The sequence below is a fragment of the Ictalurus punctatus genome, chromosome 8, assembly GCF_001660625.3.
Source record: "Ictalurus punctatus breed USDA103 chromosome 8, Coco_2.0, whole genome shotgun sequence".
In the NCBI taxonomy this organism is placed as follows: Eukaryota; Metazoa; Chordata; class Actinopteri; order Siluriformes; family Ictaluridae; genus Ictalurus; species Ictalurus punctatus.
Window position 1 is genome coordinate 21,408,051 of NC_030423.2, and position 115,698 is coordinate 21,523,748.

At 37.9% G+C, this 115,698-nt stretch overlaps 6 protein-coding genes and 1 long non-coding RNA gene across 13 annotated transcripts in view; 2 read left to right on the plus strand and 5 right to left on the minus strand.

Annotated features, from left to right (window-relative positions):
• LOC108261667 (cytochrome P450 2F2) overlaps window positions 1-9,060 on the minus strand; it is a 10,918-nt gene extending 1,858 nt beyond the window's left edge. The window contains exons 1-7 of one of the 2 annotated variants that reach the window (XM_053682055.1): window positions 8,926-9,060; window positions 7,380-7,549; window positions 6,421-6,581; window positions 2,672-2,774; window positions 898-1,057; window positions 639-791; window positions 360-520 (exon numbers count right to left, since the gene is read on the minus strand). In XM_053682055.1, coding sequence (XP_053538030.1) covers window positions 360-520; window positions 639-791; window positions 898-1,057; window positions 2,672-2,774; window positions 6,421-6,581; window positions 7,380-7,541 — 900 coding nt within the window. In that variant the 5' untranslated portion in view covers window positions 7,542-7,549; window positions 8,926-9,060. Of the gene's footprint in view, window positions 1-359; window positions 521-638; window positions 792-897; window positions 1,058-2,671; window positions 2,937-6,420; window positions 6,582-7,379; window positions 7,550-8,925 lie in introns of those variants that run through there. The other variant, XM_053682056.1, reaches the window with a different exon arrangement.
• Window positions 9,061-10,473: 1,413 nt separating this feature from the next.
• On the minus strand, window positions 10,474-16,993 carry LOC108268537 (cytochrome P450 2F2). 2 transcript variants are annotated; one of them, XM_053682059.1, is made up of 10 exons: window positions 16,889-16,993; window positions 15,340-15,509; window positions 13,439-13,598; window positions 13,180-13,332; window positions 12,901-13,061; window positions 11,760-11,933; window positions 11,538-11,673; window positions 11,221-11,408; window positions 10,996-11,137; window positions 10,474-10,868 (listed from the first exon to the last, which is right to left on the minus strand). In XM_053682059.1, the coding sequence occupies exons 2-10, from the start codon at window positions 15,499-15,501 to the stop codon at window positions 10,672-10,674; spliced, it is 1,473 nt and encodes a 490-aa protein (XP_053538034.1). In that variant the 5' UTR covers window positions 15,502-15,509; window positions 16,889-16,993; the 3' UTR covers window positions 10,474-10,671. The 2 variants fall into 2 exon arrangements, with proteins under 2 accessions (XP_053538034.1, XP_053538036.1); XM_053682061.1 differs by having other exon boundaries at window positions 15,340-15,506; window positions 16,889-16,951.
• Window positions 16,994-17,845: 852 nt separating this feature from the next.
• On the minus strand, window positions 17,846-18,420 carry LOC128633450 (uncharacterized). Its single transcript, XR_008396833.1, has 2 exons — window positions 18,280-18,420; window positions 17,846-17,878 (listed from the first exon to the last, which is right to left on the minus strand). It is a non-coding gene; the product is annotated as an uncharacterized LOC128633450 (long non-coding RNA).
• An 8,641-nt stretch (window positions 18,421-27,061) lies between these two features.
• On the plus strand, window positions 27,062-41,610 carry e2f4 (E2F transcription factor 4). The gene is made up of 10 exons (XM_017474257.3): window positions 27,062-27,544; window positions 30,062-30,171; window positions 31,255-31,416; window positions 32,991-33,034; window positions 33,155-33,219; window positions 33,653-33,926; window positions 35,199-35,351; window positions 35,472-35,519; window positions 37,698-37,742; window positions 39,188-41,610. Exons 1-10 carry the CDS (start codon window positions 27,389-27,391, stop codon window positions 39,301-39,303), a joined length of 1,173 nt encoding a protein of 390 aa, XP_017329746.1. The 5' UTR covers window positions 27,062-27,388; the 3' UTR covers window positions 39,304-41,610.
• Window positions 41,611-43,466: 1,856 nt separating this feature from the next.
• Window positions 43,467-82,232, plus strand: elmo3 (engulfment and cell motility 3). 4 transcript variants are annotated; one of them, XM_053682430.1, is made up of 22 exons: window positions 43,474-43,624; window positions 50,336-50,385; window positions 51,706-51,799; window positions 57,603-57,643; window positions 57,773-57,845; window positions 59,154-59,204; window positions 59,286-59,455; window positions 61,028-61,127; window positions 61,238-61,389; window positions 62,930-63,008; window positions 64,165-64,215; window positions 65,187-65,309; window positions 65,518-65,634; window positions 65,822-65,926; window positions 66,985-67,093; window positions 67,446-67,582; window positions 74,322-74,485; window positions 75,021-75,133; window positions 76,683-76,787; window positions 77,194-77,273; window positions 78,576-78,656; window positions 78,904-82,232. In XM_053682430.1, the coding sequence occupies exons 1-22, from the start codon at window positions 43,598-43,600 to the stop codon at window positions 79,114-79,116; spliced, it is 2,235 nt and encodes a 744-aa protein (XP_053538405.1). In that variant the 5' UTR covers window positions 43,474-43,597; the 3' UTR covers window positions 79,117-82,232. The 4 variants fall into 4 exon arrangements, with proteins under 4 accessions (XP_017329745.1, XP_053538405.1, XP_017329744.1 ...); XM_017474255.3 differs by having other exon boundaries at window positions 43,476-43,624; window positions 65,512-65,634; XM_017474256.3 differs by lacking the exon at window positions 50,336-50,385 and having other exon boundaries at window positions 43,467-43,624; window positions 65,512-65,634.
• Window positions 80,696-93,540, minus strand: fbxl9 (F-box and leucine rich repeat protein). Of its 2 annotated transcripts, XM_017474258.3 has the most exons (8): window positions 93,220-93,540; window positions 92,731-92,832; window positions 91,949-92,263; window positions 90,973-91,644; window positions 89,264-89,476; window positions 87,676-87,891; window positions 86,819-87,036; window positions 80,696-85,007 (listed from the first exon to the last, which is right to left on the minus strand). In XM_017474258.3, exons 1-8 carry the CDS (start codon window positions 93,244-93,246, stop codon window positions 84,839-84,841), a joined length of 1,932 nt encoding a protein of 643 aa, XP_017329747.1. In that variant the 5' UTR covers window positions 93,247-93,540; the 3' UTR covers window positions 80,696-84,838. The 2 variants fall into 2 exon arrangements, with proteins under 2 accessions (XP_017329747.1, XP_053538407.1); XM_053682432.1 differs by lacking the exons at window positions 80,696-85,007; window positions 86,819-87,036; window positions 87,676-87,891 and adding an exon at window positions 87,905-88,664.
• A 1,644-nt stretch (window positions 93,541-95,184) lies between these two features.
• LOC108268474 (cyclic nucleotide-gated cation channel beta-1) lies at window positions 95,185-114,119 on the minus strand. Its single transcript, XM_017473485.3, has 22 exons — window positions 114,106-114,119; window positions 113,753-114,053; window positions 111,291-111,324; window positions 110,020-110,355; window positions 109,617-109,871; window positions 109,162-109,327; window positions 107,050-107,148; window positions 105,696-105,850; window positions 104,961-105,137; window positions 104,615-104,823; window positions 104,423-104,473; window positions 104,227-104,313; window positions 104,035-104,099; window positions 103,128-103,250; window positions 102,076-102,217; window positions 100,831-100,990; window positions 100,422-100,519; window positions 99,832-99,915; window positions 98,814-98,932; window positions 98,581-98,727; window positions 98,247-98,436; window positions 95,185-98,044 (listed from the first exon to the last, which is right to left on the minus strand). Exons 1-22 carry the CDS (start codon window positions 114,117-114,119, stop codon window positions 97,835-97,837), a joined length of 3,222 nt encoding a protein of 1,073 aa, XP_017328974.2. The 3' UTR covers window positions 95,185-97,834.
• Between the last annotated feature and the right edge of the window lie 1,579 nt (window positions 114,120-115,698).

A 115,698-nucleotide genomic window follows, 5' to 3' on the forward strand; every position in this document is an offset into this window, starting at 1 on the left:
AACTCAGAAATGAATATATATAAATAAATGAATATAATTTTATAATGATGGGTCTTGATTTCCACAGCTGTAACATGGAATTAAAACTTTCAGTACTGCTTCAAGATTGTAGTTGGAGCCGAAAGCATTTAGCATTAAGTCTTAATCCAAGTAATAAAAAAAGTTGAAGTGACAACTATATACTGTAACGGCACTGGGATCAGGTGTCACCCAGAAGAAGATGGGTTTCCCTTGCCCCTGACGCCTCTGGCTTGCTCAATAGGAATCTAAATCTAAAATCCACTGCATTTCTGCAAAGCTGCTTTGTGACAGTGCCTATTATTAAAAGTGTTATACAAATCAAATAGAATTGAACTTACCATTGCCCAAGGTCCATTAGCGAGCTTTGCGTTTTCAGAATAGAGCCGAACGTACACTTTAAGGGTTTCATCGCCATAGTCATAGCGAGTGCCAAACAAAACCAGGTAGATGATATTTGATGCTGCATCATGGAACAAAGTCTGAGGATACATGGAGCTTCCTACAAATAGAAAAGCTATGTTGACGTGTTTTTACTTGCTTTGTACAACCTAGAAGAAGACATTTATTGGGCAGCTATAATCAACAGGAACATGATTAATAAAGAAACATGTTCATACCAGCATATTTCTCCAATTTTGCAACAAGGTGTTCAATTTCTCCCAGAATCCTGTTCTCCATAGACTGTTTCCCCAAGCCAAAGTTCCTTAAGGTCATGAGAGCAAAGCGCCGATGCTCCTTCCATTGACGACCATAATCAGCCATTATGACTCCTGTTACATTTTACTCATGTCAGTGACACACTTTAGAGTTGCACTAATGGTATATAATTGAAACTTGATACAGTCTGTTGATGTGGGATGTGTAACTGCATGTCACCTTTTCCTTCAGTTACATCCTTAAGCATATTCTGGGGGCGTCCTGAAAAGTCTGCAGATTTGGTCACCAGAGCTTCTCTTATGACTTTTAAACCATTAAGAACAACAGCTGGTTTTGTCCCGATGTACAGACTGTAAATGTTTCCATATTGCTCAGCCAACTAAACATAGAATTTACAACAATTGTTATTCAATACAAAAATAAAATAAACACACACATTGCAAAAGTGTCATTAGGTAAAATGCCTGCTATTCATAAGCTGGCTATACACTGAGAGATTTTTAACCCTTTAAAAATTTTGTCACAGACGTAAACGAATTCCATTGCGACGAAAGATGGCCAACTACAAAGTTCTGGCAGTGTAAAAAAAATCTAATCTCAGAGCGAGAGTGCTGCTATGAATCTCATCTGAAAGCCACAAGTAGGAGGACAGCCACTGACGGACTCTGGTGGGTCACTGCCTCCTCAAGTGCCCCCATGGTTGAACAAACACAGCAAAAGTGCCCCCTAGCGTGCCCCTTTGGTAGATAAATCACGGTAACGTGTCCTCTAGGGTGCCATACAGTGAAGAAAACATGATGCAGTGCTCTAATGGCTGGCCAAGTAGAAAAACGTGAAATGCCCTCTAGGGTGCTTCTTAAGTAAAAAAAACAAACAAACAAAAAAAAAACACACACAGGTTAATGAGCTAAGGGTGCTCCTCAGACAGCATGTGTCTACCTAGGTCAGCACAGGAGGCCCCATAGGCATGGTGCAGCTACAAATAAGGTAGTGGCAATGGTGAAACAACAGAACAAATATCCTTTTTTTCAACTCAAAGGATGGTTTCATTTTTACAAAAATGCTGGGTTAATTTTATTTCATAAATGGGTTACTATTTTCAGGGTTATTTTTACCCATTTGTTAAATGTAAAATATACCACATTATAAACAAAAATATCAACATGCTAGAGCTGCTAAAGTGGAGTTTATATATAGACTTTGAAGTAAATGACTCAAATAGGTCATATATTTAAGACAAAAACGTGAGATTTTGATCAAAGGAGAAGTTTGAAACGACCAAAAAAACTGAGTAACCAACTTATGATCCAGTTGGCATTACAAACAAGTATACCAAAGCTAACAAAGATAGCGGTGCATTTCATGTAAACTGGAATGTTATCGCACATTTTTGCGTTTTTGTGTGTTAGTACATTTAACACATTCTGTGTTTTAAACATTTCCACACAAAGATGTGTTAATAATTGTCATATCACAGCAAACCAGCGACTCCATTTCCCAGGATGCACCACCAACTACAAACATGGCTGACGAGGACTATACTTCCCACACACACGTTCACATTCTCCTGAGTCTCACACACACACACACACAAACACACATGTTCACCTTCTCCTGAGTCTCACACACACACACATTCACCTTCTCCTGAGTCCCACACACACACACACACACACACACACACACACGTTCACCTTCTCTGGCCTGTTTTGGACTGTTTGCCTGATCATATGACCCTTGTCTGTTTAACATTATGGATTTTTACATTACCCTTTGGATTTGTTGTTTTTTGATTAAACCTTAACCTGCACCAGAATACTTCACCTCTGTCATGTAATGGAGGCTGAGACAGAAGCAAGTGCAGGTTAGGTAGTTTAATCCAAAAACAACAAATCCAAAGGGTAACGAGAAGAGTTATTTTTTGGAAACAATTACAAACCATTCATTATACACAAATAATCACATTTATATATATATATATATGATGTTGTACCTTCTCAAAGTCTTTCAGAGGATTTTTTATGTTAAACTGAAACAAGTTCCCGAATATAGGGATGGGTCGTGGTCCAGGGGGGAGGTTCTTGGGCCTCTGGATCCTGATGAAGAGGAAGAGGAGGCAGACACAAAACACCACCAGAAGCCAGGAACCCAGCATGATGACTACTGATATAATGTTTGGAAGAATAAGTCTTTTCAGTAAACAGAGCTTATTAATCATTACACAGCAAATTTACAGAACAAATGGGGTTACTGTCCACTGTTTTTTTTTTTTGTGTATTATTAATTATGAGTTCCTTGTAAAATAAAATATGTAACAAAAACTGGTCCAATTTTCTCAGATTTAACTACAACACTACAAAAAAACATAAATTTAGCAAGATTTACATAAATAAGCATTATGCCATTTTCTATTACAAGTTTATTACTTAAAAAATAAACATCAGAGCTAAATCTAAACTTTTTACCTAAATATAAATGTTCAATCTTAAATGTAAATCTCGAATATAAACCTTAAATATAAAAATAAATATGAATGTTTAATATGAACCCTAAATGTAAATCTTAAATAAAAATCTAAGTGCAAATGTTAAATCTATATCCTAAATCAATCTGAGAGAAGTGATCACCATCCCTATGTACCATATTCATTTTGAAGACTTTAGCTTTTTTTTTTTCTTTTTCTTTTTTTTTTTTAATATATAAAAGCGTTGGCTTTAAAAAAAAATAAAAATTATTAATCCTTGTTTAAACAGGTCTTCTTTAACAATACCTGAATAAATTATTAACTTGTTTAAGATTTTTGTGCTTTTGCTAGGACACTGCAGGGCAGCTCATGGTTAATGGCCTACTGCTCAGAAGGTCATGAGTTCAAACCCCACCACTTCCAAGCTGACACTGTTGGACCCTTGAGAAAGATCCTCAACTGTCCACGTGTGTAAAGGTAACATGGTGGATGTATTATGTCCAGGACTGTATGCACTTTTTTCCTACACACATAATGATTATTACGTATTGTTTCAACGGTAATGCAGTACATACTGTGTTAGTATGTACATAGGACGCAGCCTGTATGTGCATAATGCACGATGTGGAGGGAATGAACCACCCGCGTAAGCGTAATGCGTATTGCGTAATGCGTATTGCGAAATGCGTATTGCGTAATGCGTATTGCGTAATGCATATTGCGTAATGCGTATGCCTCCGCGGAGTGAAAAAAATAATGTTCCTAGCCGTAGATTATCCCGTTTATATCCCACAAGTGTTTTTTTTTTTGTTTGTTTGTTTGTTTGTTTTTGTTTTTTTTGACAAGTTAAAGCTGCTACTGATGTCTGCAGTGCAAAATTAGGCTGAAAGGATAAAAAATATATATATACATAAAGTATTATATAGAATAATTTTCGCAGTTCTTTAATATACAGGTCGTTAGATGTAGAAATCTACCCGCTCTATATCATCAACAGAGACAAAGTAGTGTGATAAGATGACATTTGTTTGAATTAATTATAATAAATAATTATTGGAGAGAGAGAGAGAGAGAGAGAGAGAGAGAGAGAGATAATTACCTGCGTCTGTGCTGCGTCTCTACTAATGATGAAGCTGTGACTGTTGTAAGTAGCTGTACTGTACATGTATGTTACTATGAATGCACACCTTCCAGCCAATCAAAATCTAGTATTCAGACAGATCATCAAGTCCGCAAGTACAACTGGCAGCGTCCTGCAAAATGGGCGGTGCTAAGTAGGGGCTCCGCCCATTAAGACTGAATATTGTTGATGTACGAACTCTTAGATTAGATCTTTTCATGTGACAACCCTGAAGAAATGACACTTTGCTACAATGTAAAGTAGTGAGTGTACAGCTTGTGTAACAATGTAAAAAACAATGTACATAATAATAATAATAAAATTAATTTTTTTTTAAAAAACCCTGACATTTCCCAGCATAAACTTACACCAGGGCGGGAGGAGGTCTTAAACTTTTTGCAACCAGGGACCCCTTTAATTGAAAATGAACTCCACTGCGTACAGATTTATGAACATAATCCAACTATATAAATAATAGACTAAATGTTTAAATGTGTAAAGAAAATAATATTGAGACGTAGAAAGTTTTATCTCAGAACCTTCCAAAAATACACTTTGCGTCCAAGATGGCATTACTTATAGAAAATTGCTTATTGCTATGATTTGCAATGACTATGTTGTCTCAAATTTAGCCTATTACCCAAAAACATTTAAAACTCAACTTAGAAGCCAATACTCACATCTACCTCTGAGCCCAGTTGGAGATAGAAAAAATACACCAGCCGTGAGTGAGAAGAAGCAAGGGTCCAGCTTTATTGTTCCATTCCACCACACGAGATCCACACGAGAATTCTCAAAAGTGATCCCCAATACCCTGAGCTTAAGCTCCAGTATTTATACTGTATTTACACACTAGATAACCCATATGTTTCAAGAAGACTATGATCTCACTACCAATAGGGTTAAAAAAGAGCTCATTTACCTTACTCTTATGTTCCAGAAAAGGCCTATTTCACTTACACATAGAATTGAAACCAGGGGTTTTAATTTACACATAAAATCAGAACCCAGGCATTTCTAATAACCCAGAAAATAAAAACCCAGAGTTTTGAATTACACAGAGAATCAGAAACCAGGATTTTCAATTACCTAGGGAAATAAAATGACGTAGACAAGACGACTAAACAACCGGGAGGGACCTTGGTCTTATCGTTATATCGAGGGGGGTGGGGGTGTGGGGGCAGTTTGACCCAGCCACCCTTATAACTGGCTCTCTTCATGGTTCTCTAAAAATTAAGGCTTTCCTTGCGAGACGAGAATCTTCACCATCTGAATCATGATCAAGTTATATTTTTCTATTTTTCCTGTATTTCTCGTTTATGATTTATTTTCATATTTGCACTATATTTCTTATTTTATATATATTTATACTACTTGAAAAGCGGTTTACTGTACTTCCAACTTCTTAATATCATTACAGTTCTACTGTCCTGCATAACCTACTATTCTGTTTTTTATAGCGTTTCTCTATTACTATAAGATATTATTAAAGTTATTCATGTGTGTGTATGAGGAAGAGAGAGTGTGTGTGTATGTATGTTGTGTCTACTTGCCGCCCTTGACTGTACGAGCGTGTGTGTGTGTGTGTGTGTTTTTAGCACTCCTCAGCTCGTACACTTCTTTTTGACTTTTTTGACTATTACTGCTGTTAAATTGCTCGTAATTCCAATCTGTCAATGTCCGCCTAATACCGCTTCTATGTGTCTAGGTGCCCGTTTTTCCTTCTTCTCCCTTTTGCTGGATGCTAGGTCTCCCTTATGTTTATTTTATGACATTTTTTATCCACAACAACTATAATAACTCAGAAATGAATATATATAAATAAATAAATATAATTTTATAATGATGGGTCTTGATTTCCACAGCTGTAACATGGAATTAAAACTTTCAGTACTGCTTCAAGATTGTAGTTGGAGCCGAAAGCATTTAGCATTAAGTCTTAATCCAAGTAATAAAAAAATGTTGAAGTGACAACTATATACTGTAACGGCACTGGGATCAGGTGTCACCCAGAAGAAGATGGGTTTCCCTTGCCCCTGACGCCTCTGGCTTGCTCAATAGGAATCTAAATCTAAAATCCACTGCATTTCTGCAAAGCTGCTTTGTGACAGTGCCTATTATTAAAAGTGTTATACAAATCAAATAGAATTGAACTTACCATTGCCCAAGGTCCATTAGCGAGCTTTGCGTTTTCAGAATAGAGCCGAACGTACACTTTAAGGGTTTCATCGCCATAGTCATAGCGAGTGCCAAACAAAACCAGGTAGATGATATTTGATGCTGCATCATGGAACAAAGTCTGAGGATACATGGAGCTTCCTACAAATAGAAAAGCTATGTTGACGTGTTTTTACTTGCTTTGTACAACCTAGAAGAAGACATTTATTGGGCAGCTATAATCAACAGGAACATGATTAATAAAGAAACATGTTCATACCAGCATATTTCTCCAATTTTGCAACAAGGTATACTTCCCACACACACGTTCACATTCTCCTGAGTCTCACACACACACACAAACACACATGTTCACCTTCTCCTGAGTCTCACACACACACACGTTCACCTTCTCCTGAGTCTCTCTCTCTCTCACACACACACACACACACGTTCACCTTCTCCTGAGTCTCTCTCTCTCACACACACACACACACACACACGTTCACCTTCTCCTGAGTCTCTCTCTCTCTCACACACACACACACACACGTTCACCTTCTCCTGAGTCCCCCACACACACACGTTCACCTTCTCTGGCCTGTTTTGGACTGTTTGCCTGATCATATAACCCTTGTCTGTTTAACATTATGGATTTTTACATTACCCTTTGGATTTGTTGTTTTTTGATTAAACCTTCACCTGCACCAGAATACTTCACCTCTGTCATGTAATGGAGGCTGAGACAGAAGCAAGTGCAGGTTAGGTAGTTTAATCCAAAAACAACAAATCCAAAGGGTAACGAGAAGAGTTATTTTTTGGAAACAATTACAAACCATTCATTATACACAAATAATCACATTTTTATATACATATATATATATATATATATATATATATATATATATATATATATATATATATATATATATATATATATATATATATATAATGTTGTACCTTCTCAAAGTCTTTCAGAGGATTTTTTATGTTAAACTGAAACAAGTTCCCGAATATAGGGATGGGTCGTGGTCCAGGGGGGAAGTTCTTGGGCCTCTGGATCCTGATGAAGAGGAAGAGGAGGCAGACACAAAACACCACCAGAAGCCAGGAACCCAGCATGATGACTACTGATATAATGTTTGGAAGAATAAGTCTTTTCAGTAAACAGAGCTTATTAATCATTACACAGCAAATTTACAGAACAAATGGGGTTACTGTCCACTGTTTTTTTTGTGTATTATTGATTATGAGTTCCTTGTAAAATAAAATATGTAACAAAAACTGGTCCAATTTTCTCAGATTTAACTACAACACTACAAAAAAAACATAAATTTAGCAAGATTTACATAAATAAGCGTTATGCCATTTTCTATTACAAGTTTATTACTTAAAAAATAAACATCAGAGCTAAATCTAAACTTTTTATCTAAATATAAATGTTCAATCTTAAATGTAAATCTCAGATATAAACCTTAAATATAAATATGAATGTTTAATATGAACCCTAAATGTAAATCTTAAATAAAAATCTAAGTGCAAATGTTAAATCTATATCCTAAATAAATCTGAGAGAAGTGATCTCCCTCCCTATGTACCATATTCATTTTGAAGACTTTAGCTTTTTTTTCTTTTTCTTTTTCTTTTTTTTTTAATATATAAAAGTGTTGGCTTTAAAAATATATATATATATATATATATATATATATAAATCCTTGTTTAAACAGGTCTTCTTTAACAATACCTGAATAAATTATTAACTTGTTTAAAATTTTTGTGCTTTTGCTAGGATACTGCAGGGTAGCTCATGGTTAATGGCCTACTGCTCAGAAGGTCATGAGTTCAAACCCCACCACTTCCAAGCGGACACTGTTGGACCCTTGAGAAAGATCCTCAACTGTCCACGTGTGTAAAGGTAACATGGTGGATGTATTATGTCCAGGACTGTATGCACTTTTTTCCTACACACATAATGATTATTACGTATTGTTTCAACGGTAATGCAGTACATACTGTGTTAGTATGTACATAGGACGCAGCCTGTATGTGCATAATGCACGATGTGGAGGGAATGAACCACCCGCGTAAGCGTAATGCGTATTGCGTAATGCGTATTGCGAAATGCGTATTGCGTAATGCGTATGCCTCCGCGGAGTGAAATAAATCATGTTCCTAGCCGTAGATTATCCCGTTTATATCCCACAAGTGTTTCTTTTTTGTTTGTTTGTTTTTGTTTTTTTTGACAAGTTAAAGCTGCTACTGATGTCTGCAGTGCAAAATTAGGCTGAAAGCATAATATATATATATATATACATAAATATATAAAGTATTATATATAATAATTTTAGATGTAGAAATCTACCCGCTCTATATCATCAACAGAGACAAAGTAGTGTGATAAGATGACATTTGTTTGAATTAATTATAATAAATAATTATTGGAGAGAGAGAGAGAGAGAGAGAGAGAGAGAGAGAGAGAGAGAGAGAGAGAGAGAGAGATAATTACCTGCGTCTGTGCTGCGTCTCTACTAATGATGAAGCTGTGACTGTTGTAAGTAGCTGTACTGTACATGTATGTTACTATGAATGCACACCTTCCAGCCAATCAAAATCTAGTATTCAGACAGATCATCAAGTCCGCAAGTACATCTGGCAGCGTCCTACAAAATGGGCGGTGCTACGTACGGGCTCCGCCCATTAAGACCGAATATTGTTGATGTACGAACTCTTATAGTTGTTTGTCTCTGGCTGTTTTTCCCCCCATTATTTTATATATATATATATATATATATATATATATATATATATATATATATATATATATATATATATATATATATATATGTGTGTGTGTGTGTGTGTGTATGTATGTATATATATATATATATATATGTATATATATATATATATATATATATATATATATATATATATATATATATATATATACAGTATCTCACAAAAGTCAGTACACCCCTCACATTTTTGTAAATATTTGATTAGATCTTTTTATGTGACAACCCTGAAGAAATGACACTTTGCTACAATGTAAAGTAGTGAGTGTACAGCTTGTGTAACAATGTAAATTTGCTGTCCCCTCAAAATAACTCAATACATGTGCACATGCTCAGCGTCATATTCAGAGGTTATCTTTGGGAAATAGACGTATGAGTGCTGGCACCAAAGTATGCCAGCAAAGTATGCCAGTATTGACACTTTAGGCCCAATTTGGACATTTTCACTTAGGCGTGTACTCAGTTTTGTTGCCAGTGGTTTAGACATTAATGGCTGTGTGTTTAGTTATTTTGAGGGGACAGCAAATTTACACTGTTACACAAGCTCACTACTTTACATTGTAGCAATGTAAAGTACACTCACTACTTTACATTGTAGCAAAGTGTCATTTCTCCAGTGAAAAGATCTAATCACATATTTATAAAAATGTGAGGGGTGTACTCACTTTTGTGAGATAGGAAGATATCACTCTGTTATTGCATGCGACTGAATGAGAACTGGAATTGTGTGTATGTGCTCCATAAATAAGGAGACAGGTGTGATTGACGAGCTCTGGAAGTTAGTTCTGGAGACAGTGTGGATGGGTAAGCGTGTCTGTGCGTGTGTGTGTGTGTCTGTGCGTGCGTGTGTAGGAGAAAGAGAGATAGAGACGCTGGTGTGAGCGTGTGTGCATGTGCTCCTGTGTCCGTGTGAAATTTGAGTGCATGTGAATGTGTGTGTGTGTAAGTGGACAAGGGATTAAAGTTTGAATGCACTTTAGATAAAAGTGAGAAATGTTCATGGAAGGTTAGAAGGGTGTATTTTCCCCCTTTTTTTCTGAGAGTATGCTATAGTTTGGTCATTCTTCTGGTTGTTGTTGAGGTAATCCAGAAAGGAAGACTGGGGGTCCGTTACACGATGATTTACTAAAGGTGGAAAAGTTTTTCCTTTGTGTTTTTGAAAAGTTCCGCTTACAGATGACGTTGTGAGAACAATCCCTGTTCTGTCTCCAGTTACCTAGAAACTCGACAGTTAGACTTGGAAAATGATGTACATGAAATGTGTATAAAGATTTTTTATTGTGGAGATTGATTTTTCTGTTCTCAACCCCATCTTTTAGCCTTTCTTGTGCTCCAGGTCAGAAATCTGTTACCATACCAGGGCATTTTACACAAGTCAACAAGGGCAGGCTCATTTCTTTATGAGCCATAAAGAAATTTTAAGTATGCAGACATATGCAGTATGCAGTTATGCAGTTCTACTTTTCTCTAGCTGGCTGTCTCAACCTGACTCCCATCCTGTACGGTTTAGGTGTAAGTGTTAGTCCAAAGATTGGAGTGAAATCTGGTTCTCCTGCATCTTCAGGCCAAATGAACTGAAAGCGGCGCAGCAGAGTAACCAAGAAGAGGAAGAGCTCCATGCGAGCCAGACCTTCACCCAGACACACACGAGGCCCTGCACACATGAACAGATACATACATTTAAAATTGCCTCTTTGCCAGATTGAAATTAATTAATCTCTGGTTTGGGTTAACGAGGTTTGAATGAAGTTTGCAGTGTCCTTTCACTCCTGAGCTCTCACCAGCAGAAAAGGGAATAAATGCTTCAGGCTTCTCAAACTGTCCTTGCTCATTCAGGAAGTTTGATGGGTTAAAATCATGAGGAAACTTCCACTGGCCTTCTTCGCTCAACACTGAGGATAGGTTGGGGATGATCATAGTCCCCTGAACACAGAGAAATATATATAAAGAAGAGAGATTAAAATGAGTAGCAGAAACGGTCAAACCAAAGCAATTAAAATCATCACCTTTGGGATGGTGTAGCCCATCAGTTCAGTATCTCTTGTGGTACAGTGGAGCACACTCAGAGGGGCAGTTCTGGCGATGCGCTGACACTCGTGAACCACAGCCTGTGTGTACGGCATGTTGTGTCTGTCCTCAAAAGACGGCTGAGAATTTCCCTCTAGAACCACATCAATCTCCTTTTGGCATCTCTCTATTAACAAAGCATGCACGGTACTATCATTAGATTAACGAAACCTGTCAATCTGGGCAATAAATATCAAAATTCCAGCACTGATTTAATAAGCAGACTTAGAATACAATGCAATGGACAAGTTATTACTCTGGATGTCCGGATGAGCCATGAGGTATAGAATTGATGTAAGGAGTGTGTTGGATGTGGTATCAGTTCCAGCTACATGCAGATTTATAATATACACCAGAAGTTGTTCTTCGCTGAAAGTAGATTCATTGTCTTTCTATTAAAAACAATACATAAATAACACATTTTAACATGATTTCTCATCAAGCAAAACAGAAGGGACTTCATTATACAAATACAGACCTTATCAATCTCATCCAGATAGCAGTCGACAAGGTCTCTTGGTTTTCCTGGGACTCTTGTTGTCTTGTGCTTGTTGATCATGTTTGCTGTCAAGATTTTAAGTGTGCTGTAATTATCAAAGGCTTTTTTAAACGGAAGGGGTAAGGACCTCAGTATAGGAAGTGCATAATAGATCTACAAGAAAACAGGAGATTTGGCTGTTGTAATATATGCATTATGTTTTCTTCCCTCCTTATCTAAAGCATCTAAAGCAAAAAAAAAAAAATCTAAAACAAAAAACAAACAAAAAACCCCCTGACTTTTCCCAGCATAAACTTTAGCATAAACCGCCCATTAAGATTGAATATTGTTGATGTACGAACTCTTAGATTAGATCTTTTCATGTGACAACCCTGAAGAAATGACACTTTGCTACAATGTAAAGTAGTGAGTGTACAGCTTGTGTAACAATGTAAAAAACAATGTAAATAATAATAATAATAAAATATATATATTTTTTAAAAACCCTGACTTTTCCCAGCATAAACTTACACCAGTGCGGGAGGAGGTCTTAAACTTTTTGCAACCAGGGACCCCTTTAATTGAAAATGAACTCCACTGAGTACAGATTTATGAACATAATCCAACTATATAAATAATAGACTAAATGTTTAAATGTGTAAAGAAAATAATATTGAGACGTAGAAAGTTTTATCTCAGAACCTTCCAAAAATACACTTTGCGTCCAAGATGGCATTACTTATAGAAAATTGCTTATTGCTATAATTTGCAATGACTATAATAACTCAGAAATGAATATATATAAATAAATGAATATAATTTTATAATGATGGGTCTTGATTTCCACAGCTGTAACATGGAATTAAAACATTCAGTACTGCTTCAAGATTGTAGTTGGAGCCGAAAGCATTTAGCATTAAGTCTTAATCCAAGTAATAAAAAAAGTTGAAGTGACAACTATATACTGTAACGGCACTGGGATCAGGTGTCACCCAGAAGAAGATGGGTTTCCCTTGCCCCTGACACCTCTGGCTTGCTCAATAGGAATCTAAATCTAAAATCCACTGCATTTCTGCAAAGCTGCTTTGTGACAGTGCCTATTATTAAAAGTGTTATACAAATCAAATAGAATTGAACTTACCATTGCCCAAGGTCCATTAGCGAGCTTTGCGTTTTCAGAATAGAGCCGAACGTACACTTTAAGGGTTTCATCGCCATAGTCATAGCGAGTGCCAAACAAAACCAGGTAGATGATATTTGATGCTGCATCATGGAACAAAGTCTGAGGATACATGGAGCTTCCTACAAATAGAAAAGCTATGTTGACATGTTTTTACTTGCTTTGTACAACCTAGAAGAAGACATTTATTGGGCAGCTATAATCAACAGGAACATGATTAGTAAAGAAACATGTTCATACCAGCATATTTCTCCAATTTTGCAACAAGGTGTTCAATTTCTCCCAGAATCCTGTTCTCCATAGATTGTTTCCCCAAGCCAAAGTTCCTTAAGGTCATGAGAGCAAAGCGCCGATGCTCCTTCCATTGACGACCATAATCAGCCATTATGACTCCTGTTACATTTTACTCATGTCAGTAACACACTTTAGAGTTGCACTAATGGTATATAATTGAAACTTGATACAGTCTGTTGATGTGGGATGTGTAACTGCATGTCACCTTTTCCTTCAGTTACATCCTTAAGCATATTCTGGGGGCGTCCTGAAAAGTCTGCAGATTTGGTCACCAGAGCTTCTCTTATGACTTTTAAACCATTAAGAACAACAGCTGGTTTTGTCCCGATGTACAGACTGTAAATGTTTCCATATTGCTCAGCCAACTAAACATAGAATTTACAACAATTGTTATTCAATACAAAAATAAAATAAACACACACATTGCAAAAGTGTCATTAGGTAAAATGCCTGTTATTCATAAGCTGGCTATACACTGAGAGATTTTTAACCCTTTAAAAAGTTTTGTCACAGACGTAAACGAATTCCATTGCGACGAAAGATGGCCAACTACAAAGTTCTGGCAGTGTAAAAAAAATCTAATCTCAGAGCGAGAGTGCTGCTATGAATCTCATCTGAAAGCCACAAGTAGGAGGACAGCCACTGGCGGACTCTGGTGGGTCACTGCCTCCTCAAGTGCCCCCATGGTTGAACAAACACAGCAAAAGTGCCCCCTAACGTGCCCCTTTGGTAGATAAATCACGGTAACGTGTCCTCTAGGGTGCCATACAGTGAAGAAAACATGATGCAGTGCTCTAATGGCTGGCCAAGTAGAAAAACATGAAATGCCCTCTAGGGTGCTTCTTAAGTAAAAAAACAAACAAACAAAAAAAACACACACACAGGTTAATGAGCTAAGGGTGCTCCTCAGACAGCATGTGTCTACCTAGGTCAGCACAGGAGGCCCCATAGGCATGGTGCAGCTACAAATAAGGTAGTGGCAATGGTGAAACAACAGAACAAATATGCTTTTTTTCAACCCAAAGGATGGTTTCATTTTTACAAAAATGCTGGGTTAATTTTATTTCATAAATGGGTTACTATTTTCAGGGTTATTTTTACCCATTTGTTAAATGTAAAATATACCACATTATAAACAAAAATATCAACATGCTAGAGCTGCTAAAGTGGAGTTTATATATAGACTTTGGAGTAAATGACTCAAATAAGTCATATATTTAAGACAAAAACGTGAGATTTTGATCAAAGGAGAAGTTTGAAACGACCAAAAAAACTGAGTAACCAACTTATGATCCAGTTGGCATTACAAACAAGTCTACCAAAGCTAACAAAGATAGCGGTGCATTTCATGTAAACTGGAATGTTATCGCACATTTTTGCGTTTTTGTGTGTTAGTACATTTAACACATTCTGTGTTTTAAACATTTCCACACAAAGATGTGTTAATAATTGTCATATCACAGCAAACCAGCAACTCCATTTCCCAGGATGCACCACCAACTACAAACATGGCTGATGAGGACTATACTTCCCACACACACGTTCACATTCTCCTGAGTCTCACACACACACACACACATGTTCACCTTCTCCTGAGTCTCACACACACACACATTCACCTTCTCCTGAGTCCCACACACACACACACACACACACACACACACACACACACACACACACGTTCACCTTCTCTGGCCTGTTTGGACTGTTTGCCTGATCATATGACCCTTGTCTGTTTAACATTATGGATTTTTACATTACCCTTTGGATTTGTCGTTTTTTGATTAAACCTTAACCTGCACCAGAATACTTCACCTCTGTCATGTAATGGAGGCTGAGACAGAAGCAAGTGCAGGTTAGGTAGTTTAATCCAAAAACAACAAATCCAAAAGGTAACGAGAAGAGTTATTTTTTGGAAACAATTACAAACCATTCATTATTCACAAATAATCACATTTATATATATATATATATATATATATATATATATATATATATATATATATATATATATATATATATATATATATATATACATATATGTGTGTGTGTGTGTGTGTGTATGTATATATATATATATGTATATATATGTATATAATGTTGTACCTTCTCAAAGTCTTTCAGAGGATTTTTTATGTTAAACTGAAACAAGTTCCCGAATATAGGGATGGGTCGTGGTCCAGGGGGGAAGTTCTTGGGCCTCTGGATCCTGATGAAGAGGAAGAGGAGGCAGACACAAAACACCACCAGAAGCCAGGAACCCAGCATGATGACTACTGATATAATGTTTGGAAGAATAAGTCTTTTCAGTAAACAGAGCTTATTAATCATTACACAGCAAATTTACAGAACAAATGGGGTTACTGTCCACTGATTTTTTTGTGTGTATTATTGATTATGAGTTCCTTGTGAAATAAAATATGTAACAAAAACTGGTCCAATTTTCTCAGATTTAACTACAACACTACAAAAAAACATAAATTTAGCAAGATTTACATAAATAAGCGTTATGCCGTTTTCTATTACAAGTTTATTACTTAAAAAATAAACATCAGAGCTAAATCTAAACTTTTTACCTAAATATAAATGTTAAATATTAAATGTAAATCTCAAATATAAACCTTAAATATAAAAATAAATATGAATGTTTAATATGAACCCTAAATGTAAATCTTAAATAAAAATCTAAGTGCAAATGTTAAATCTATATCCTAAATAAATCTGAGAGAAGTGATCACCATCCCTATGTACCATATTCATTTTGAAGACTTTAGCTTTTTTTTCTTTTTCTTTCTTTTTTTTATAATATATAAAAGCGTTGGCTTTAAAAAAAAAATTATTAATCCTTGTTTAAACAGGTCTTCTTTAACAATACCTGAATAAATTATTAACTTGTTTAAGATTTTTGTGCTTTTGCTAGGACACTGCAGGGCAGCTCATGGTTAATGGCCTACTGCTCAGAAGGTCATGAGTTCAAACCCCACCACTTCCAAGCTGACACTGTTGGACCCTTAAGAAAGATCCTCATCTGTCCACGTGTGTAAATGTAACATGGTGGATGTAGTATGTCCAGGACTGTATGCACTTTTTTCCTACACACATAATGATTATTACGTATTGTTTCAACGGTAATGCAGTACATACTGTGTTAGTATGTACATAGGACGCAGCCTGTATGTGCATAATGCACGATGTGGAGGGAATGAACCACCCGCGTAAGCGTAATGCGTATTGCGTAATGCGTATTGCGTAATGCGTATTGCGTAATGCGTTTGCGTAATGCGTATGCCTCCGCGGAGTGAAAAAAATAATGTTCCTAGCCGTAGATTATCCCGTTTATATCCCACAAGTGTTTTTTTGTTTGTTTGTTTGTTTGTTTGTTTTTTTTTTGACAAGTTAAAGCTGCTACTGATGTCTGCAGTGCAAAATTAGGCTGAAAGGATAAAAAATATATATATACATAAATATATAAAGTATTATATATAATAATTTTCGTAGTTCTTTAATATACAGGTCGTTAGATGTAGAAATCTACCCGCTCTATATCATCAACAGAGACAAAGTAGTGTGATAAGATGACATTTGTTTGAATTAATTATAATAAATAATTATTGGAGAGAGAGAGAGAGAGAGAGAGAGAGAGAGAGATAATTACCTGCGTCTGTGCTGCGTCTCTACTAATGATGAAGCTGTGACTGTTGTAAGTAGCTGTACTGTACATGTATGTTACTATGAATGCACACCTTCCAGCCAATCAAAATCTAGTATTCAGACGGATCATCAAGCCTGCAAGTACAACTGGCAGCGTCATACAAAATGGGCGGTGCTACATAGGGGCTCCGCCCATTAAGATTGAATATTGTTGATGTACGAACTCTTAGATTAGATCTTTTCATGTGACAACCCTGAAGAAATGACACTTTGCTACAATGTAAAGTAGTGAGTGTACAGCTTGTGTAACAATGTAAAAAACAATGTAAATAATAATAATAATAAAATATATATTTTTTTTAAAAACCCTGACTTTTCCCAGCATAAACTTACACCAGGGCGGGAGGAGGTCTTAAACTTTTTGCAACCAGGGACCCCTTTAATTGAAAATGAACTCCACTGAGTACAGATTTATGAACATAATCCAACTATATAAATAATAGACTAAATGTTTAAATGTGTACAGAAAATAATATTGAGACGTAGAAAGTTTTATCTCAGAACTTTCCAAAAAGACACTTTGCGTCCAAGATGGCATTACTTATAGAAAATTGCTTATTGCTATAATTTGCAATGAGTATAATAATTCTGAAATTAATATAAATAAATAAATAAATGAATATAATTTTATAATGATCGGTTGTTTTGTGACTTGTTTGATCCATTGACCTTTATTCTCTGCCTTGCCTGTTTGGACTGTTTGCCTGATCATATAACCCTTGTCTGTTTAACATTATGGATTTTTCCATTACCCTTTGGATTTCTTGTTTTTAGATTAAACCTTAACCTGCACCAGAATACTTCACCTCTGTCATGTAATGGAGGCTGAGACAGAAGCAAGTGCAGGTTAGGTAGTTTAATCCAAAAACAACAAATCCAAAGAGGAGGCAGACACAAAACACCACCAGAAGCCAGGAACCCAGCATGATGACTACTGATATAATGTTTGGAAGAATAAGTCTTTTCAGTAAACAGAGCTTATTAATCATTTACACAGCAAATTTACAGAACAAATGGGGTTACTGTCCATTCTGTGCTTTTTTGTGTGTGTGTATTATTGATTATGAGTTCCCTTTGTAAAATAAAATTTGTAACAAAAACTGGCCCAATTTTCTCAGATTTAAGAACAAAAAACATAATTTTTGAAAGATTTACATAAATAAGCATTATGCCATTTTCTATTACAAGTTTATTACTTAAATAAACATCAGAGCTAAATCTAAACTTTTTATCTAAATATAAATGTTAAATCTTAAATGTAAATCTTAAATGTAAACCTTAAATATGAAAATGAATATGAATGTTTAATCCATCCATCCATCTTCTACCACTTACTCCTTTTCAGGGTCACAGGGGAACCTGGAGCCTATCCCAGGAAGCATCGGGCACAAGGCGGGGTACACCCTGGACAGGGTGAAAGTCCATTGCAGGGCACAATCACTCATGTACTACGGACACTTTAGACATGCCAATCAGCCTACCATGCATGTCTTTGGACTGTGGGAGGAAACCGGAGTAAATCTTAAATAAATCTTAGTGCAAATGTTAAATCTAAATCCTAAATAAATTTGAGAGAAGTGATCATTATTCCTATGTACCATATTCATTTCGAAGACTTTAGATTTTTTTTTAAAAAAATAAGCGTTGGCTTTTTTTTAAGTATAAAACTTTGGTTAAACAGAACTTTTTTAACAATACCTGAATAAATTATTAACTTGTTTAAGATTTTTGTGCTGTTGATGGGACACTGCAGGGTAGCTCATGGTTAATGGTCTATTGCTCAGAAGGTCATGAGTTCAAACCCCACCACTTCCAAGCTGACACTGTTGGACCCTTGAGAAAGACCCTCAACTGTCCACATGTGTAAATGTAACATGGTGGATGTACTATGTCCAGGACTGTATGCACTTTTTTCCTACACACATAATGATTATTACGTATTGTTTCAACGGTAATGCAGTACATACTGTGTTAGTATGTACATAGGACGCAGCCTGTATGTGCATAATGCACGATGTGGAGGGAATGAACCACCCGCGTAAGCGTAATGCGTATTGCGTAATGCGTATGCCTCCGCGGAGTGAAATAAATCATGTTCCTAGCCGTAGATTATCCGGTTTATATCCCACAAGTGTTTTTTTTTGACAAGTTAAAGCTGCTACTGATGTCTGCAGTGCAAAATTAGGCTGAAAGGATAAAAAATATATACATAAATATATAAAGTATTATATATAATAATTTTCGTAGTTCTTTAATATACAGGTCGTTAGATGTAGAAATCTACCCGCTCTATATCATCAACAGAGACAAAGTAGTGTGATAAGAAGACATATGCCTTGCCTGTTTTGGACTGTTTGCCTGATCATATGACGCTTGTCTGTTTAACATTATGGATTTTTACATTACCCTTTGGATTTGTTGTTTTTAGATTAAACCTTAACCTGCACCAGAATACTTCACCTCTGTCATGTAATGGAGGCTGAGACAGAAGCAAGTGCAGGTTAGGTAGTTTAATTCAAAAACAACAAATCCAAAGGGTAACGAGAAGAGTTATTTTTTGTAAACAATTACAAACCATTCATTAACTGCTTATACACAAACAAACACATTTTTAAAAAGATAATATGATGTTGTTCCTTCTCAAAGTCTTTCAGAGGATTTTTTATGTTAAACTGAAACAAGTTCCCGAATATAGGGATGGGTCGTGGTCCAGGGGGGAAGTTCTTGGGCCTCTGGATCCTGATGAAGAGGAAGAGGAGGCAGACACAAAACACCACCAGAAGCCAGGAACCCAGCATGATGACTACTGATATAATGTTTGGAAGAATAAGTCTTTTCAGTAAACAGAGCTTATTAATCATTTACACAGCAAATTTACAGAACAAATGGGGTTACTGTCCATTCTGTGCTTTTTTTGTGTGTGTGTATTATTGATTATGAGTTCCCCTTGTAAAATAAAATATGTAACAAAAACTGGCCCAATTTTCTCAGATTTAAGAACAAAAAACATAATTTTTGAAAGATTTACATAAATAAGCGTTGTTTTACAAGTTACCATTTTCTATTACAAGTTTATTACTTAAATAAACATCAGAGCTAAATCTAAACTTTTTATCTAAATATAAATGTTCAATCTTAAATGTAAATCTCAAATGTAAACCTTAAATATGAAAATGAATATGAATGTTTAATCCATCCATCCATTTTACCAAATCTTGGTAAAATCAGGGAAAAATCTAGGAAAATACCATCCAGCCATCTTCTATCACTTACTCCTTTTCAGGGTCACGTGGAGCCTATCCCAGGAAGCATCAGGCACAAGGCGGGGTACACCCTGGACAGGGTGCCAATCCATCGCAATCACAATCACTTATACACTACAGACACTTTAGATATGCCAATCAGCCTACCATGCATGTCTTTGGACTGTGGAGTAAACCGGAGTACCCAGAGGAAACCCCCGCAGCACAGGGAGAACATGCAAACTCCGTACACATATCCCCCTGGCAGGATTCGAACCCCAGCACAGGGAGAACATGCTACCTCCGTACACATATCCCCCTGGCAGGATTCGAACCCCACACGCTGGAGGTGTGAGGTGTGACGTGCTAACCACTAAGCCACCATGCTGAATGTTTAATATGAACCCTAAATGTATGAGAGAAGTGATCACCATCCCTATCTACCATATTCATTTCGAAGACTGGTCACGTGACTCTTTTGTTTTCGTTCACTTCCCGCTTGGACACTGAGTTAAGTTTGAGCATGTCTCTGATTTGCCACAGGTGCCCATGTTTTGAGTTAATCAGGTTTGTTAGTTAAACCCCCCGTGTGACTGCGCACATCGCGCAGTATTACAGTTGGTTTACGTTCGTCAAGTGAAGGAAGTATAACGATATGTGCTAATGTGTAGCAAGCTAGTCGTTGCTAGGGGACCAGAGTGTGTATAGTCAGTAGAGACCGCGCTCCCTGTGTTTGTTTATCTGTTTATTTGTTTCTTGTTTAAGTAATAAAGACTGTGACCTGCACCTGCATCCGCCTCCAGTCCCGTTCCGTAACACGTCTCTACTAATAATGAAGCTGTGACTATTGTATGCATCTGTTACTATGAATACCTCCCAGCATCTAGTATTCAGACAGATCATCAAGTACGCGAGAAGACCTGGCAGCGTCCTGCAAAATGGGGCGGGGCTATGTGTGTCGCTCCGCCCATTAAGAACAATATTGTTGATGTACAAATTCTTATGGTTGTTCATTGTTGTCAAAAATAAATAAATATATATATATATATATATATATATATATATATATATATATATATATATATATATATATATATATATATATATATATATATATATATATATATATATAGATGGATGGATGGATGGATAATATAATATATATATTGTATTTGCTTTGAATAACGAACAAACAGATTTTTAACATTTGAATAAATGTTGATTATTCTCAGCATGAGTGTCAACCCCTAAGATGTTTTGATGAATTGACTTGATACACAAAGGGGAAATGGTAACAATGCGTGAGTGGGTGAGACTGAGTGGGTGGTGGGGGGAGTTGAGGATGTCCATGCCAGGCGAGATTTCACTTGGGTGAGGGGCAGCGCTCAGGGAGTCTTACATTAGGAAGATATCACTCTGTTATTGCATGCGAATGAATGAGAACTGGAATAATGTGTATGTGAATGTGCTCCATAAATAAGGAGACAGGTGTGATTGATGAGCTCTGGAAGTTAGTTCTGGAGACAGGGTGGATGAGAAAGTGTGTGTGTGTGTGTGTGTGTGTGTGTCTTATTAAAGTTTGAATGCACTTTAGATAAAAGTGAGAAATGTTCATGGAAGGTTAGAAGGGTGTATTTTCCCCCTTTTTTTTCTGAGAGTATGCTATAGTTTGGTCATTCTTCTGGTTGTTGTCGAGGTAATCCAGAAAGGAAGACTGGGGGTCCGTTACACGGTGATTTACTAAAGATGCAAAAGTTTCGCTTACAGACGATGACATTGTGACAACAAGCCCCGTTCTGTCTCCAGTTACCTAGAAACTCGACAGTTAGACTTGGAAAATGATTAATTGTCATGAGGAATTGTGAAATCTCACACTTGACCATTTAAATTTATGACATTAGGCAGACGCCCTTATCCAGAGCAACTTACATTTCTCTAATTTATACGACTGAGCATATGAGGGTTAGGGGCCTTGCTTTGGCTTATTTTTCTTGTTTAATAAATTCTGAGAGATCCCAAATGTAATTTAATTTAATTTAATGTACGTGAAATGTGTAGAAAGATTTTTCATTGTGGAGATTGATTTTTTCTGTTTTCAACCCCATCTTTTGGCCTTTCTTGTGCTCCAGGTCAGAAATCTGTCATCAAAACTCGTTCATTTTTAAATACTGAAATAATAATAATAATAATAATAATAATAATAATAATAATAATAATAATAATAACAACAACAACAAATTCATCCCCCAAAACGACATCTAAGCCTTTGTTGAGAAATGAATGAGTCAGAAGCTCAGAGTGTGGAGAAGAGAGTCCATTTGCATCTACATCCCATAAATTAAGTGATAAAGGGTTTCTCCTTTTTATTCTCATAAGCACAGTGATAAACAGGAAAAAAATTTAGATCAACTAAAGAAGAGCAGTTTAATATTTTTCTGTAGACCTACAAGGAGGTCTTAGCCCAGATTATAGAGTACATGGCCAGTTTGTATTAGTGATGCGCCATTTGACACAACTGTGAGCCGTCTCCCATTTTTATTTATTTTGAATTTATACAAGACAGAATAATAGGAGGATCTTTTCACCACACATCACGGCCACGAGCACTTTGTGCACTAACTGAAGGTTGTGTTGACGTACGTGTGCGTGACAAATCACATGTAATAACATTCTTCATTTTAATAGCTTACATTTAATACATGTATTTTAATAACATAGACAACATAAAGGCAGAATGTAGAATTTGTACAGTAAAAATATCATATGGAGCAGAGTCTACTGACATCCTTCACATCCACTTTAGTCCTGTACATCCATAAGTGTGATTTGTTTGGAATGGTTTGAATTTTGGATAGTTCAATATAAATAAAACACTCAATATGGGCAATAATGTTTTATGTTTTTACATTATTTAAGGTTTTTATGCTAAACATAACCCAAATTATATGAATTATAAAAGTCAGAGGTGGTACTGAATGAAGAGCTGAGCTGGCCGAAAGAGCCAGCTCTTATTGCTGAGCTGAGCCAGATGAACTGGCTCAATAAAAAGAGCTAGAATAGCCATCACTGCTTTGTGTATGTTTGATTTCTTGTGTACATGTCTATAAGTGCCCTGACGTTGCTAAGACAATTAATCACTCGGGTCACACCCATGATCACACCCTCACTGAGCGCTCAGAGGTCCTGATGAACTCAAAGCAAGAAAAAACCATTCACTCCTTTTTTACTAAGTTGAGCAGTGTAAGAGTAAGTTCTTGTGGCATGTGGTATTCGTGTTGCACAATGATGAATAATTTGCTTCATATTTCTTTTTGCATGCTGCCTATTTCTATGTAAGTAAGATTCAACGGTAATATTAATCTACCTGCAGTCAGCATACACATGCACTTATTTTCAAACTCTTTTGTAATGTCTGTTATTTTTATTAAAATAAAAATAGGTTTGGTCCTCTTAGTTCCAGTGAAGATAAACTGACATCGTATGCAATTGTGTGCTTCCAAATTTATGGCAACTGTTTGGAGAAGGCCTACATATGAGTTTGATGGTCAGGTGTCCACATCCTTTTGGTCATATGGTGTAAGTATTTTGTGAGTATGTTTTCCGAAATGGCTTTGCTGAAGTATTATTAAAGTCCGTCCTGAAGTGCCTTGAAATGCGTAGCGTTATTCGATGTGTTGAGGGAATTTCCACTTCAACAGAAAGTCAGGGCGGGACATATCAGGTGGCTCCTCCCAGAGATCTTGCTCAAGGACCCAACAGTGGCAGCTTGGTGCTTGAACCCCCAACCTTCCGATCAGTAACCCAGAACTTGGCAGTGCTGGAGCTTGAACCCCAGACCATCAGATCAGTAACCTGAGATCAGTAACCCAGAGCCTTAACCTAGAGCACAGGGTCAGCCATGATACAGCACCCCTGGAGCAGAAAGGGTTAAGGGTCTTGCTCAAGGACCCAACAGTGGCAGCTTGGTGCTTGAACCCCTGACCTTCCAATCAGCAACCCAGAACTTGGCAGTGATGGGGCTTGAACCCGACCTTCCGATCAGTAACCCAGATATTGCCAGTGATGGGGCTTGAACTCCCGACCGTCTGATCAGTAACCCAGAGCTTTAATCACCAAGCTGACCTTCCGATTAGTAACCTGGAGCCTTAACCGCCAAGCCACCATTGCCCCCCCTAAAATATATTAAATTATTAAATAATAAATAATAAATTATTCATATAGAATACATAATCCTATACATATTTTTTATTTTATTTTTTTTTAACCATTACAATTGCAACAATAAAATATACTGGTAACACTTTATAGTAAAATTAAAACTGTTAACATTAGTTAATGTTGAGTATATAATTTACATATAATAACAGTGATAAATTATTCTACAGCATTGGTTGAGCTTTGTGAATAATAGAATTTACTGCATATACTAATACATGTTTAACATTTCAGTATTAAGTTTGTTTCAAAGAACTATGTATTATGAACAAATATGAATTATTAATGAACAGTGGTGTATGTGTGTAAATTAACATTACCTTAAATAAATAAATACTGGAGTTATTTGCTTGATTTGTCAAGACAGAAGTTTGCATCATGAAAACTTTAATAAATAAATAAATAAATAATAGCCACAATGCTGAATTAGTTTTAAATAAATGGTAGCACTTGAAATTGCATTGTTTTGTTTGTTTATTGTAGTGTTAGATGATAAATTTGTGATTATGCTTGGTCTTTCTGGAATTTCTCTGTCTAGGGTTAATAAAGTATTATTTTATCTTATTATCTTATATTATATCTTTGAAAAAAAGGATCTTATCTTATCTGGTCCATAAACATTTACGGCATTTGGCAGACACCCTTATCCAGACTGACTTACATTTATCTCATTTATACAACTGAGGGTTAAGGGCCTTGCCCAAAGGTCCAACAGTGGTAGCTTGGCAGTGCTGAGGCTTAAACTCCTGACCTTCTGATCAGTAATACAGAGCCTTTAACCACTGAGCCACCACTGCCCCAAACACAGATGTCCTGTATAAAAAGGGCCAAAATCATCTCCACCTACTGAGGAGACTGAGGTCTTTTGGTGTGTGCAGGACTCTACTAAAATCTTTTGGACACTGCCATCTTCTATGCAATAGTCTCCTGAGGAGTCGGGAGCACAAACAGTGACAGAAAACGACTTAAACTGGTTAAGAGGGCTAGCTCTGTCCTGGTCTGCCCACTGGACAGCACAGAGGTAGTGGGGGAGAGGAGGATGTTAGCTAAGCTGGCATCAATCATGGGCAATTCCTCTCACCCCCTGTATGAGACATTGGGGTCCCTGAGCAGCTCCTTCAGCAGCAGACTGCTGCACCCTCAGTGTAAGAAGGAGCACTACCGCAGGTCCTTCATCCCTACAGCAGTCAGACTCTTTAATGCAAAAACACATCATAATGTAGCACTGCTAGTTGTTTTTGCATCATCAGCCAACATCTTCACAATAATTCTGCAATATGAACATTTATTCACTTACTACTATTTGTTGTTCAACCTTTTCTGTAAACTGTGCAATAATCCATTTATCATTTATCTGTATATAAATGAGGTGTTACTCATCTGTATATATTAGAGATGCACCAATACTAAATTTCTCAGCCGATACCGATAACCGATTATTCAAAGTGATATTGGCCGATACCGATAAACGGTAGTTCTGTCTTTTATACATTCTTCTAAATTAATAAAAATTAATTCTACAATTCTGAAGGAAATGCAAATAAAAACGTTATTCTCTCCATTTCAACAAGTTGTTTCACAGTAACTGGTCTCATAAACAGAAAACACATTACTCACATTAACATTAACACATGAACTCAATTCTGAAGATTAAAGTAAGATTTCTTAACTTATTGAATGTTATTAATTCATATTAACAGAATTAAGTGATTGAATTATTAAAAAAACATCCTGTAAGGCTCACATTCACTCACCACAAACAAAAGCATTTCTACTTCATCACTGAACATCAAACTGGTAATATATAAGCCTAATATAAACCTTTTTTTATGCTATTAAGTCATATTAACATTAACTGCATATGAAAGATACTACTCTACAAATACATTTTTCTGTGCAATATATACTACTTTTTTGTCACTCATCTTTATCTAAATCTTTCAGCGGTGTACTGGCGCTTTAATTCAGCACGAGCAGCGCGTGAGTAGTGCGGAGGAAAAATCTGACTCATCGCCGGAACTCCTGCTTCACTGCAGCTCACTTCCGGTGTAAAATTACAATCTGCAGATACCGATTATTGGCCGATACAGTGGTGTATCTCTAGTATATATTCATATTTGTATTCATCTGTACATACATTGAAGTGTTCATAGTGTACATATTACCATTATTATTATTTGTAATACTAAAATATAAATTCTATTCCATTGAATGTGTATTCTTTCTTATCTATTTTTTGTGTAATTGAGCTCCTGTAACGAGGGAATTTCTCCAGTATGGGATCAATAAAGTTTTGATCTTATCTTTCATTGATGTTGTGCAAACCACCACAACAAACCTGTATCTCTTTTTTAAACAATAGTAAATAATAGCATTTTAAATCACAAATCGCAATTTTGATCAGTAAAATCTCTAAGATTTTTTTTCCCAAATCGTGCAGCACTAATGTCCATACCAAACGCTACAAAACTTCAAGTTTGATTTCATGAGGGTGAGATATATATATATATATATATATATATATATATATATATATATATATATATATATATATATATATATATATATATAGATAGATATATAGATATATAGATCCCTGTCGCCCTCTGGAGGAATTCTCTCGAATTGCACTCCCTCTCATTTGTCTTTGAGTAACGTATCCCATGATGCATTGCTCTTCCAACGGCTTCAGTCAATTCAAGTAGCAGCCCACCGCCGGTGTGTTTCGGCGTGAATGTGTGCGTTCTCCAGTTGTTATTGAGCTGCTTTTCAGGGACCTGTTGGGTTGCGTAACGAACCGGATCACGAGCCGATCCGGACCGGTTGGTAAAAGCGGTCGAAGAGCCGAGTTTTGGCCTCATGCTTCGGGATGTTTTCCGGCCTGTAACGGGAAGCAGAAGGTTTAGGCGCCAGAATCGTAGCTTGACTGAATCGGACAACCAGCAAGCACAACAAACACGGGTGAAAATAAAGAAAAATTCCGTTGAATGGATTTGGATTCTGGACGAAACGAATCAGGGGCGATGGGAGAATCGATACAGCCGGCCACACCGAGTCGCCACGAGAAAAGCCTTGGATTATTAACCACCAAGTTTGTCACCCTGCTGCAAGAAGCCAAGGATGGAGTGCTGGACCTTAAAGCTGTAAGCGTGACGTGAGCTAGCTAGCTAGCTAGCACGCTTGCTAAATCACTAATTAGCACGCTCACTAACTTACTACCTAAATACATTTAGTATCTTACTTTACTCTGACTAAGTTCTTTATCGTTATCGTTTTCAGCATAGTGTGGTCGAAATATTATTTGCGTAACGTATTTTGTTTTAACCTGTACCCAAACGTCACGGTTTAAAAAAACAAAACAAAAAAACTTTTTTTAGGCTGCGTTCTAAACTTCTGCGTGTTCCCGCGATACGTGCTCCTCGTAGGCTACACAGGAATGGCGCGTGCCCTCTTATGTAGTGCCCTATATGCATGATGTGAAGCCATTTGAGATTCAGCCTGAAAGTTTGGTCGCTTGATCGAGATAGATGGCCTAAAAGTTTGAAATAAAAAGTAATTTGATTAAAAAAATCTAAAAAAAAAAAAAAAAAGCCACAAGTTTTCGCAAAAATGTTATAAAATTGAATAGTTAAATAAAATAATTAAATAGAAAACACTTTAGTTTGTCATTCAGCGAGCGTTACTATTTTTCTTATTTTTTTTTAAAACTTTCACAGAAGGCTTGGGAAATATATATAATTCTCCAATAATTCTTGAAATTTCTTTCAAGAGAAGGATAATAAAAACCTTCTTAGTTAGAGCTTTATAAAAAAAATATGTAACGTGATCACGCATGCGCACTTTGAAAGAGGGTTTTTTGTTTTTTTTTTGTTTTTTTTAAATGGCGGCGTGTTTTCGAAAATCTGCATTTAACAGAGAAAATAAAATCGCAGCTATGACAGCTTTGGAGTAGCTTATAGAAGATCCTGATCATTATGATATCATGAAGTGCAGACCCTCTGCCTGTCCTTCACACACACCACAGAAAAGTGTGTGTGGGGGAATGCTTATACGCCTCAAACAGGCATCAGGTGTCATTTATCTTGTTTTATTTTCTCATGTGTGTAGAAATACTCAGAGGGTCAGCTTTCACACCTATTAGTCAGTTTGTCAAGCGTGTGTCACAGCGAAATTCTTCCCATTGGTTTTATTTCACACTTTACAACCACAAAAAGGTGGTTGAGGAACATGTAGGGCTCAAAATGTAGTCGTAAAACTCTTTCACTCAGAGTAAGGGCGAAACATTGGCAAGAGTGGGTAGAAATCGCATAAATCTCTCGTTATGATTGTCGGTTCAAGTCCCCAGAACATGTCAGGTGTGTGTAGCTCTGCAGCTCTGTCCTTTGGCTCAGTTTCGTAGTTCAAGTGGCTTAGTCATTTCAACCATATACAGCTGGTAGAATACACAACGTTCCTCCAGGACCATGGTACTACATAAAACAACACACTAACCAAATGAGACAACAGGAATTAATAAGATCTACACATTTTTACATAACATGCACGTTCAAACGTGTGCTAGCAGGACAGGACAGTACTACTAAAACAGGACAATGAGCATAGTAAGTGACAGTGTGTGCCGACCAGTACACAGTTTTAGTGTGAAAGTGACCGATGTAATAGGTAGTGCTAAAGATAGGTGCCAAAGTGTAACAATATAATTTAACACACAATTGTGCTGCAACACAAAACATACACATCATGTTTGGATCACCTCTGGCGGGCCGGAGTAAAACATTGCTGAACTTCATTACAAAAATTAGCGGTCCTGGCTGTACCATGAAAGTGTACTGTACTTCTTAAAAATGAAATAGATGATATATAAATTCTAATGTATTAACTATTAATAGGTATTTAAAATAAATAAGTGATCCATCCAAACTGAATGAAAAAGTAACGGTCCAAATAACAAAAATCACTTCAAAGAAAACAACTAAATTTGTCAGTTTTTATTTTGCGTCTAGTGGCCACTCTCATGCTGTATAATGACAGTGGACCCTTCTCCTCAGTCACTCCCACATCAGACGCGACCGGGAAAAACTGTTTTTTTTTGTTTAGTTTTTTCCCCCTTCACCCAGATAACCGATAATTAACGTTATTCTGTAAATATTAGAGGTCGACCGATTTACAGATCAGTCGGTCAACCTCTAATATTTACGGATAAAACGTTATTGAAATGATTTCGAGATCTTAAACGGATGATTGTGAATAAGTAACAAATACAAAAAAGACAAAACATTTCTTGCGGTGGAGCTGTTTGAACGTTCTGTCAATCTGTTTCAAAATATCTGTTCTTTTTCTTAAAAACACTCGTCTCCTTCTTGACTCACAAGCAGTGGTTCTGTGCTTCTTTCTACAACCGCAGAGCGAGAACAGCTGGAAAAATGACAACATGCAACGGTCTTCTATTATAATTACGACTTCAGTTACTCATTAGCACTGTGTTTTTCTGCAGATTGACTGAACATAAAGGGAATGGTCTTTTTTATATATATATATATATATATATATATATATATATATATATATATATATATATATATATCTCACGAGGACTTGTTTTGTTTTTTTTCTTCACGTTCTGATGTGTATTATTGTTTGTTCACGCTCTTTCTCCCCAGGCTGCTGATACGCTGGCCGTACGGCAGAAACGGCGGATATACGACATCACCAATGTTCTCGAGGGCATCGGGCTGATTGAGAAGAAATCAAAGAACAGCATACAGTGGAAGTGAGTGAGGCTCGTTCCCAGTGGAACTTGACCACAAATAAAAGCTTTTGTAAGGAATAAAAAGCAGTGTGTCGTGCTGTTATAAGAAAATAATAAACAGCAGGGTCGGGGGTGAAGTGGAATTACAGTTATGACTCAGAAGTTGATTATTTTCTAATATCATGCTCTGAAGTGTTTATTCTGCTTATACCAGGAAAATCTGTAGAAAGATTTACCGATTACAATTTTTATTAAAGAACACCACATCATACATTTTTGTCCGTTTATAGATGCATTAAATGTTGTGGAGCATCTGTGAAACAAGTTACTACCTGATCTCACTTATATGTTATAGCAGCTATAATGTGGACAGCTGTGGTTCAGGTGGTAGAGAGGATTTTCCACTAATTGTAGGGTTGGCGGTTTGATTCCTGGGCCACATGACTCCACATGCCGAAGTGTCCTTGGGCAAGACACTGAACCCCAAGTTGCTCCCAATGGCAAGTTAGCGCCTTGCATGCAGCTCTGCTACCATTGGTGTGTGAGTGTGTGTGGATAAAAGCGCTTGGATAAAAGCGCTATATAAGTGCGCCATTTACCTCGTTCCCTCACCAGCCTCTCTCTTTCTCTCTCTCTTTCTCTCTCTCTCTCTCTCTCTCTCTCGAAGTTAGTAAGACAGAAAAGTCACAGCTTGTCTTGTTACCAAGAAAGATTTTCCTGTGTCCGAAAACTTTGACTGTTACAAAGTGCTTACACTTGACTCCTTCCATAAACTTTTCATAAACATCTCCTCACAGAAAACTTCGTCGTGTCAACAATAACACGTTTTAAAATCTTGATTACGTGGAGCGTTTGCCATGCAAGTTCCTGTGTCAGTTGTACTATGGAAGCGATAGCGTATTAGAACGAGCGTATTAATATAGAGATGGGATTTGCAGCTGCGCTACTGTCAGAGCTGCTGTTATAGAAAATCAGTTGACACCTTCTGACCAGTCAGAAAGGAGAATTAGCCAGTTCTGTGGATTTTCAATTTAATATAATTTTGGTTTGACTTAAAATCAATACTGATTTACCACAGATCTTGCTGATTTTGTGTGTGTGTAGAGGTGTAGGTCCTGGCTGCAACACACGAGAGATTGCTGATAAGCTGATAGATCTGAAGCTGGAGCTGGAAGATCTGGACAGAAGAGAACATGAGCTGGACCAGCAGAGGATCTGGGTGCAGCAGAGCATAAAAAATGTGACTGACGACTCACAGAACAGCCCATATCCTTCCCTTGTGTTTTCCTCCATCATGGAGATCAGTGGCTTTCTCGTCTCTCCTGTCGTTAAAACGCACTCTGTCTTACTTGCACCTGGTTTTATCAGGCGTCTTTAGGAGAGGTAGTCAAAGCCAAATTCTTAACCTTTTCATGCATAAACTCTTTATATTTCCAGATATATATCCAGATTATTTTATATTTTCTGTCTCTCTCTCTCTCTTTATTTTATTTTATTTTTTTAATACTTAAAATGGCATGATGTATGAGTTTTGATTCTGTCTAAATATTACCTGATTTAAAACCAAACAATAACATTTTTCAAAATGTCCAAAATGGTAACATTCAGGTCTAAACTATGTTGAAAACAAATATTTTAGAAAATATCATTTTATTTATTGTTTATTAGTTTTCATTATAACAACCTCAAAAATCAGTGTACACTGCAAACATCAGCATCAAAGAAAAATAAAAATTCTCGTTAAAATGGAAAGAAAAAAGACAAAATTATACAGAGGGCTGAAATTCAAAAACGAGTATTTGAGAACATGGATATAGACATTGGTTCAAAGGGTTCATGACGGGTCCAAGAAAAAGAAAATATAAATTCTGAACGTGGATAATGTGCACAGTTTAGGACTGTTGTGTGAGACCGGGGGGGGACTTCCCCAAAACAGTAGTTTAAAAACAAACCAAAAAAAAAACCAACAACTGCTTTTTAAAAAACTCACTTGAGTCCGGCACAATATTATATATTTTTTATGTAATGCAGAAAGCTGGTAAATATTGACAGACAAATGGTCTAGAGAGCTGTAGAGGTTTCGGTTCATTTACAGTAATGCTCTCGAGGGATTTAGGGGTTAAGTCAAAGTGCAATTTCTCATCTAAAAAAATCCTCTGGTAAAGGTTGAGTCATGGCTACAAATTCTCGACTCTGGGTAAAGAACGAAATGCATAGAAAATAAATAAATAAAAGAACAGCAATAAATTTACTTAGTGTGAAAGTAAAAGTAGCAGGAAGAAAAGTAATCGCTCTTCGACTCGCACACTGGCCTCGTTTATCGTTATTACGTATAATTGGTGAGTTACTGCGGCTTTATATATGGATTACATTCACTTGTTTGCTTGCACACTGTGAAACTTGGTGTTATATTAATAAGTCTTCTTTTTGGCCAGACTGCTTTTCATGTGGTTTTTTTTTTTTTTTTTTTTTAAAGTGGTAAAAAAAAAAACAGCTTATGCTAGGCACACACTGTAACCATGGCAACACTCTTAACCACTCCTGGCTAACTAACTAGTCTAACTTAGATTTGTTATCACTAATGCAATGTAAAGTGTACAAATGTAATGCAGATTCTGCAAGACGATGATGATGAGGTTGATTGCCTTCGCTGCAGCTTTGAAGCTTCAAACGCAGCCACAACACAGCTGGAACATTGGCAGTGAATTATTCTTGATTCCACATGCCATACAGCTCCTCATTCGATCAATAAAAACCAGCACCAGCATTTTGTCATCCATGTTTGTTCTTCCTCGCTTGCCCCCAATTTTTGCATTTGTTGCGTCCTTAACAAGACATACTCTGGCCTACGTGACGCATCAAGATCTCTGCAACTGCTTTAAGGGTAAGTCCTTTCTCTTGAAAAATTTCTTGTTGTGATCTTCATTCAGGCCCTGGTTAACTTAGGATGAGTCACACTTTTAGCTTGTGCTATCCTTTTAACATTAACATTTTCTGCCTCTAGGTGACACTCTGCTAGCGATCCGAGCGCCTTCAGGCACACAGCTGGAGGTGCCGATACCAGAGTCTGTAAGTGCGGGTCTTCTTTTCCCTCACACCACTTTGGTTTCACTTTGAGGCACGTCTCCCTAACCCACGTCCCTCGTGTGCTGCTCAGTGCATCATCGCCAAGTTTCTAAGCCGTATGTGAACCAGCAGGTGGGCAGATTGCCTAATGTGGTTTACTATAGCCAAGTTTTTGGTGTGGATCCACAAAATAGTGAGGAAAATGTGCGTTCGTGAAATGTTCAGTATGTTTACATATTGTAAAAATATCACAGTAGTGATTGACTGTTTAAAAACGGGTGAAAATGAAACGTGTCGTTAAAAAAACAAAACAAGAAAAGCTCAGGTCAACAGTGACATCGTAAGGCATTATGAAACCGGAATATCCCTGGTGTCTCCTCTGCTCATTCAGTTGCTGATATTTTCCTGGTAGTAACACATTACGTTACTGTTTTAGGTTGTAAACGGACAAAAGAAGTACCAGATCCACTTAAAAAGTTCCTCGGGCCCTATCGATGTTCTTCTGGTGAATAAGGACCCGGCCAGCGCCTCTCCGGTCGTGTTACCTGTTCCCCCTCCGGAAGACATGCTCCAGAGTCTCCCAGCCTCCTCGGTTTCTGCTCCATCTGCTCCTGTCGCTGCCCCTACCGCCAAACCTGCAGGCAACAGTACAACAAGTACAGCTGTTAATAACCAGAGGCCTGCAAACACGACTGCTGCACCCGCTACAGGTTTCACACCAAGCTCTACAGATCTCTCTCTCTCTCTCTCCCCCTCTCTCTCCCTCTCTCTCCCCCCTCTGTCAATCACAGTTGTACTATCCAATCACTGGCATGTCTAAGCTCATGTATGCAGAAGATGGCCGATCACGCTTTAGTCCGAGCATGTCACACTGCCCCGTAACACATGAAGCTTGAAAAGATGCGATTCACATGTCTCGGAGGAAGCATGAGATAATAATAAATGAGTGTGCGATATAATAAATCCTGAAATAATTGCGATAAATGATATTGTAATTTTAAGACCATTTTATTCCACCTGATATGATAGTATATGATGATATAATAACATTATAATGCGATTACAAGAGCAAGGGACTTTTAATTCTTAAGAATATTCAGGACGCGTTTGAGGGAGTTCATTATGCCGCTAGTAAAGCGTCTTCAGTTCACCGCTTTTCATTCACTGTTCAGCTTCAGCTCATGCAGTGGCTCAATCCCTGACATTACTGACTACGGCGGGGTTATTTGAAACACCAGGACTATTCTTTCTAGATTTTTCTTCTTGGGAAAAAAAACATTGTTAGTGCGTTGTTAATATCTTGCGTAATTTTTTTTTCACGATGATAAGATGGTACACATCTTACATTCGAATGCACAAAGTTTTTGCATTCGAATGTGCCTTTTTATCTTAAATTTGACAAACATTCGAAGTTCAAATTTTTATTTGACAGCACTCGAGCAGACGAGAAGACAGAAGCGGTGAACAAACACACATGTAAACGCAACGCGCAATATTGAGGTCAGCAAAAATGATCGAGGCCATGTCCATATATCGTACGATAAGTCGATAATGTAACTATCATGACAGGTCTTGCCTTCAGCTTGGAAGACTAGACTGTTCGAGGAGGCAAAATCAGAATTTGGGTGTTTGTTATGCCATATGTCGCCATGAACTCAGTAAAACAAATATGAAAAAGAAAAGCTATAAACAACTGGCAATATTTTGATGCCGAGAGCAGTGCTGCTGTTGTACATCTGGAAAGAAAAATTGTTTTGTGGGCCAGCATTATTCACTTTCTTGTGAAAAGAATAAAATGGCAATATATTTCCAATAATGTCCAGGACAACATTACTAACAGTCTTAAAAGGCAGTAGACTCCATTCAGGTGCCTCGGCTTCCTGGACTCGAGCACCTCCCTGTTTTTCTTAAATTGTCTCTCTCTTTGTTTTTTTCCTGTGACCGTTCTATGTTCTTAGCATGTGTATTTTTCTGTGTGACAGAAGCCCCCAGCACTGCCCCCTCAAACACACCGGCCAATCAGAATCCACTAGAGGAGAGCCAGCAACTTCAATCCTCAGCCTCGTTGGATAGCAGCTCGTCGCTTCCTGAGTCCTCGGCCGTCTTTGAACCAATCAAAGCGGACCCTTCAGAGTGTGAGTGTACATCCAGATTAAAAACTAAACTCTGCTTAGTGTTTATGTATTTGCTGAACTTTTTTTTTTCGCTAATCTAACTTTATTTATTTAATTTTGTTTGATTGTTTCACTTTTTAGTGCTGGATCTCCCTAAAGAACTTTCAGAAATGTTTGATCCTACTAAAGGTAAGACTGCTTTTTGTCTTAGCCTGATATGTCTTTTAAAAAAAAAAAAAAAAAAAAAAAAAAAAAAAAAAAAAAAAAAAAAAAAAAAAAGAGAGAAAGAAATAGTGTTGTGAGTTACTATATTTTCAGTGCACTCATCACTGTGTTTATGCTGCATTTGTGTCGTGGGGAAAGGTTCAGGAAGTCAGTGAAAATTCCGATTATTCCAACTGGAAAGCGTTCACACTTTGCTATTTAATTTACTTGATAAAAGTGACATTTACTACACATTAGCTACCATATGACGCTAATTCCCAAACTACGGGATCTCCATGTGAGGTAGCTTGACTTACAAATGGGGTCTCCTCTGTTTATTTTACAAATTAGTAATATAAATATTTAGGGCTGAAACTAACGATTATTTTCGTAATTAATTAATCAGGCTATTTTTTTTTTCTTTGATTAATCGGGAAAAAACATTCAATACTATTTTTAAAAGGTAAAATACACATTCTTTTACAAATATAAACTTCAGACTAAAACTTTACATTAATACACTTGTTTGTCCAATTTATATAATAAGTTTATATTATATAATAGTATTTATGCATTTTTTTTTTTATGGATTCACAACAAACCACAGATAATTAAATTACAGTCTTAATAATAAAAACTCACTTTCACTGCACCTTGTGGTTTCTGTTACTGCCTTTAGACATAATGGTTTACTTGTGTTTATTTTGATCGTAGCATTTTAATTGGACGTTACAGATCTCACTTCTGCTACACTGTGTATCACCATGTCTGCGAGTGAGGAGCAACGTGGTCTTGTTACTAATAGATCACTTCCGTTATAATAAATGGCAGAATTTACACTGCAATCACACAAATAATATAATAACAATAAACTGAACTTCTTAAGCAACTCGCACCAGTTTCCCCAACCCCTTGCACACAGTGAAGCATTTTGGATATGAACACAAGTTTGTGTTCATGCATCACTGTCGTGTGTCCATACTACACAAACTCCACTTTGTAAAGTTTGCAGGTTACCATGTTCTACACTATGTTGTATATAAAATGCCTCCCTGCCTTAGAGGACTTAGGTTGCACGCTTGTATTTTTATTTTTTATCCCCCCCCCCCCCCCCCCCCCACACACACACACACACACATTTTTTTTTAACCCCCCTGCCATCACTTGACGTTTATGTTTCCGTCTGATAGTGACTGAGGTCATGTTGGGCATAAAAGGTAATGTTGACTTTAGGTATTCTGCTAAAGCTAGTGGCGACACATTACGTGCGTTTGATGTCATGTGGATACGTCTGGGATACGGCTTATACTTCCGCTTAGTAAAAACTCGCTCGTGTTCTAGTTGAGACGATACTATCTTTGTAAAATTCATACGCTAGATGGCAGAGTGCATAGTGTACGTGTATAGTACGTCATTTGGCACAACCTTGCTCTGTACATGCCGATGCGTGTTTTCGGAAGAGAAGTAACACAATGAGTAGATGTGCCCCGTGCCACACGCGGACCAACTAATTGAGATTCATTGACAATGATTTTTAGAATCGATTACTATCAATTTTATCGATTAGTTGTTGCAGCTCTTTAAATGCTGAAATACACATTTAAATTAACGTTATTGTAGAGTCTTGTTCACTACCCTGACATGCTGCAGTAGCATAGTTAATATAGTTTAAGCTCTTGCCTCAGAACAAGTGTATAACATATTACATAAAAAAAAAAAAACTGTTTGGAAACCTACCTTCCTTTCTGGAATATGTTTGCATTTGGATTGGCCTCTTGTCAGTCATTTTATAGACACTCCCATAACACCCCTTCACTTCCTCATAAATCATCATGGGATGATCAAGAGATAATAACGTTGTAGCTCGGCTTTCGAGAGGTCGAATGTCCGAATGCGCTTGAAAGTGATGTCCTAACAGTCCTTGCTAATGGTAACTCTAGTTGAACCACATGGGAGGAAAAGGGGGCAGGCTCAATGAGTAAAAAAAAAAAAAAAAAAAAAAAAAAAAATCATTCAAATCTTATTCAACTCCACGTGTTTAACTGCTAGAGATCTATTTTTCACAAATCTTACCTAATGCACCTTTAAAATGTTTGAAGTCTGTAACTGCTATCTTAGTACAAGATGAGTGGTGTTTATTTCTGTTTCCTGTTTTGTCTGCAGAAATCATGAGTGCAGATCTACTGGAAGAGCTCATGTCATCAGAAGGTAAAGCTGGCCATAAACCAAGCCATCTGTACATAGTTTACTACTAATCATGAAGATGAGTTACTGAAGCTTCAAAGCTGTGAACGCTGCACTGAAGATGTGTGGACCATTTATGTGAAGTATTTTATATTTAAACAATAAAGTAGTACGTTAAAATCTCTCTTGTTCTGGAATTTAAGGAAATTTTTCTATGTTGATGCACTGAAGGGATGTGTATTTAGGAGATAGACAAAAAAAAGTGTATTGCTCTCGTTACTGTCGAGTGTTTCACCTATGATTTCCAGTTAAACTCTTATGCCTTTAAAAAATGGCAAACCGATTGGGATCAGTGCAGTACAAATAATCTTCACAAAATCAACCCTGTTGTTAGTAGACCACTACTACTTGGATAATCGCTGGGACCATGTTGTCTACACCCGTTCGCGAATAAGCCACTCCAGACTCACTCACAAGTTTCTGTTAACGGGTAAAGATCCTCCTTTATGCCTCTTATGCCAAAGTCCAATATCTCTGAGGCATACTTTAATGGACCATTAGGGTTTCAACACCGTCCTTTAATGGACCGTTATGGGCTTGTTGTTTTTTTTTCTTTCCCCCGGTTGAATTGATATGAAAAGATTTTTATAATATAGCCCTGGTAGCTCACATGGCATTAAATCACAAAGTTTTCTTCTCACAAGCATGAATCAGTCAGTTTCCTCTCTCTCTAGCTCGATCTCTATCCATCCATCCATCCATCCACCACAAATTGTGCACATTTCCTGAAGGCCTTCCTGAATTTTCCATTCAATGGAAATAGTCAATCATCTGATGAGTGACTAAAAACGAAACAGGGTCGATTAATAACGGGCAGTTTTTAGTCTTTGTCTCCATGCAATTTCCACAGTGAACCTAAATTAACTGGAGACACATGATAAGTTACTTTTATAAAAAAATTTTTAAACATGCCTTAGTTTATATTGAATACAGATGACTGAAAGGGATCCTCCTCTTCTCCTCCATCAGTCCATCCATCCTGTCATCAACCCATTACAAAATATTTCATACACTAGTTTTAAAAAGAATGTATCTTTTGAAGGTCAAACATTTTAGGGGATATTATCTCCTATTGCCCATTAAGCTGTTTGGTGTTTTTAAAGAAAAAAAATTAATAAATCATTACATACCTAGTAATAATGAGATTTCTTTATCTATGTATTTAAGTTTTTATTTATTTAGATGTACAAATGTATTTTTTAAAAATAAATTGTTCTTTTTTGAGTGAATTTATTTACAAATGATGAATAAATATATATATTTTTACATGTTCTATTGATGTTTTAGTATTATTATTATTATGATTAATTATATTATTATTATTATAATTCTACCCTGGGTACCTTCAAGGATAAGCATTTGAAATATCCAAGCCCCTCTTTCTCACTCTCTTCCTTTCTCTTTTCTAGTTTTCTCTCCACTCCTCCGCCTCTCACCACCTCCCGGCGACCACGACTACATCTATAATCTGGACGAGACAGAGGGCCTGTGTGACCTTTTTGACGTCCCTATTGCCAACCTTTGACCTCCATACGCACGTGATGAGAGTAGTACCTGTATTTAACAAAAGAAGCCCGCCTTTTTTATTTAAAAGGTTCGGCTGCGTTTCATATCCATGTGAATAAGCTGATTTTATGTGTGTATATATAGAGTTGTACGTTTTTATGTTTTGTTTCTCTTTTTGTAATATCCTCTACCCAAAGCTGCGATCTACTGAACAGTGGCACGGAACGTCCCCCTGCCTCGCTCTGTGCTTGACATTGCCGAAGCTTCGCCTATTTTTTATTTTAACAGCCGTGCTTTTTAAACACGTTTGAACCCAGCAACAGGATGAAAGACATTGTGTTGCTACTTTGGTCAAATACACAATCGGAAACACCAGCAGGAATACCAGCTCTAGTCCCTGACCTGTTTTGTTTTTGTTTGTTTTTTGGTTTTAAACTGTCCTCCTATTGGTTTATAGAAGTGGGTGTAAAGTTGCTTGCTTACACAACATTTGCTTTTATCACATGCACAGCTGTTTTCATCACGTTTGTCTTTCAAGCATTCTTAAAACATCTCCATATTATAAAAGTATGAGCGCTTGGCTGAGCACCACAGAGAGAGATGCACTAGATTTCAGGTTTGGTGTCAAATTTCCCAGCAAAAAGCATCGTTAGGAGCAGTTTGTAACTTTTAGAGCCATCTCATGCGGAGCTGATTTTTTCCATGAACAAATTTAACACAAACAAAACACAAGCTCTGTTAAATGGTACTAGTGCAAATCAGTTTTTATAAGGTATCTTTAAATTTATATGATTATTACTGGTCTGGAAACACCTTTGAACATTACAAGCTGCCATTAAAGGAAAAATCCACCCTGAACTTATCAGCATTTATAATTAACTTGATCATCACTGGCGTCTAAGCTTCTGTCGTTAACGTTGTCTGTTTTCCATTTGGTTAGCAGTTTCCTACATTACCCACAATTCTGATCGTGATGCCGTGGGATTTAGCCCTGTCGTCACCTCTAGATAAAGAGAATGATGCAGCAGCGCTTCAGACCTTGAGTCTGTTCAGCGCTCTCAGCTCAAACGAATCAGTTTCCAAAGCTTAAAACTTCTGCGATTTCTAGTCCAATGTTTGCTCCAGTGTCTCCGCTACTTCTAGGCTGGATTACTCATTAATATGATGTTTAAGGGGGCGGGAGAATGAGTGAGAAATGAAACTCTTGCTCTGTTGTTTCACCGATTGAGCAGCATCGTAACTGTGCCACTATCTTCTTTGAACTTCTCACAGGAACAAGAAGAATTAAATCAGGACTTGAATGTCTATGCACATCCCAGATATTTCAATATGAACACATTCAATGTGTGTTACGGTGGAGTTCTCCTTTGGCAACCGAAACGGGTCTGTGGTGCTTGTTCTGATGTTTTGGGACGTAGTGTTTTACAGCTTCAGTTTTCCGGCTTTACATTTACTTGTCACATATGCTTAAAGCAGTTGAACGTCAAGGGCCTTACTCAAAGACTCATCACCGTCTCAGCATTTCCTCTCACATCCTTTCGTTCGACTACTCCACTGTGGATTGAGATCGTTGGTCTTTTGTTTATTTGCTTCCCCCAAAACACACTATAAGCATATTTGTATATTCATTTAATTGTCACTTAACCGGACAGAACCTTATGCATTCATAACTAACTCCTGGTGTTAATGTATGTACATCAGAATGAGAATGTATAGCAACTGTGTAATTTAAGCTGTTAATTGTCCTCTGAAACATGTGCTTAACCCGTTTCTCCTTCTGTTATGTCCAGTTCTATAGTCCTGCCATCTGTTATTCATTTCCATGTATGTAAGCTATATATTTCCACTCATTGTAGCTGAAATACGTTTGCACTGTTTGTATATGAGCATGACTATGTAAAGAAGGAAATCTGCTCAGTACCACATCTACAGCTGTAAACAGTTTATTGCATCTTCTCTGGAACAGAACTGTTCCCTATTTTTAAAAAATGTATTTCTTTTAGCTGAAGGATATTTTTATGGTTGTACACCATCATTATTTTTGTACAGGCTAGAGAGTTCGACAGATTAATTATGGTATGCACAAAGCAGACTTGATTTCTCTGATGATAACATGGTCATCTCCATATTCGCACTTTAAGGCAGTACGATCACTTGGGTTTCATTCGTCCACTCCTTTCTGCTGGACGGAGAGCTTCATTTCAGTCCAGGGAAATGTTACAACCTTCACTCTTCTGTCTCAATGCCATCCATTGAGGTTCTTTGTAACGGAGTAGCCTGCCAGAATGGCTATCTGTGAAAGAAATAAATGACAACAGTTTTGTAACAGCGGTGTAGTTTAATGAGTTGGTGTGCACCAGGGTTTCAATCCTTTTCTTTCTTTCTTTTATTCAGCTGAGTGGTTCTCATTTTATAGCAGAATATGACTCAACCTGAAAACACACACACTCATACAGGGAAAAGTGGACTGAGAGGTTAACACTGCATTTTCAGAAAACGTAAGGAATAAAACATTAGAGGATATGCTGTCGTAGGAAAACGTGATGAAGTTACCACCCCTACGTACATTAGTTTTTCTTTTATTCCTCTTATATCACATCGCTTCACAATGTCAAGGATTAAATTTTTCTTGAAATCGTACTTTAAAATCTTTTTATAGGTCTGTTTAATGTTGTGGAATTTCCATGAAACAAGTTAGTTCTCATCGCTTGCTCTATAGAGATAGACAGGTAGAAACACCTTCATGAATGTAAATGCAGATGGTTTACTTCAAGATTACTCTGTTAAAAAAAAACAACTTTACTTTTGTAAGATTTGACTTTCCTAAAAAAAAAAAACAGCACTAAAATGTTTATTTATATCTATCTATCTATCTATCTATATATATATATATATATATATATATATATATATATATATATATATATATATATATATATATATATATGTATATGTATATGTATGTATGTATGTATGTAATATAAAAGCCTGGCCAGTTCTGATGGGGGATTAGCTTGTACCAGAAAGATTGGAAGAGTATGGAGAAGACAAGGAAGGGCTCATATTCCAAAGTACATCACATCATCTGTTAAACATGGTGGAGGAAGTGTTCTGGCATGGGCATATATGGCTGCCAATGTAACTCAGTCACTGGTGTTTATTGATGATGTGACTGCTGATAGAACTAGCAGGATGAATTCTGAAGCATATAGAGCTAAACTTTCTGCTCAGATTCAGTCAAATGCTGCAAACCTGATAGGACAACGTATCACGGTACAGATGGATAATCACCCAAAATGTACCGTGAAAGCAAACCAAGAGCTTCTTAAGGCAATGAAATGAAATGTTCTTAAATGTCCGATAACCTCAACCCAATTGAGCATGCTTTTCACTTACTGAAGGCAGAAAGACCCACAAACAAGCAGCAACTAAAGGCAGCTGCAGTAAAGGCCTGGCAAAGCATCTCAAAGGAGAAAGCTTTGAGGAAAATTAGGGATAAATTCACATATTTAAAATCTATCATGTGTTAAGTTTCTGTAAAGCTGCATTGAGACAATGTCCATTGTAAAAAGGGCTTTACAAATAAAATTGAATGAAAACTCAGCATTTAGCTGATTTAACCTCAGACAGGAACACTACAGCTGACTTCCTGTTTCTCAGAATATGTTTGCACTACATCAGATTTTCCCCGCTAAATATGGCATAGGTCAGTATTCGCAATGAACATTAGCATCACTAAAATACACATTACATAACGTTGCTAAAGTTTAGCATTTCAAACAAAAAAAGCCTGAAGCCAAAGCTAAATCTTCTATCTGAATTTGAGAGACTTTACTATTTCGATTCTGATGTTCTCCTGAGAAACTCTGAAATGGCTGAACAGTCCGGGCTACGTTCCAAACCGCACACTTCTATGTACTAAATACTACGCCAAAAAATAGTACACTGCCATTGGTTGCTAGTGGCGGCGTACTAATTTTGACATACTCTTTAGTACAGAAGTGTGCGGTTTGGAACGCAGCCCGGGTCTCCTTCCTTTAGCAGCGGGAGGGACGCTGTTCAACCCGGAACTGGGAATGTCGTCAAGGCGGAAGCTCAAATATATGACTACTTCCTCTAAGCGCGCACTTCATAGGGGCTTTAAAAACGATTCATGAGCCCTATCTAGTGCACTACGTGTTTAGTCAGAAGCCTTTTTGGAGTTGAAACCCAATTCTTAGGCTGAAACTTGAAATAACTGTTCTAACACGTACGAAGCGTTTTTTGCAGTCTGGGAAAGAAAATTATTTTTTAAAAAAGGACCAGGAGTTCTAATGTGCAAAGTTTTTGTCTGTCAGCAGGTAAGAAATACGTTTATACAAGTTTTAGCATCAATTTTTATTGAAGTTAACTCACTTCTGCTTGTTTCAGTTGTTTAACTTGTGCAGTCGGCTGAGTTTTACTCAAAACGATTAATAGCAAATGGATATAAATATTCTGGGTTTGTTTGATCCCGTATGATTTTTTTCCCAGTAGTTTTCAAAACTTCCCATGAAGAATGGGACAATGGCACAATTTACCAAGACCCCTGCTTAACATTATTGCATTTTCTTGCATGAACAGTACATGAAACAGCCTGTAATAGTGCTGTTATTTATTATTATTTATTATATTATATTATAGTAATAGAGTAGATCCTTAAAACGACATGATCTTTAGTTCCGGGTTTAATTTTCTAAACCATTTCCTACTTTGCTTGACTTGTTGATGAGCTAATTTGGCAGTTACAAGAAGTGTAGCATGTTCCTGCTTTATAATTATGTGAGATATATGTAATAAATAAATAGCACCAATCGACTCAAATTAATCTCAGTAGTCTAAGAGTAATTTAAAAAAAAAATTTTTTTTAACCTTCATACTTCAGTTCCAGCACCAAAGGAACACTCACCTGCTTCACAGGTGAGCCGGATCAGGTGTGTAGAGGAGCTAAGATAAAAAGATATGGATGTGAGAATTCAAAAAGTTTGCAATAATACACACAGAATGGTCTGAAGAAGCAAGAAATGAGGTTGGGTCGGACTTCTTTCAAGTCAAGTGGCTTTTATTGTCGTTTGTAACTACAGTGCGCTCCACTAATATTGGCACCCTTGTAAATATGAGCAAAGAAAGCTGTGAAAAATTTGTTATAAAAAAAAAAATCACAAAAATTCTCTGCTCTCAAGGATACAGGTTTATCAAAAAATAAATCTTTGTTAAATATAGATGTGCCACAATATTGGCACCCCTATGAATTCATATGAGAAAAATATATTTGAAGAGTATTCCCATTGATATTTTACATGTTTTTAGTACACCTAGGTGACTAGGAATAGGAAATTGTTCAACAATGACTTCCTGTTTTACAGGGGTATAAATATGAGGTAACACATAAATCAAATTCCCTTAGTCATTCATAACAATGGGTAAGACCAAGGAATATAGCTGTGATGTGCAGCAAAAGGTTGTTGAGCTTCACAAAATGGGAAGTGGCTTTAAGAAAATAGTACAAGCATTGAAAATGCCCATTTCCACCATCAGGGCAATAATTACGAAGTTCCAGTCAACTGGAAATGTTAAGAATCAACCTGGATTTAGATGTGTGAGTATATTGTCTCAACACACTGTGAAGAGGTTGGTTCGAGTGGCCAAGAATCTCCAAGGATCACAGCTGGAGAACTGCAGAAGTTAGTTGCGTCTTGGGGTCAGAAAGTCTCCAAAACTACAATCTGAAGTCACCTACATCACCACAAACTGTTAGGTTTTCAAGAAATAAGCCTCTACTCTCACCCGAAAACAAACTCAAGCATCTTCAGATTGCCAGACACTATTGGAACTTCAAATGGGATCGGGTTCTATGGTCAGATGAAACCAAAATAGAGCTTTTTGGTAATAAACACAGAGGTGGTTTTGCGCACACTGAGAGGTAGCCATATGGAAAAGTACCTCATGCTAATGGTTAAATATGGTGGAGGCTCTTTAATGTTTTTGCCTGTTTTTCTGCCAGAGGACCTGGACATTTTGTTAGGATACATGGCAGCATGGACTCTATCAAATATCAACCTGACTGACTCTGCCAGAAAGGTTCAAATGGGCCGTGGTCGGATCTTCCAGCAGGACAATGATCCAAAACACACATCAAAATCAACACAAAAATGGTTTACTGACCACAAAATCAAGGTCCTGCCATGGCCATCCCAGTCCCCATGGAAAACCTGTGGGGTGAACTGAAGAGGAGAGTCCACCAGCGTGGACCTCTAAATTTAAAGGATCTGGGGAGATTCTGTATGGAGGAACGGTCTCAGATACCTTGCCATGTATTCTCTAACCTCATCAGGCATTATAGGAGAAGACTCCAAACTGTTATCTTGGCAAGGGGAGGTAATACAAAGTATTGACTAAAAGAGTGCCAATAATTGTTGCATACATATATTTAACAATGATGTATTTTTGGGGGATAAACCTGTGTTTTGTTTGCAATTGTTGATATCCATAAGAGCAGAGTGTGTTTGTGAATTTTTTTGAACAAAAGATCAAAAGCTTAAACAATAAAGACAATTTTTGACAGCCTTCTGTGCTCATATTTACCAAGGATGCCAATATTAGTGTAGGGCACTGTATATACACGTTACACAGTGAGATGAAACAACCTTCCTCCAAGACCCACATGAAATAACACAGAATTACATGCGCCTGCACAGACCTACCCAGCCTGAACTAAATAAAGTCCACGGGTACAAACAGCACAAGACATTACACATTTACTAAAGACAGGACAATAGGCACATTAATAGTCTGAATAAAGTGCCATATGTAACAGGTTGTGTAAAACAGCTATAGCTCTATAATAATAAAATTCTGTAAATGTAAACATAACATACTGTGACACTGTGTATTTACTAGGATAAAAAGTGTTAGCAGCAAGACCGCAAGTAAGCCGGTACAGTATTTTGTGTACGGTGTTTAAGCAGCAATTTAAGAAAGAGCTGTGCAAAAATTGCAAAGGGAGTGGAATGTTTGTTCAGTTGGGTATGAGTGTGTGTGGGTTTGTCTTAGTCCAGATGCTGGGTATTAAGCAGTCCCTCCAGGATTGAGCAATTTTGAGATAGCAGAAATCAAGGAAACTGCAATATTCGGAGGAGCTTGCAATTTTTCAGAATTACTGCTGATTTTCCGCAGATTTGGGCTAAGACTTGTCATGTGACATCATCACAACATGCATTCAGCCAAAGCCCTCTTCGATTAACATGTGTCGACCATGAGTACAGATAAAAGGTCTCATTTACCAACAAACATCACTGTGAAAGACAGTGCAAAGCAGTTGTGTGCAATTGCAATTTTGCCAAATCAAGTAGTTTTCCTAAAAACAAAAAGTCCACAAATTGCCTCCCAAATTGTGAAAAAAAATGTAGCAAAATCAAGCATTTTTAGCCGCAACAATCACAAAAAAATCAGCAAAATCCTGTACGGACTGATTAAGGAGTCTGATGGCTTGGGGGAAGAAACCATTACACTGTTTGTCTGTGAGCAGCCGAATGCTTCAGTACGGTTTGCCAGAGAGCAGGCGGATGAAGAGTTTGTATGTGGTGTGTCTGGTCATCCACAATGCTGATGGAGGGAAAAGAGATCCTGACTGTTTTCTCAGCTGTCCTCACTAGCCGCTGCAGGTTCTTGCGATCCGAGACTTTCCAAACCAAGCAGTGACGCAGCTGCTCAGGATGTTCTCGAAAGTCCCTCTGTACAAAGTGTTGAAGATGATGGGTGGGAGATGGGATTTTCTCAGACTTTGCAGAAACTAGAGATGCTGCTGGGCTTTCTTGGCTATGGCGCTGGTGTTGAGGGAGCAGATGAGGTTTTCCGCCAGGTGAACACCGCGGAATTTGATCTCCATCGAGGAACCGTCAATGTTCAGAGTAATGTGGTCGCTCCGTGTTCTCCTGAAGTCAACAACCATCTCTTTTGTTTTGTCCACATTCAGAGACAGCTTGTTGGCTCTGCACCAGTCCGTTAGCCTCTCTCCTCTCTGTATGCTGACTCCTCATTCTTGCTGATGAGACCCACCACGGTCGTGTCATCGGCAGACGTGGTTATGTGATTCGAGATGTACATCGCTGCACAGTCATGTCAGTGCAGACTGTAGACTCAAGCAGCCCAGACTATCAATTAGTGACCATCACATCGGGTTTTTATCACACACAGTGGCCCGCCTTCTGCTAGATTGGATCTTGATTTGCTGACACGTCCATATCACGTCATCAACAGTGATTGAGATGGCGCATGTGATATGCTGAACGTGAACGAAGTGAATTATTTACTTCATAAGATTGCCTTTGGAGGAGAAACTAAATATAGCTAGACTAAGCACACATTGTCCAATGTCCCAATGCTAAAATTGCACACGATGACAGATGACACTGTGTTTTGGTTTGTTTATGTTTAGCATGTTTCGTTTTCAGAGACAATTAAATAAAATCCTGTGAAATTCCAAATAATGAAATAATCTACCCTAGAATGGTGTGGAATACCCACAAAGCATTTTTCTACAAGAAATAGAGTAGGGCACCATTCCAGGCACAAGGAAGGATGTGGGATTTCAGGAGTCGTTTTTCAGGTTTGAGTTAGAAAATTTGCAATACTTGTGGTGCCCCACATAGTGAACGCTGCCTGTGCCGAAGTGTCCTGTAGGTGCTCTGTATCCTCAAGGCTTCATCATGGGGAGGCTGATATACTACAATGCATTGTGGGACTTCAGAAGACAGGTGGATACCCACTTCCTGTTCCCTAAAATACATCATTTAATCCCTCAACAGTGTGGAGTAGGATTTCTACATGGCTACAATTTGCGAAACATCACTTTAGTGCTGGATGATATAATATTGATGTAATATTGGGAATATTATTGGGATCGGTTTTGTCTCAGTCCAGTTTCAAGATGTATTTTCTGGATCATCATTATTCTTATAACAATTACATACTGTGAATATACTCTACATGGCCACAAGTATGTGGACACCCCAACTAATTCTGGTGTTTCAGCCATACCCATTGCCACATAAAATCATATCAGCCATATAGCCATGTAATCTCCATACAGAATGGTTTGTACTGAAGAACTCAGTGACTTTAAACATGGCACTGACACAGGATGCCACCTTTGCCACCTGTCAGTTGGTGCACTCTAATTGCTATTATTGTGAAAAGGAAGTATCTAGGGGTAACATCAGCTCAGATATGAAGCGGTAGACCACACAATCTCACAGAGCTGAAGTGTGGAGTGCATAAAAATCACCTATCTGATGCATCGCTCATTACAGAGTTCCAGACTGCCTCTGGAAGCAACATCAGTACAAGTTCTCTATGTTGGGAGCTTCATGAAATAGGTTTCCATGGCTGAGCAGCTGCACACAAGCATATGTGCACTATGCGCAATGCCACTCGCCGGCTGCAGTGGTGTAAAGCGCCGCCAATGGAGCAGTGGAAAAATGTTCTCTAGAGTGATCTTTCATGCGTCACATCTGGTAGTCTGATGGATGAATCTGGGCTTGGTGGATACCCGGAGAACGCTACCTACCATAATGCAGAGTTCCAACAGTAGTTTGGTCGAGTAGGGTGGAGGGTTTGATATTTTTGTGATATCGGCCACCTCTACTTCAAAATTAGTGCACTATATAGTAGTGATGAGTCTGTTTTTGTGAATTTCTGAGATGGCTCTTTTTTTCCCTTTTGTACATAAAGGATATTTCAGTGCTCACTTATCATTTATTTATTTACATTCATTCATCAGCAGACAGCTTAACTTCTTCCTTAGAAACCTCTTTTTGACATCCAAGCTGCATGTGTTTGAATCTCAACTGTTTGTAGGGGATGGGAAGCGATCCTTTATCAGGATAAATGGAAATAAATCTCCTTAATGATCCAAACTACAGCGGAACAACAACAATGCGGCCTTTGTTAATGATTTGTGGTGACTTGATGATTTAGGCCAACAATTATTTAATTACATTTGATAAAATGCAGTTTGAACATGCAATTTCAGCCAACAAAGAACAATCGCTGGCAACAATATCACAAACTGCCCCTTTTAGACGGACTTGGGAACGAGCCGTTTAGGAGCTGAAAGTGTCGACTCTTATTGGTGAGCTGAATCAATGAAAATAGACAGATTTTTCCATTACTGCTAGTGAATAAGGCACAGTTATATACTGCAGCATAACCTGCTGCAATGCACTGTGGGATTTCAGGAGAAAGCTGGATTTATAAAATGGCAGAATTCCATAATTAGTGAACATGCATTAGTGTGGCATACAGTGGCCTCAGGTAGATCGTTGGGCCACAGATTCTGAGATGAATGTACATAACTGGGGCATAGAAAAGACATGAGCTGTGTGTGTGTGTTTAGGGGGAGGTCGTATGCAGGCTGCTGGTCTTTAGTCCACATGCACACACTTAGTAGATGCAAAACCACACTTCTGTGGCTTCAGTGGGGTCAGATGTTACAGTGAACATGTGACTAACACAGCTCTGCATTTGGACCAACACTTCTTTCTTTCTTTCTTTCTTTCTTTCTTTCTTTCTGTGTCACTTTCTCAATGTCTTTCTTGTTCCCTCTCTCTCTTTCTGTCTCCTCTCTCCCTCTCTCTCATTTGATCTTTCTGTCCCTCTGTTTCTGTCCCTCTGTTTCTGTCCCTCTGTTTCTGTCTCTCTGTTTCTGTTTCTGTTTGTCTATCTCTCTCTCTGTGTAGTGTGTGTGTGTGTGTGGCAGATGTGGGTGTGTGGATGGATGGATTTGGGTTGATGAGTGTGTCTGGGAGCATGCAGGAACATGATTGGAATGACGTGGAATGAGGCCTGAGAAACATCAATTCATGGCCCTGAGTCTCTCCTTCGCTCGCTCGCTCTCTCTCTCTCTCTCTCTCTCTCTCTCTCTCTCTCTCTCTCTCTCTCTCAGTGCAGTTAAACAGCTAAATATCTAAATCTCAGGAGAACTGCAAAGCTGATTAATGTGTTTTTTTTTCCCTGGTTTGTTTCCGCTCCAGTGTTGGCTTTACTCTTCCTCGCTGTGTGTATACTGGGTTTGGTGGCCGAGGTGAGAATATACCTGGCTGTTCATCTGTTTTTCTCATATCTGCTCTCAGGAGCCAAATCAGTCGACCTCTAGGCATATAATTAATAATTGTATAATTATTTTGTAGTAGTCTTATCAACAAGAAATATTAGATAAATGCCTGTATATAAAATGTGTGTAACTCACTATGGCTAAAAAATATCTGAAATGTAAATGTTTGAGATGTCAGTATATGTGACTGGTTACGGCCACGGCAGTAGTTGCTGAGGTGAAATACAGTCGTTACCACACACACGCAAGCACAAGCACACAAGCACAAGCACGCAAGCACAAGCACGCAAGCACACATTTCCTTCTTTAATGGGAGTCTCAGAGAGAACAGCGAGTCTGGAGCTGCGTGTTACTCGTCCCGTTTTCACACATGGAAACACTCTGGTCTGTCAAACAATTCAACTGGAGCTTCTGTTGATTAAAAACCACAGCGATGTGTGTTTGCGAATGGGAGAGCTTGTATGCCATATACAGTATCTCCTATACAGGTGTATAGGTTTACCATTGACATATTTCTGATAAGCTGAGCTCACAAGTTCTCCTTAAAAAGAGGAAGGTGCAAAGTCATTATGAAAATAGGAGTGTACTGACAGCACGCTCCTCTCCTGTAAGGTACACTGTGTATCAGTTTTTCAGTTTCAGCATGCTTCACAGCACTGGCTTTTAAAGTCCCCATGAAATCCGAGTTGTTTTGTAGCGTTTAGTATGAATATGTCTTAAGCCTTAAGGTTATCTATAAGCTAGTGTGTGGCAAAACAATGAAAAAATTCACATTTAGAAGAGATATGTGTTCAAATTTTACAGTCTCTCTCTACCCCCAATACAGAGCAACGATTTTAATGATGTCATTCTGCACTTCCGCATCTCATCAGATTTTCTGTCCAATCAAGTGCGCTCTAGAATCTGAAGTGTCCCGCCCCCAGCATTATAAAAATCACCTTGCCGTTGTTGAGCGACAGAAATCATATCAGCTTAGCCCAGGCTGTGAGGTATGCCAAACGCTATTGGCTTTTTCAAAAGGGGCACGACTCCTCTCGATCGCACCACCCCATTGTCCATTATTTTCCTATAACAACATGCCTCCAAGTGCTTTATTCCTCACATATTAGATGTGATAGGCATTGAACCTATTTTGTGACCTCACAAATGATTAATATGCATTAGAAATGTGCAATCCTCATTGAATTTTTGGAGTATTTATGGAGTTCAGGATTGTTTTAAAGAATAATACACTAGGAAACACTCTGAAAACATAACTCTATCCTTGTACTATTTTTGTCTCTTTTTCAGGCATCCGCATATCAAAATGCCGCAGCAGAAGGACATCGTGAAGATCGCTATTCAGATGCCAGGGGCGTACCCTCAGCTCATTCAGCTCGATCAGGTGAGGCCAGGCGTGATATTCACACTCACTGTGTGTGTCTGATAAAGCAGCTGCTGAAACATGATTGAAAAAATGCATCTGAGCTGGACTTGCATGTTCTACATGTCCTGGCTCGGATCAGAAATCCTCCACCTGCATTTGGTTGATTTTGTTCTGGAATTTTCCTGATTGCTCAAGGCTTCAGGTCAGCTTCGTCTCCGTCTGGCCACGCCCGGTTGGAATGGGGAAGTGGTGCTACTGCATTAAATAATTTGCTGTTTCCCTATCAGCTCTGAGAATGTGTGCTGCTCCATTGAAGTGAAAATTGGTAGAAAAGTTCAAAGTAATAGTAGCAATGTGTGAGTGAAATAATATGAGTATTAGAAGTAGGTGTACTGAACGGTGCAACCTGGATATCATGCTTTCTTAATACTGTATATCAGCATATAAAACCTCACCTTAAACTCCTACATGAATAAGTCAATAAACAAACCAATAAATGTGGCCAGCTGGGTTATATAATAACAGAATCATTTATAGTTACCCTGCTGTACACATCAATTACACCAAAGTGTAATGTGCAATATTTCAACATTAGCGTTTTTGTTTGGGATATTCTTTAATAACTAGTTTTATTTCTAGCTATTTTAACTATTTTTTTGGCAATATTCTCTAACTTGGCTCTAGCATAATTAGCTAGTTTAGTCATTATTGGTGTTAGCTAGTTAGATATTCTAACTAGATATTCTATATAGACTTTAGCTAGTGTGGTTTGGAGGTATTTAGTAACATTAGCTAGTTAAATTTTTTTTGGGTATAGTCTCTAGCTATTTTGGTTTGGAGTTATTGTGTGACTTTAGTTAGTGTGGTTTTGTACTATTCTGTAGCTAGTTTAGGTTTGAGTTATTGTCTAATGCTGTCTAGTTAGTTATGTTTGGAGATGTTCTCTAATATTGCCTAGTTAGTTTTGTTTGGTGATACTCTATCTTTAGGTAGTGTGGTTTGTTAACATTCTCTAATTTTAGCTAATTTGTTTGAAGTTAATGGTAGAATAGCTTTTGGTGGAGATATTCTTTCACATTAGCAAATTTTGTTTAGGCTTGTTTTTTAATCTTTGTTACTTAGTTTTGTTTGGGAATATTATCATCTTCGGTATATTCCAGGCTCATCAATACAAGTATACATGAGACTCAGTATGGCATTAAAGATAAGAGTTGATCTGCCTTAGAAAGCAGGAACTGAACACACATCTTTAATTGCCACCTTATGGAGAACTGTTAGTTCAGAACTGTGCGTTTCTTATCCAGTAGCTGAACTAAAGATGCATTTATTTTGACGGCCAGTGCTAAATTGTGAAGTACCATCTGTGTCAGATTAGTGATCAGACACTTTAACTTTAACCTCCCCCACCCGGCTGTACATCAGTGATTTGAGATGTGTGTTGTGACTAAACTGTGTTGATTAACTAAAACGTGAAAGTCTGGCCTAATAAATACATTTATAATAATTTATTTAATAAAAGCAGTTGCTGATAAGTCTTTTGAGGTTAGACGCACACATGTCCACATGTCTCTAATGGGAGCCTTAAATAGAACAGTTAGGCAGGAACTGTGGGTTACTTATCACCCATACTAATCACACTACTCTGGCCACATGGTCTCTTCTTTAACTAAACGTCCAAATGTTTTTCATTTCTACACTAAACTCTGACCTCCACCTGAATTCTGCATGTAAACCACATTTCAAAGGAGCACCTGAGGAATACGGCTTATAATAATATCAGACAGTTATTATAAGGCACCCATCTCACCTGTCTAAAACTATTCTGTTTTTGACTCCTGCTGTTTTAACAAATTATTCCTTGATAAGCAAGCTGTGCGTTCAAAGTCTAGCTAGCTTTTTGAAACATAAAATCTTCAGATTTCTCCTTTTTATACGGCTTCCAAAACTCCAAGAAGTATAGAATGATCATCCATAACATTAAAACCACTGGCCTAATATTGTATAGGTCCCCCTTGTACCCTCGCCTGGACTCCACAAGACCTCAGAAGGTGTGCTGTGTTATCTGGCAGCAAACCATTACCAGGAGATCCATTGCTATGAAGAGGTATGCTTGGTCTCCAACAATCTTTAGGTAGGTGATTGATGTTACGCACCCCATAAGTATCAGTGGGCCTTGGGTACCCATGACCCTGTCGTTGATTCACCGGTTTTCCTTCCTTGGAGCACTGTTGGTAGGTGGTGACAGTGGTGAAATCCTGATTCTTAATGTTTTAGCAATCTCTAAGCTTTTCCTGTCTGTGTGAAGCCTCATTGAGCTTTGCGATCACTCTTTGTCTCTCAGGAACTCAGTCTCGTCCTTTGGACTCTCCCACAGCGAGGTGTTTGCGCCCGAGGATGATTTTATGGTCGTGGTTGGTTCTTTTGTTACGATGGGTGATTTTTCTTCCCTCCACAAAACCGCTCAGGAAAAACTGCCCTTCAGCTGTGTTGATGGATTAAACCCAGGGCTTCCACTCAGTTGACCGGCCCGTCGGCCGCAAATTACAGCCCACTGACTGGTCTACCACACTACACCGAAAACTCTAATCGGTTTACCACATCGGCCGCCACTAATTGCTGGGTGTCTCAAAGGCAGACGTAGCAGTAACGTGTCTCCTCCATTTATTTTTATGCCCGGTTTCCGGCTCGAATGCAGAGTGGAGCGACAGGCTTTGCCTTTGGGTTTGAATTCGTGACAGATTTGGAGATTTTGGAGATTTATGGTTCTTTACTGCATCACTACAAGATTTGTGCTATTTGAAGCATTTCATACGTCTGTGAAACACAGCTTCATTATATAACTGCTTTTCTTGCTTATTTTATGTAATCCGTGATCCCAGTCTAACGTCTAACAGGATAAGATAAACCGCTAAAATTAACACTAGTTCATCAGTTTAAATCCAATATTAAAAGTCACATAACAAACAATTCAATGTAAACTACATGATTATGCTAGCTAGCTAATTATTTTTTTGTTTACAGTGAATGAATATATAACAAGGCACTGCCAACATTTGAGAAGGGGTTTAACGGTTTAGCTATAGCATTTAGCCCTTACAATGAGATTACGATGAGAATTCGCTGAAAAGGAAAGGACGCGGGATGTGAAAAACATTTTCGCATCGACTTTAACATGTGAATTCATGAGCTTTGGTCTGGTGAGCCAAAAGACACCTAGAAGGTGGTAGAAGTCCTTTTGGAAGTCTGTTTGGTTAAAAAAAAATGTTAATAATGCTACTAATGAAGTAGCACTCACATTAGACTTTTGCCTTGCTGGACCGTCTTGTCCATCGGTGTACTCTAGGGTTTTTTGTCGTAAAATTCAGCTTTCCCCCCCCCCAGGGTCCTATGTTCCTCAGTTCAGTATTCTGTTAACACACGTTAAGTAAACTTTTCCAAAGGTTTTATGTAGTCAGGACTCATTTTCCCAGGGACCTATTAACTTTATTACCTTTTAACACCAAAGACACATTTATATGAAAAACAACATACATTCGTTTAAAATCCATCCGTCATCCACACTTGAAATTTATGAGTTATGAAAGGTCATAAAAGGAACAAAATGTTAAGTATGAACATGTCCAAGCTCTCACCTATGCTGAAGCTTAACTCCAGCTTTAAATCACCGTGTGTTCATAATGTGCCGTATAAATCTGCGGACCCGATAGGACATAAATCTAGAGAATGTAGGACCCTGGGAATATAGATACACTCCCAGATTTTGCTAGCAGTACAGCAATTTCAAGATTATGCTATATAGCTTATTCACAACACATAGCTAGATTGTTTTTTTTTTTTTACATAGCAATTACAATGTACTTACAATTTTATGAAGGTTTAAGGAGGGTTAAAATTTTAGTGCCAGATTGTAATTCTCAGTCTGAGTCTGAGTCTGAGTGGTCAATCTGCTCAAAATAAAGTTAATTTGACCCTACAGTGTGATGACTGCTCTGTTAAACCAAAAGCTACACTTAAGGGTGTTGGTGTAAGCCTTGATGCTGGTCTGTTATTTAAGTCCCATAAAAGTAACATCTCTTAAACGGCACATTATCATTTGGGGAAACATTTGCCAAAGGAAGACATGCTAACCCTACATGATGTGAGAAACAAGTACGGGCTTTTATAGCGTTTAGAGTGGACTATTGTAAGATTAAGCAGGAAAAGAAAGTTGGGGTGTACATTACATCTTATTCCAGTTAGAATAACATCCTATTAAAGGTACTCTTATTTCATTTTAAAGTGTTCCTAGCCATTTGCTTATCCTTTAAATTTAAAAATACCTTAATATTTTCACGCAAAGTTCCTGACATTTTAGGCGTTTTTAAAAAAACTTTTCTGGCCCAGAAATTAATTCCACGCATCTTTAAACCTTTTGTGGTGTTGAACAGATTGTAGGCTTGTAGGAAACATATGATTCACCAGTGATAAAATTAATGTTGAGGTGAAAGTGAATTTAAATGTCGTCTGAACTGACACCAGATCCAAAGGATAGATGCAACTATTGAGTTGTGTGCAAAGGAAGGGGAAGAGGGATTACTGGGTAAGGGTGAAGTGAGCAAAGCCAACAGAGAAGTAGAAGTACACGCACTTGCCTCCAATCTGCACCATGATGCGGTGGATGAGCTGTACCAAAAGGTTAATTTGAGAATATTTGCTGAGCAATAATAAAACAGAAAATTGGGTAAAGAGAGCCCACAGCTCAATTGGCATCTCTGAAGCAACGATTTCTGAATTCTGGGTGCTTTACCACATCTGGTCAGTAGATTTTAAAAAATGCTAAGGAAGAAAAGGAAGGCATTAGAAAGCAAAAAGAAATTTGGGCGAAACATTCATTTTCACTAGGTTAATTTGGCCAATCAGTGATAGAGGTAGACTGCTCCATCTCTGAAAATCAGACTTAGTTTGTTCTAGTAGAGGGAGGAAATTTGCAGATAGAACAGAGGGTAAAGATCTAGTAATGTTAGGGCCGAGGTATCTAAATCCTGTTTTTCTTAACTGGAACATCCGACTGTGAAAGACCCATACCCAAGGCATTAACCGGGAAGCATTCACTTTTATGCAGATGTATTTTATAACCAGAGAACAAACCAGATTTTTCCAATATGAATAAAATAACTGGGAAACTGGAAACCGGGTTGAAAATGTACAGTAATAGATAATCGGCATAGAGTGACAATTTAATTTCAATGCCCGACCGCACCTAACCCTTAAGCATGGGGGAGGACCACAGATCAGTTTATTAATGGCTCAACGGCCAGTGCGAACAGCAAAGGGAAAAGTGGGCATCCCTGACGTCTTCCCCGTCCCAGCTTGATCTGATGTTATTAGTGTGCACACTCACCTGGGGAGAGACATATAGAAGGCGTATCCATAAAATAAAATTATCCCCAAGCCCAATTTTTTTAAGCACCAACAAAAGATACTCACACTCCACACACATGAGTGTTTAGAATGAATGATATTTAAAAGAGTGCAAACACTAAAAAATATCTGTCTGCCTCTGATAAAGCCTGATAAAGCCTGTTTGTTCCTCAGATATAATCTTTGGAAGTATATTTTCAAGACGAGAGACCAATGCCTTAGCCAGGATCTTGTCGTCTACATTTTGCAACGAGAGGGACTTATAAGAGCTACATAATTTGGATCCTTATCTTTTTTTTAGAAGCAAAATAATGTATGCTGGTGTAAATGTCTGTACAGATTGTTTTCGAACCTGATTTCACACAGGTTATGGCATAAAAAATACCTTTAATTTGATGATTTCTTTCTGTTTATATTGTAGAAAAAGCCCCTTAGTGCAGTGATAAAGGAAGTGTGTGACAGGTAAGTGTGTGCGTGTGTGTATGTGTGTGTGTGTGTGTGTGTTTGCTGTAAAAGTAAGTCTCCAGCATTCAACATGAGTGTGATTTAAATCAGGTGTGTGCGGGATTTTTTTCTTATTTTTTTTGGAAGATGGAATCTACCTGGTCCAGAGAACTACGCTCTCCAGTATGCGGACGGAGCTCACACCTACATCACAGAGTCGGTATGTCGTTTCTCTTTCAACACTGTGTATACTCCTGACTTCCTGGAGTGTAACTGCTTAAAGCTAGTGTGTATTATTGGAATGCGTTTAACACACATTTAGACCTAATGCTAAATCACTGATTCACTATATGTATGCTTACTACATGGGATATAACTATATCTATATATAATATAATTATATCTGAACTTTATCTAATGCTAAAATGCTGTTTGCAAACCAGCTGCAGAAAATAATAATTTCAATAAATGCGTAATGGAAATTAACTAATTGCATACCTGAATATTATTTTAGGACACATTCTTTTATGAATATATTTTTTTAAATATTTGATGATATGTATTTAAAGCTTTTAATACAAATATATATATATATATATATATGTGTATGTGTGTGTATGTATGTATGTATGTATGTATATATATATATATATATATATATATATATATATATATATATATATATATATATATATATATATATACATACATACATACACATTCACACACACGGTGCTTGAAAGTTTGTGAAGCCTTTAGAATTTTTTATATATCTTCATAAATATGACTTTTCACAGAAGTCCTAAAAATAGATAAAGAGAACCCAGTTTAACAAAGGAGACAAAAATATTATTCTTGGTCATTTATTTATTGAGGAAAATGATCCAGTATTACATATCTGTGAGTGGCAAAAGTATATGAACCTCTAGGATTAGCAGTTAATTTGAAGGTGAAATTAGTCAGGTGTGAGTGAGCGTCCCGTTTTATTTAAAGAACAGGGATTTATCAGAGTCTGATCTTCACAACACAAGTTTGTGAGAGTGTATCATGGCATGAACAAAGGAGCTTTCTGAGGACGTCAGGAATTGAGTTGTTCATGCTCATCAGGCTGGAAAGGTTTAGAAAACCATCTCTTAAAGAGTTTGGAATCCACCAAACCACAGTCAGACAGATTGTGTACAAATGGAGGAAATTCAAGACCATTGTTACCTTCCCCAGAAGTGATCGACCAACAACTCATTTCGACGTACTACGATTTGGGACGTACTAATTCTAATCCCGGATACTATTTAGAATGATTAGTAGGCAAATTGGTACACAGGATCTCTCTCTCTCTCTCTCTCTCTCTCTCTCTCTCTCTCTCTCTCTCTCTCTCTCTCTCTCTCTCTCTCACTCTCTCTCTCTCTCTCTCAGTCACACGGTGATTGTAGTATGGTTTCCTGTCATCCAGTAGCTAAATTGCAGAGTCTTTTCATAGCTGTGGCTCGTGCTCGGTGTCTGACTCTGTGCTTTGTGGCTTATATTGTAGAATCGCTTGGACATTAAGAACGGCAGCATTCTTCGGCTGACCAAGGCTCCGGTGAGCGACTTCCTCCTCCATATAATCTTTGTGGTCTTGAGTCTTGGGACTTTTATAACACTGTGTGTGTGTGTGTTGCAGGGCCGTTGTGCAGACGACCTTTTTAAGGGCATCCAGAGCTCAGACTCAGACGTGCGCTGCGAGTCCCTGAAGCAGCTGGCTGTCATCTCTACGGACGTCACCTTTGCTCAGGAGTTCATCAGCCGAGACGGACACTCGCTGCTCATCCACATCGTGGAGGACGCTAGCGAGTGCGTATTCTTTCCTTCCATGAAACTCTGCCAAACACACTCCAGGAACTTTCATAAACCTAATTCACTTCAGAAGTCAGATTCCTCAAAATGAATGAACGTATATAGTTGAAGCAAATTTAAATAAAGAACCTGGAAGGAAATTTCTGATGGAAATTGTTTCAAAAGTAACTAAAGGTAACAGTAACTATCCTCACTGTAAACTATATCCATTTATAATTAATTATTCCTTAAATAATATAATCTATACCATAGCGCTGTTGAATTCACTATTCTGATTGGCTGACAGACATTCTGATGTGAGCAATTATTTTGTAGTAAATGCACATCAAAAGTAGTTCCAGTCAGGTCTTGACCGCATTACAGTTCCATATCACTTTGCCAAGTTAACTGAAATAATGGAAGATTTAGGCTGCTGTCCACCACAGCACACAGATGTAACAAACAACATGACAGAAAACTATGATTTTCTGGAAATATGTAAGGAATAATTGATGACTGGCCGTTGAATTATTCGAAAAATAATGCGCACCTGAGGTGGAAATGCGGCCACGAGGCGAAGCGGAGGCTTGAGCCATTAATATGCAGTTATTAGAATGAGAGAGAGAGCAAGAAAATAGAGCTACTAGAAAGAGAGCATGTTTGATAAGCCAGTGAACTAGTATCGATATTCATTTATTTATATATTCATTTTATTTTCTGCAGTAATTAAAAAAAAAACGAAAAACCCTGTGAACAAGTAGGCTTATCAATATTTATTTGTTCTATTTTTATATTATCAGCATAAAAGAAAAAAAAAAGAACTCTCTCTCTCTCTCTCTCTCTCTCTCTCTCTCTCTCTCTCTCTCTCTCTCTCTCTCTAATAATTGCATATCACTGGCTCAAGCCTCCGTTATTAGCTCTAAAGTGACGTTTTGGAATTAGCAATGGAGGCTTGAGATGGGATGGTAATAAATTAGTTCCACACACACAAGCGTTTTAAGGACAAAAAACCTGACAAATGTCTTGAAATAAAACATCTGATCAACGTCTTGAGTTGGTATAAGCGGAATAATTGACTCCGATGAATTATTAGAAGATAACGCACACCCCGAGGTGGTAATGCACCGTCGTCAATTATTCTTCACGTAACATCCACAAATCAAGCTATCACTACGTTACAGCATCTGTGAACAGTCGTTCTCTCATCAGCCTCTCTTTTTTTTCTCTCTCGCTCTTTCGTAAATAAGTTAATAAGACAAAAAAATGCAGCTTGTCAGCTTGTTACAGAGAAACTGAAGCGTGAACTCCTTCCCGTGTCAGAAAACTTGAAGTTACAGATTTTCAAAGCGCTGACACTGGAGATTCTTCCATAATATGAATACTTCCATAATATAAACCTGGGGATTTGCCTTGCAGCTGGGCCTACTGTCAGAGCTGTTGTTGAACAATATTTTTAATTGAATTGCTGCATAAGTAATTTACCACTTAATATATATTTAAAAAAAAAAAAATTATTATCTTGAAAGCTAATTTTGGGTGTAGAGAGCAGCAGTACATAATCACTGATTTTCTTTTACAATGTGTGCGCAGGGCGCCTCTGATTATGACCCACACGCTCACAGCCTTCATGGAGCTGATGGACCATGGGATCGTCTCCTGGGAGAACCTCTCCAGTGTCTTCATCAAAAAGGTGCGGATAGGATCACGCTCCCAGTCTAAATGTGTCACTGTTTTACGTTATCACATTGCGTATGTTAAACATGTGTGTGATTGTGTATGTGTGCCTGTATATGTGCACAGATCGCCGGTTTTGTGAATGCCAAGGTGATGGACACCTCCATTCAGCAGGTGTCCCTGGACATCCTGGCGAGCATGGTTCTGAGCAGCAGTAGCCTGTTCCACCAGATCAGAGAGGAGATCACACTGGAGAGGCTGATCTCCCATCTGCAGGTGTATGTACAGTCTCATACACACACACGCACACACTGTTTGCAGAGCAGTAGTGCTGCAGAAGATTCTGTAGTCTTTCAAAGTTTACATCTAGCTTCAAGACAGGCCTCATCATGTAGTAAATGATGACCTGATAGCTAACAGTACATTACAGATCAACTTAAATGACCTATAAAATGACGTGATCAGCCATAGTGGTTAAATAAGCACTGAATGTAAGTTTTGTAAGAAGAAAAGTTATATCATTTATGACAAACTGTGTACAAAGGACATACAATATTAGAAATGGACAATGGGAATAATATTAGTTAACTTTTAGTTAGCCCAGTGATTCTCAACCAGGGGGCGCGGAGCGATCAGAATAGGGGCGCAAACTGTTGTCAAGAAAAAAACACAGACAGGGCATCATTTGGGTACTCTGTGTATTTTATTGCTTTTCTAATAGAATGTGCATAAATGAAAAACCCTGCATTCTCTCTCCCTCTGTATTGTCTTTTTGCTGGGGAGAGGCCTAGCTTAGCCTGCCTTTTATCCAGCTGTCAGTTCAGACCAGTGTTGCCAACTTAGCGACTTTTCAGACCCCTTTAGCGACTTTTTTTTTTTTTTTGCAAAAAAAAGCACCTAGCAACAAATCTAGCAACTTTTGGACAAATCTTACCAACTTTCCAAATGTGGCCAGTACTGTCCTGCAAGCGTGTGGTCTTGTTTTCCCGCTGCACTCGCACCTCTCTCTGCGTCTGCTCTGTTAAGTGAGAGACTAAGAGCCGGAGATTTAACAATGTCATGGATAACGAGACGCGCCCTTCGTCCCAATTTACATCATCCATATCTGAATGTTTGTAGAATGCAAGACGAATGTAATACAACATGTTTTACATGTAAAATAGTCCACGTTATTACAGCCTAGTTCTCTTGTTCAAAGTAGTTCCAGTGTTCAGAAACATTTTTGATCATTCATGTTCTATACCTGTCCATTATATAGTTTTATAAAAGTCATAAAAGTTATTTTATAAAATAATAAGTTATGAAAAGTAATTAAAAAAGTACAAAAACACAAAAGCAAAAGAAAGTATCTCTCTCTCTATCTATCTATCTATCTATCTGTCTATCTATTGGGAGGCTTGAGGGGGGCTTTAGTCACAAAAGGTTGAGAACCTCTGATTTAGCACCTGCCCTTTTTTAAAAAAACAAAACAAAAAAAACCTCTGTTATACTGTATGTTGAGCTGAAACGTTGATTTTTATGCTATATTTGGTGGAAAATGTCTGATTATCCATCTTGAAAGTGGCGTGAGAATGTTTGGAAGCTTAATTGTGTAAAAACTGTTGGATCCCTGTGAGCTGTAAACAGGAATCAAACACATGAGGTTTACTAGCTAAACGAATCGAGCTGTGAACAAGTGCTTGGACCCCTGAGACTAAGGGCAGTGTGGGACTATTTACTATGCAGATCTGAATTTTCTTGTATTATAGTCTCTCTCTCTGTCTCTCTCTCTCTCTCTCTCTCTCTCTCTCTCTCTCTTTCTGTCTCTCTCTCTCTCAGGTCCAACCAGCAGCTTCAGACCAAAGCCATGGCTCTCCTGATGGCCCTGCTGCAGACAGCTGGAGAGGCAGATAGACAGGTGAGTGCACTCGCTCACTTTACTGTTACCTGTTTAACAGAAAGCGACTCTTCTGACATCTCTTCCTGTAATGAGATGATTACCACGCTGTCGCCGCAGGACTGATGCCTCGACTTCAACTTCCTGTATTCCGCTCTGGGCTGCTTTGTTTCTGAGTGTCACTTTTTAATCAAGGCTGAGTCACATGGCATGACTCACTGTATTAGTGGTTTATCAGACTTGTGCAGTTTTGCTGAATAATGATGATAACGTGGGAAAAGTGGCAGACTTACTTAATGTGTACTGTATGTCAAAAACGATGGTGTTTTCATCTGAGGTGTGCTGCCTCCTGCAGGCTGTAAAGTGTCAATGTAAGAAATAACAGCAAAAAAAATGGTATGATAATACAACCAAATGTTAATAATTATATAGCGCCGCAGCATTAGTGCAGTGATTTTTTTTTTGGTATACTGAAACGATAGAAATATGGATTTCTTTGAGGTTTGTGGGTTTTTTATGTGCATTTAGACCAACAAAAAAAACCTAAACTAAGTAACGATATTGCTTTATAGTTGATCAGATTAGTCTCTCTCGGTTTTTTCCCTCTCCAATTTGGTCTAGCTAACTCGACCAGCTAACTCTCCCCTATGACTCGACAACTACCAACCATGGAGGGTGGGGCAAACGCGTACTTTCCCCGAGACACGTGAAGCCAGCCTACACATATTTTCAAACTGCTGCTCATGCTACATCACAGGGCAGTGCAACACACTCTGAGGAAAGCGCTATCTGCCCTCTTCTACATACATGAGCTCACACATGCCTACTATTGGCTAGTATAATTTTGATTGACTGGGGAGAGAGAATATGCCCCCCATCTCCCCCCCATTCATAGAGCATGACCAATTTTGCTCCCTTGGCTCCTGGCCACAGATGGATGTGGCATCATCTGGATTCGAACTTGGGGTGGGGTTAGTTAGGGGAAGGGAATGTTAACAGTTTTTTGTGGACTCATTTAAAAAAAAAAAAAAAACTTTTTAAAAATGTCATTACTTCGATAATATCGGTATAGCCTAACCTTTTCAGATATTTTCATTATGGTTTATCTGTATATGGTACAGATTAACATGCCGAGTTTAGATTTAATATGCTAATTGTTATTCATTTTGTATTTCAGGATCTGTTTGTTTTCCTTGAGAGGAAGAATCTTCGCCAGTATATTCACAAGGTGAGCTGAGCTCTGCAACATTTTTATATATCAACCAGATACCCATGTTAAACAAATTTATTCCACAATGCTGTTGAATTCTGGATTGGTCAGAATTATTAGTTGGTCAGTGATTAGTTTTCTGTAACAGCAGTTCTGACAGTAGCGCAGCTGCAAATCACAGGTTTATATTAACGCACTCGTTCTGATACGTTACCGTTTCTATAGTAACAGCTCATTCACAGGGACTTGCGCAGTGGATGCGCCACACAATGTATGGCTACTGTAATAACAAACTGAGCAAAAAAAGGATACATTTATTTAACGTTTTTGGAAGGAGTCTCCAGTTTCAGTTCTGGAGTAACAGTCAAGTAAGTTTTCTGAAATTGGGAAAGTCTTAATTTTTTGTTAACTTAATGAGAGAGAAAATAGAGAGGCTGGTGAGGTAATGTGTGTTTATAGCTGCTGTAATGTAAGTGAAGACAGATGTTCCACAACACTAATTCTAACTACAAATGGATAAAAAGTAGAGTGTGTAATTTTTTTAATAAATAAAACTTGTAATTGATTGTTGACTAGTTGCTGTGGTACAAGAGGAATGAAGCGCTTCCGGACATGGTGTTATTGAAGTAAAATTATCGGGTTGGAAATGAAAAGAATCAATTTTGAGGTGGTAACAGTAGCTCTGCTTCATGTCAGGCTACATCACCACGTCGTTGATTATTTTTCTAGAACAGCGCGCCTTAAATGCTTAAAATGATCATTAATGTCTCGAGAAATCAGTCCAATTCAAATATTTATACGTTTATTCATTTAAAGGATTATGAATTTGGGATGTGAAACCAAAAACAGTGTTTTCTGTGCAACACAACTATTTTGTTCTGTTGAATAATTGTGATAAATAGTCATGAATACAGTATTAAACATGTAGTACATATTCATTACTTGTATTGATTGTTTATCATTTTAATATAATTTTTGTTTTTTTCCAGAACATAATCCACAGCTCTGGTCCTATCGGAGATGAAATGGCTCACCACCTGTACATGCTGCAGTCGGTGTGTCTGAACCACCTGGAGACGCGAATGAGAACCGCTCTGGATTCCTTTAATCAGGTGTGCTTCCTGTCTATCCTGGACCTGACCCGTATCCACACGTCTCACATCCACGGGGTTTGATCATGCTAATGACGAAAACTGCTCTCTCTCTCTCCTGTCTCTTTCTCACTCTCTCTCTTTCTCACTCTCTCTCTCTTTTTCTTTCTCTCTCTGTGTGTGTGTGTGTGTGTGTGTGTGTGTGTGTGTGTGTCTCTCTCAGGAACAGAGGGAAGCTCTGCACAGTTTACGGCAGGCCGTATTTGAGACTGAAGGCGACGGCAGTCTAAGTAATGAGCGTCGCCGGTCTCTCTGTGCTAAAGAGTTCAAGAAGCTGGGTTTCTCAGTAAGTGTGTGCTATTGGCACTCCACATGTGAGGGCGAAATATTTAGAAAATGGACATGCATATTTTTACTTGTACTTATACATAAGTACCTTTTCATTCTGTATGCATGTAGATGATGCAGGACTTGTCATTTGTGTGTGTGTGTGTGTGTGTGTGTGTGTGTGTGTGTGTGTGTGTGTCTCCCAGAACAACAGTAACCCAGGTCAGGACCTGAGCCGGACTCCTCCCGGGCTTCTCGCTCTGGACACAATGACGTACTTCTCCTCGCGGTACCCAGACGCCTACAGCAGGGTGAGATGCACACACCATCAGACTACATTTCAACCACAGGAACCTTTTTTTTAAGCAACTTACCATGTGTTTTCATGTCTAAACTAGAGACATGGTTTAATTTTAGTTCCAGGACATGTCCTGTTTTAGTTCCTAGACCAGAGAAGGCATTTTTCTGCGTCATTCTCCAGACACAAACGTAACTTAATAACTTACCCTCTTACTCAGCTTTTGTGGGAAATAAACTTGACTTCATTGTCCGTAAGTTTGATGGAGGTCAAATATTTGTGTGGGTTATGTGTGGAAGTGTGGAGTGAACTTCGCTGTAAAGTTGTGTGTGTTTATGCAGTGGAGGGATGAGTAAATCGTGTAATGTAAACTAATGTACAACATTTGTTTACTTTAATTATGTTACGCTCTCTGTCATAGTGTTCTGTGTAGTTCTGGTGATTTTCCAGTGTAGGAAAGCACACACACAAATACAGACATGCACACTGACCAGTATATGATGCAAAATCAAGCACTTACATATGTTTATTAATATATTTTTATTCTTTTTCTCTCTCTTTGGAAAAACTTGTCATGTTATTGATGAAATCACAGAGTTTATCTCCTCTTTCCCTAAACATGACAGAAAATGTACTTTTTTTTTTTCTTTTTCTGACTGTTTACAAAGCACTGACACTGGAGATTCCTTCTGTAAACACTAAATACAGAAACCTTCACTATATCAACAACTACAAATGTTTTTGTTTAGTAAACAGCAGCGGTTTTTCAAAACTTGTTTATTACTCTTAGATTATGAGGAGAATCTGCTACACAAGTGTAAATTTTTACCATAGAAACGATAACGCGTTAAAACGAGTGCATTAATATAAACCTGTGATTTGAATCACAGGTGTTGAAAATTAATCAACACCTTCTGACCAATTGAAAATTGTATAGTAAACAATAGCAGCTGTAATTATTCATAAAGGTTATGGAAAATATATCTACCTGGCATATGAATAGAATTTTTTTTATTATTATTGAGTATTGTGTATATACGCTGTGAGTTTCTCTCTCTGTCTCTGCTGTAGTTTGTTTTGGAGAACAGTAGCCGCGAGGATAAACACGAATGCCCGTTTGCCCGCAGCAGCATCCAGCTAACACTCCTGCTGTGTGAGATCCTGCGTATCGGAGAAGCACGTGAGTTCAAACCCAAACCCAAGCACGCGTTCTCTCTGTCTCGTTTCTCTCTCCACAGATTTTGATCATATCGAAGTCAAATGTAGTCAAAGTCAACTTTATTATGCACATTGCACAAGGAAATGAAGTAGTGAGCCCCTTCAGTGCAACATCACACACTCTTAATGAAGATACTTGGTTAAGTTAAGATGAGTTAACAAATCAAACGTACGAGCGCTAACTAGAAACCTAATGTAGTTAAGTAATGTAGTCCTTAAATTGTGTAGCTTGAAATACTGGTGCAAATAGTTAAAAACAAAAAGTACAAATCTGGTTCCCTCTCCCTCTTTCTCTTGTTCTCTCTCTCCTGCAGCGTCGGAAACCGGCTCCAACTATCACCCCATCTTCTTTGCCCAGGACCGACTGCTGGAGGAACTTTTCTGCATCTGCATCCAGCTCCTGAACAAAACGTGGAAGGAGATGAGAGCCACACAGGAGGACTTTGATAAGGTGCTTATTTATTTTATTTTTTTGGCACTTTGTTGCTTGTTAAACTCGCATGACTGTTAACAATGAACTTTTTCAGTCACTTTTCAATCCGAGATAATGACAAAGTTTTATTATAATGATATTTTTTCATTTTTATATGATAACAATATATCTATTAAATATTGATATATAATATATGTAATGACTGGTGTCCCATCGGGAATGAATTCTCCCGGTGTTGCCGGGATAAGCTCCGGGTCCAGCTTGACACTGACTGAGATAAAGCACTAATGAAATGATTGAATGAATATACAGTCCCCTCCAAAACTATTGGAACGGCAAGGCCCATTCATTTGTTTGTGCTGTACATCAAAGACATTTGGGTTTGCGATCAAAAGACGGATATGAGATGATGGTTTAGGATTTCAGCTTTTATTTCTTGGTATTTACATCCAGATGTGTTAAACAACATAACACATAGAACCTCTTGTATCAGACCACCATTTTTTAGGTGAGAAAAAGTATAAGATCAGAAGAAGTCATCTTGAAGTAAAGTAAATTACACATAATAATATTTGGTTGCATATTCCTTGCTTGCAATAACTGCATCAAGCCTGTGACTCACTAACATCACCAAATTGTTGGTTTCGTCTTTTGTGTTTCTTTGGCAGGCTTTTACCACAGCGTCTTTCAGTTGTTTGTTTTGGGGGTTTTCTCCCATCTGTCTTCTCTTCAGCAAGTGAAATGCTGCTCAATTGGGTTAAGGTCTGGTGATTGACTTGGCCAGTCTAAATCCTTCCACTTTTCCCCCGATGAAGTCCTTTGTTTGTCCCTTTGTTCATAGTCTTCTTCGAACACTTTCAAATGGTGTAACTATAGAAGAATCTTATAGTTTGGCGTCCCGTCAGTGACTAAACGATGCTAAGCAGTGGTCTAGCCTGCAGTATCTTACAAAAACTCTGAGCGTTTATAATAGAGAGAAATTGAAGGTATACAACTTACAACATTGTAGTTTGTGGACATGTTAAAGATGTAATGTCTTACGGTTACAACATCGTGGCACTGAAAGCCGAGGTGCCGCTGAACAAAGGTAGCTAGCTAAACGTGTCCTGTATAGGCAACTCCTCAGTGAGAACATGACCTATCTATTTAGTGTTAGCCAGCTAGTTTCTTGATGTAGATTTTAGGTGAGCTAATTGTGCTCTTGTTAACACAATATAAATGAGGTATGTTAGCCAACTAGCAAGCTAAGCCTGCTAGGTTTTTAGTTAGCATGCCGACGTTACTGATTTGATTGTTAGCTACTTAGAGGTGATGAAATGCTCACTGCAAAGATGGAGCTCCTAACCAGGAGTCGTCACTCTATAAGTAATTCCAGATTTAAAGTGACTTCCGTTAGCTATTAGGGTCTGTGACATTGTGTAGGATTAGTGTTTAGTTGATAAGTGAATAATTTTGATTGAGGAAGGTGTTTATGTTCCAGTGAAATCCACGTCTGTGGAACATGCTGAGTGTCTGTGATTCATAGTTTGTCATGAATAACACTCAAATGGGGTCTTAACCGGCTCATCCTGATGAGCAACAAGGCTGAGATGCACTTAGCTACTGATGATTAAAAAGCTACTCTTAAGCCCCAGTTCTGAAGTGTCCTCTCAGTAGATACTCGTTACCCAAGTGGGGTCCCAAAACATGTCTTCTTTTTCCAAACCGACCTTTTAACCTTCAGGCTAGAATGATTGTCTTTTGTCCTGGTGGCATGTGGCATTGAGCGGTTTTGTTTTGTATTTTATGAGGGTATTAGCGCAACAATAGCAAGCTCACTCTGTAGCAGAAATAAAGAGAGAGCGAGAGGGAGGAAAATTTGTTCCCCATCACAATGGCTCAGTTAAATCAGCACTAAATAACGCACATGATCGTCAAAACTCGGTCCACAGACAGCATAATGAAAGGCATCGTAAACAATCGGCACTGTAAACATGTGTTCATGTGAAATTTATTATACAGGACAACGACCCTAAGCACACAGCCAAGATAACAAAGGAGTGGCTACAGAACAACTCTGTGAATGTCCTTGACTGACCCAGCCAGAGCCCAGACTAGAACCCGATTGAACATCTCTGGAGAGATCTGAAAATGGCTGTGCACCGACACTCTCCCATCCAACCTGATTGAGTTTGAGAGGTCTTCCAAAGAAGAATGGGAGAAACTGCCCAAAAATAGATGTGCCAAGCTTGTACCATCATTCTCAAAAAGACTTGAGGCTGTAATTGGTGTGAAAGGTGCTTCAACAAAGTATTGAGCAAAGGCTGTGAATACTTATGTACATGTGCTTTTTATTTTTTTTATTTTTAAGAAATTTGAAAAGATTTCAAACAAACTTCTTTCATGTTGTCATTATGGGGTATTCTCTGTAGAATTTTGAGGAAAATAATGAATTTAATCCATTTTGGAATAACATAACAAAATATGGAAAAAGTGAAGCTCTGTGAATACTTTCCAGATGCACTGTAGCACAGGGGGAATCTTATCATAAACACAGTTTTCCTAGCCCCACCCCAGTTCCTCTTGGTACCCAATTTGATTAGGAACCAAAAATCATCGGCTGTACTGTCTGTACCGGTTGTACCGGCTGTATCGTCAGTACCGGTGGCTAATGGGAAAAAAATGTGCTGCTTTTTTCTTTTCCTTTTAGAAGTTTTGGTACTTTTGCAATGGCTGTGTTGTGTATTGATGCTGCTAAACCACTCAGAATTTCACTTCACCAATTCACCAGAATTTCAGGACATGATGTCACTGTGTTGCTTCTGGTTTGTCCATATGTGACAGTGACTCTATTCTGCGTCCTCCACACCTCCGTGTTCCACTGTTTCACTCTCACCCTGCTTTTCTCATTTCCTCCTCGTCTCCTCGTCTCCTGACTCTGCTGTTTCTCCACACTCTTAATCGCTCCTGGCAGCCTGCTTCTGCCAGCTGCTTTCCTGGGGCTCAAACTGAACACACGTGTGTGTAGGTGTGTGTGTGTGTGAGAGAGAGAGAGAGAGAGAGAGAGAGAGAGAAAGTGTGTGTTTGGTGTGCACTTGTGGGGTTTTTTCAGGGAGATGCTCCTTGCTTTGGGAAATTCACATCACAGTGTTGGAAGTGGCTCGAGGGAGGATTTGCAAATGCGCACACATACACACACACACACACACACACACACACACACACACACACACACACATACGTACACAGAGTGAGGTGAGGACCAAGAGAAGCTGCTTTAACTTTCATAACCATGGCGGAGGTACGTTTACAGATTATTCTGTTCGAGCATATGGCTTTATTTGAGTCGCAAAAAAGAGAAAAGAGCAGACGAGGAGTGTTATTGATTGTGTGTGTGTGTGTGTGTGTGTGTGTGTGTGTGTGCGTGCAACTGAGCGTATACTTGGCAAAGACATTGTGTTCTAACAGTCTCTATATACTCTGTGTGTGGTGTGTGTGTGTGTGTGTGTGGCTGAACTTCATTCCTGCAACAGACGCTTTTATCCTGCTATTGTCTTTTAAAGACCTGAATGTGCTAAACCTGTCAAATCACGGGAATATTTCAGATTTCAGTTGGACTGCAGTCGGAAATTTACGTTTCAGCTGCACGTGTTGATTTTGATCTGTTCTAGAAAGGTGTGGAAACTTTTGGTAAACAAGTGGCACTGCTAACTGTAGCAAAATCATCAGCTACAAACCAAGAAAGGCTAGTAATTTATTTAACTTTTTTTTTTGTACTGTAACTACTTTTTTTTTTTTTTGCTATTGAATTTCTAATGAGAAATGCAGGAGTGGTTTATATATATATATATATATATATATATATATATATATATGTGTGTGTGTGTGTGTATGTATGTGTGTGCGTGTGTGTGTGTTTACTAAAAGGTTTTAAATCCTTTTTCTTTGATGTTCTTACAGTGTGGACATTGTGTATGTTTAAGAGCTTTCGAGTTCTCTCTTAATACGCACGTTTTCTTGTAAACACCTGGAGACAAGTGAAGTAAAAGCAGAATGATCATTTTTATGTCACTGTTTTGGCAGCAGGGAGATTAAATTCAAATAAAGCTTATTCTATCTTACTATGTCTCCACTGTTCACGAGTTAACAGAAAAGAGTGCAATAACATAATGTAATATTTATGGAAATAATACATTTTATATAACGTAAAAGTCATGGCCATAACACATAAATATCATATCTATAATGTGTAAATGACACATCTATAACGTACAAAGATCATGTCTATCGCACATAAATGTCACATTTTATAAACTATATTCGTGTATATAAATCATAACCGTCACGTCTGTATCATGACCGTCACGTCTGGAGCGCATAACCATCACATTCATAAAATAGAATCACATCTATAAAACATAACCATTACGTCTATAACATAAGTGTCACATTTATAACGTATTAATGTCTATAAAATATAAACATCATGCCTATAACACATAAACGTCTTGTCTACAATGCCTGAATGTTGTGTCTATGCGTTACAGATGTGACATTCAGGCATGACACACATGACACTTGGGTTTGACAGATGTGACGTTTATGTGTTACAGATATGATATTTATATGCTATGGTCGTGGCGTTGATGCTTTTTAAACCTGACATTCGTTATGGTCATGCGTTATAGATGAGCCATTTATGAGTTTTAGACATGCCGTTTATGCGTTATGGACAAGACATTCATGCGTTATAAACGTCATGTCTGTAACTCATAAACAGCACATCTATAACACATGACCATAACCATAACGAATGTCAGGTTAAAATGCATCACCGCCACATCCATAACATACAGTATGAATGTCATATCTATAACGCATAAACGTCACATCTGTAAGACCCAAGTGTCATGGCCGTTATGCCTGAATGTCACACTCTCTTTCAACAAATACATTATAGTTTTTGTCTTCATTCAAGTCTTGTAATTATTATATGGGCATGTTATTACTTGTAATTAATGCGAAATACTGTAGCAGAGATAAATATAAAAATTTACTCCAGACTTTCACTGCATTACTGATTAAGTGTGACATTACTGTCCATGCAGTGAGATAGTTGAGTTCACACTATTTTTTATAACTATAGTGTATTCCCTATCATTTTTAATATCATGGCAAAACAGTGAGTTTGTGAAAATGAGCCCATGTGAAAACAGTGTTTTGAGTTCAAAGAAATGAAATTTCATTTAGCATTCCAGTGACAGAGATAGAGAGAGACAGACAGAGAGCAAGAGACCGAGAGAGAGAGAGAGACAGACAGACAGACAGACAGACAGAGCATGTCAGCCATGGTTGAATTGTGGCGATGTGGTCAGGGGTCAGTCCTCTTTAAACGGCTGAGTTAGCATGGCATTGTGGGATTGTCCTGGCCACAGCTGGAGGTCCCATGCCGGACACAGAGTGCCCCAGAACTCCATTGTGTCTGCTCGTTCTTTACCTTTTCATTTCCTTCTGTCTGTCTTTTCACAGCCTGGCCTCTCTCCCTCTCTAGTTCCTGACCTTTGCTGGGGATGACTGAAGTCAAGCTGTGTCTCTGTCTGCGGTCATCGCTTTACGCTTACACACACTTTTGAGACGACACACTGCACATCAGACTAATTAGAATATAACACTCGTGTGTTAAAGAGGAACAGAAAACTAAATCATCCTAGAAATGTTTAGAGGCTTTTCTATAAGTTTTTCTTTAGATTTGTACTGGGGTTAGTGATGGGTGGTTCATGAATGATTCGTTCATTTTAAACGAATCTTTTATATGACTCCGGAGTAAAGAGTTGTCTCAGAGAGCGATTTGTTCATTTCGCGTTGGCCGCGCATGCACAACATCCTTTGGTTTGTTTGGAACTTGAAACCCACATAGGCTCTGTACAGGAAATCGAAATGATTAGTTCACCTCCTGAGTCTTCTGGTTCGAGTCGTTCGTTCTTTTGTCACGTGACCGCCGCATAGGCTCTGTACAGGACACAGAAATGATTAGTTCACCTCCATAGTTCCTACTCCGGTCCGAGTCTTTCGTTCATTTGTCACGTGACGTGACAGCCGCATATATCCTGTATTGGATAAAGAAATGAGCTCATAATTCCCAATCTTCCTTACAAACAAGCAGGTAGACACGTTTCTGGTCTCAAATTTTAGCTTTTATTATTTCTTGCAATGTAGAAATTTGTGAATTTCTTTTGGGATGGTTCTTTTCCATAACATTGAATCTGGTAATACAGAGTTAGTTAATGCTTTAACATTTTCAGAACCTCAGCCTATGCGGCTGTCACGTGACAAAAGAACAAACGACTCGGACCTGAAGACCCAGTCGAGTGGTGAAGTAATCATTTCTGTTTCACATCATTTGTCGCATTATCATTTTTTTTTTCTTTATTCGGAATCGGGAAAGTTTGCGTGAGTAGATGTGTTTGGGGAATTTGTCTAGTGAAAATATAACATTTGAATTGAATTCTGCTCAAATGAATGCCTTGAATATAGATTCTTTCATTTTGCTTCAGAAGAACTTAAGACACGGCAACGTCTTTATTTGATCAGCTTTGAGGACGGCGTGGTGTAAATCGTATCAGATTTTGTGTTCGGAAAAGATGACGACATGATTGCTTTGAAAATATTTAAAGAGAGACCTGGAGGAGAACCATAACTGATGATCGTGTGTGTCTGTATGTGTCTGTGTCTGTGTGTGTGTGTGTGTGTGTGTGTGTGTGTGTGTGTGTGTGTACAGGTCATGCAGGTGGTGCGGGAGCAGATCACACGGACCCTGTCCAGTAAACCCACCTCACTGGAGCTCTTTAAGAACAAAGTGAACGCATTAAACTACAGCGAGATCCTCAAACTGCGCCAGACAGAGAGACTGCACCAGGAGGAGACGCTCGCACCACCCGTGCTGTGAGACACACACACACACGCACACACGCACTGATGTTAATGCTATTAAACTACAGTTAACCCCATGAACTGCTGCTTAGGACTGAATTAGAGGTAGCAAGAGTTCGGTAGATCCCTTACACTGCAAATGTGCAATATTTTGGGTGTGAATGTAATTGAGTATTTGGCAAAAAAAAAAAAATCATTTACAGACTTTACTGCTTGCACCAAATGCAGTCTGTGAGTCGACACGTTTGTGGTCTGATATATGATTCTTTAGCTTTGCACTTGATCTATGAGTCTAATGTGGCTATTGAGTAATGGAAGTCATCCATACTTATGGACCTGACTGTAAAAATTTGTCAGTGTGTTAGGGGAAGACATTTTGGGTGAGAGAGATCGCTATGATTTATACTCTCCAGTGCAGGACGAAAGAAGCAGACGTCTGACACCAAACATGTCTTTGATTTTCCAGCATCTGAGGTAAATGAGATTCTTTGCCAAACCATTCCTTTAAGAAATGTGTGTGTGTGTGTGTGTGGTTTGATCTGTGCAGCGAGCTGAAAGAGCGTCTGAAGCCAGAGTTGTTGGAGCTGATCAGGCAGCAGAGACTGAATCGTCTGTGTCATGGCACTCTGTTTCGCAAAATCAGCAGCCGCCGGAGACAAGGTGCGAAACTCACACACATCCCTCCAGGGCACCAGAGTAGGACGAGATTCGAGGTCTTCAACCTTTTTGAGCGCGCACATTTCCACTAAGTTTCCCCAAATCCCCTCCTCCTTTTTTATTGTTCTTAAGACATCAGGTTTTTGTTTTTGTTTTTTGTTAAAAAAAAAAAAAAAGTCTTCGAACAGTTAATGATGTATTTAACTGTATGTCAGACATATTTAAAAGAAATAAACCTCACTGCATTTCACTATGAGGCACTTTCAATTCCATTTCCATCAGACAGTGTATCACGGAATCGTGCCACACGGAAACGTAATCTTAATTGTGATGTACAAAATATGGCTTACTGTAACTTTTATTTTCAGAAAACAGACAAACAACTTGTGCCTTGTGTACAAACCAGTTTGGCGTTTGTGTGTGACGTGGGATTACGACTCATTCAGGCAGACGATCAGTGAGATCGCCTTCTAGTGGATTTATAATGAATTGCTGATAGCTATCAGAGGAACAAGCTTACCGCATTTTATATTGTTTTAAACATACAATTCAGAATGCAAGGTCTTTTTCATAAACAATAATAACAACAACTACTACAATTTCTTCTTCTTCTTCTTCCACAAGTCCCAGAAAATGTCAAGTCCTGGTTTAAAAAAAATGTCTCGTCAGCCATTTAACTATTGTATTTACAGTAAAAAAAAAAAAAGAAGAAGAATCTGTTCAATTTCATCAGTTTATTCAGAAGATTAAATCTGACCCCTTTCAGATATATTTCTATTTCTGTATGCTGCTGGAAATATTAAGACTCCACAATTTGGCGCAAATAACCCCTGTATTTTTTTTTTTACATGGAGATCATGTGATTAGGGCTGGGTAATATGGCAAAAATATCATATCACGATACATAATGTAGCTGTCTGCAAAACAGTAGTAAAATAAAGTATCGTTTGACGATACTTTTTCTGTAATGCCCTACAAAGACAAAGAACATTAAGTTTTTTTTTTTAAATAAAAAGATGTCAAATCGACGGTATCTATTCAGGTCCGTTTCATTTGTAATTATTCAAAATGTAAAAAATACATCACCATACCAACAATATCTCAGAAAAGTGTATCACGTAATCATTCATCACGATATCGCTATTATATCGACATATCGCCCAGCCTTGCATGTCCTGTTTTTTTGTTTGTTTGTTGTTGTTTTTTTCGCTATTTTCTCGACGATTTGGTCACTGGTCACTTCCCCTCTCACAAACGGAGACACGTTGTGCTGCCTGCTCCTCATACATAAAACACTCAGAGGAAAGAGCTATCTTATCTGCCCTCTTCTACATACATATGACACTCATGATTGTTAGTGTCGCTGTGATTGACAGGGGAGAATGAGTATGCCCCTCCAACTCAGAGAGCAAGACCGATTGTACTCCCTTAGTTCCCAGCCCTGGATTTGAGCTCGCAATTTTCCAAAGATATTGATACTAACTCTTTTTCTGTTGCGCCACTGTCCTGTATTTTGATTGGCCACATTATCACTGTTAATTGTGTGTTACAGATAAATTATGGTACTGTCGGCTGTCCCCTAACCACAAAGTCCTGCACTATGGAGACGTGGAGGAGGACACTGAGACGCCATCCATCGAGAGTCTGCAGGACAAGAGTGAGTGATGCGCTCATATTTTCCTTCACACTTATTCAGTGAACTACTGCATGATGATGCACAGATTTACTGAAAATCACAGTGTTGCAGCGGCGTGCAAAAGTTTGCGCGCCCCTCTGACAAATTCAGTGTGAGATTATCCTAGGGAAGAAAATGGTCTATAAAATGATATAAAAAAAAATATATTTTTGTGCTTGTTTTGTTGTACATTTAGAACTGCTTCTCTTGTTGCAGGATGCACCCACATTTAATAATTTTTCCGTAAGTAATTAGTTTAAAAATAAAAATCAAAAAAGGACATTTTTCCTTTCAACAAGAAACCATGGGGGATACAATCTTTTGCTCTCAAATGTTGTGATCAGATGCTTGACTTTTTTCTGTTGTGTTTTTTTGTTTTCTTTCTCAGTTCCTGTGGCAGACATTAAAGCCCTGCTGACCGGAAAAGACTGTCCTCACATGAAAGATAACAAGGGCAAGCAAACCAAGGTTCATCTCCCTCTTCTTTCTCCTGAATTTAAAACTGTGTAAATATGTTTAAACATAAAACTCTTTTGGGAGATTTTGGAGTGGAAATGATTGTTCTGTGTGAAATTTTTGTATCAAATACTTTGAGAATCATGTGAAGAAATAGTAATTATTAAAGTCACCCAAAATTTATTTATTTTTATGAAGTTATCACCACAGCAGTTTTGCTGGGAACGTGATGAGAAGAAAAAACGAGACTATCATGTTTCAGTGTGCAAATGAAGGACATAAAATGGTGGTTTATGGGTGGTTTATGTACTGTACGTTCGGGAATGGTTATAATTTGTATATCTATGCATACAGTGGTGCTTGACAGTTTGTGAACTCTTTAGAATTTCCTACATTTCTGAATAAATATGACATAAGATCATCAGAAGTCCTAAAAGTATACAATGAGAACCCAATTAAACAAAAAAGACAAAAATATTATACTTGGTCATTTATTTATTGAGGAAAATGATCCAATATTACATATCTGTGAATGGCAAAAGTATGTGAACCTTTGCTTTCAGTATCTGGTGTGACCTGCTTGTGCAGCAATAACTGCAACAAAACGTTTCCAGTAAGTGTTGATCAGTCCTGCACATCGACTTTTACCCGTTCCTCAGTACAGAACAGAACAGAGCAACTCTGGGATGTTGGCGGGTTTCCTCACATGAACTGCTTGCTTCGGGTCCTTCCAATAGACATGTTGGTCTATTGGATTAAGGTCAGGACTTTGACTTGGCCAGTCAAAAACTTTTAACTTTTAGAACTTGTGTGAAAATCTGGTGATGTTTTGGGTCATATTTATGCAAAAATATAGAAAATTCTAAAAGGTGCACAAACTTTCAAGCACCACCGTACATACCTGGAGTTCTTGGGGCGATTCTTATTTTTGTTGCTTTTTTTGTGTGGAACTGCCACATCACACAGTTTACATGGTATCCACTTTGTTTAAAAGTGTGTACACAATAAATATTGTGTGGTAATTTATAAAGTGGTGTGAAATGGCAGGCATGGAACGTTGTTAGCTGTTGAGGTAGCATACACACAACTGTCTAAATGGTGAAATATTCATGAGATAATGTTTTGTTTTGTTTTTTCTAGCTGTAGAATTAAATTGGTATTACGTTAGTGTTTTATATCTGGTGTAATGCCACACCAAATTAAGTTGTAATTTACATTGTAAAAAAAAAAAAAAACATTAGAAAAACATTTAACTTGAGATCTAACTTGAGGATGCCTGAAATGTGTTTTTTGGTTGTTGTTTTTTTCCTGCAGGAGATGTTGGATCTGGCGTTCAGCATTACGTATGATGTTGAGGAGTACAGCTTGAATTTCGTCGCCTCCTCCAGAACAGATGTGAGTTAAATTTCATCTTTCCATTAGCCCATTCTATTTTTCATCTCTCTCTCTCTCTCCCCCTCCTTACGACAGAGTCTGGAAAATTTTAGAGATAGTGTTGAAGAGGTGGGGAAAATATATATTGCAGGTTATGTCCTTCCCTAAACACCCCCCCATCCCCCGTCTCTCTCTCTCTCTCTCTCTCTCTCTCTCTCTCTCTCTCTCTCTCTCTCTCTCTCTCTCTCTCTCTCTCTCTCTCTCTCAGTTTTGCTTGTGGACGGATGGGCTGAACGTTCTGCTGGGGAAGGAGATGAGCAGTGAGTCCATGCGCAGTGAACTGGAGATCCTCCTCTCCATGGAGATCAAGCTCCGCCTCCTGGACCTGGAGAACGTCCCCATTCCCGACTCTGCCCCTCCCGTCCCTAAACCGCCCAGCAACTTCAACTTCTGCTATGACTTCAGCCAGGCGGAGCATTAAGGCCAGGCGACGGGGCGTGACGTCCTACACCTCCTGCTCCATCCACGAGAAAAACTCTGCGGGTGATTTGTGATGGAGCCGAGCGGCAGCGAGTGTGAAGACTGGGGTTTGGTATTTTGGACATGTTACCAGACAGAAAAGCCCACTGACTGAAGAGGTTCTGAAAGAGGTTTCTTTTGAGAGACAGTTAATTTCAAGGCATTGTGAGGGTGTTTAATTATATATATATATATATATATATATATATATATATATATATATATATATATATATATATATATATATATATATATATATATAAATCTAAACTGTTTTTTTCCCTTTCCTAATGGTACTGCACTCATCTAATTTCTTCATTTAAACTTGTTTGATTCTGTCTTACTTCCTTTATTCCCCCTTAAACTGGACTGCACGAAGGTACGCCAATGCCCCATTTGTGTTGTGTAGGTTGGAAAATGGGTGATTTCCTCAAATCAACACAAACAATCAAGGCATAAATGTTATAGCCTGACCGTAGCATAGACACAGGAACATCACACTTTAATGCGTCAGTTAGATCCGATCTACTTTGACTGAGAAAGTGCCATGTTCTGTAAAATATAGCTGTTTCATTACAAAATTATCGTGTTCACGTTATATAGGAATTACGGTCGTTACAAGGCGACGGCTCGGAGGTTCTACTCGGAAATGTGTCTTTACTGTGGAAATACGCGCAACAGCATCTGCCAACTGTCTGCCAAACAGAAAGCAATATTCTAAAAATAATAGTATACAACTATACAATTGGTACTTGATAATAATCAGGAATGTTTAATGGACCTGGGTTGAGTTTAAAAGCTCCCGTTTTCAGTTCACGTGATGTTACACATTTCCCAACAAGTAGTTACACTCTTAGGAAAAAAGGTTCTTCAAGGGTTATTTTACGGTCCATTTAGAGGGTCATTTAAGGGTTCTTTCATTTGTTCTTTCATCTTCAGTAAGTGTTTAATCCTGGTCAGGGTTGCGGTTATTCTGGAGGATACCGGGAACACTAGGCTTGAGGTGGGAATACACCCCGAATCAGATGCCGGTCCGTCGCAGAGCATCACACACACACACACTCACTCACACCTTGCGTAGCCAGTCCACCTACTGGCACCTCTAGGAGGAAACTGGGGTACCTAGAGGAAACCCACACAGGGAGAACATGTGAAACTTCACATAGACAGTAACCTGAGCTCAGGATCGAATAAAGGTTCTTAGCTTAAAAAAAAGGCTTCTACTTGGAAACCCTTTTCTAAGATAAGAACACTCTTATTACCCTTAAGCGTTTTCTAAGATCGAAGTTTGCCGTAGACATGAGCACTTTTTTTTTTTTTTTTTTTTCTCCCCCCCAGGTGTTGTAATTACCGTAATTCCAACATGATGTGAACACACTGGCTGCATCAGAATATCCATACTACGCTACTATTACTACTACTACTACTACTACTACTTCCTCTGAGATTCTGCAGTGGACACTGCACTATCCCATAATGCGGCAGGACTGGCACGGAAGAGCTTTCAGAATCAAAAATGGCAGAAGGCTGCGTGTGGGCGCAATGTTGTAGGTCATGTGACAATGCCAACATGGCGGATGTAGTATGTACAGATTATATACACATATACTGATCAATACGTACTGTATCAACAGCCGAGCAGTAGGTGCTGTCACAGTACACGATTTCGCCACTGTTAATGATTGACCTGTGCTAAAAATAAAATTTCACAGATTCCTTAGAAATTTTTTTTCCACAATATTGCTATGCAAAGAATACGCCTATTTTTTTTTTCACTTTAAGATTCTGTTCACATTTTTTTTTGGCCCTGAAATTAGCCCCGCCCCCACCCGGAAACCAAAGCTGCTCAGCTCTGCCTGTATTCCTTAAATTACCTTAAAACTGACGATTTAAAACTCACAGCAAATTATTTATAGTATGGTCATGGTCATCTTAATGCTTTTATTGCAATTCACCCTGCAGACATTGCAAACTGATAGTTTTAGGGGAAATGTTTTCAGGGAAAATTTCCCAAGCTCGAAGTAAGAGTTTCTTTAAACATTCAATGATATACAATATACTAAAAAGCGTGAATATTACCTGATGGTAGTAAATATGCAATAGTTTACACTTTGACGAGGCACTGAAATGGTTTTTATTTTCTACAAAATCTAACAATATTGTGTAATTATTGTGTGAGCAGCTATTGTGGTGGAACAAGACTTTAATATTAACAACTGGCACGAACAGAGAAATGTTTTTTTCAGTAACTGGTACATGAGGTACTTGGCACATAATAATAATAATGATAATAATAATAATGGTGCATTTTGTGACATGTCTTAAAAATTTCAGAAATAATAGAGGTCACAAATCATACAAAATGATCTTTAAAGCACCGCTGTAGATCTGAGCAACAATTGTTTTCACTGTTTTCATTTTATCTTGTAAGGACAATAGAATGTTGTTAATAAAGGCATGGTGCTTAACACAAACAGGTATTTAGCTATACAACAACTCGACAAACAAAATTAATCATGTGCAGCAGTTCTGTAAATACTTTAATGTGAAGATTCTTCCAAAATAATGACATACATTAAAAAAAAGAGAAAGAAACCAGGTCAACGTGATGAACCTTCATCTTCGTAACATCATCAAATCAGTTGTTTATTTTAAGCATCTTACTTTCCTTAATATTTCCTTAATATCTTTCTGATTTCATCAGCAAACACGGTACACTCTGTAAAACAAACGCCTGGAAATCATTTTGAGAATCAGCTCTTCTGTAAATCAGCACATTAATACAGAACCCAAATAATCATATGAACTTAAATGAAGTACATATGAACTACATCAAGAAATGAGGGTACCTGAATAAATATTTTTGCACAGTCCTGTTTTATTTAAAGATAGTTTGACTAAAGTTTTAAGTGCTATGGGAAATCGTTTAAGTCCGGTGTGGGATCATCATTAACGGTTTCAGTGGAATTAAGCTGCTTTCACACTTTTTCCTCAACCATTAGTGCAAGTTTTACCAGAAAAAGCTGTCCCGAGACATAAATTGCTCAACTTTTCAGGTGGAAAAAAAAAAAAAAAAGTGTACAATGACATCAAATGTATTTGAAATTAAGGGAACACAGTGCTACGTGGGGAAAAAAGAAAAAAAAAAGTCTTGTTAGTGAGAAAATATTAATACGTTCAATCGGAGATGTTTCATAGTCAGTGTTTTCAGGTTGCAAAGTAACAAGACAATCGTTTTTAAGTTTTGCGATGTTTATTGTTATCCAAATCTTCCAATCTGGTTAAATTGCTGTCTGACTGCGTAAAAGCATGTGCAAGTGTGAAAGCAGCATTACTTTGTTGTACGAGTGTAACGGTCTGATGATTTACTTTGATGCATTGATTTTAAAAGGCATCGCTTGAAGTTAGTCCTGCAACAATTATAAACTGATTATTTTTGAAAAAAGTAAACAAACAGCTGGTTTGTGAAAAAATCATTCATATTCACCCCAGAACATTCAACACTGATTGGTTGATATCGATCCGTGGCTACTAAATCAAATTGAATTATATTGTATTGGATCAGTTTCTGTGGTATTATCAAATATCAGATTGAATCAAAGTTGTTCCATATCATACTGGATGATGAATATACTTATTTAAAATATATTTAAAATGCATACATAATAAATTAAATCCCCTGGTACAGTACACTATGGCTTTACTATTTGTGCAATAACAGCAGTAAAAACTTTTCACTGTACCAGTGACAGCCTTTCCACATGCTGTGTACACGTTTCAGCTTTGCGCCATCACAATCATCTGCATCACTGATATAATGTGTGTGTGTGTGTGTGTGATATATGATATTAAAGGCAAATGACTTGTGTTTGGACAACTCACTGTACTCGGGGTGTTGTACTTTACATATATACTGTTATACTGTAAAGACCGAACACAACTTTTTTTTTGGTAAAAATTATTATTTGTTAACATATAGAATCATCCCTAATAACCTGTGTACTCTTTGAAATGTTTGTTCAAATGTTGATTAAAATGGACTTGTTTAGTAGTTTATAAAGTTAGAAAAAATGGATTTGCTCTGATTTTCTTGCTCTATGCCTGTACAAAAAACATTTCGTACCTGTAATATATAATATACAGTACTGTGCAAAAGTTTTAGGCACCCTATTGTATTACTATTAACATTAGTTTTCCAGCACAAAATTAAATGTTACAGAAGAATGTTTGTATGTCAGTAAAGAAAGCAGCGTATAAGGCTGCTGGGTTTTGCTGCAAAAATAAGCAAGTGCGAATGTCAAAGTCTCCAAAAGAACTGGGTCTGGTTCTGCAAGATGCTCAATAAAACTGCACAAATTGTACCTGAGACTACTGATAAAAATTTTTAAAGCAAATCGTCGACACACCAAATATCGACTGTTTAATTTATTTGTTTACTGCTCTTTACGGGGTTTTTTAAATGTAGAAACATTCATATTCTAGATTCATTACACAAAGTGAAATATTTCAAGCCTTTTTTTTTTGTTTTAATCTTGATGACTACTGCTTACAGCTCATGGAAATCAAAAATCCAGTATCTCAAAATATTAGAATAAAGAATTTATTAAATTAATTATTAAATTAATTTATTGACTTGAATTACGGAAAAAATGAACTTTTCCACGATATTCACATTTTTTGAGATGCACCTGTATACACTGCATATTACAAAGAAAAAAAGCCATTTGTTTATGGCATTTCAAGTGCATAAGGTACTATTTTATGTATTTTACCTTTTAGAGTTTATGTGCAAAGAGGAAACAAGCTAACAAACGCTTCAGAGAAACATGAAGGCAAATTAACAGGAAAAAAAACAAACATTGTCAAATAGCATTTTGTCACATTATCCTAGCAACCTGAACTTGAGTCGATTATTTGGTAACACTTTCTATTAAGGCCACGTCTATAGTGACCTATGAAAGCCTTCATAAACATTGTGTGTTCATATGGTTAGAACTATTTAGGAAAAGATGTATGTGTATAATGGTTTATAGAAGTGTTTAAAATGCGTTTACAATTTATAAGCAGTGTTTATGATGCATTATAATCGCCAATACCAAATAAATTCATTAGTGCATTATGTTTCGTTGTACACACGCTGACAAGTTGTAACATTTTGCAGAATGATTTCCTGACAATCTTTCTGGTATAACTGATTCGTTAAAGGGAAAAAAAAGGCAGCATTTACAAACCTTCTCAACGTTATAATGTGTCATGAACACTACTTAGAATCCATCATGCATAATACAGATAGCTATAAAGTGTCATGCATTTTATATCAATAAATAGTATTGATACAACCACGTGTGTAATAACTTATCAATGCTTTATGACATGATATGAATATGCTCATAGTTCATTGTAGCTGTGACCGTCATAGAAAGTGTTACCGATAACTGTCGTATGGTCCGAATGCTTGTGTGTCAGAACAACTTGCCGATCCGTGCGCAGGAGGCGGGAATGAATATCGGAAGCCCAACAGGATTTGACGGTATATGAGCGAGGGGAAAATTACACAGCGATGAAGCTTGGATGGTTTGTTGGTCCACGTTTTAGTTGTATATCTCACCTTCTCTAAATGTTTAAAATGTACATTGTAATGTTGTAGTGGTACCAAAACTTTTTCCACACAACAGTACCGTTAATCAGAACGTGAGGATTAAGTCTGCTCCACCCACAGACCGATAATGCACGTTTTCCAAAAAGGGCAGGTGGGACTGGAGGAGGTCCACTTTAGTTACAGTGATGTCTCTGCACGTGGAGATATCCAGCGTCCTCAGTCTCTTACAGTGCTGGACTATGAGGCTCAGGGACCTGGTGGAATATATGAAAGACAATAAAACAAACACAAAGCCAGATCCGTGTGTGTGTGTGTGTGTGCTCGCGTGTGTATATGTGTGTGTATATATATATATATATATATATATATATATATATATATATATATATATATATATATATATTTAAAGTACAGTGGTGCTTGAAAGTTTGTGATTCAATTTTCTACAGTTCTACCTAAATTTGACCTGAAACATCATCAGATTTTCGCACATCATTTATTTATTTCAATCAATTATTTATTAAGGAAAATGATCCAGTATTACATATCTGTGAGTGGCAAAGTATGTGAACCTCTAGGATTAGCAGTTTAATTTGAAGGTGAAATTAGAGTCAGGCGTTTTCAATCAATACGATGACAATCAGGTGCGAGTGAGCGTCCTGTTTTCTTCAAAGAACGGGGATCTGATCAGAGGCTGATCTTCACAACATGTTTGTGGAAGTGTACCACAAAATATAGAAAATTCTAAAGGGTTCACAAATCACACGCACCACTGTGTGTATATATATATATATATATATATATATATATATATATATATATACACACCGTAGCGCACTGTGAGACAATCCACCCACCGAGAATCTTTTGCTTACAGCAGCACTGTAAAGAATAAAGCATTTTGGGGTGTGCTGTTATGGGAAATCAATCATCATATATATATGTATATATAAATATAATCAATGATAAGGCCGTGTGTTGGAGCTACTGCTACCCCCTGCCGTTGATTATTTTCCAGTAACTGCATGTGTTTTATTCCTCTTATACCACTTTACTGACCATCAATTACCATTTTTTATTTATTACAAAAGGCACGTCAGTTTTTAATCTGTAATGTCCCTGAAATGTCCTATTATCACGCTATAAACAGTTGTTCTATCACCAGCCTCTTTTTTCCCCTCTCTCTTGTGTAGACTTAATTCCTTTCCAGAAGATATAACTTTTACATGCTTATTAGGTGGCAGAAAAAACTCTGGAACACTAACCCTGGAATATGCAGTAATTGGAATTGTAATCTCATATATTTTGTATTATTTTTGACTGTATGATACTTTCCACCATTGCACATTGTTGCCAAATGGCAACAATTTACCGACTACCCTCTCAAATTTTGTATTCAATTTTTAAAATATATATTTTTATTACTTGAATTAATCAAAGTAATAAAACGCCATAAAACTTTTTTTTTAATGGAAATGTAATAATTCATGCAGTTAATAAGGCAAAAAAAACAAAACAAAAAAAAAACAAGGCAGCATGAAAAGTAAGAAAAGTTACAGCTTCATCTCAAAGCTGCCTCTCATACTGTAAATGTCAAATAAACATCTCCATACATAAAACTTCACCAAAGCAGTGTCTATATAATTTCCACTGTGAAATAACAACAGTTATTATGTGGCGCGTCCACCGTACGAGTCTTTGTTTACTCTCTATCTGTTGCTATAGAAACAATAACGTAATAGAACGAGCAGATTAATATAAACCTGTGATTTGCAGCTGCACTACTGTCAGAGCAGCTGTTATAGAAAATTAATGAACACCTTCACCTAACACCTAACATGATGAGCTCTAACTGTACACCTGCAAAATGTCTAACGAGGTCAACGTGTGGGGAAAAAACAACAACAACAGCGTCACCGCTGTGCCTGGAATAAACCACCACTCAAATTAAAAAAAAAAAAAAAATCAGTGATCACACAAGGCGATTTGTAGGGAATGTGATGTTGATAAAATGATAGGTGCAGGTACATAAGTGTAGGTATGGTGCAGGTTTGTGCCAGCTCACCTGTCTGTGATGCCGTCACAGTAGGCGAGCTGCAGGTGCTGCAGTCTGTGCAGGTGAGGCAGGGCGCGAGCCAGACCCTCGTCCGTGAGCCGGGAACAGCCGCTCAGCGCCAGGCTGGTCAGGCAGCGGCAGTGAAGAGCTACAGATGCCACGCCCTCATCACTGATCTCTGGCAGCATGGCGAGAGAGAGGCGCTGGAGCACGGGGAAACGCAGCACCTGAAAAAACAAGGACCTGGCTGAGAATGCTGTACTGTACGCACGCTAATACTAATGTTTTCATCAAATCCCGTTTTTTATGAATGTATTCTGATTGCAGAATTGTACTGACTGCACTGTAAGAAATTGAATTGTTCACTTGACTGGTTACGTGTAATCCGAACCACATATTTTACAAATGACATTTTGTGTCAGCGTCACAATAACAAGAACCTTGTGCTAACATAAATCTAGGACGTTAGCTTTTTAAATTGCCGCAGTTTGTATTTATAAAGACTAAAGTGATTTGCAATATGTCCATGCAACAAATTCAGTACTTTCTTCGTTTCAGCCTTTTATTTACATTATTCTGGACCTGAAATTAGCGCTGCCCCCAAATAGAATAGATCCGCTCACAACACCGGACAGGAGGGGGCTCCAGCTACAGAGCGGGACGTGGAACGGTACATTACTGTACCATTTTTTCCTTTTCCACCATGTCCAGTTTTTGTTCCAGGTTATAATAAAAGTTTTCTGTAAAACATGCTACACGTTGTGCTCTTATAAAATGACACGTTTTATAAAATGCTGATCAAACACAGATAGTCGTTTCTGCTTAACTGACTGCACTGACTTTCTGGTGATTGCACTAACACACACTTGCGTTATGCTGATGTCTGTCAGTTTGGAGCAGCCGGTCAGGTCGAGCTCCTGTAGACCCTTGATCGCCCGCAACGAGGCTCCTTCCTGCTCCCTGAAGGCGCCCAAGTCCTCATCAGTGACCAGACATGGTTTCTCATCAAACGGCATTCTAGGAGGCTGAAAGAAACCCATGTTCCCGAAAGTCCGGGTAAAGCTGGGCTCTGTATCCTCCTGCTACGTGGTGAAGAGTTACAGATTAGTTCCAAAACTAAAACTAGAGTCTAACATCCATATCATAATGATTTCTTTTACACTGTACACTGTAAATTCATTACACTTTGAGATCTGAGTGTTTGTGAAATTAATTGCGGGTGCAATCACAAAAGCATGCACAGCTGTTAAACGCTTGTTAAAACCGCAGTAACCTGGACCCCATGGTGATCATATCAAATATTTACTTTGCTCTGGGCATTATTATTATTATTAAATCTCAGAGTGCTGAACATGTAGGGTTTTCCTTACATGAAAGCTCAGTAGTATTACACATAGTAAAAGGTCAAGACTACTACTAATGTGGGAATTAATTCTATAAACTTGAGACTACAACTCAGTTTATGATGATGCTAGATCAATTTGCAACAAAAAACACTTTTTAAACATTTCTATAGAGCTTGATAACACACTGGTGATCAACACAGCGGTGGGGGATATTACACAATTATCAACTGTCTGATGATAATTTTTGCAGACATTACATAAAGTATTTTATTACTGCAGAAACACCAGGAAGTATTCAAAGCATGTAAAATGCTGGTAAGCAATAATATAATGTAATATAATGTAATATAATATAATATAATAAATATAATAAATATAATATAATATAATATGAATGGGTATGTGAATGCGTGTGTGATTGTGTCCTGTAATGGACTGGCATCCTGTCCAGGGTGTACCCCGCCTTGTGCTCGATGCTCCCTGGGATAGGCTCCAGGTTTCCCATGACCCTGAAGGAAGGATAAGCAGTATAGAAGATGGATGGATAATATTATATAATATAATATAATTTAATGTAATGCAATGTAAAATCATGTAATATAATATATAAATCATTATGTTATATTATATGTTCATCCATCCATTCATCTTCTATACTGCTTATCCTACTGGGTCGTGGGGAACCTGGAGCCTATCCCAGGGAGCATCGGGCACAAGTCGGGGTACACCCTGGACAGGATGCCAATTCATCACAGGGCACAGTCACACACGCATTCACATACTACGGACACTTTGGACCTGCCAATCAGCCTACCATGCATGTCTTTGGACTGGGGGAGGAAACCAGAGTACCCAGAGGAAACCCCCGCAGCACAGTGAGAACATGCAAACTCCGCACACACAGGCCAGTGGTGGGAATTGAACCCCCAACCCTGGAGGTGTGAGACAAACGAGCTAACCACAAAGCTACCGTGCAGCTGAGAGATGATAATTTACCCCATATTGTTTTTAGTGATATGATACTTTATACTGGTCAGAATCACAGAATCATGTGTAATGTATTTATAAATATTATATAAATGCCCTTGTGAATGTCCAGGTTTCATACCGTATGCTTGCTGTGCTCTTTGCCATCGCTGGGCTCCTCCATCCCGAGCAGCCCCCAGTCTGTAATCAATTTACACGAGCCGAGACACAGCACCTGCAACCCGGGCAGGTAGGAGGCGATAGCGCGGACACTCGAGTCTTTGAGGACAACGCAGGAGGTCAGATCCAGCTCTTTCAGACTGGACGTCAACAGCTGAGCTAGTGAGCAAATGTCCTGGAGTGAAAAACAAGCAGAATCCATTAATACACACACACACAAAAAAAAAAACGTAACGCTATAATGCTGGTGGCAAAACCTTGCGGAAAATATGGCACAATAACAATACTCGTATAGCTAGTAGCCGGTGACGAATAAACAGCTAAGTAGATTTGAACACGTTTCCCTTTACAGAAAAAAGAATGGAAAATCCGTTCATTTGAAACTGATGGAAGTCTGAGGAGAGTTGCTGAATCAACAATTCTGCAAAACACCTATTGTTAAAGGATTTCATGAAATCAGAGCTACAGTCTTCTTTAAAAACGTATATGTCTTGTCCATGTTGTGAGTTGATGTTAATGAATATTTAATTTGGGGTGTTTCTATGTAAAAGAGGAAAATACAAGGCGGAGTCAATGCAACTGATTTAATTTAGCATCCGTGGTGTGATTTACTGCAGCCGGTAACGACAGTCGAACGTGTACATAAAAACAACTGAAGGGCATGTATTAAATTTGCATTAAAGTGTTTTTGCTTTTCACAGACAAAAGCAAATGATTTAATTAGCAATAACAAGACAAGTTCCTCAACATTATGACAAACTATTGATGGCACCGTTCCAACACCCGAGAATCAGCAGCGGCAAAACCGATACCAAAAATGGTGGGTCGGATATTGGAGACAACGTATCAGATATTGGATCCTGCAACAAAATGGGTAAATTTTTGAAACTGGCAATGTTGAAATGGAAAGAGACTTGACTGTTTTTTTTATTGTTATATTTATACTTTAATTATTATTTCATTTTTGTTATATTATATTTATATTTTATTAGATTTAAATGGAAGTGCTCTTTGTGTAAAACAGTTTAACTGTGAAGTGGTTCCGTTAAAAGAAACACTGCAAAGATTAGTAGTTTCTAAAGAAAAGAATATCTTATCAGTATCGGCTGATACTCAAGATTTCAGTGAAAGAAAAAGTGGTATCGCACCATCTATAACTTAAAACGTTTATTTATTTATTTTTTAAACGAATCTGTTGAAAGGTTTACCTTGTGATGACACTGATTGTATTTGGAAGTTTTTAATAAGTCTCACACCTTTAAGCTGTGTAAGGAATACATTTGGGGTTTAGAGAATTTAAACCAACTTTATCAAAGTAATGCAAAGTCATCATTTTGGGAATCATTTTGAAAAACTCTTAATTCTGACAATTTTTTATGAGGTATAAATGGACGATTTTTCTAAACTGTATCAACATGTTTCATCAAACTTTACATTGCTAGGATTATTTACTTTTTACTAAATGCTAATTTAAGAAATTATTGTACTATATGTCAATATTTTACATATTCTGGTCAGCTTTTTATGTCCTCGGCTATCAGTTTTACTTTTTGGATTTCTTTGTGACGTCATTGCCCTTATTGTTATTTGTAGAACACCCACCAAATGTCCATTTTATCAGATTCACATGCTTTGTTTGGGATCTTATTAAACCCTGGCCTCTGTGCTCACCCGGATGTAGGTGCAGTTCCTGAGGCTGAGTTTCTCCAGCTGAGCTCTGGGCCGTGGGGACGACAGGCCTTTCACCAGCTCCACTCCGCTCACATGAATACATTCAGCCAGGTCCAGTGAGCTCAGAGCTGGCAACGTCATTAAATCTGCCAGCCCTTTTTCTGTCATCCTCCAGACGTGGGACAGCGAGAGACTCCGGAGCTGTTTGAGCTCGGCAGCTACAGCCAGCACGCTGCGGCTCGTCAGTTCCGTGCAGCCGCTCAAGTCCAGCTTGTAGAGGCCTCTCTGGTGCCTGCAGAGCTGCTCAATGGAGTAATCGGTGAGCTTCTTACAGCCGGACAGGCTCAGCTCTTCCAGGTGGAGTCCTGGGACACGAGCCAGTGAGCGCAGAGACTCAGGGGTGATGGAGGTGCGACTGAGGTCCAGGCTGCACAGCGTGGAGCTCTGATCCTGAAGGAGCCGGAGCAGGTTCCTCAGAGACAGCATGGCTGATGAGCCCGGGCCCACCGGGCAGCCTAGGTACGGGTCAAACTCGAAAGCGATGTGACAGCCAGCCAGCGCTAGATGACGGAGTCTCTGAGTGCAGCCTGTTAGACGGTTAAAGGTGAGGTCAGAGAGGTAGCGCAGGTCAGACAGGCCCAATTCTTCCAGGTTCTTCAGCACTGTACGAACCTATAAACAGCAAATCAAGCTGACACAATATTATTCAAATAATATTTTCGATAATAATTACACAAAGGTGGAAAGTACTTAAGTAGCTATATTGTGTTACTTTATTTAAGTATCATCTTAAAGCAATGCGTGTTTGGTGAATCACTTCTCCATACTAATGGAGCTCAAGATGATTCGTGATGCTTCCACTAAGAGTACGCACTAGCTCTCATACTGTGTTCTACATTTCAAGCAATTCTAGCATTCTGGGTAAATGCTTTCCATACGTTTCTGATGATTACTGATGGAGGATTGAAGCTCTGACCTGCTGTCGATGCTCCTCGTGGCTCAGGAAAGCTCCTGACATGAAGAGACTGTCGAGGCCGTTAAGGTCGAGTTTGCGCAGGCCGGTCAGGCACGGCAGCAGTTTCAGGAGCGACGACTCCATCATGCAGCTCCGGGGCAGTGACAGACCCTCAAGCCGAGCCCCAAGGTGAACTCTGACCTCCTCCAGAACTTGACGTGACAGATTGGAGTCGTCCACATGGCTGATTATCAGACTGCATCGAGGCCGGCATGCGAGACCACGGATAAACCCTAACGAAGACGCACAAGCCGGAAACCTGAACGTGACATTTTTCTGAAAGTGGAGAGAAAAAAAATAAAGGCAAAATTAGGAATATGAGAATTTCACATCTACTCATGCTGATAGGCATAAATTTATCAAATGTAAAACTGGGACATAGATTAGCACTACAGATATTTACTTGTGCAACATTTTAGTTTTGCCAACAAAGCATTAAAATTAATGATCTGTTGAATCCTAAAGCGCATCTGTATGCTTGATCTTTACATAGAAACACTTGCTCAAATTAATGAACACTTCCTTGTAATATTGGTTTTTGTTTCGCTTATTAAAAATTACAAAAAAATAAAAACTGAATCCATAGGTATTACGATGGTATTATATCATCAGGCACCACTTTTAATTATCTGTCAAATCTTTCCATCAGGTAGATCCTGTTCTTTTTTTTTTTTTTTAAATCCATTTCCCTCAAGATACAGAAAAAAATTTCTAATATTATCCACTGAAATTCAGCAAATAACCTGAAACTGATGATCTTGGCTTGCTTCATACCAGCTCCTGCAGACCAGCGAGGCTTCTTTACGGTCTGACGGATGAAGAAAGGTCAGAATGTGAGAAATGACCTGTAACAAGAGGGGGAAAATGTACATGATTACAACTGCAGTTCCTCTCCTTCATTTATCTCATCTCACAATTCTGTGTTTATTTAGAAAGTAGTATGGTATTACAGGAACATCTAAGAGCAAAAGTTTACACACACACCCCACCCCTTCCCTAATTTATCTACATACAAAATTCTAATGTAGAAACATTACAAATGAGACTATCCAAAAGCTGTTGTGAGATTATGGTCACGCTCTTGGTGGTGTGTGCAATCTCTCAGGGCAGATTTTGATGCTGATATGTCCGTTACATTGCTTCAGAACATGTATTTTCTCATTTACTTTAACTGGGGTGTTCACTTACAGCTTACAGCTGCTTTAATCCTGTCACTATCCGATTAGACTCACCTCATGTGGTAATGATGGAGTCTCCATTACTGATCAGTCATTTTACCTGCATAGGGAAAGGTCCACAGTGTCCTTATGACTCACGTACATCATGTACCAGATGATGTCAAATAATACCGTCCAAATCCATGAATTTTCGTAAATTAATTCACCGTTTTTGACCAAAAACATGGGGACCACACCCTCGAGTCGGTCTGTTCCGGTATTCAATAAATCCAGCGGGTTTACACGAGGATAACAAGTTAATCAACAAGAGTGAAAGGTAAACATTAGAAAGAATACCGGCAGATCACGTGACTAGGTATCACGTGTAGAGATCCGGAAGTGTTGCAGGGTAACGGAGTTCCTCTTTCCTGTCTAAGTTCGCCGTTGTTGTTATTTTCCTCCGCCAGATGGCGTGGATTTAAACTACATTTTTTTGCAATAAAAATACATAAACGTTGTAATAAATAAACCTTGTGCTTTACACAAATACATTAAACGTGTTTTTTTAACCACCCAGAGAGCAGAATTTACAAGTTGTGAGACTGATGACGTCAACTGAGATTCACCAAAATGGTGGATCAAAATCAAGCTCAGTCTGTGCTCTGAAAGTAACCTGCAAAATATCAGATTTAAACATGAGCATATGATTAATCAATGTCAGATTAATGATGTACCCTTTACTGATATTAGTAACAACTGTCAGTAAAAACTGACATTAACAATTTACAACCCAAAAGATTTTTAAAATATTTTTTACCTTACATCTTCAATGCACAGTAACTTTGTGCACATCAATGTTGTGCATTGCCTTTCTGTTTTATCCTCTAATTTGGTTCTCAGAGATTTTTTTCTTCACAACCCACCATTCTTATTGAGTTCTTGTTTAACTGCTCACTGTCACTGAACAGTCTATAAATAATATCAGCTTGAATCTAATGTGTTCTGGTGAAAACTTCAGAAATAAAAAGATCCATGGCCCTAATAAATAATCACAGTATTATTGCACACATTCAAAGTCTATATTATATGAGTTCTAGTCCCACAAGTCCTCTCCACCTTTAATTTACCTCCTGTATCCACGATATTAAATCAAATGATGAACTCCAATTAATTGGTTCCAAATCTCTTGGCACTGTATATACAGTCAGGTACTTAAATAGTCACAGTGTATTGGAGTTGAAATGAAATAATGAATATGAGCTAAAAACGCAGACCTTCAGCTTTAATTTAAGGCAAATTGACATCCAAATTGAGTGAATGGTGTAGGAAAGTAATTACACAACTGGCTGCTCAACTGATCCATGACCAGGTGTGTCTTATTCCCTTATTACTTCAATAACAAGTAAGCAGATAAAAGGTTTAAAGTTGATTTAAAATGTGGTATATGCATTTGGAATCAGTTATGTTAACTCTGAATATGAAGTCCAAAGAGCTGTCAATGTCAGTGAAGCAAGCCATCATTAGGCTAATAATCAAAATAGCCATCAGACCTATCAGAGAGAAAGCAGAAACATTAGGTCTGGCAAAAAAAAAAAAAAAAAAACAACCCTAAACTATTTGGTATACTCATAAAAAAAATAAAGAAGGCTCTGTGGTCCAACTGCAGTCGATGATCGAAGAATTATTTCCCTGGTGTCCTCTCAGCAGGTTTTTCTTTGCCACTGATACATTTGTCTTGCTTATTAGGAATCAAAATCCACATCTAGATTTTTATAAAGTGCTAATAATGTATGCATACAAAACTGAATTGAATTATAAATAATAATAAATCACAGTCATTTTTATATAGCAACATGAAAATGTTTTAAATAAGAATTTAACTGTACAGTATAAACCTGTTTCTCTGTGTCTTATATATCTATGACAATAAACATTTGTGCTTGAATTAATGAGAAAGAAATGTTTAAAAGTTTAAAAAGCAGAATAAAGTATAAGAAAGCCACACAGATTAATAACCTAATGTAATAATTATTTATTGAAATACAGATGACAAATTCATATGACGTAAATGAGAAATGTATTGACAAAAATAGTGTGTTCAGACACTGAGTTGTTGTAATATGTTATTCTTGATTATTAATAACATCTACATTTCAGGCAGTGTATGTTACTGGTTGGATGCGTTAATCTACGTACCATCCAAAGAGTGAGAAATACACTTTTTTTTTTTTTTTTTAAATTTCCTCATACATCACAAATGACTACAAAATTAAATAATCACATGAATTCAGACATATTTAAAGATACATTGTGTAATTAATTACTATATAATATTTACAAGTAGGTTTAAAATGACAGTGAAGATGTTTATTTGTCTTAAAAATATTCTAGAAAATATAACAAATTGGAAAAAATCAAATCAAATATCTGCACATACTGCTGTCTACACTGCAAAAAATATATCTTAGCAAGTCAATATCTTGAATAATATTTCTCATTGTGAGATTAATATAGTGTAACAAATACAAGATCATTAAGCCTATTTCCTCAAACATATTCTACAAAATAATATACCTAATTGGAAATAATAAAATATATAATATAATCTAATGTTTGCAGTATATTATTAAAAAAACAAGTTTGACTCCATATATCCTTAATGTTCTCACAAGCAAAAAAAAAAAACCCAAAACAACTGAACTAATTAATTAATGCAACAAAATGTATCTAAACTTCTGTAGGTGCAAAGAAAGAAGGCAACTGTTTAGGATATTTCACTTTAAAACATTTCCACCATCTGTTTCTTGTTATAAAATGCTTCTACATATTTCTCTCCTATTAACGACGGTCTTTCAAATTAATATATCAGCAACACCCAATCCTGCTTTTCCTCAACATCTGGATGTTATAAAGTAGGAAAGTCTGCTTAAGGTTCACACCTCAGTTAGCGTTCATCATTCCTCCTCAATGAGTGAATTAGATGTGAAAATTTTCCCAAGTGTGCTCTGTCTCAGGCCTTTTGTCCAGCTGTGAATGTCCTTAAAGGTGCAGTTTGTCTTTCTTAAAGTGTTTGAGCCTTGTAAGAATGATCAAATTATATACATACTTTAGAAAAAAACTGCGATTTACATTATTGCCCAGTACAATTTTTTATCGGGCAAGTGGAATCTTCACTGTAGTGCATGCAATGTAGTAATGTGTTACGAGTAGGTGAACTAGTCAGGTGCATTAATACAGATGATAATAATGGAAACAAATGAGTATATGAACAGCACTGTGGTGCGTCACACTAACGTGAAGTTAAAATTAGCTACATGCCAAATGATAAACAAAAAGCAAACGTCAATAAGGAGTAGATTTTTTTCTTTCACTGGTTGTTGAACGTACATGTCTATGGGGCAACTACAAATAAAAACAAATGGCCTGGATAGGAAATCTGTTTGTCCCAGGTGCTCAGGCTACTGATTTGTCTATCCCTGATATCATCCAATGACCATTGAGAATTCGGACAGCGCTACAAAATGGCTGCAGCCCTATTAGTGCATCACTATGGTATGTGTGTAATTTTTGGCCGCACTGTTCCTTTAAGGATGATGTGAAAGTACACAGGGTTGACAGTTGACAGTGACAGTGATTGGGGTTCATTAAGGCACATGGCTGGATATTTCGCAGACAGACAGAGTTTAACCTGAAGACTGGACTATGCAAATAAATATATCTAGCAAAATAAAGTATGTCAAAGCCACGCACTGTATATGGACTGGAATTATGTTTCTTCCTCTGAAGGTAAGAGCCAATTTGTATTAAATATTAAATATAATTATAAATTGTCTCTCTCTCACCATACACCAATTATTGGCAGTTCTATTAACTCCAAACAATTTATTCATGGACAATCCAGATTTATAAATGTGACATTTGATTTCTATTACCTTATAAATGACCTTTCAAGGAAAACACAGACCAAATATTCAAAAATATTACAGATATAAAGCAGCAGCATCACATGGACCATGCTTTAGGAGACGGTTCTAACAAATTCTAACAAAATGTTAGAGGATTTGCCACTACTAATATCTTAATATACAGGATGTGAATGTTTTTGTAAAAGCTTAGACACAATTTTTTAGCTGCTACAAAGGAATATTTTTGGCCTATTCGGGTCCAGTAGGTATGCAAATTTTTGCACTCATCTGTATATAATATCACATCATATCATATCATATCAAATCATATCATATCAAATCATATCATATAATATGAACACAAAAATTACACTTTGTAAAATATGTGATTTGGTATTCACAAGCCTGAAAATTCTGAAATAAAACCAGCTCCAACCTTGGCCTTATTTATGGAGTTAAATTAATTGGTATCTTGAGCCCTTTGTTCAAACAAAGCAATATGAGTACAGTACAAATCATATTTCGTGTGAAGATGCCCTTCATAACTGACACCAAAATGATTTCATGGGTTAAAAGATTTAATCCAAGCAGCTGAATACTGTACAGACCAGCAAAGTGTTTTTTTGTTTTTGTTTTTTTGAGAAAGCAGAATTTTTTTTTTTATATCTTTATACAGTGTAATAATTATTCCATCCAGACTCACTCTCTACAGGAAAATGAAGATGGAAAACGACCCAGTTGACCCTTCATGCCCTTGATACCTCATCACCTAGTACGCTTCTGGATTACTCGTCCATCTTGTCCTTCCCCATTACCGTCCTCTCATTTAGCACTGGCCCTTCACGCAGTGAGCGCCTCTGGTCTTCGAGGTCGGAGGGGCTGATGGGAGGTCCTTGTATTGTGCTGTCCGAGATCTGAGAGAGAATGTCGGCCTCTTGCTCCGAGTGTTGCCTCTCGATCGGTGAGCCAGGTGTCACCGAGGAACAGATGGATGGCTGGACAGTAGAAAGAAGAAACCGTGGATTAAAGGTCAGCATATCTGAGTCACGTAAAACAGGTTAAATTGGCACTAAATAAATCATTCATTCATTTATTTTCATAAAGGCTTGTCAGGGTTGGGTGGATTACTGAATATAGCACCCTTATCTTTAATGAGAAATGGGCTGTGTGTGTGTGTGTGTGTCTATGTGTGTGTACCTGTAATGAAACACAGGACTTGTTATTCTTTTTTCCCTTCAGCTTGGCCAGTGTGCCTCGCAGGCCCGATTTCTCAGTCATTTCCAGCGTGGCCTTTAACAGTTTAGGGGTTTCTTTCCGCGCAGGAATCACCCGTACTGGCTCCTTCTCCTCTGTCTTTTTCTCCGGCTTCTTATCTGCCAGCATCTTCCTTCATACAGTAAGACACAGAAACCATCGCATCGGCAACAGCAGCACCACCAAAACAACGCACTACTGAGGTCACCTGTTACGCCTCTGTAAATGAGAGCACAATTTTAAGGAGCTCAGAGGTGTCATCATGAGAGACACTCACTTTGCTTTCTTGCGTAGCAGTTTCTGGGACTCGGGATAGTGCACAAGGATTTCGTTGAGGCCCTTCTTGTCCAAGATGAAGAGATTAGCAAAGCCGTGTGCTATGACGTTGGCTGTTCGCCGGTTTCCGCCTCCCACCGCTAACAAGCTTCATGCCAAAAAGACACAAACAAACACAGGTCAGCTTTGGTCTACAATGACATGGATGAAAGATAACTAGCTAAATGTTTTTACCTGATTTCGCCGAACACAGATCCTGCTTTCAGCGTCACAAATATAGTTTTTCCGTCTGGACCGCCAACCACCTGAACCGCTCCTGACTTTATGATGTACATCTCTCGACCTACTTCATCCTGCATCAGGACAATAAAATACATGATAAGTACAATGTCTGGTAACTTCGACTATTGTCCTCAACTACATGGTGTTTCCTTCGCCAGCTTTATTATTTTCTGATGTTGGGATTCCAGGGTTTCCAGGCATTTCCCTGTACTGTAGTCTATGGATATTTAATTCCTTTCTGCACTGATCAGTTTAATACATTTAAAACAGCAAAGGCAATAGTTAAGTGTTAATATAGGCAGAGTCTAAACCGTTGTTCATGAGTGCTGATCGCATTCTAAAGCCACAATTACACTGGAGTTACATAAAATCTCCTCAGCAAAACAGTCTATTCACTTGAATGGAAGAGGATGCAGTACGAGAGGGAAAATGGGTTAGCTTCCGCTAGCAGTTAATTCCTGTCCACCTGCTCTGATTTACGATTTCATCTAGACCCTGACAATCCAGAAATCTTCTCAGCGAGGGCCAATAGAGAAAAGGAATCTTGTGTCATTAAGATGCATTAATCATACTTTATTCCATTTAACCTATCAAACTTAGCTTTTGTTAGCATATGTCAATATCTCGGCAACATTGTAACACACACTACGTTTGAAACTCATCTCAAACGCTCATCTCTTTCTTTTTTCCTTCTAAGACACTGACTTATGAGGCAGCACAACCAGCAATGTGTTAAGACAGATTCCTTCAGTTTGATTCTGAGCTGTAATTACATTTTTGACTGAATTCACAATATAAGAAATTAACTGGTGTCAGCCAATCAGAAACGAGGTGGTTATCTGAGATTCCATCGTCTCTACAGAGGTCGGTGTACTTCTTGTTTCAGTCAAAAGTCAATTTTGAAAACACCAATATGAACTTGCGTGTATTAAAAAAAGAATCTCTGCATTAAACAATAAGCATACTGAACCTTTTTACAGACGTAGTCTCCGGGAAGGTACACGACTGATCTGAGCCGTTTCAGCATATCATAGATCATCTGCCTGTCACAGCCCTGACATAAAGATAATAATAACACAATAAAAATTCAGGAGATACTATACATAAGCATATGAAGTACTGTAAAAATAGTTCTCACAGGAACCTGTTTAAAGATTTAAAGATGCAGTTTGTTATTTTGAAAGGTTATCAGCTCAGAACTGATATATCTCCCCCTCTGTTAAAACTATGTACACTTCGTAGATGGAGTTTTAAGAAAAAGGAGTGGAACTGAGCACTTGTTTTTTTGCTTGGGCCCAGAGCTCATTTCAGGGCTAGAAAATTCCACTTTAAAAAGTATTAAATGTAAAATCTAGCCAGATCTATTGCACGGCAATTGAGTTGTCAGTGACAGATTTTTAAGGAATCCTTAGAATGTTATGAATAATATTTTAGAAACTCTTTTAAATGTTACAAACTGCACCTTTCAGGCTACACACTGCTATGGAAAAAAAAAAGTGTTTCGTGGAGTTACAATAAATGAGGACTAGATAAAGAAATCTCAAAGCAGGTTGTTCATACCTCAAACAGTGGAACTTTGCTGACAATGGAGTAACTCACATCCACTGCTATATCAAGCCTCATCTTGTCTGGCAACTGCACAAGCAACTCCTCTTCATCTACACACAGAATTATAGAAATGTTAGCTAAAGTATTGGCACCATACAGGCCATGTATCCTGCTCAAATAAAATGTGTGTCAGGAACAACTCTAATACAGTATGATGTCAATAGAAATGACAAATTTGCTCATTAGCCATTCCACATTTTCATTTCATTCCAGCTCCCAACACACTTACCTCATATATTCATTGTTTTTCAGCTCTTGATTACCTTTGGTTGGTTCATGCAGCCTTGGTTGGTTTATGCAGGACATCAAGAATGAAAACACCTGGACTGACAAAATGTGCTGTGAGAAGTGAGAATCTTACCCAGCATGCCTTGAGCCTGCCATGTGTAGTTGTACCAGGTCTTCACCCGGTTCTGCACGTCTTTGGGGATGCGGTTAGAGCCCATGTACTTTGCTGTACTGTCCATGCATGAGCGGTAGTGTGTCTGATCAGCTGTCGCAGCGCCCACCACGTCTCTCATCTAACACAGCAAAAATCGAGCCGCTGTATCAGGCTGATATACTGGAGGGAACAATACTAATGCAATTGCCATGGTATATGTAAGGAATAAAACAGTTGGGAGTGGGGTGGGGGTGGGGGTTGCTGTTAAAGGAAAATCATCAATGACAGGGAGGAGTGATGAAGCGGAGATAGTATTACCACCCACAAGTTGATTATTTTCCCATAAAATGACGTCCCGAAGTGTTTTATTCCTCTTGTACCGCAGCAATTGAACAATCATTTTGCTATTAACAAAGGACTAATTGTATTTTTATACATTTATAATTACATTTCATATAGTTCCTGTTATCACTTATGTTATAGCAGCTACAGTGGGGCTTGAAAGTTTGTGAACCCTTTTGAATTTTCTGTATATATGCATAAATATGACCTAAAACACAGATATGTAATACTTGATCATTTTCCCTAATAAATAAATGACCAAGTATAATATGTTTGTCTCATTTGTTCAGCTGGGTTCTCTTTGTCTACTTTTAGGACTTGTGTGAAAATCTGATGATGTTTTAGGTCGTATTTATGTAGAAATATAGAAAATTGTAACACAAACTTTCAAGCACCACTGTATAAACATATGTTCCCCGACAGACATTTTATTCTCTTTTTCATAAGACTTAAAAAAAAAGCATCTTGGTACTGAGAAACCATAAAGCATATATTTTTCTGTCCTGAAGACTTTCTTGTATAACTTAAAGTTACAGTTTTACCTCTGACTGTTACAAAGCGTCGACACTGGAGACTCCTTCTACAGTATAAATGTCAAATAAATGTCTCCTTAAAGAAAACCTCACCATATCAACAAGTAAACATTTTGCATTGTTACATAACAATGCATTTTTAAAAATATTTTTATTGTTAGTCTTAGATATGTGGAGGATCTGCCGTACAAGTTAATCTCCCTGTAAACGAGCTGTTACTATAGAAACGATAATATTAGACCAGGTGCATTAACATAAACATTATAGAAAATTAATCAACACCTGCTGACCAATCAGAGTTGAGAATTCAACAGTGGTGTGGCATATATGATAATGATAGCCAGTGTACCTGTCCAATCATGATGGAGAAAGCGAATACGCCAATAAAGTAGTTGATGAGCTGGAAAATATACTCTTCGAGTGCGGTCGGTTCTGGCAGTCCACCAATAGTGATCAGAGTCTTTACAGCAAAGTAGAAACACCGGATGTATCTGGGGGGAGAAAAATGACATAGAAGGCGTTAGGTGGGCAGGTCAATACTTACGTATCAATGTTGTGATAAAAATACAGTTGATAATGTATAAATAACTCAATCAAACAAAAATTAGGTACAATTTATTTAGGAATATTCTATGAAAACATTTGAATTATGTATATATTTTAATCATAATACTTAAGAAAAAAAAATATTGCTAAATCTATTTCCTTTTATAATTCATATTAACAATGACTATCCCCAAATGCAACTTTCCATAATGACATGCTCTATATCCCAATGACGTTTATCTGAATTGCATATTTTCTGAGTGCCATTCTTTCCAAAGTGATTTCTACTAAAAATGGAGGAAAAAATGAGTTGTTTTTTTTTGTTTGTTTTTTTAATTTTTTTTTTTACAGTGACTAACTGGATAATCCCATGTGACTGATTAATTATTTTTGGGAAGTTCACCTCTTTAGGTTAAGTGTATGACTGGATCATGTATTTCTGCTTTTTTTTTTTCAATAGCAAAATATGATCTTTCTATAATATATATTAATAAAGAATTAATAAATGCTCAATTGGAAGTCTTCATTGTTATATATTATATATTATAAAATTCAACCTGGACAAAACCCATTACTATTTATTGTGAGAACTGTTATTAAAATCTTTAAATAATAATTCAAATGTTTTCAAAAAATATTCCAAAGCAATCCTCCATTTTGAATCATCCAAGTGAAATGGCACCATTTGGCAACCAATGGCAACATCCACTTTCCCTGACTTTAGAAATGCATATTTCTAATGTAAATGTAAATGTTTATTCTCTGGACAAAAATCATCGCCTCTATAACAAACAATAATGTCACCAACACTTTTGATAAAATGATACCAATAAAAGAATAATACAAAAAACCTACGCATTGCCCTGTCCGTTGTATACCCAGGTGGTGGCTCCGAGGCCTCGTATGTTTGACATCCAGTAATAGAGACAGGCGTTAACATGAAGGGAGTACAGAAGGTAGCTGGTGGTGCGAATGACTCTAGGAACAGAAAAGAGAAAAGAGAAATAACAGCAGTTATACCACAGTGCTATTGAATTCTTTATTCTGATTGGTCAGGGGTGTTTCAAAGCAACAGCTGCAAATCACAGGTTTATATTAACACACTCCTTTTCATATATTATTATTATTAATATTTCTATGAGTAGTACAGGGACATGTATGGAGGAAGCTCACATAATCTAAGCCTGATAATAATGTTCTTATTTAACAAATCAAAATGCATAATAGTTGGTAAATTTCATGTATGCAGGTGTTGATTTATGGAAACATTTATGGAAAGTGTCAGCCCTTTGTAACAGAGGGAAAGTTATACATTTAAGTTTCCTACCACAGAAAAGTCTTGAGGAGAAGACTTAAGGTTTAAAGCTTGAGGTGTCTCGGTAATTTGACAAGCTGCATTTTTTCTGTTTTATTAACTTCAAGAATAAGTGAGGGAATGACTGTTTACGCTTAGGTGCTATAACATAAGTCATAAAAGGAACTAAATTGTTTTTAATGATGTTGCACAACATAAATTTTACTGTTCATTAATTATCTATTTTATTTTATTCTTGGCAGATTGTTGTGCTAATCTTGGCAAGATTGTAGTGGTATAAAAGGAATAAAACACTTTATTGGTTCTGTTATTTTGAAAATATTCATCTTCGGGGTGGTATCATCCCACCACCCTGTTGTTGATTATTTTTCTATAACAACATGCCCCCACCCCCCATATGAACTTTAGAAAAGAATCTCCAAATGTCCAGTGCAGGCTTGTGCTCACCTGTAGACATAGGCTTTGGTCAAAATGGCCTCCAGACGGTTGTTAAACTCAAAGAAAGACAAGATCTGAAGCACAGAAAGAGAGACAGGAGTGAATAAATCTTGAGTTGTATCAGTTTTCAGCACTAAAAAACTATTTTGGTGGACTGTTCTGTTAAACTTAAAGACACACAGAGTAAAATTTGAGGCCTGCCTTCAGTATTCGTGGGCAGCGGAGGAGAGGTTTGACCCCATCTAGGAGATAGAAGAGCTCCAGGGGAAGAAGGCTGACCATGTCCAGCTGAAATATATTCGAAAAACACATAAACGGCAAGAGACAATAGACTTCAACGATGATATCATAGAGTAAGGATGTTGACTGCCTAGGACAGGCAAAGTTTTGCGCGTACCTTAAATCGCAGATCTTTCATGTAATTGGCTCTCATTTCCTTCTTGTCGGTCTAGAAAAAAGACAAATGTAGTGAGTGCCATTTTCAGTTCAGCAGTCTCTAATTGAAATGTTTCAAACTCGAGCCAGTGTGGCTTGAATTTGACTGCTCTAACTCCTACTGGCTGTTCCTACTTTCCCAAACGTCACGTACGATAATATCACCGCCGCGGATGAACTGCAGGCGTGGCTGGAAGAGCAGGATGTCCAGGATGTAGATGGTGTCGCACAGGTAGTCGGCTATCAGCCACGGGTAAAGGGAGCCTTTGACATCGTAGAGGAAAGCCCAGCGCACCGGGATCATCCACACGTTCCAGTTCCAGGCCAAAGTGACGAAAAAGAGCCACAGGACATAACCCAGATCTACAGACACGAAAGAGACAGGACTGCTCTGTGTATTGTGAAACCACCAACAGTGCATGTTTGCTCATAAAATTGAACATATTCATTTAAAGTGGTTGATAGCAAGGTGAAAGGTGGAAGATGAGACAGTGACTCACTGGTAAACGGGTCGATGCTGGATGGGAAGCGGTATTGGATCAGGCGCCCGATCCTTGACTGAGACTTCACCTTGAAGCACAGCAGCTTGATATACACTTCCTGTTCATCAGTGAGAGTGGGCTGACTCTCCTCAACAGGCGCTGGTTCCGTCGGAGGCTCAGGAGGAGGCACCGCAGCTGGGGTGTGTAAAAAAAAGCCTGTTTATGAACCTTACTCTTTATCCAGATATGGCTCTGTAGCAAACCTTTAGACTCTGTTGAATCTTAATCATAATCATTCATGCAGCACATGTTTCTTGTGCTGCATTGTGTCGTGTTGTTCCATAGCTGCTCCTTAGCTCTTATTTTCAAATAATGTGGATGATGGCTAATTAGGCTCAGTTTGGGAGGATGTCTGGAGAAAAGTAGTAAACTTGAGCATTTAATTCTACCATGTTGTGTTAATTAGGATATTACACTATTACCCTGGGTAGATTTTCTCCCATAATTTAGTCACGCTCAGTTGCCACCTGTGTTTCCACTGTCACATGACACAGTAAGCATAACCTTGCTGTTGCTCATTGAGTGACGCTAGTCAAACAAGATTGAGATTGGCTAGAATCACTCAATGATCTGCAGCAGAACCAATCTGTAGGGACAATTATTCCCTCTTGTATTCGAAAGTGGATGGAGAGACGTAAGATCGTTACACCACTCAGGCGTTTGTGTTTGTAGGTTTCAGCCAGTTGAGCTTACTGTCAGGTGGGGTGTCCTCGTCCAAGTCATCGGGATCGATGAGTTTCTCCTTGGCGCGCTCTGTCCTTGCTTTAAATAGTTTGGCCAGCTCTTGCAGACGCTCATTCACCATCGTGCTGGCCTGACTGGCGGCTGATGAGGGACGCTCCTTCAGCCTGTAAACATGATGCATACAGCTAAGCATAGAACAAACTGAAACCTACAGGAATATCAGTGCTCAGCTATCTATCTGTCTGTCTGTCTCTCTATCTCTCTAGCTTTACAGTGTACTTCAGTCATATAATGTACATAATTTCTGGACTGAACTGAATTTTTTAAATATCCATCCATCCATCTTTAAAAGTTCACTGTATGTTTTCTTTATTAGAGTGGGTTCCAAGTAAAAACCATTTTAAACCCTAAACATTCTTAACAATCTAAAGAACACTTGAGGAACCTTTTTTTTAAGAACGTATGAAGTAAATGCAAATTCTTTTAGAATAACTGAATTCTTCCAATATCTAACCATCTAGTTATATACATCCCTCCATCCATCCATCCATCCATTTTATCTATTTATTTACACTCCACTAAAGGTTCCCCTGGGAACCACATTTCCTCAGAGCTTTCATATAAAATCAATCAATCAATCAAAATGAATTTTTTAACATCCATCCATCCAACCATCCAAGTATCTTTAAAAGTTCAGTGTAGGTTTCTTTATCAGAGAGGGTTCCAAGTAAAATCCATGTAGGAAGCTAAACACTCTTAGCAATCCAGAGAACACTTGAAGCTTTTTTGTATGAATTTAAGTATCAATTCTTGCAAATTCTTGAGGAATAGCTGAATTCGAACCATCTATTTATCCACTCATTTCTCCATCCATCCACCGACCTATCCATCCATCCATCCATTTTATCTACAGTATGTAGCTACATCCTACCTAACCTAGATTTATCTAGAGCTAGAACCACTGCAGGTTCTTTGTTCCTCTGGGAATACATTTTTTTAACAAAAGTTTTAAGAAGCACTATAAAATGAATTTTACATAAATTAGCATAATCTTTGTTAGTTTACCGTACCTTATAATTTCAAAGCCTAACCAGGAAAGCATCACACTTCTATAACAAAAAAACAACTAAACGATACATTCAGCAAAAACTACTTTAGCAGCTCTACTGTAACACTTTCATAATAAGACCACACATTTTTTCCAGACATTCCTCAGAGATGATCAACCGTGCCTCTGGCAGGACATCTCAAAGCTTAGTGGAGCTGTTTAGATATGTCTTTCTCACAGCTTTGAGGTGTTTTGTAGATATGTATTTAAATATTTAAATGTCTGGTGCTCGGGTGATGTATTATTCTTGCTTACGCCTCATCAGCACTCGTGATGCTGCTTTGGCTCGGCCAGGCCCTGACTTGCGTCTCCAGCTCCTCATCTTCCTCATCTCCTGAAGAGTACAGCTTCTTTCTGTCGCAAACAACAAGATTATATAAACAATTGTTCCCTCACTAGACATTGCTTTTCCCCAGAAGTGTTTTATCCCTCTTATGCCTCAGCAATTTGCCGACACTACCAAGAATGTTTGTTTATTAAAGAACAACACATGCTCTTTATGAATTTATAGTTACATTGATTAATGTTTTGCAACATCCACAAAACAGTTATTCTTATCAATAATGATATGTTATGTTAGCACTGATACTGGAGACTCCTTCCATAAATTTTAAATATAAGTTCTCTTGCCAGGATGCTACTTCTTTAACTTGTTTAATAAAAACGGAGCTGTTAGTATAGATAGGATAACGTATTAGATTGAGTGCATTAATGTAAACCCATGATTTGCAGCTGCACTATGTGAACAGATGTATAAGTGGAATGAGAGTGGATAAAATGCTCATAACGCACAAGACACACTGAGACACTTTTTATGACTTTATGAGTTTGGGACGATGAGATGAAGCCAGACAATAAATCACATTAAGCTTCTTACATTTTCGTCCAAATAGTTTGTGGCTTTCTTTCCCTTGTACCAGCATAGTTTCCATCACAGGTATGTGTGTGTGTGTGTGTGTGTGTGTGTGTGTGTGTGTGTGTGTGTATGGGTAGTGTTTGAGTAGGCAGGGGTGAGAACAGTCCAGACAAAATAAAAACAAAAACATGTAATTAGACAAAATAAGTAGGGGGGAAAAGGTCATAGCATAAGTATTTGTGTATTTCATGGATTTTTCTAGATACCTGACAGAATTTTAAAGTATTTTAGTTCTTATTCATAAATGTTAAAAAAAAAAAAAGGCTAACCTATATATAACCTAAATAAAAGCTAACCTATATGAGAAGATATAGGATCATATTCCAAAATGTTGTCATAAATGTAATTACCACCTCTAATGTGAGCTAGAAGGCTAATTTAAGTCAGCATTTGCTCAAAATTGTTAAGGCTTATTCACAAATGTTAATAATATTAATACTAATGCTAGCTAACTGTCTAACATGAGCTAATCTAGCAGAATTTAGTTTTTAGGTTTAAATGTTTATAATCTTTACTGCTAATATGAGCTGAAACACTAATATGATATCTGGGAATACTAATGCTAATTAAATACCAATGCTATTCAACTATCTAACTTGAGTTAATCTAGCAGGATTCTGAGAAGATTTATTAAGGTCATGTTTGTAATTTATTTCTTTCTTTATTTTTTATTTACTGCTAATGGTACCTAGATGGCTTAAGTTAACTTTAAATGATTTCTCAGAAGATTTATTAAGGCTAAATTTATATATATATGTATTTATGTATATAATTTTAACTTGTAAAACTTACTAGATGGCTAACATAATCCATCCTCAAAGTATCTTTTCAAAAACCTGTCTGAATGTTTCAAACTGAGATTTTCAGGTTTTCTGAGATTTTCATAGTCAATTTTTTTTGCTAAGAAACTTTCTAAGCTGATTTTTAAAAATGAAAATCATAAAGATTTCCAATTTTCCCTTCTAATGCTAGCTAGATGGCTAACATAAAGTAACCGGACAGAATATTTCTGAAAAGCATTTCTGAATGCAATAGGCCATTTTCACAAGTGTCCAGATGTGTTCCAATTTTAAACATTCACCATTCACAAACATTTTATGAGTCTTTTAGTCCATTTCAGATGGAAATGCAATATATTTCACAAAATAAAGAATATAAAATATGTGTATATATTTGAAATAAGCCTATTTTTAAGAAGACATTCATTTTGCCCTATATTTAAGAAAAATATTACATATAATATAAGTAATGTATTAGGATATGATTTTGAGTATTACCATGTGTTTCACATTGACAAATATTTCACTGTGAAGGAAAGGTCTTCAAAATCACAAAAATTCATATTACAGTATTTTCTTAATTCTAAGACAAAGCATATGATTTCTACACTGGTTCCACACACTGCATTCAGACTCTTCTTACTGACTAGGTTTATAACAGCAGGTCCAAACCTGGTTCTGCTCAATTTGGGTGGTCTGGGCACGGTGAGGGTTTTGAGGTTGGGGTCTTGTGGGGTGATGATCTGGGGCATGTGGTGGGAAGTTATTGCATGCTGCTCACTGTCTGAGTCCATATCTTCCACATTTACGGCTGGGTGAATGCTCAATCTAGAGCTAGCTGCAAGAGGAACAGCAGTAACAGTAACGCATTGTAATGAAAATCAATCCTGGGTTGTTCAGTCATGGTTTGTTTGTGATGGTTTTACTGCTATGATCACTGTCATCACATCATCACTCCAGTATTCATATCATTAATATCATTATAAAACTATTAAAGAACTCCAAGGATTACGCTAAAGAATAGTTTTTTACACAGTGTATAGCTAGAACACCCAAAAAGTCATACAGAGCCCTGCTGCACTTAGGAATTTGAAAAAGAATCACCAAAAGGATCATAAATATATCACCTGAAGGTCTAGCGGAGGTGAGTTCATCTTCGCCATTAAAGGTGGGGTTGGAGAGGCCTGAGAGCTGGCGTGATGGGCTGATGGGGGGCAGGCGGGGATAGGATGGCACATTGGGTAAGTCCAGAATGGAGCTGGGCAAGGAAGTGGACGGGGTACGGGAGATGTGAAGGGGGGACTGGCGGACCAGATGGTCCAGCTCCAGGTCCCGACTCTGTTGCTGCTGCTGAGGATTAGGCATTGTTTTGAGGTCTGATGCTGCTCAGACGTTTCTGAACATTGGTGTAGCACTGCCGAGGGACGCTGGACAAGTGTTGAGGAAGATTGGATAGACGATGCGGAATATTGGATAAGCGTTGAGGGAGGCTGGAGAAGTATTGTGAAAAATCAGGCAGCTTCTGTGGACGTTTGGGAAGTCCGTGGGGAAACCTGCAGGAAAATTGTTCAGGGAAAGTGGGAAGTTTCCGGGGGAAGGAAGGGAAGTGCTCAGGAAGTTTGGGTACGTGCTGGGAAATCTGCTGGGGAATTTGTGTGATTCGTTGAGGTAGCTGGTTGAGTCTGGTAGGCAGTGGGGGGATCTGTGGGGTTATCTTGGATAGTCGAGAGGGCAGCTTGGGTATGGGGGGCACTTGGGGCAGAGTGATATTGTTCTTTTTCAGCAGCTGGTTGAAGGAGTTCAGGCACACTGGAACACAGGGAATGCGCATGAGGCAGGCCTTCAACGCATCACATCTGAAGGGAACTGAAAGCAGAATGGCACAGTCATTATGGGTATCAGAAAAATTCATTCATTCATTCATTCATTAAGGAAGCAGGGTCGGGGTAAGGGTGGATCCAGAGGCAGGACTACACCCTGAGGTGGACACCAATTCCTTGCACGGCACCAGAAAAACACTCATGGCCTCTCTTTACCTTTACTTTGTGGAATGAATTATATATATATATATAAAAAACCCACCATGCTGAGGATTAATGGATTGTTGAATTGATGGTATTATGTTGTTTTGATTGTTTATTGTTGCTTTGGCCCCATTTTCTCCTCTTATAGGTTTCCTCCAGGTTCTTCAGTTTCCACCCATCTCCCAAAAACTTGTCAGTAGTTTGACTGGGCAGTCCATACAGGATATCGCAGGTTTTTTATTTAATTGTTGTAGGCAAAAATGTTTGATTTTGCTCCAGCTTTTATCAAAATTTGCGATGCAATTTGCGTTTTGAGTTTTTTGTGCTTATTTTTGAAAACACTACTTGAATTGGCGTAACTGCAGTCTTGCAGGTCTTTCGTATCGATGTTTGTAGGTAAATGCAACCTTTTAGCTTTACTCGTGTCGACACACGTGAATCGAAGTGGGTAATTTTCAAAAATTGCAAGCTCCTGTGAATATTGTGGAGATTCCTTGATTTTGCTTTCATTTCTGCGATTGCAAAATCCTGGAGGGACTGACAGGGTACTCTATATTGCCCTAAGGTGTGAGTGTGTATGGATGTGTGCATGTGATGGATTGTTGTATTCCCGCCTCACGCCTCGTCTTGTGTTCCTAGGATACACTCCGGATAGACCACCACCCTGACTAGGATTAAGCAGTTACTCAAGATGAATGAAAGAAAGAATAGTTCTGTAACATGTGACAGTTTTTAACTTAGTTTTTAAGTTTATATAACATTAAAAAATCCCCTTACCACAAGTTCCCTCCTCAGCTAATGTGCCTTCATCCTAAAAGCAGAAAAAGTAATGTATGAGGAAGAACACATGAGACATATGAATAACAAAGATCTGTAACAAGCAACTGCAAAGCAATACATTTAAGAAATGATAGAACTCGTAAAGAACGTCCAGGATCAGCTTGCTGAAGTGAACACAACAGAACACACAGATTAAGAGGTAAATATTGGAGAACCTGATCTTAGAGATTTGACAGTATTTTTATTATATGCACACAGATGTTTCCTCTTATCTCCTGATGAACAGCAGCTGTTTCAACAAGGATTGCTGATCCTAGGTCAGCGCCCCTTAGTTGGAGATCTTGGATACACATGTGTGTGGAGATACACATGTGTGCGTATCTTGGATACACATGTGTGCGTTTCGTTTGATGATAACCAGGTAATACTGTCATATATATATATATATATATATATATATATATATATATATATATATATATATATATATATATTTCAGACAGAAAGAGTTCAATCATAGCCAGTATAAGGTTTTCAGAAACATGCAATAAAATGTTTTTGAAGGACATATAAGGAGACAGGCAGAATTTTTACCACCCTTAGAAAAGTCCCCTGATCTAAACCATATTAAAATTGTGGAGTGAGCTGAAGAGGAGAGTTCACAAAGGGAGGACCCTGGATTTGGAAGATGTGGAAAGATTCTGCATTGTGGTGTGGACCAGCGTTTCCCAAGCTTTTTTCAGTCAGGACACCCTAAAAATTTTCTAAAATTTGTGGCACCCTACACGAACACTAATACTAGACAGCATTAAGCCTGGTTTATACTCGATGTGTCAGATGACGTCATCGTGGAGTGGGCGGTCTAGCGTGTTGGGTGCGCAGGGCCTCATTCCACATGGTGGTTTGCGCTGAATTTTTTATAACTTGCCGCGTGGCGCCGGAATCGGACATGAATAACTTCGAGGTGATTCTTGCCGAAAGGTACGATTGTACAGACATCTCTAGTATCCATCCATGTGGGACCATAGAGATATCCAGATGGCACAAAATTCATGGAAAGGTTTTTGAAAATAGTGATTTCGATTTGCTTTGTACATACTGCTGAAAGAATAAAGCCAAAGCTGAAAGTTTTTTCCATGTATTCATTCATCACTATCTTAACAAATAAACACTACACCGTCAGATAGTGATTAAACCTCATTCTTTTGTCTTTATATACAGAGACGTTTACACTGATGAGTGAACATACAGAGTGATCATTCTCTAATAACTTTCTTTTGTCTCTATACATAAAGAGTCATTTACACTGAAGGGTGAACATAATAATCACCTGATCTTGTAAATGTGAGAAATGACATTTGCAGGAAGCTCCGACTTTTTGCATATGTCTACAGTAATTGCTAACATTTACAAAAAGAACCTAGAAGTCTATTGAATGAAAGTAAAGGTCCATGTTTAATAAAAATCTTAATGAAATTAATAAAAAAAAATCGAGGTTGTTCAATTTAGTTTGATACATGTTCTCATATATATATATATATATATATATATATATATATATATATATATATATATATATATATATATTGTTGTAATGTGACAAGTGATAATCTCAAGGTTTACTGAGTTTTATATGATTCCTATATGATTCTTCGCTCTTTTTTTCTCCATACTTTGGGTTTTAGTGAAGTTTACTGAAAACAAACATCGTCAACAACAAACACAACAATTCCTCCTCAGCATCCAACAACTCCAATCGAGACGCTTTGCTTGTAAGCGTTGTTATGGTTGTTCCGACGAACTACTTCTCTTAGCTACTTCCTGTTTGTTTATAAGACGCTTACTCAGAGTCGCCCCCTTTCGTTTCAAAGAGTATTACAACTGCGAGCGCGTCAAGTATAAACGCCTCGTCCGTTTGGGAAGGTGCGCGCGCAGTCAGTGGAGGCTCGCGCGGCGGAGCCAGGAGAAAGTATAAACAAGGCTTTAGGTTCATGAGAATGAAGATGATGGTCCAGAATAAATAAATAAATAAATAAATAAATATATATGTATGTATGTAAGTATGTATGTATATATATAATATCTCGTCCATAAAAAAATATACACAATGCTGATCAGTTAAGAAACTACCCAGACTGATTGCACGGCAATGTAAAAAAAAAACAACAACAACAGATTTTCAGATTTCCTTAGGTATTTTCAAAATTGCATGATTATTATGTCTAGGAACACTTTAATATGTTACAAATTGCAGCTTTAATTTCTTAAACAGTAAAGCAGTGATGGTTTCTACTCTATTCCTTTTCACATATGATGGAATATTAGCAGACTTTGTAGGTCATTGTATTTAATAACCAAAAAGAACCTTTTTAGAAGATTAGCATCACTGTCCTCTTGGTCCGCATCACAGGCTAGTCAGGTGTCACCTCTCATCTCCAACTACAAGCACATATCCTCACCTGGGTGACGTTCTGCTTCACGCTGGCTCCGTCACACGACTTCGGCTGCTGAGTGATCGGATCTGGCTCTGATTCAGCCTCTGAGGAGCTATCAGACTCCTCTTCCTCTGGGTCCTCTGGCTCTTCAGCTGGTTCAGGAGAAACACATTGACCTGCTGTTAAAATCTTCGTCTCAGGAGAAGGAAGCGTTGGCTCTTCTACACAGGGAACATCTGCATCCTCTTCTTCTTCCTCTGTCTCTTCTGGATCTTCTACTGGCTCTTCAACCTCCTGGATGAACGTCTCAACTGGTTCCTGACACCTGTTGCGCGCGCGCGCGCACACACACACACACACACATTATTGTTTCACACAATGTGGCTATCATATCATTCACATAATCATGTGATCATGTGGTCAAGATTATGTGAATATTCCATATTAGCACATTATAACAATGCAAAAATAAAATGTCATGTTAGAAAGAATCGAAGCTGTAAAATAATTTAACAAACAATTTTTTAAAACAGATTATTCCCTCTGAAAGAAACAAATTCCCCTAAATATGAACTCACTCTAAGATGCACGGTTAAATCCGGTGGTATCTCTTTAAAGCCAGACCTGTTAAAAGCGCCTAAGGCCACTGCATCTTAATTATCTTAAATATCCGCTTAATTATTGATAAATATTTGTTTGTTCGTGCTCTGAATGTTTGCGGAAGCGCGATGCATCTCCGCCATCCTGCGCGTGAACAAACAGCTTGATGCTCGACAGGTAACCAGGCAACCGTCGTTACTATGGGATGCGGTTGCTAGGGTGGCTACTTGTTTAATCAGCCACGGAGATGTTAAAAAATAGCAAATACTTTTATGCATTTTATAAATTAAAAGTCGCTGAAATGAAAATTAAAATGAATTCACACAAAAATATTTAATGTGGTGTATTTGTATGTTGCATTTTCAATTGCAATTGCAGATGACAAATTAAATTTAGCTTTTAATTTAATTTGGACATGTAGGGTACAATGTAGACTATAAAATATACATGTATATACCGTAGGTCCTGAATTTATGTAATGTAGGAAGCACTTTATTTGGGATTGAACAACTAATTGGCAAGAACGAGTAGCTCCACCATGTTGCCAGGAGAGGGCGCTGAAGAGTCACATTATAGACTAACTACAGGCAGCCAAAACGCTTTTGGTTGCGTTCCAAATTCATAAAAAACCTGTTAAACAGGGTGTATAAATACTACACCACCTGTTATACTACAATGACCAACAGTGGATTAATAATTTATATGTATGAGGTAGCTTTTATTTCCCAACAGGGTTAAATGGAGACGAGCTGGCGCTGTAAACAGGGTTGCCAGGTTTTCGATTTTACCTCAAAGTTAGGATTTTTTTCACAAAAGAAACAGTGAATCCCTAGTTTTACCCTAGTTAAAATGTTAATTTTAAATATAAATCGTTTACCTACCGTTTACCTATAGTCACTGACCCTAAAACCATCAACAGCAACAAAAAATTGTTTAAATTAAGGTGAGTGTGTGATATCATTTCCATTAATACATCCTATGGAGTTGGGGTCTGGCATCTCTACTCTCTGGCATCTATAATTGATTTAACTTTCAATTCAATTCAATTGAATTCAATTAAGATGACATTTTCTTAATGTACCCATAGGATACCTATAGAAACTGGGACTAAAATCAACACAAACACATTCCGTAAAAATAAACAAACAAATAACTAAGTAAATAATGGTGATTAATTAGGGAAGGCTGAGGAGTTGGGGTGTGGCATCTGCTCTTTACTATAAAATCAAATCAAACAAAAACATGTTGCTAATGGTAATAGGCCTAATGGCTTCCTTTTTTCATTCAATGTCTAATGATTTTAATGGAAACCATTATGAACACAGAGTTTTATTTAGTTTTTTATTTTTCTTTAATTTATCTTCAGTATA

Excerpts from the sequence above, each read along its gene's own strand:
- LOC108268537 (XM_053682059.1), bottom strand. The coding sequence starts at position 15,501 with ATGCTGGGTTCCTGGCTTCTGGTGGTGTTTTGTGTCTGCCTCCTCTTC. Across the intron at positions 11,674-11,759 it reads ATCTGGATGAGATTGATAAG|AAAGACAATGAATCTACTTT; the intron begins GTCTGTATTTGT and ends TGTTTTTAATAG. Across the intron at positions 10,869-10,995 it reads ATTTATTCCCTTTTCTGCTG|GGCCTCGTGTGTGTCTGGGT; the intron begins GTGAGAGCTCAG and ends TCATGTGTGCAG.
- e2f4 (XM_017474257.3), top strand. The coding sequence starts at position 27,389 with ATGGATTTGGATTCTGGACGAAACGAATCAGGGGCGATGGGAGAATCG. Across the intron at positions 30,172-31,254 it reads AAGAACAGCATACAGTGGAA|AGGTGTAGGTCCTGGCTGCA; the intron begins GTGAGTGAGGCT and ends GTGTGTGTGTAG. Across the intron at positions 35,352-35,471 it reads CAAAGCGGACCCTTCAGAGT|TGCTGGATCTCCCTAAAGAA; the intron begins GTGAGTGTACAT and ends TTCACTTTTTAG.
- elmo3 (XM_017474255.3), top strand. The coding sequence starts at position 43,598 with ATGTGCAAAGTTTTTGTCTGTCAGCAG. Across the intron at positions 65,310-65,511 it reads CTCTGGATTCCTTTAATCAG|GAACAGAGGGAAGCTCTGCA; the intron begins GTGTGCTTCCTG and ends TGTCTCTCTCAG. Across the intron at positions 67,583-74,321 it reads CACAGGAGGACTTTGATAAG|GTCATGCAGGTGGTGCGGGA; the intron begins GTGCTTATTTAT and ends GTGTGTGTACAG.
- fbxl9 (XM_017474258.3), bottom strand. The coding sequence starts at position 93,246 with ATGGAGACTCCATCATTACCACATGAG. Across the intron at positions 92,264-92,730 it reads GCCAAGATCATCAGTTTCAG|AAAAATGTCACGTTCAGGTT; the intron begins GTTATTTGCTGA and ends CTCCACTTTCAG. Across the intron at positions 87,892-89,263 it reads AAGAGCACAGCAAGCATACG|CAGGAGGATACAGAGCCCAG; the intron begins GTATGAAACCTG and ends TTCACCACGTAG.
- LOC108268474 (XM_017473485.3), bottom strand. Across the intron at positions 109,872-110,019 it reads TCCCCACGGACTTCCCAAAC|CATCAGACCTCAAAACAATG; the intron begins GTCCACAGAAGC and ends ACGTCTGAGCAG. Across the intron at positions 109,328-109,616 it reads CACCTCCGCTAGACCTTCAG|CTAGCTCTAGATTGAGCATT; the intron begins GTGATATATTTA and ends TTCCTCTTGCAG.